Source organism: Plecotus auritus, assembly GCF_963455305.1.
Source record: "Plecotus auritus genome assembly, chromosome: 1".
In the NCBI taxonomy this organism is placed as follows: Eukaryota; Metazoa; Chordata; class Mammalia; order Chiroptera; family Vespertilionidae; genus Plecotus; species Plecotus auritus.
This window is the reverse complement of record NC_137770.1, coordinates 71,769,889-71,914,067: the sequence shown is the minus strand read 5'-3', so window position 1 is coordinate 71,914,067 and position 144,179 is coordinate 71,769,889. Positions and strand designations below refer to the sequence as shown.

Genomic DNA, 144,179 nt, shown 5'->3' with positions numbered 1-144,179 from the left:
TGATGAGAGAGAATCATTGTTTAGCTGCCTCCTGCATGCCCCCCCCCGCCCCCCCCCCCCATCACTGCAGCCTCGGGTGCTGTGCCCACAACCTGGTCATGTGCCCTGACCTGGAATTGAACCATGACCTCCTGGTTCATAGGTCAACACTCAATCACTGAGCCATGCCAGTCAGGCTGCAAATATTTTTTTGCTGACTGTTTTTTATGTGCCAATTACTGTTCAAAATGTTGAGAATACATAGGAGGCCTCTACTCTCGTGGAGTTTACATTCACTTGGATAGAGGCAGAAGGGAAACAATAAAACAAATAAGGTATTTTGAGATAGTGAGAAATGCTATAAAGAAAATAAAACAGCGTGGCCGGTGTGGCTCGGCGGTTGAGCGTCGACCAGAAACCAAGAGGTCACCAGTTCAATTCCTGGTCAGGGCACATGCCCAGGTTGGGGGCTTGATTCCCAACAGGGGCCATGCAGGAGGCATCTGATCGATGGTGTTCTTCTCTCATCAATGTTTCTATCTCTCTATTCCTCTCCCTTCCTCTCTCTCTAAAAATCAATAAAAACATAAAAAAAGAAAATAAAACAGGGTGATGATAAAATATAGATGATTGGTAGATGGAGGGAGTCTACTTTATATAGGGTAGTCAGCTAAGATCTTTTTCTTAGAAACTGATTTTAGAGTTGATGAGAATCCCTGAGAAGGATCCATCCCAGGCTGAGGGCACAATCAGTGTGAAGTCCATAAAGTGGGGATGAAAGTTGTGATCAAGGATACATAAACCACAAAAGGGCCAGATGAGTAGGGTTCACAGGCCAATGTAAAGAGTGTGGATTTTACCTTAAGTGTAGGAAACATTGGCCAGTTTCAAGCAGAGGAGTTGTAAGATCTCACTAATATTTTAAAAATATCACTTTGGCTGATCTGTGAAGAATGGATTACATAGTTGAGGGAGATGAAAAGCAAGGTTCCATTGAAAATTCTTTTTTCAGAATTCCAATGAGTGTTCTACGCCATCCTCAGGTAGTTGTCCCTTCATGCTGCTAGAGTCTCCTATGTTTCTAAATCTTTGTGACAGTAGCATTAAGGTCTTCCTTAATAGAATGGGTTTTGGTCACCTCTAGCAACTTCCTCCATTTCTGTATTATTCAGTGTGTGCTAGGTTATGTGTGATAATTAACCATAGCAATCTCAGTGTCTTTTATATATATATATATATATATATATATATATATATATATATATATATATTATTGATATTTTACAGAGAGGAAGGGAGAGGGATAGAGAGCTAGAAACATCAATGTGAGAGAAACATCGATCATCTGCCTCCTGCACACCTCCCACTGGGGATGCGCACGCAACCAAGGTACATGCCCTTGACCGGAATCGAACTCGGGACCCTTCAGTCCGCAGGCCGACGCTCTATCCACTGAGCCAAACCGGTTAGGGTGCAATCTCAGTGTCTTAAAACAACCTAAGTTGCCCTAGCGCCAGTGGTCGGCAAACTCATTAGTCAACAGAGCCAAATATCAACAGTACAACGATTGAAATTTCTTTTGAGAGCCAAATTTTTTAAACTTAAACTTCTTCTAACGCCACTTCTTCCAAATAGACTCGCCCAGGCCCCCATGTGGCTCGCGAGCCGTGGTTTGTCGACCACTGCTAGCCGATTTGGCTCAGTGAATAGAGCATCGGCCTGCAGACTGAAGGGTTCCAGGTTGGATTCTGACCAAGGGCACATGCCCAGGTTGCAGGCTCAATCCCCAGTAGGGGGCGTGCAGGAGGCAGCCAATCAATGATTCTCTCTCATCATTGATGTTTCTATCTCTCCCTCTTCCTTCCTCTCTAAAATCAATAAAAAATATATTTAAAAAACAAAAAAAACTCGCCAAAACCTGTTTGGCTCAGTGGATAGAGCGTCAGCCTGCAGACTGAAAGGTCCCAGGTTCAATTCCGGTCAAGGGCATGTAACTTGGTTGCGGGCACATCCCCAGTAGGAGGTGTGCAAGAGGCAACTGATCGATGTTTCTCTCTCATCGATGTTTCTGACTATCTACCCCTCTTCCTTCCTCTCTGTAAAAAATCAATAAAATATATTAAAAAAAACAACCCTAAGTTATTTCTTTTAAAAAATATATATTTTTATTGATTTCAGAGAGGACGGAAGAGGGAGAGAGAGATAGAAACATCAATTGATGAGAGAGAATCATTGATTGTTTGCCTCCTGCACGCCCCCCACTGGGGATTGAGCCTGCAACCCGGGCATGTGCCCTTGACTGGAATCGGACCTGGGACCCTTAAGTCCGCATGCTGACGCTCTATCCACCGAGCCAAACCAGCTAGGGCCCTAAGTTATTTCTTGCTTATGATATATATTCAGTGCTAGTTGGCTTAGATTGTCTGCTCCGTTTTACCTATATTATGGGACAAGGGCTGATGGAGTAACCACTGAGCCATTGCTTGTACCTGTGGTAGAAGGAAAGAGAAAATGGTTGAATTGTGCACTGGCATTAAAATTTCTTCCCAGAAGTGATACATGTCACTTTCAGTCACATTTCATTGCCAAAGCAAGTCATATGGGTCACTCCTAATTTCAAGGGAACAAGGGAGAACAATTATATCATGTTCCTGAAAATTGGGAGAACCAGCAATATTTGAGGATAGCATAAATGTCTATAACCACTTCCATGATCATTACGAATACTCTTTAGTATTCAGTAAAACATGCCCAAAACTCCTAGCCTTTATAACTTTCTATAACATATATTTAGATATATTTGCTTATGTTAAACGAATTATTTCACTTATCCTTACCAAGAACATTCACAGTGTAGGACATTACAAATCTTGTATAGTATATTGTAAAAACAGTATAGATGGCAAATTTTATATTCTGAAATCAACTTTAACATGCTATTGTCATTATAATGAAAAACATATTTGTAGGGCCTCATAGAGATAAAGGTTGACTAATGCAATGGTAGAAGAAATGGAAAGTAGGGGTTGGATTGAAAAGATATTTAGGTATTAGAAGCAACAGAACTTTGTAGCCAATTGAATGTGGAAAATAGATGAGAAGGAGCAATTAAGGATAATAGAGTTTCTTAGGCTGGAAAACTTATTGGAATGGTGGTGTCACTATTTAAGGGAATACAGTAGTAGCTGGTGTGGAGGTGAAGGAAGAGATAATTAATTTGACTTTGGAAATACTGAATTTCAGATGTGTATGGGAAACTCATTTAGCTAAACCTTCCCTTTGTTAGGAGTTAATGATGAAGCTAGGAGGAAAAGGAACCACTGGAAGGAGACTGAAAAAGGAGCATGTAAAACACTATGTTATTTAAGTGAAAGGAAGAGTGAGTTTTGAGGGTATCTTTATTCTGAAGCATATAGATATATACCATTTTAACCTCCCTGAAGTGCCCCCTTCACCCTCTAAGCATCTATGTATCATTGCTATTTTACTTCAATAATGTCTACAGTTCAGCATTTTAATGTTAACAGGAAAAAAAAACTTGAAATGAAGGCAGGAGATAATGTAACAATCTGTACCAACAGATTGGCAACAGTCACCAAGGAGTCTAAAAGAGATCTGCAGGCTAAGAATCTGTTAGTGTACCTCTAGCACTGTCTAGGGGAGAAAGAGAATAGCGGAGAAAAAAGGATTCAAGAATCTGCTATATTGGATAGAGAACAGGATGCTGGTTAGAATACAATCCTTGCCACTAAGAAGTATTCATATTTATAGAGTGCCTCCTATTTGCCAGGGACTGTTACAGGTATTCCAAATTTTTTTTTTACCTCAGAATCACCATGATAATCCAAAAACTAAGTATTATTGGCCCTAATTTATAGTTCAAAGAACTGAGCCTCAAAAAGGTCAAAACCCATTCAAAGTGAGAGAACTGCAAGTTCACCCAGATGGGTCTGACTTCAAGGCCTGGGCTCTTTCCACTGTAGTGAATAGACTCCCAAACCTAGCTGTGCATCAGTTGCCTGGAAAATATGTTAAAACGCATTTTCCAGCTTCCCATTCAAGATTGTCTCACAAGATGATAATATTAGTACAGTACTTTTCTCTCAGGGCTGTTGTTAGGATTAAAAAATTATACATATTTTTATTGAGAGGCAGTCAATCAGTGAGAGAATCATTGATCGGCTGCCTCCTACACGCCCCCTACTGGGGATGGAGCTCCTAACCCAGGCATGCGCCTTGAAGGAGAATTGATCTCTTGGTTCATAGGAGGATGCTCAACCACTGAGCCATGCCGGCCAGGCTGTTAGGATTTCAAACAATAAAGTATATTGAAGTGTTTCATAAATTTTAAGTTTAACATAGACATAGTTTTATTATGTGAGCATCTAATTCCCTTTCTTTTATTTTTGTATAATTTTTATTTATTTAATTATTATATGTTAATTGCGGTAACTGGTTAGTAACATTATAGAATTTTAAAGTGTACATAAAATTCAATATCTGTATAGCATGTATACATCTAAACTAGATTCCATTCGCTACCATACATTTGACCCCCTTTTATACACTTTGCCCAAGGTACACTCTCCTTTCCCCTCCTACTCTGGTAACTATCAATCTGTTGTCTGTATCTATGAGTTTTGTTTGTTCATTTGTTCCTTTTTTGTTTTATAGTCCACATATAAATGAAGTTATATGTTTTTTGTCTTTTTTTATCTGACTTATTCACTTAGCATAATACCCTCAAGGTCCATCCATGTTGTGGTAAATGGCAATATTTCATCTTTTTTTCTTAAATTTTTATTTGCTTATTTATTTATTTATTTTAAAATATATATTTTTTATTGATTTCAGAGAGGAAAGGAGAGGGAGAGATAGATGAAAACAATGATGAGAGAGAATCATTGATTGGCTGCCTCCTGCATACCCCCTACTGGGGATTGAGCCTGCAACCTGGGCATGTGCCCTCGACCGGAATCAGACCGGGGACCCTTCAGTCCCTTCAGTCTCCTGGAGATGTTCTAACCACTGGCCAGGACTACATATACATCTTCTTTATCCAGTCATCCCTTGATGGACACTTGGGTTTCTTCCATATCTGGGCTATTGTAAATATTGTTTCAATGAACATAGGGGTGCATATGTCTTTTCAAATTAGTGTTTTCATATTCTTTGGATAAAACCAGAAGCTTAATTCCCTTTGTTTTTATTTTCTAGTCAGTAATTTTCTGATAATTAGTCTTATCAAGTACCTGGAAACCAGAAAAGGGGGCTCAAAATCATGTTTCAGCTTGGTAACCATGTTATAAATTAATGTATTTAATTTTTTGTATATGAATCATTGCTCTTATGAGTCCCCAAGCTTGATCATCCCTTTATGAACTGAAAAAAACAAAGTTTTGAAATCAGCAAAGCTGAGGAATGAAGTTCAAAGCAGAAGAGGTATACATTGTTTTAATTGGGGCCTTCATGGGAGTAGCATATTAAGTTTTGACTGGAAGGTCGATTTGTGCATAGGTTACAAACTTAACTCATTTTGATGTAAGACCATCTTTTCTTAGTGATAGTAGATGGTGTTTATCTGGGTTCCAATATAGTATATTGAATATACCATAGCTAGTATTAGCTTGAGCCAGAAAATGTAATAGGGCTACATTTGTAGTCCTTTTAAAATGTCTCCTGCACCTCCCCATTTCCCCCCTCATTTCCCCCAACAAGAATAATAAGTTTTTTTGTTTGTTTTGTTTTAGAGAATTAGGAAGAGTATTTAAGCCAAAATGATGACAACTAGGAGGAACAAGATCGCAAATGTTTTTTCCAAGAAAGGTCTGGTCTGCCCCAATAGAAATTCTAGGTGTTATTTCCTCTCCCAAGTGGGGTTTGAAGTTGTATGTAAATTAGCATTGTTTTCCACTGACGGTAAAGGGCTGGTAGTTTACTTGTGGGCAAATACCCTTGCAGTTTTTTTTTTTTTTTTCTTTTTTAATCCTCACCCAGCCCTAGCCAGTTTGGCTCCCTGGACAGAGCGTCAGCCTGCGGACTGAAGGGTCCCAGGTTCGATTCTGGTTAAGGGCACATGCCGGGGTTGTGGGCTTGATACCCAGTGGGGGGCGTGCAGGAGGCAGCCGGTCAATGATTGTCTTTCATCATTGATGTTTCTATCTCTCTCTCCCTCTCTGAAATCAATAAAAAAATATTTAATCCTCACCCCAGGACACGTATTTATTGATTTGATAAAGAGAGAAAGGGAGAGGGGGAAACATCCGTAGCCTCCCCTATCGGGGTTCGAACCCGCAACCTTGGCATACGTCCCGGCTGGGAATCCAATCCGCAACCTTTCCGCGTAAGGAACGACGCTCCAAGTGAGCCACACCTGGCAGGACCCCTAGCTGTTTTTTTTGCTTTTGTTTTTGCAATAGTCACAAAGGCACTCAGCAGGCACTAACTAAATGCATGCTCCTTGAAGGAAGCCGTTAAGCGTTTCCCAAGACCACACAGATCAGACAAAGTGGGGGAAGGGGGATTGAAAGTGCCTATTATATCCAGTTACACTCCCACAACTGCTCAAACCGCCTTATTCCGAGCCCAAAGACCGGCTTTCAAGGGTACTTGAAAGGAATGCCCGAGAGGTGAGAGCCAGGAAATCGGGAGAGGTGCCTTTCCCGGCATGCTCTGCAGCACACCGAGGGGCGCCAGACGTATCCCGGCGTGCATCGGGGAGCGCCCAAGGGCGAAGGTTCTCAGCTCCTGGAGGGGCACGCGAAGTTAACCCGGTAGGTGTGAGCTTTCTTAGTTTTGAGACCCTGCTTCCTGGTTTTCACTTTATGAATACAACCCCGTAACGGCAGAAACGGAGGTCCTCTAACTAGCCTCCCTTTCCGCGTGCGAACGACTTTCGGCGCCTCTTCGAGCACCGTGCCAGGTGATTAGCGGTTAGGGGCTGGCCTGAGCTGAGCACGTGATCAAAGCTGGCAGCCAATGACTAGTCGGGGGGTCCAGCAGCGCGACGATTCCCGGACCCGTGAGCGGAGCGGCGCGTGGGCCCGCTGCGGTCGGCCCCGGCAGGTACGCGCAGGCGCCCTGGTTGCCACGCGCTCTGTCTTTCCCCACGCGCCCAATGGCGTGGACTTGGCGCGAGGTGTTAAGAATCTGTTCGGGTGTTTTTGTGGGTAAGGGTAAGGAGAGGGTTGGGGGGCCATGGCGTCACGTGGACGCGACAGCCAATCTCAGGCCGAGGCGCACCCACGGCTTTCCCCGGCGCCCCGGGGTGCGACGTGTTCAGTGAGGTTCGGCTCAGCCCTGACGGCTAGAGCTCTCTTTCGAAGCGCGTGTGCGGTTTCTAAAATCTGGCCGCTGGTTTTTGCGGCGGCCAACACCCCTGTGAGCACGGACGACAAGTTCTCGGCAAAATGGCTGCTGGAAAGAATCGCCGAGCAGGGGGAGCGCTGGGGCCGCGTGAAGGTCACATGACGAGGTTGGCAGCGCGTGCTGCTGGCGCGGGGAAGGGGGTGGTTGGGAGAGGGGAGAGGGGAGAGGGAAGAGGCGTAACCAGTCACGTGCCGTCGACTGCTGCGTCCTGTGGTTTTTCAGCGCCTTTGCTGCGGCGAGACTGTCTGCTTTTACTCCTCCCCCTCGAAGCGTGTCAAGCCTTGCGGAGAACCTGTATGGTGTGGTGGAATAAGCTGAGGTCTGGGAATTAGAGACCTGGAGTCTAAACCTTGGCTGCTTTGGTGATTAGCTAGTCATGTTGCCACTCTTGGTCTCCGTTTTCTCATTTATATTTTAGCTCTGCATAGATTATTTTTTTAAGGTCCTTCGTTTGGTATATGACCTCCGCCTAATTCCAGTGTCATGCAGATGACGAAGGAATTAACAGTGAGCAGATTATTCATAATTATGAGACAATTCCATCTCCCCACAAGAAACCCACAATAGTCCCCCTACCCCAACATTACAGTGTAGGAAACTTGGTGGAGGTAATTTGTTAGTATATTCTAGCATGTCTGACCATATTATCACTAACATTTATACTTTGTAACTGCCCACTTTCTTATTTGAAAACGGTTCTTTTACACATAGAGCTCCTGTGTGTTTCCTGGAAAGGAATTAAGATCAGTATTGTTAATAACTGTGGAGATGGGGAAACACAAGTACTTAGTAGAGACTTGCTAATGGCCCGTTCACTACTCCAGCTCCAGCTCTTCATTTTACCCAAGATCAAGGCCTTCAGTGAAACGAAGCAGGCATACATTATGCATTTTTCATATCACTCCTTAGGTTTTATGCTACCCTTTGATGTATCTTAAAGAGGTTTTTAATTTTTTGGGAGCACAAATCTAGAAAACATTTATTGAGTAATCATAATAATAGTTTTCACTTTTTAATTTTTATTTTCTTAGTTTTCACTTAAAAATATATTGATTGATTTCAGAGAGGAAGGGAGAAGGAGATGGAAACATCAATGATGAGAGAGAATCATTGATTGGCTGCCTCCTGTGCCCCCATGGGGAATTGAACTGTGACTTCCTGATTCATAGGTGGACACTCAACCACTGAGCCACGCTGGCCAGGCAATAGTTTTCTCTTTTGAGCAATTATAATAATAGTTAACATCTTTCCAGCATAGTACTTTATTTTGTTTTAAAAATATATTTTTATTTATTTCAGAGAGGAAGGGGGAGAGAGAGAGAAGCACCAGTGATGAGAGAGAATCATTGATTGGCTGCCTTTACTAGTACAGTCAAGATTGGAAAACAACCCATTCTTTAAAGTAGTAAATTTCTGACTTCACATTTTATATTTAAATATTAACTCACCTGGATTTTGTTTTATTTACATTTTAAGGTACAATCCATGTATTTTTTCAAATGGTTAGCTGATTGTTCTATAAAAACTAAAAATAAATGGAGTAAATGAAAAAGAAAGTGTTATATAATTTTGAAATTCTTTCTCAACTATTATGAAACACCACTTTTCTAGTACTAAATAGCCTTGTATAGCCCTGGCCCGTGTGGTTCAGTTGGTTGAGCTTCGTCTTGGATACTGGAGGGTCACTAGTTTGATTGGGTGCCTGAGGGAGGCAACCAATCATCCATGTTTCTCCCCCCACCCCGCCCGCCTTTCCTACCTCTCTCTTTAAAATCAATAAAAATATTTTTTAAATAAATAGCCTTATATATTTCTAAATTTATGATCTGTTCCACTGCTCTGTCTCCTCTAGAGTTACTACTTAATCACAGCTTTATTTGTATATTCACTAGTGTAACTCCCTCCCTCACTTCTCTTCCAAAAATTTTCCTACTTCACAGTTTTGTTCCTCCATATGAACTTTAGAATCATTTTGTCAAGTTTTCAAAAGGAATGCTGGTTAGAATTCTGTAAAATTATCAGCCATATGACCTTACGCAAATTACTTAATCTCTCTGTTGCTATTTCCCTCGTTGGTAAATAGAGATAATAGTACTTCATAAGTTTGGTATGAGAACTAAATGAATTAAGACATATTTAGGGGACTCTTTCCCCCTCCCCACCTGGGAGTCTGTGCTGTGAGATTCTTTCCCCTTCCCCAAGTGGGAATCTGTACTTGTTCTTCAATAAATTTCCACCTTTGCTTTAAAAAAAAAAAGAAAAAAAAAAGATATATATGTAAAGTACTGTGCTAGAGCCCTAGCCGGTTTGGCTCAGTGGATAAGCGTTGGCCTGCAGACTGAAGGGTCCTGGGTTCGATTCTGGTCAAGGGCACATGCTTGGGTTGTGAGTTCTATCCCCAGTAGGGACAGGCTGGATCCCTAGTAGAGGTGGGCTTGATCCCCTATATTAGTGGTCGGCAAACCGCGGCCCGCGAGCCACATGCGGCTCTTTGGCCCCTTGAGTGTGGCTCTTCCGCAAAATACCACGGCCTGGGCGAGTCTATTTTGAAGAAGTGGCGTTAGAAGAAGTTCAAGTTTAAAAAATTTGGCTCTCAAAAGAAATTTCAATCGTTGTACTGTTGATATTTGGCTCTGTTGACTAATGAGTTTGCTGACCACTGCCCTATATAAATAAGATAGATTAGGGGGTGTGCAGGAGGCAGCCGATTGATGGTATTTCTTTCTCATAAATGTTTCTCTATTCCCCTCCCTTCCTCTTTCCCTAAAAATCAATACAAACATATTAAAAAAAAGTAAACTAATAGTGAAGTCTAGAATGGTATACATCAAATGTGAACTACCAGTGATTTTTTTTGAGTGGTAGGATTTTTGGATGAATTAATTTTAATTTTTTGGATGAATTTAAATAAAGAAAATAAACTTTATTTTTTAGAACAGTTCAGATTTATAGAAAAATTGCAAAAATGTTAGTTCCCATATACCCAACACCCAGTTTTCCCTATTAATAATGTTATGTTAGCATGTATTTGTGTCAACTTTTAGTAATCCTGTCCCCTTGAGATCCTCTTAGCTATGATAGTTTCTTAGCTTTTCCTTGATTTTGATAGTTGTGAGGAATACTGGCCAGGTATTTTGTAGAGTGTCCCTCAGTTGGGATTTGATTTAAAAAAACTATATATATTTTCTTGATTTTTTACAGAGAGGAAGGGAGAGGGATAGAGAGTTAGAAACATCGATGAGAGAGAGACATCGATCAGCTGCCTCCTGCACACCCCCCACTGGGGATGTGCCCGCAACCAAGGTACATGCCCTTGACCGGAATCGAACCCGGGACCCTTCAGTCCGCAGGCTGATGCTCCATCCACTGAGCCAAACCGGTTAGGGCTGATGTTTTTTTTTTTATGATTAGACTGGGATTAGAGTACATACTATCAACATGTCTCTCTTGATTTTGACCTTGATCATTGCCTCTGAATTTGATTTTTAAATGTTTGCTCTATAGTTTCTAGTTTTTAATAATTGGTGTTAACTTATAATATAAAAAGTATTGTAATATTCTGGGTATGTCTGTCCATCCTTTATCAATAGCTTTTATAATAAGCAGTATATTGATAAGCCTGATAACACAGAGGATAATGGAAGTTATAGTCAAAGAAAAACAACTGACCAAATTGCTGGAAGGGCTAATTATAGAAAGGAATTAAAGGCATTAGTGCAGTATAGCTTGTTTTAATAGTCTTTTTAAAAAAGTATTTTTTTGCCCTAACCGGTTTGGCTCAGTGGATAGAGTGTCGGCCTGCAGACTCAAGGGTCCCGGGTTCGGTTCCAGTCAAGGGCATGTACCCTGGTTGCAGGCACATCCCCAATAGGGGGTATGCAGGAGGCAGCTGGTCAATGTTTCTCTCTCATCATTGTTTCTGGCTCTCTATCCCTCTCCCTTCCTCACTGTAAAAAATCAATAAAATATATGTATTTTAAAAAAGTATATTTTTATTGATGTCAGAGAGGAAGGTGGGGGGTGGGGAGAGAGAGGCAGAGAGAGAAAATCATTGATCGGCTGCCTCCTGCATGCCCCACACTGGGATCAAGCCAGCTACCCAGGCATGTGCCCTGACTGGGAATCAAACCGTGACTTCCTGGTTCCTAGGTCAGGTTCCTAGGTCTATGCTCAACCATTGAGCCACATTGGCTGGGCTGTTTTAATAGTCTTTGAAGTGTTTTAGAACTCTGTTCTAGGAAGAACAGCCTGGTAATCATGAATTAGATCTAAATTCAAAGGTGCGAAAGGAATTATTCAATTATGCATAACAGGATGAGAATATAAATAAGATAGATTAGACTTATTAGGTTAATTTGTTCACTCAAAATTCAGCCCTACTGTATGCCAGGTACTATACCAGATCTAGAGATTGAGCAGTGAATAAGACAGTCTTTACTCTCTTGGAATTTATATTCTTTTTTTTTTTTTTAAATATATTGATTTTTTATAGAGAGGAAGGAAGAGGGATAGATAGTCAGAAACATCGATCAGCTGCCTCCTGCACACCTCCTACTGGGGATGTGCCCGCAACCAAGTTACATGCCCTTGACCGGAATCGAACCTGGGACCTTTCAGTCCGCAGGCTGACGCTCTATCCACTGAGCCAAACCGGTTTTGGCAGGAATTTATATTCTAATGAATGGACAGTAAGCTAATAAATATGATTTCAGATATTGTCAAAGTGCTGTGAAGAAAATAGCACAAGAGAATAGAATGTGGTGGTGGTGGGTTTGGTGGTTCTTTTAGATAGGTTGTTAGGTAAGGCTTCTCAAAGGTAACATTTGAGCATAAAGAGACCCGAGTGGTAAGGAGGGAGCCACACTAATATGTGGACCACTTCAAGCAGTGGGAATTCTAATGCAAAGACTCAGGTGAAAATTAGTTTGGGATTTTCAAGGAAGTTCAAGAAGGCCAGTGTGCTAGAGTGTGGAAATTGTTGGGGTATTAATTGGTGTTGGTGGTGGGGACATGATATTGGAAAGTTGGTGGGTCTCAGATGGTATAGAGCAGTGGTCGGCAAACCGTGGCGCGAGCCACATGCGGCTCTTTGGCCCCTTGAGTGTGGCTCTTCCACAAAATACCACGGCCTGGACGAGTCTATTTTGAAGAAGTGGCATTAGAAGAAGTTCAAGTTTAAAAAATTTGGCTCTCAAAAGAAATTTCAATCGTTGTACTGTTGATATTTGGCTCTGTTGACTAATGAGTTTGCCGACCACTGGTACAGAGCCTTGCAGACCAGAAAGGCACTTATTTTAAGTGTGTTGGGATCCATTGGACAGTTTTATGAAGAAAAATGATAAAGCCCTAGCCAGTGTTTCTCAGTGGTTAGTGTTGCCCTTGCACCAAAGGGTCGCAGGTTCAATCCTAGCTCCTGTCTGGGCGAGTTTGGGAGGCAACCAATTGATGTGTTTCTCTCATATGGATGCTTCTCTCTCTTTCTCTCCTCCCCTCCCCTCCCCCTCCCCCTCTCCGATCCCTCCCCCTCCCCCCTCTCCGACTCCTCCCCCCTCTCCCTCCCCTCCCCTCCCTCCCCCTTTCCCCTCTCCCTCCCCCCTCTCTCCCTCCCCTTTCTCTCCCTCTCCCCCTTCTCCAGACTCCCTTCCTCCTCCCTTCCACTTTCTCTAACAATCAATGGGAAAAATATCCTCTAGTGAGGATTAACAAAAAACAAAAAAAGAAAAAAAAATGTTACAATCTAACTGATGTTTTAAAAGGTCATTAACTGCTTTATAAGGCCAGAGGGCAGCAGGAGATCATTTAGGAAGTTGTTGGAATGATATGAAATATGGGGGCTTAGATAGGGGAGCAAAGGTGGAGGGGGTCAGATTCAGAGTATATTTTGAAGGTAGAATGTGCAGATAGATTAGTTATGGGAAGGTAAGAGGAAGAGGAATCAAAGATGATTTTAACGTTTTTAACTAGGGCAACTGGTGCCATGTAAACAGAGATGGAAAACTGGAAGGAGCTAGTCTGGAGTTTAAAATGAAGAGTTTAGTCCCATATGTTGAGTTTGAGATGCTCACTAGATATTCAGGCATAGCCATTGTGTAGGGAGTTGACTGTTCAAGTCTGGAGCCCAGAGTCAAAGTCATGGCTGTGAATATACATTTGGGATGTCATCAGTACATAGATGGTGTTGAAATACATGAATCTGGTGAGATCAGCCAGGGAATAGTGAAGAGGGCCAATGACTGAGCCTTGAGATGCAGTTGAAAGCAAGGACAGAGGAATAGGTTACACTTAGATTTCTTTTGTGTCTGCATCAGCACAGTCAATATGGTGTAATATTAAATAATACCTTTGAGATGATTGTATGTAACCTAGGTTCTTCCTGTTATGTGAACTGATTCTTCAAGTTTTTGTCACTGTATTGCTTGAAGATTTCCACTTTGTCTCCATTACTTAGGGGCATAAACTACAAATTTCATAGCTTAGCATACCAGACCCATCAGGTTCTGACTCTACCCCACCTTTTTCCTTTTTTCCTCTCTTCTCTTTAACACTCCTGCCATGCCCAGTATGCTCTATCCAGTAGCCCTCTGTTTACCTATAATACTCTTTCCCCCCCCTTTTAAAAAAAAACTATTTTTATTTATTTCAGAGAGTAAGGGGAGAGATAGAAACATCAATGATGAGAGCAAATCATTGATTGGATGCTTCCTGCACACACCCCACTGAGGATCGAGCAGGCAACCTGGACATGTGCCCTGACTGGAATTGAACTGTGACCTCCTGGTTCACAGTTTGACGCTCAACCACTGAGCCACACCTGCTGGGTGTCTTTCTCCTCCTCTTTGCCTCAAACCCCTACTGAGTCTTCAATGTCCAGCTTAAATTTGCTATGTAATTTCCCTAGATTTTCACAGATAGAAGTTGGCGCCTCACTGCACAGTACTTCCTAAGCTCTATTGTTTTGTGCTTTATAGCAGTACAGAATCAGTTGATATTTTCACCTTTTTTTTTATTCATTTGTTTCTTCAGTATTTGGCATGTGGTAGATGCTCAATCATAATGCTTTGAAAAAGTTTAGAAGTTTTGTTTTGGTAAAAGAGAATCCTATCTAATAAAAGAGTAATATGCAAATTAACCATCACTCCGCCACACCCACAAGCCACGCCCACCAGACAATCAAGAGCGAGTATGCAAATAAACCCAACCAAGATGGCTAGGGCCACAGAGAGCAGGAGGGAGGCTTGGGTTTCCCCGGTGATGGAGGAAGCCAGGCTTCTGCAGCCCTGGCCGGCCCAGGCCTCCACTCAAGGCTACAAAGTTTCAATGATAGAAGATACATAAATTCCAACAGAAATGGCTGCCGCTTCAGCAGCAAGCAGAAGGCTTGGCTCCGCTCCAGGCTACAAAGTTTCAATTGTAGAAGATAAATAAACCCCAGATTCCAGGGCCTCCGCTTGGGTCGCCAGGGGGCATGGCCGGCCTGCAAACCACTACAGGCCCCTCGCCCAGGCCACCCCACGCCCCAAGGGAACCCCCACCCTGATCCAGGACACCCTTCAGGGCAAACCAGCTGGCCCCCACCCGTGCACCAGGCCTCTATCCTATCTAATAAAAGAGTAATATGCAGATTGACCATCACTCCAACACACAAGATGGCTGCCCCCATGTGGTCAAAGGTCCCACCCCCATGTGGACACAAGATGGCCACCACAAGATGGCCAGCAAGGGAGGGCAGTTGGGAGGGACCAAGCCTGCAAAGGAGGGCAGTTGTGGGTGATCAGGCCAGCAGGGGAGGGTAGTTGGGAGGGACCAGGCCTGAAAGGGAGGGCAGTTGGGGGCGATCAAGCCTGCAGGGGAGAGCAGTTAGGGGTGACCAAGCCGGCAGAGGAGGGAAGTTGGGGGCGACCAGGCCTGCAGGGAAAGGCAGTTGGGAGGGACCCAGGCCTGCAGGGGAGAGCAGTTAGGGGGGGGGGGGACCCAGGCCTGCAGGGAAGAGCAGTTGGGGTGAACCAGGCCTGCAGGGGAGGGCAGTTAGGGGTGACCAGGCCTGCAGGGGAGGGCAGTTAGGGGTGACCAGGCCTGCAGGGGAGGGCAGTTAGGGGCAAACAGGCTGGCAGGGGAGCAGTTAGGCATCAATCAGGCCGGCAGGGGAGTGGTTAGGGGGTGATCAGGCTGGCAGGCAGAAGCGGTTAGGGGCAATCAGGAAGGCAGGCAGGTGAGCAGTTGGGAGCCAGCAGTCCTGGATTGTGATAGGGATGTCCGACTGCCCGTTTAGGCCCGATCCCACCAGGATCAGGCTTAAACGGGCAGTCGGACATCCCTCGAGGGGTCACAGATTGGAGAGGGTGCAGGCTGGGCTGAGGGAACCCTTCTTCTCCCCCCCTCCGTGCACGAATTTCATGCACTGGGCCTTTAGTAAATAATTAAAAACAGATCTTAAAGTAAACAATCAATAGGGATCATTAGCTGAACTCTTTAAGATCTTTTTTTTATGGTGAGTTTTTGGTTTTAATGATATTCATTGTGATGAAATTTAGCCAGTACAAAGTTGTTTTTTTTAAATGTTTTTATTAATTTCAGAGAGGAAGGGAGAGAGAGAAACATCAATGATGAGAGAGAATCATTGATTGCTGCCTCCTGCATACCCCCTACTGGGGATTGAACCCTCAACCCAGGCATGTGCCCTGACTGGGAATTTAACCTGGGACCTTTCAGTCCGCAGCTGACCCTCTTATCCACTGAGCCAAACCGACCAGGGTGCCGGTAGAAAGTTTAATGAAGTGATATCAATTAGGAGTTTTAGTTCAGAGACATTTTAGGAATGTTTTAATCTTTAGGACTGAATAATGCTTATTCTTTGGAGGCAAGCTGTTATAATATACTTTCTTCACTTGCCCACTTTCCCGCCCACCTTCTCAGTAGTCAGGAATTCTATTTTAACATTATATGTGTACTTTGAGCTCTTTGCTGGAGAAGAAACCTAGTGTAATAAGTTTAGTGGAATCAGCAGTACTCTCCCCAGGAATGTCCATTAAACTGTTGCATAGAGGGAGGTTTAATTGTGTGAATTATAGGTGTGAGAGTTTCACTCTGTGAGCTCAAAGTAGGGTTAGTTATTTTGTCATTCAATCATAAACATGCATTGAGCACCTACCATATATGGGCATTGTATGAGATGCTGTGGGGGACATACAAAAGAAATAAAAGACATGGTTCCCTGCACATGTATTCCTGACAGTTTAGTTGAGGAACTGAAACATAACTTTAGCAAGGAATGTAATCTTAGCAAGCAAATGTATTAATAAGTGAAAAGTATTGTGGTATAAATTAAGGACTTTGCATTTCTTAAGCCCGTAATTATAGACTATTATATACCATCTTATCAATTTTCAACATTTTGACTTGACCTGCAAGTTCTGCAATTTCTCCTATCCTTTAACATATATAATTTCAATAAGATAGTGATTTGGCTTTTTGTTTGATGTGATGAAAGCCCTGCCAGTACATTGCATTCAGACATTTTATTCTTTCACATCAATAAAGCAAATACATAAGGTAGAATGTCACTTATCCCTTATAAGTGTGACAGAGACATACTTTCATAGTTTTTTTTATGTGTAGCTTTTCCTAGACATATTTTCTCCCACCAAAGGGTAGGGGGAGGAGATTATAGAACCTAGAGAACAAATGATGTGTGTGTGTGTATGAATATGAGTTTAAAAGTACAGTTGACTTTCTGTTTGTTGACTAGAGGCCCGATGCACGAAGATTCATGCAAGAATGGGCCTTCCTTCCCCTGGCTGCTGGCATCGCCTTTGCTCTGGCCGGAGCCGCCTTTCCACTTCGGAGCTGCCTTTCCTCCTTCCCATGCTGCCCAGAGGACCGGAGCGGCTGGAGTGGTGCGGAACGCCTGCGTCGTCGCCATGGTGACGATGCAAGCGTCCCGACCCGCACCCGGCCACTCGGCGCCTGTGTGTGCAAATTAACCCGTCATCTTTGTTGGGTTAATTTGCATACTCACTCCTGATTGGCTGTTGGGTGTTGCGAAGGTACGGTCAATCAGCATGTTACTCTTTTATTAGCTAGATTGATTTTAGAGAGAGAGAGGAAGGAAGAGAGGGGGGATTGTTGTTCTGCTTATTTGTGCATTCATTGGTTGATTTATTTTTTGTTTTTATTTTATTTAATTTTTTAAAAATAAATCTTTATTCAGATTATTACAATTGTTCCTCTTTTTTCCCCCCATAGCTCCCCTCCACCCGGTTCCAACCCCACCCTCTGCCCTTATGCCCCCCTCCCCCACTGTCCTCATCCATAGGTGTACGATTTTTGTCCAGTCTCTTCCCGCACCCCCCACACCCCTTTCCCCCTGAGAATTGTCAGTCCACTCCCTTTCTATGCCTCTGATTCTATTATATTCACCAGTTTATTCTGTTCATCAGATTTTTTATTCACTTGATTTGTAGATTCACTTGTTGATAGATATGTATTTGTTGTTCATAATTTTTATCTTTACCTTTTTCTTCTTCTTACTCTTCTTAAAGAATACCTTTCAGCATTTCGTATAATACTGGTTTGGTGTTGATGAACTCCTTTAGCTTTTTCTTATCTGTGAAGCTCTTTATCTGACCTTCAATTCTGAATGATAGTTTTGCTGGGTAGAGTAATCTTAGTATTCATTGGTTGATTCTTTTTATTTTTTTATATTTAAAATCTTTATGGTTGAGAGTATTACAGATGTCTCCCTTTTCCCACCTGCATTACCCCCGCCCCATCCCAGGCCTTCACTACCCTATTGTCTGTGTCCATAGGTAATGCATATCTATATATATAAAACCATAATATGCAAATAGACCGAACGGCAGAACAACCGAACAACCAAACGAACAATCGGTCGCCATGACGTGCGCTGACATCCAGGGGGTGCACGCGGAACATGGTGGGTGTTGGCAGCAGGCAGCGGAGCACGGAACATGGCGGGCATTGGCCACGGTGGGATGGTGGAGCAGGTGAGCGGGGGCGCCAGACCAAGGCAGGGCGCTGGTCACTGTCATCGGGGCGAGCCTCTGGTGGTTACTGAAGATTCTTTGCTCCTGCACGCCATGGTCACGCCGGGCGCTTGTACCTGCTGCCAAGTGCTGGCCCTGCTCGCATCTGCTGCTGGCACCAGAGCTGCCGCTTGCACCCACTGCTGGCTCAAGCCCGCTCACATATGTAGCTGGAGCCAGAGCCAGAGCCTATGCTCACACCTACTGCTGGCACCCAGTGCTGGTCCTGATTGCTCAGCGCCGTCAGTGGGTGCAAGTAGTGGCTGCTGGCCCTGATCTCCCTTGAGAGCTTCTCCACCTCCCCCTGCTCCTGAGGGGTGATTGGGGCAGCAACCACTGCTCACCCGCTGCTGGCGCTGGCCCCAATCATTCCACGCCATCAGCAGGTGCGAGTGGGGCCGGCGCCATCAGCGCGTGGGAGTGGTGGCGGCAGGAGCAGGGCTGCCGGCAGACGGGGCTGGGGGCTGTGGTGGGAGGAGCTGGGCAGGGCCCAGAGGATGGGCTGAGACCCGCCCCAGTGCCCACCATAGCCTCACAGCCCACAGTTCCATTCAAGGTGCAACTGGGCCCCTAGTATGCTTATAAGATCTTTGGTTAATCTCTTCCCCTGCACCTCCCTCCTCCCTTCTCTCTGAAATTCCTCAGTCTCTTCCATGTTTCTATGTCTCTGATTCTATTTTATTCATCAGTTTATTTTGTTCATTATATTCCTTGTTTGTTTTGATTTTTTAGATTCAATTGTTGATAGATATGTACTTATTGTCATTTTAATTGTTCATATTTTCTATCTCTCCCTTTCCCTCGCTTCCTTTTCTTCTTCTTCTTAAAGAATACCCTTCAACATTGCAGGTAATACAGGTTTGGTGGTGGTGAACTCCTTTAGTTTTTTCTTGTCTGTGAAGCTCTTTATCTGACCTTCAATTCTAAATGATAGCTTTGCTGGGTAGAGTAATCTTGGTTGTAGGTCCTTGCTTTTCATCACTTCGAATATTTCTTGCCACTCCCTTCTGACCTGCAAAGTTTCTGACCGGAATCGAACCTGGGACCCTTCAGTCCGCAGACTGATGCTCTATCCACTGAGGCAGAAATCAGTTGACAGTTGTATGGATGCTCCCTTGTAGGAGTGGGGAAGTAGGTACTCTCATACATTATGTGTAGAAAGATATATTGGCTTATTAGGTGTGCAGTTTGACAACATTTATCAAATTTTAAAAGCACATACATTCAACATAGCAATTTCACTTTTTGGTATCTATCATTTCTAGAAATGTTAACATTTACATAAGAAATATAAACAGTTCCTCCCCGTATGTCCCTAGGTTTCCCAAAGCTGCCCACTCCCCCATCCTCCACCCTGGAGCTCAGAGAAGCTGGACATGTTTATTCATGTGTGGGCCCTTTAAGATGAACACCTGGGACTCCAGGAGCCTCCAGCCACAATCCCTGCTAGTTTTTACAGCCTGAAGTTATGGGGTCTTCTCTTCCCAGTGTGGAACCTTGGGCTGGGGGTTTGGTGTGGGACTGGGAACCCTGCTTCTCACTGGAGGCCTTGGAGATACTACTCTGGATTAAAAACACGCCACACGTGGGTGTTGGACCAGCCTGTTCTATGCCTCTGCCCCTCGTACTAGTCTTGATGTGCTTTCTTCTTTACTTCGGTAGTTGTAGGATTTCCATTTAGCCAGATTCCAGTGCTTCTGAATGATGGTTGTTCTGTATTTTAGTTGTAATTTTGATGTGGTGTGGGAGATGGTGAATACAGGTGTTTACCTACGTTGCCATCTTGGTTCTCCCATTGGTTGATTCTTGTATATGCCCTTACCTGGGATGGAACAATCTTGGTGTATCGGGAGGATGCACTAACCAACTGAGCTACTCAGCCAGGGCAGTACAGTTGACTTTAAAAAAAAAAAAAAAAAAAAAAAAAAATATATATATATATATATATATATATATATATATATATATATATAATTTTTATTTTTATTCTTTTACAGAGAGGAAGGGAGAGGGATAGAGAGTTAGAAACATTGATGAGAGAGAAACATTGATCAGCTGCCTCCTGCACACCCCCTACTGGGGATGTGCCTGTAACCAAGGTACATGCTCTTGATTGGAATCGAACCTGGGACCCTTTAGTCCGCAGGCTGATGCTCTATCCACCGAGCCAAACCGGTTACGGTGGTACAGTTGACTCTTGAACTGTATGGTGAATAGGGGCACTGACACCACAGTAAAAAATCTACATATAATTTTTGACTCCTCCAAAATTTAACTAATAGCCTATTGTTGACTAGAAGACTTACCGATAACCTAAATAGTTGATTAACACATATTATGTGTATTTCTATGTATTGTATTTTTAAAAAATATATATATTTCTTTATTGATTTCAGAGAGGAAGGGAGAGGGAGAGAGAGATAGAAACATCAATGATAGGAGAGAATCATTGATCGGCTGCCTCCTGCACACCCCCCACTGGGGATCGAGCCCGCAACCCAGGCATGTGCCCTTGGTCGGGAATCAAACCTGGGACCCTTCAGTCTGCAGGCCGACGCTCTATCCACTGAGCCAAACCAGCTAGGACTATGTATTGTATTCTTAAGGTAGTTAGAGAAAAGAAAATATTATTAGGAAAATGAAAAAAAAAATAAAACCCTAATATGCAAATAGACCAAACGGTGGAACAACCGAACAACTGGTTGCTATGATGTGCGCTGACCACCAGGGGGTGCGCATGGAACATGGTGGGTGTCGGCTGAGGCAGGATGGTGGAGCAGGCACTTTTTTTTTATGTGTTTTTTTTTAAGTACTGTAAAAAATATATTTTTATTAATTTCAGAGAGATCCCTAGTGTGGATTGAGCCTGCAACCTGGGCATGTGTCCTGACCGGGAATCCAACCGTGACCTCCTGGTTCATAGGTCCATGCTCAACCACTGAGCCACGCCAGTAGGGCTATTCTGATTTCTTCCTTTATTTTGAAATTAAAAAAAATTTTTTTTATTGATTTCAGAGGAAAGGAGAGGGAGATAGAAGCATCAATGATGAGAGAGAATCATTGATTGTCTGCCTCCTGCACACCCACTACTGGGGATCAAGCCTGCAACCTGGCCATGTTACCTTGACTGGAATCGAACCTGGGACCCTTTAGTCTGCAGGCCAACGTTCTATCCACTGAGTCAAACCGGCTAGGGCAGTACAATCTTCCATATATATATAAAAGCCTAAGTGACTGGCCATCTGGCTGGTAGCTATGATGTGCACTGACCATCAGGGGGCAGATGCTCAGCGCAGGAGCGGAAACCATAGACATGGAAACATGGAACAGACTGATGAATCTCAGAGGGAAGCGGGGAGAGGGGAGGATGGGAAGAGATTAACCAAAGATCTTAAATGCATATTAGAGGCTTGGTGTGTGGATTTGTGCACCGTAGGGGTCCCTCGGCCTGGCCTGCACCCTCTCACAATGCGGGACCCTTTGGGGGATGTCGGAGAGTCAGTCTTGGACCAATCCCCACAGGCCAGAACTCTAGTCCTATATAATAAAAGAGTAATATGCAAATTGACCATACCTCTGCCACACCCACAAACCATGCCCACCAGCCAATCAGGAACGAGTATGCAAATTAACCAAGATGGCTGTGGCCATGGAGAGAGCAGGAGGCTTGAGTTGCCCCCGGCAATGAAGGAAGCCAAGTTTCCGCAGCCCTGACCTGCCTTGGCCTCTGCTTAAGGCTACAAAGTTTCAATTATAGAAGATAAATAAATTCCAGATACCAGGGCCTCTGCTTGGGTCGCCGGGGGTCATGGCCAGGCTGCAAACCACCACAGGCCCCTTGCCCAGGCCACCCCATGCCCAGAGGGAACCCCCACCCTGATCCGGGACACCCTTCAGGGCTAAACAGCTGGCCCCCACCTGTGCACCAGGCCTGTATCCTATCTAATCAAAGAATAATATGCAAATTGACCATCACTCCAACACACAAGATTGCTGCCCCCATGTGGACACAAGATGGCCAGCAGGAGAGAGCAGTTGGGAGGGCCCAGGTCTGCAAGGGAGGGCAGTTGTGGGTGATCAGGCCAGCAGGGTAGGGCAGTTGGGAGGGACCAGACCTGCAAGGGAGGGCAGTTGGGGGCGATCAAGCCTGCAGGGGAGGGCAGTTAGGGGTGACCAGGCCGGCAGAGGAGGGAAGTTGGGGATGACCGGGCCTGCAGGGAAGGGCAGTTGGGGGGGACTAGGCCTGCAGGGGAGAGCAGTTGTGGGGGGACCAGGCCTGCAGGGGAGGGCAGTTAGGGGTGACCAGGCCTGCAGGGGAGGGCAGTTAGGGGCAAACAGGCTGGCAGGGGAGCAGTTAGGCATCAATCAGGCTGGCACGGGAGTGGTTAGGGGGTGATCAGGCTGGCAGGCAGAAGCGGTTAGGGCAATCAGGAAGGCAGGCAGGCGAGCATTTGAGAGCCAGCAGTCCTGGATTGTGAGAGGGATGTCTGACTGCCCATTTAGGCCCGATCTTACCGTGCAGTCAGACATCCCTCGAGGGGTCCCAGATTGGAGAGGGTGCAGGCTGGGCTGAGGGACAGCTCCCCCCCCCCCCCCCGCCTGCCGTGCACGAATTTTGTGCACTGGGCCTCTAGTATTGATAATAACATCTATCTTAGGTTTCTTGTGAGGATTGATGAGATAAGAATGTAAAGTGCTAAAAACAATGCTTGGCACACAGTAAGCACTAGTTGTTGCTATTATTATCAATATCATCAGTTACAAACTGAAATGCCTTTTTCTGTGGTTTTCAGAGTCCATAACTACCTCTTGGAACTATGGAGTTCCTATTATGGTGTGGAGTTTTGGTTTTATAGACAAAATCTGGAATAGGTTGAAGTGATACTAGAGGGCTTTAGGGTTAAGGAGTGGGAATGAGATAATTCTGTAGTCCTAAGCTAATATAGAGGTTGGAGTCGCAAAAGAATTTTGTCCCACGTGGCATGCACTGAGTTTGGAAGGAAAGGTCAGAGTACATGTGTACCTTTCTCCACCCATGTGACTTCTTACTACTATTTTGCATGTTAGTGTCAATCACAGTGTTTTCCAAGCTGCTAACTGTATTTATGAACTAAAAGCTTTTCAGCACTGCAGGTTATTTTTAGTTTTTTTTTAAAGTGCTATAACTTCCTTTTTATTTTAAACTAGAGGCTCAGTGCATGAAATTTGTGCATGGGGGGGTCCCCTCTGCCCAGCCTGCACCCTCTCCAATCTGGGACCCTTTGGGGGATGTCCAACTGCCTCTTGCAATCCAGGACCGCTGGCTCCTAACTGCTTGCCTGCTTGCCTGCCTAATCGCTCCTAACTCTTCTGCCTGCCTGATTGGTTGCCCCTAACCACCTCTGCCTGCCTGCCTGATTGCTCCTAACTGCTCTCCTGCTGGCCTATTCACCCCTAACCGCCTTTGCCTCTCTCTGCACCCAGGACCCAGCATTCCCTCCTCCGGCCGGTTGCAGGCACCTGGGACCTGGGCTTCCCTCCCTCTGGCCAGCCGCAGGCACCCAGGACCCAGGCCAGCTTCACCCGGGCCGGCCACAGCTGCAGGGGACCATGGGCGGCCATCTTTGCCTGGGCCGCAGCCGCTAGCGCCCGGGACCGCAGGGCGTGTGGCTTGTCCTTCTCCCAGGCCACAGCCTGGCTGGTCCACATTCCTCTCTTGCAAGCTCATTTGTGCCTGACTGGTCCCCATTCCTATCTCGCGAGCTCATTTGTGCCTGGCTGGTCCCCATTCCTCTCTCCCCAGTGTTCAGTGTCTGAGCCGTTGCTTTACAATGTGACGGCGTGAGGGCATGACAACCATTTGCATGTTAGCTCTTTATTATCCTACTAGAGGCCCAGTGCACGAAATTCGTACACTGGGGGGGGAGGTCCATCAGCCCAGCCTGCCCCCTCTCACAGTCCGGGAGCCCTCAGGGGATGTCCTGACGGCTTAGGCCCGCTCCTCAGGGGGTGCGGGCCTAAGCCACAGTCTGGCCTCCCTCTGCGGGAGGCAGCTGGGCTGATCAGGGGAAGGTGCCACCCCCATCACCCTGCTGCTGCTGCCACTGCCAGCCACCACAGCTTCCAAGGTGTTTTCATCAACACAGACTCCAGTCCCTTCACCACAAAAAAATGACAACTTTCTTTAGGCATTTTCAAGATGTCTCTTTCATAGGATATGACATTTTTTTCTTTTTTTTTTTTATCCTCACCTGAGGATATTTTTCCATTGATTTTTAGAGATGTGGAAGAGAGAGGGAAAGACAGAGAGAAACATCAATGTGAGAGGTACACTTGCCTCCTGCATGAGCCCTGACCTGGGCCCCAGCCAGGGAGGAGGCTGCAACATAGGTACATACCCTTGATCAGAATTGAACCCGGACCCTGTGGTCCACAGGCCGAGGCTCTATCCACTGAGCCAAACTGGCTAGGGTTTGACATTTCTTAGCCCCTCTAGCAGCGGACCTTTGCTTTTTCCTTCAGGAGTAAGGTGGAAAAAACCTAGATAACCTTCTTGGATTCTTATTACCCAAATTACCAAGAGCACTGCGAGTGGCATACAGGGAGCTTAGCCAATGAGTGGTCAGAAAAGGTGTTTCCTCTGCAGCTCACGTGGAGAGGCAGGACTGCTGGCGCACCACGGTGTGTCCACTTCAGGCCTGCTCCAGCCGTGCCGCGGTGGCTGGGGTGGGTCCCTGTGTGTGTGTCTGCTCTGGGCCTGCGCCATCTGTGGCTTGCCTCACCGTGCACGCAGTCCCCTCCCGCCCATCTGCGCACTCAGCCTCCTCCAGAGCCGGTCATGACTGTTATGGCATCCCGGCTAATTTGCATATTACCTCTTTATATATTACCTCTTTATATATTACCTCTTTATATATATATAGGTATAATAAAAGGGTAATATACAAATAGACTGAATAGCAGAACAATTGAACAACCAATCAACGTGTAATATGCTAATGATATGCTAAGGCTGCTCAACCGCTCGCTATTACTTGCATTGGATACCAGGGGGCAGTCAACTGGTTAACCAGTCGCTATGACGTGCACTGATCACCAGGGGGCAGACAGTCGACCGGTTGACCAGTCACTATGACATGCACTGACCACCAGGGGCAGATGCTCCGACCAGTAGGTTAGCTTGCTGCTGGGGTCCGGCTGATTGGGACTGAGTGAGATGGGCCAGACACACCCTGGAGCCCTCCTGCGGTCCCTCCCTGGCTCAATTGTGCACTGGTGGGGTCCTTCAGCCTGGCCTGTGCCCTCTCGCAATCCAGGACCCCTTGGGGGATGACGGAGAGCTGGGTTCAGCCTGATCCTGTAGGCCACTCCCCTTGGGAGGACGCCAGATGCAGGGCTCATGGTTGGTGAGCGCTGCTGCTGTGGCAGCGCAAGCCTCTCCTGATGGGGACTAATTGGGTGTGAGCCTGCAGCAGGCACAGTGGGGCTGGGATGAACAGGAGTGACAGGTAGGAGCTTCCGGCGGTATTGGACTGTGGGTTTTGGCCCGATCCCTGCAGGCCACCCAGAGGGACCCCACCCGTGCACAAATTCATGCACCGGGCCTCTAGTATAGCATAATAATAGTTTTTGTACTCAGCATTTTATATTGTCACTAAGAATATAAGATAATTAGATCAATAGAGGTAACCAATATTGGTGCCATTTGAAATAGTAGATTTGAAAAGAGCCAGTTTTCTCCAGATTGAAATATTTTCATGCATACTTTATTTTCTGAAAAAAATTTTTTTAAAAAAATACATTTTATTGATTTTTTACAGAGGAAGGGAGAGGGATAGAGAGTTAGAAACATCTATCAGCTGCCTCTTGCACACTCCCTACTGGGTATGTGCCCGCAACCAAGGTACATGCCCTTGACCAGAATCGAACCTGGGACCCTTGAGTCCGCAGGCTGACACTCTATCCACTGAGCCAAACCGGTTAGGGCTCAAAAAATTTTTTTTGTTGTTAATCCTCACCTGAGATATTTTCTATTGATTTTTTTTTTTTTTTTTTTTACAGAGAGAGTGGAGGGGAGGTGGAAAGAACGAGAGAAACATTGATGTGAGAGAAACACATCAATTGGTTGCGTCCCACATCAATTGGTTGCGCCCCAACCGGGGCCAGGTATTGAGCCTGCAACTGAGGTATATGCCCTTGACCAGAATTGAACTCTGGACCCTTCAGTTTGAGGGCTGATGCTCTAGCCACTGAGCAAAACTGACTAGAGTTTTATTTTCTCAAAATTCTCTTAAACAATTTTCTTCCTTTTTTTTTTTTTTAAGAATACTGCCTTCTGAGTGGCATGCTAGGAAAGACATGGATAAGAACAGACCTGCATTGTCTTTATGGGAAACAGGGAATCATTAAAAGTCATCAATTTTTTATTTAAATGTTATTTTTGCTAAGCCTAAGATTATATGACGTACACTTGCCTTGCCTCAAAGCTTCAGTTGGTTATTATTTTGTTTTTTACATTTAAAAAATAAATTATTGTTGAAAGTATTACATATGTTCCCCTTCCCCCCTATTGACCCCCTCCAGCCTTCCCCAGCCCCCTGTCCAAAACCCTCACCACCTCACTGTCTGTGGCCATGGGCCATGCTTATATTCATACAAGGTTCTTAGTTGATTACTTCCCACCCATCCACCCTTTCTCTGATGATCAGTGACTTTGAGCATTTTTTCATATGTCTCTTGGCCATCTGTATGTCCACTTTGGAGAAGTGTCTACTTAGGTCCTTTGCCCATTTTTTAATTCAATTGTTTGTCTGCCTTTTAAGTTGTATGAGTTCCTTATATATTTTGTATATTAACCCTTTATCAGATGTATCATTGCCAAATATGTTCTCCCATACAGTGGGCTCACTTTTCGTTTTGTTAATGGTTTCTTTTGCTGTGCAGAAACTTTTTATTTTGATGTAGTCTCACTTGTTTATTTTCTCCTTAGTTTCTTTTGCCCTAGGAGATATATTTGTAAACATATTGCTATGAAGGTTGTCTGAGATACTGCTGCCTGTGGTTTCTTCTAGGATTTTTAAGGTTTTATGAATTACATTTAAGTCTTTTATACATTTTGAGTTTATTTGTATGTATGGCATAAGTTGGTGGTCTAGTTTCAAAATTTTTTGCATGTATCTGTCCAATTTTCTCAACATTCATTGAAGAGACTGTCTTGACTCCATTATATGCTCTTGCCTTCTTTGCTAAATATTAATTGAGCATATTGGCTTGGGTCAATTTTTGGGTCTCTATTCTGTTCCACTGATCTATATGCTTGTTTTTGTGCCAGTACCAGGCTGTTTTGATGACAGTGGCTGTGTAGTATAACTTGAAATCTGGTATTGTGATTCCTCAAACTTTTTTTTTCTTTCTCAAGATTGCTGTAGCTATTTGAGGTCTTTTATGATTCCATATAAATTTTTAGAGTATTTGTTCTAGATCTGTGAAATATGCCATTGGTATTTTAATGGGGATTGCATTGAATCTGTAGATTGCCTTGGGTAGTAGGGACATTTTAATGATGTTGATTCTACCAATCAATACACCCGGTATATTCTTCCACTTGTTTATACCTTCTATCTTTTTTTTCAATGTCCTGTAGTTTTCCAAGTACAGGTCTTTTGCCTCATTGGTTAAGTTTATTCCTAAGTATCTTAGTTTTTGTTGTTGTTGTAATGGTAAATGGGATTATCTGTTAATTTCTACTTCTGAGGATATATCATTGGTGTATAAAAAACCCATCAATTTTTGGGTGTTGATTTGTATCCTGCTACATTGCCAAATTCATTTATTAAATCTAGTAGTTTTTTGGTGGAGTCTTTAGGGTTTTTTATGTACAGTATATCATTTGCGAATAATGAGAGTTTTACTTCCTGCTTTTTAATTTGAATGCCATTTTTTAAAATAAATTTTTATTGGCTTCAGAGAGGAAGGGAGAGGGAAAGAGAGTTAGAAACATCAATGATGAGAGACAATCATTGATTGGCTGCCTCCTGCATGCCCCCAACCAGGGAATGAGTCTGCAACCCAGGCATGTGCCCTGACCTAGAATTGAACTGTGACCTCTTGGTTTATAGCAGTGGTCGGCAAACTGTGGTTTGCGAGCCACATGCGGCTCTTTGGCCCCTTGAGTGTGGCTCTTCCACAAAATAACACAGCCTGGGCGAGTCTATTTTGAAGAAGTGGCATTAGAAGAAGTTTAAGTTTAAAAAATTTGGCTCTCAAAAGAAATTTCAATCGTTGTACTATTGATATTTGGCTCTGTTGACTAATGAGTTTGCCGACCACTGGTTTATAGGTTGATGCTCAACCACTGAGCCATGTTGGCTGGGCTGGATTACTTTTATTTCTTCTTGTCTGATTGCTGTGGCTAGGACTTCCAGTACTATCTATACTAATAATAGAGGAATATGCAAATTGCCTGGGAAGCCATCACATAACAACCAATCAGGACAGGGGCGGGGCCATGGGGGAGAGCTCTCAGCATGCCTGTGCTGGGAGTCTGAAGGGCGCAGAGAGGAAGGGTGAGCAGATAGGCGGTTAGGGGGATCAGGCCAGGAGGAGAGAGCAGTTAGGGTCATCAGGCTGGCAGGGGAGCAATAAGGGGCATCAGGCAGGCAGGCAGGTGAGCGGTTAGGAGCCAGTGGTTCTGGATTGAGAGAGGGATCCTGTATTGGAGAGGGTGCAGGCTGGGCTGAGGGACCACCCGCCTCGTGCACCAGGCCTCTAGTTGTATATTATAAAAGCCTAATATGCTAAGTGTCCATTCGACCGGTCAGCCATTCAAGCAATCAAAGCATAATATGCTAATGATATGCTAAGGCTGCTCAACCGCTCTCTATGACGTGCACCGACCACCAGGGGGGCAGTTGCTCCAACTGTAGGTTAGCTTTCTGCTGGGGTCTGGCTGATTGGGACTGAGTGAGACAGACCAGACATGCCCTGGAGCCCTCCTGCGTTCCCTCCCCGGCTGGCCAACCTCCTGCGTCCCTCTCTGCCCTGATAATGCACCGGTGAGGTCCCTCAGCCTGGCCTGTGCCCTCTTGCAATCTGGGACCCCTTGGGAGATGTCGGAGAGCCGGTTTTAGCCCAATCCTGCAGGCCAGGCCAAGGGACCACTCTGGTGCACAAATTCGTGTGCTGGGCCTCTAGTGTTGAATAAGAGTGGTGAAAGGAGACATTCCTGTCTTGTGCCTGTTCTTAGGGGAGAAGGGAATCCTAGTACATTGTTAGTGGGAATGTAAACTGGTGCAGCCATTATGGAAAACAGTATGGAGTTTCCTCAAAAAATTAAATATGGAACTGCCATTTGACCCAGTGAACCCACTTCTAGGAATATATCCTAAGAAACCCGAAACACCAGTCAGAAAGAATGTATGCACCCCTATGTTCACAGCAGCACAATTTACAATAGCTAAGATATGGACAGCCCAAATGCCCATCAGTAGATGAATGGGTAAAAAAGCTGTGGTACATTTATACTATGGACTACTATGCAGCAGTAAAAAAAAGAAGAATCTCTTATCCTTTGAGACAGCATGGAGGGATCTGGAGAGTATCATGCTAAGTGAAATAAGTCAGTCAGAGATATACAAGTATCACATGATCTCACTCCATGCTGATCTCACTCCATGCTGATCATATGTGGGGTCTAAGTAACAAAATAAACTGGTGAATGGAGTGGATCCAGACACATGAAAGCATGGAACAGAGTACAGAATCATTTCTGATTTTATTTATTTGGGTCCTTCTCTTTGTTTCTTTTTTTTTTTTTTTAATATATTTTTATTGATTTTTTACAGAGAGGGGATAAGGGGAAAGGGATAGAGAGTTAGAAACATCGATGAGAGAGAAACATAAATTAGCTGCCTCCTGCAAACCCCCCACTGGGGATGTGCCCGCAACCAAGGTACATGCCCTTGACCAGAATCGAACCTGGGACCCCTCAGTCCGCAGGCCAACGCTCTATCCACTGAGCCAAACCGGTTAGGGCTTCTCTTTGTTTCTTGCTGAGTCTGGCTAACGGGTCATCAATTTTGTTTATCTTTTCAAAGAACCAGCTCTTGGCTTCATTGATTTTTGTATTTTTTTTTTTAGTGTCTAGGTTAATTATTTCTGCTCTAATCTTTATTATTTTCTTTCTTATACTTATTCTGGGCTTTTCTTGCTAGTCTCTTTCTAGATCTTTAAGTTGTAGAGTTAAATAGTTTATTGTTGATTTTTCTTACCTTTAGAGGTATGCCTGTAGTGCCATGAACTTCCCTCTCAGGACTGCTTTTGCTGTGCCCCAGAGATTTTGGGTTGTTGTGTGTTCATTTTCATTTGTTTGTAGTTCTTTAAGTTGTAGGGTTAAATAGTTTATTGTTAATTTTTCTTTTCTTTTGAGGTTGGCCTGTAGTGCTATGAAATTATGAAATTTCTTCTCAGGACTGCTTTTGCTCTGTCCCAGAGATTTTGGGTTGTTGTGTGTTCATTTTCATTTGTTTGTAGTTCTTTAAGTTGTAGGGTTAAATAGTTTATTGTTAATTTTTCTTTTCTTTTGAAGTTGGCCTGTAGTGCTATGAAATTACGAAATTTCTTCTCAGGACTGCTTTTGCTTTGTCCCAGAGATTTTGGGTTGTTGAGTGTTCATTTTCATTTGTTTCCTTGAAGTTTTTTATTTCTTTCTTGATCTTGTTGGTAACCCATTCATCTATAATAATAAAAGCATAATATGCTAATTAGATTGGACAGCCAAACAACCTTCTGGACGTCTTTCCAGACGACCTCCTGGATGAAGCCGGGGCTGCGAGGGCCGAGGCAGTGGCTGAGACAAGCCATGGTGGCTGTAAGGGCCGAGCCCCTTGCATGAATTTTGTGCATCAGGCCTCTAGTTGTTTAATAACATGCTATTTAGCCTCCATGTATTTGAATGTTTTTGGGTTTTTTTACTGTAGTTGATTTGTAATTTCATTACATTGTGATCTGAGAATATGCTTGATATGATTTCAATCTTCTTGAACTTGTAGAAACTTGTTTTGTGTCCTAACATGTGGTCTATCTTTCTGAATGATCCATGTGCACTTGAGACGATTGTATATTCTGCTGCTTTGTGGTTAAATGTTCTATAAATGCCAATTAAATCCATCCGATCCAGTATGTCCTTTAGAGTCACTGTTTCTTGTTAAGGATTTGTCTGGAAGATCTATGCAGTGAAGTGAGCAGGGTGTTAAAGGTCCCCTCCTATGACTGTATTGTTGTCAAACTCTCCCATAAAGTACTCTTGTGTAGGTGTTTCTCTCTTTTCCACATCCAGCGCAGAAAGAGAGCGGGTCCAGTTCCTGAGTAGAGGAGCTGGGGATTGAGAAATAAAAGAAAGAGACCAGACACGAAGATAGAAGGAAAAAGCTGGGAGCTGGGTGGAACCGCTGCCACCTCTGATGGAGAGGCAGGGACCCAGAGCCCACGCAGCAAGTTTATTTTATACCCCCAAATACCAGGGGGTTTCACTAGAACTTAGGATCAAAGGAGCTTATTTGCATTCTTGAGTAGGCCCGAGCATTCCTGGTGCTTGACTGGATTTACATATCAAAGCCCGCTCCCCTGCACCTGGACAAAGGTAAGAAGTCAGTACTGATAACACCTCCTCCTTTTTGGGGAAGCATGTTCCCAGGGTGTGGCTCTGCCTGTCGCCCTGAGTTCAGCTGACAATAATTAAATAAATGCCCATGTACCTTCCCAGGGGGCCTTCTACACTCTAGTAGTATTTTTAATATACAGTAGGTCCTCAGGTTACGTCAGAGATCTGTTCCTCAGGCACGACGTGATGCAATTTTCGCCGTAAGTCGGAATCCACCTACATAAGCACCTATGTCACTCACATAGAGCACATACACAGCAGTAATGAAGTGAAACAGTAAAAAAAATTTAAGAGAAAGATAACAATTCCTGACCTTTACTTGTGGTAAATAAATAATAAAAAACATAAAGCATATGTACATGTGTCAAAATGATGAAACTTATAAATAAATGGGAGATGGCGACGTAACCACAAAATGACATATGTCAAGTCCGACGTAACCCAAGGACTGCCTGTATATATTTTTATTGATTTCGGAGAGAAAGGGAGAGGGAGAGAGATAGAAACATCAATGATGAAAGAGAATCATTGATTAGCTGCCTCCTGCATGCCCCACACTAGAGATTGAGTCCACAACCCGGGTATGTGCCCTGAGCAGGAATTGAACCATGACCTCTTGGTTCATAGGTCAATGTTCAACCACTGAGCCAGGCCAAAAGTGGTTTAAAGTCCCAGATAGTGGAGACCGAACCAAGATCACAGCATAGGTGAACACCTAAACTGCTGCCTCGCACAACAATTTCAAAACTACAACTAAAAGACAAAACGTCTATCACTCAGAACCACGGGAAAGCTGGCTGAGTGGAAGTTCTACAACTAGAAGGAAAGAGAAAAGAGCATTGAGACGTGCGCTGAAAAGCTGAGGTACAGAGGCGCGCGAATTGGGCTGGCGGCAGGTGTCTCGGTGCGCTGCTTCTTTCAACCCGAAGGGAGACAAGCTCCCGATTACTCTGAACTCCAGTTTCTGGGGAGACGCGGGGGACCCAAACTCCTACGGGGAGAAGCTGGGCTGTCTGCCATTGGGTCGGAAAGTGAGGGTGGCTTTCTTGCAGAGGTGCGTGCAGCAATCATTGTTTACTGCGCTGGGGCGCAGGACGCGGGGACTTGGAAACGCGGACTTGGAAACGCGGAGATGTAGGGACTCTGACTGGCAGCCATCGCTGTTTGCCATGCCCTAGCCTAGTGAATCCCTGAGACCCGGCCCCACACAATCTACAAACCCACCTAAGCTCCACGCAGTGGCTTTTGCATATAAATGGCCTGCCCTATCGCAGCTTAACCTAACAAACTGCAGCTCTGGTCAGACAGCTCCAAAACCTCCAAACTCCAAGCAAAGAAGAGAAAACTGTAGTTCTCTCTGTAGCTCCTGCTGGGTGGCCTCAGACAGTAGCTGACCTGCACCCCATTGGAGATCCAGAAGCTAGTGTATCTAGTGGTCAGTGTGAGATGACACCAGATTTCAACTACTCACATCCATAAGTGACACATTCAAGAGGCAGACTCAGTGAGCACCAAATCCCCACTGAAGCAAGTCCTGCCCCATAAGCATGTCTCCAGCACAGCAGTTCTTCCATTATAGACACAGCAGGTCCTCATAGCCAATTGGCCTGGAGGTCAATTCCTCCCAGTGTACCAACAGCAATCAAGGCTTAACTACACCAAGACTTTGCACTCAGCCCACAAAGGGGTGCACCAAGAGTGTCCACCTCAGGTGATAGGCTGAACCACTGGTCACCTACCACAGAAAACCACTCCATCAACACAGGGAAGCTGCAAAATGCAGAGACAAATATGTCACGAATGAAAGAAAGGGAGGAAAGCAAACTACTGGACATAGAGTTCAAAACCATATTTATAAGGTTACTCAAGAATCTTCTAAAAACCGCTAAAAAACTTGATGAGACCTCCGAGGAGCTTAGTGAGACCTTCAAGGACCTTAATGAGAATGCCAAAAAAATGGAAAAGCACCAGTCAGAAATTAAGCATACACTGTCTGAAATAAAGAATATATAGAAATTCAACTGTAGATCAAAGGACCCCAAGAATCAAACCAAAGATCTGAAACATGAGGAAACAAAAAACACCCAACCAGAAAAACAAAAAGAAAAAAGAATCCAAAAATATGAAGATAGTGTAAGGAGCCTCTGGGACAACTTTAAGCGTACCAACATCCAAATTATTGGGGTGCCAGAAGAAGAGAGAGAGCAAAATATTGAAAACCTATTAGAAGAAATAATGACAGAAAACTTTCCCTACCTGGTGAAAGAAATAGACTTACAAGTCCAGGAAGCACACAGAACCCCAAACAAAAGGAATCCAAAGAGGACCACACCAAGACACATCATAATTAAAATCCCAAGGGCAAAAGACAAAGAGAGAAACTTGAAAGCAGCAAGAGAAAAACAGTTAGTTACCTACAAGGGAGCACCCATATGAATGTCAGCTGATTTCTCAACAGAAACTATGCAGGCCAGATGGGAGTGGCAAGAAATATTCAAAGTGATGAACAGCAAGAACCTACAACCAAGATTACTCTACCCAGCAAAGCTATCATTCAGAATTGAAGGTCAGATAAAGAGCTTCACAGACAAGAAAAAGCTAAAGGAGTTCATCACCACCAAACCAGGATTACATGAAATGCTGAAGGGTATTCTTTAAGAAGAGGAAGAAGAAGAAAAAGGTAAAGATAAAAATTATGAACAATTAAATGACAACAAATACATACCTACCAACAAGTGAATCTAAAAATCAAGTGAATAAAAAATCTGATGAACAGAATGGACTGATGAATATAAATAGAATCAGGGACATAGAAAGGGAGTGGATTGACAATTCTCAGGGGAAAGGGGGTGTGAGGGGTGCGGGAAGAGATTGGACAAAAATCTTACACCTATGGATGAAGACAGCTGTGGGGGGTAAGGGCATGGGGTGGGGTGGGGAATCAGGTGGAGGGGAGCTATGGGGGAAAAAAAGAAACACCTGTAATAATCTGAACAATAAAGATTTATTAAAAAAAACAATGGGAAAAATATCTTCAGGTGAGGATTAACACAAAATAAAACAAACAAATAAAATCTGGCCAAAAATAAAATAAAATAAAATGAAAGTCCCAGATAGTATGTGACTTGATCTCATAGAGGTGGTAAAGGCTTTTTATAAAGTTAAAGGCCATATTCTGGGTGAGAGATTGATGTCCTCCACAGAGTTGAAGTTCCTTGTTGGGTGAATGCTCCCAGGAAGAATGTGGTCAAGGGCTGGTTGTGTCTAATGACTCTCCTTATGCTTGTAGAAGGACTATAAACCTACTAGAGGCCCAGTGCACGACATTTGTGCACTTGGGGGTGGGGGGTCAGTCAGCCTGGCCTGTGCCCCCTCGCAGTCCAGGATCCCTTGGGGGATATCTGCCTGCTCAGCTTCTGGCTGAGCAGCACTCCCCCTGTGGGAGTGTACTGACCACCAGGGACAGCTCCTGCATTGAGCGTCTGCCCCCTGGTGGTCAGTGTGCATCATACCGACCGGTTGTTCTGCCATTTTTTTGATTTGCATATTAGGGTTTTATTATATAGGATATGATGTTGCAGGGATATGGTGACAAGGATCATTTTAGAATAGAGTGGTTATCAGCTTAATACTGAATGGCTTATGTGTATAAATAAGCAAACAGAAATAACTTTAGTTAGGATGCTGGGATATTGGTTAATTTTATATTTGAAAACTAGGGGCCCAGTGTATGAATTTGTGAACCTTGAAAGGAACTGTGGGCCGCTAGGCTGAGGTGGACACAGGAGCGGGTCTCAGCCTATCCTCTGCGCCCCTGCTTGGGGCCGGCGCCAGCAGCAGGTATGAGCGGGGCTGAAGCCCTCAGGGGCGACTGGGGCTGGCAGCGTCCACTTGCACCCGTTGATGGTGCTGAGTGATCAGGACTGGTACTGGGTATCGGCAGTGGGTGTGAGCGGTGGCTCCGGTGCTGGCTGTGGGTGCGAGTTGGGCTGTCACCGGCAGCAGGTGTGAGTGGCGGCTGCTGGCCCCGATTGCCCCTCAGGAGCAGGGGGAGGTGGAGAAGCCTTGAGAGGCAATTGGGGCCGATAGCCACCGCTTGCATGTGCTGATTGCACTGAATGATCTTGGTGCGAGCGCTGGGTGGGACTGCGGCGTGAGGGAGTAAAGAATTTGCAGTAACCACCAGACGCTCGCCCTGATGATGGCGTCTGGCGCCCTGCCTTGGTCTGGCACCCCTGCTCACCTGCTCCACCATCCCTGCATGGCCGACGCCCACCATGTTCCACATTCTGCTGCCTGCTGCCCACACCCACCATGTTCTGCGCGCGTCCTGTGGTGGTCAGCGCATGTCATAGCAACCAGTTGTTTGGTTGTTCCGCTGTTTGGTCTATTTGCATATTAGCTTTTTATTATATAGGATATGGATTTTTGGAGAGTTTCTGTATGAATTAATAGTCTAGGTTGCAAGTGACAGAAAACCCAACCCGAACTGGCTTAGGGAAAGAATATATTTTTAAAAAAATATATTTTATTGATTTTTTACAGAGAGGAAAGGAGAGGTATAGAGAGTTAGAAACATCGATGAGAGAGAAACATTGATTCAGCTGCCTCCTGCACACTCCCTATTGGGGATGTGCCCACAACCGAGGTACATGCCCTTGACCGGAATCGAACCTGGGACCTATCAGTCCGCAGGCTGACGCTCTATCCACTGAGCCAAACCGGTTTTGGCACCTTTGCTTTTTTTAGTCCTATAGTTATGCTCCTCTATAGGTCATGGACATTTTTAAGTGTAGCCATATTATAGTATTTGTGCTCTCTGTATGTGTTCCCTCTTTTGTTCCTGTCTTCACACAGGCCGCTTTATGTCTGAAATGCTTTTCTTTTGCACCCTCCCTATTCCTGTTCTTTCATGCTGTGCTAATTTCAACTCATTCTTCATTTTCTCTGATAATTATTCTCTGACCTCCTCAATCTGATTTAGGTGCATTTTGCTTATGCTTCCATTGCATCCTGGACAGTCGTGTGTCTTTGCACAAGCTGTTCTCTGTGCTTAGAGTGCTGTTCCCTCCTTTGCTTTATCAACTTCTAGACCAGCCGTGGGCAAACTACGGCCGCGGGCCGGATTCGGCCCATTCGGCTGTTCTATCCGGCCTGCGGAGCCGGAAGAGCGGAGGGTTCTCTTGCTCTCCCCTCTGCTCCTTCACCAGCAGCAGTGTTAACATGGCAACGTGGGGAAACACGGCCGCAGCTCCTTCTTCTGAGTGGGCGGATTTATATCCGCCCATTCAGTAGAAGGAACAACCTCTCAATCTTCCAGAGGCTCCTTGTAATGCCCATGGAAGCGTCCCCAGACATCACCCTGGGAATGCGTAGACATGTTATCGTGGTGATGTAGGGAGACACGCCCCTGGAGAGCACAGTATCAGAGCATTAGCTAAAAAGGAGACCAACAACACTGTTCCCACTGAAGTTGATGTTTTAAAGACCAAAAACCTTTCAACCCAGTCTACATTGCCATCTACATCTACGTCCCGGGCATAATTTGGAAGTTGCACTAAAGAAAATGTTTAATTTACTGTTCACACATTTTGTTCTTTTCTATTTGTTTTAGTTTTAAATTATTTTATTATATTTAAGTTTAATTTGAAAGGCTTTTGTACCTTTCCTTTGTTAGGCAATTTTATTTTGCCTTTTAGTTTTTTCTTTACTAACTATATTACTGCTACTTGCAATGTCTTCCTTTTCTCATTAATTTTATTTCTTTTTCAAGACCAGACCCAGCTCAAAAGCCCTCTTCTTTGTAACCTTTCTAGATTCCTTAGGCTGTGTGCATTCCTACATTGTTTTTAGAATGTTTTGTCCAAACTGTCAACAATAGTTTTGCAATGTGATTATCCTGTCTCTTCATCTAGAACTTGAGCTTTATGAGGGAACTTATTTTATTCATTTCTTTATCGCTGGTTCAGTGCCTAGCACATAGTTGGTACTTAAATATTTGACTGATTATATTCTTATTTATTCTGATTATATTCACCCAGAATATGTTGGGTGGAATTAATTCTGGGATAAAAAATATCAACCCTGTTTTATAATCTCTACAATTTATAATCTATATGTAGATAATTTGGATAAGGCACTGCATTCAAGTTGCTTGAATAATCTTTACATTCTCTATTTCAATATAGCTTTTCCTCATCCTTTAACAAGTGCTCCCTGCCCTCCAGTGGTTAGATCACAGCTAACTTTTAGTAAAGGTTATAAAATCCTTTTACTGTGTTTATTTTTCAGACATATTTAAAATCCTTACCTGAGGATATGTTTTTCCCCCATTGCTTTTCAGAGAGAGCAGAAGGAAGGGAGAGAGGGAGGGAGGGAGAGAAAGAAACATCAATGTGAGAGAGACATATTGACTGGTTGTCTTCCACATGTGCCCTCACTAGGGGGCGGGGAGCTAACTGCAACCTAGGTACATGCTCTTGACTGGGAACCTGTGACCCTTTGGTGTTGTGGCCAACACCCTAACCATTGAGCACACTGGCCAGGGCATGATCCCTCTTTTATGCTCCCTGACTAGCACACAAGTTTTTATGGCCAGTGAAGGACTTTGTGTAAAAATCCCAAGTCTTTTTTGTAGCCCAGTCTATATGTAGCTCTTATCTTAGGAGTGATCTTATTATATTGAATTAAGATATTGTAAACAGGACCATAACCCAGGGCTTTTTAGATGTGGCAATGGTCTCATTTGAAGAGTGAGGTCATGTCTTTTCTAGTTATTTGAGAGAGGTATGTTTCAGTAGAAATCTGAACTGAGAAGGTGGGATCTGAATAGATTGGGTAAGGAATATAGTTTGTCTTGTTGGTGGATTTTGTTAAGTTTGGGCTCTAATATAGACATCTGAATAGTGCATGAGGTGCCAGTCTTTCCTCTATCCTCAGCATATACAAGGCACTCAAATATTTGTTGAATAGGAAAAATGTGCATGTGAATGGGGGCCTATGTACTTATAGAGCAATCTTGGATCAAAATTGTATACTTTCTAAGCCAGATTGTTTATATTCCAGGCATTCTCTGTCTTCAACCCCTCCCTCCCCCCAATATGTAGTTAAATCTCTTTGGAAGTTCAACCAGGAAAACCAAGGGAAGGATTTTTGGGTTAGGCTGGAGGAACAAGGTAAGCTATGATAACTTGAGAGATTCTAACAGCAAGGTAAAATTCAGGAGCATCAATTCTAGCAGTTAGTTAGCTTGGCATTTTTAAAACTTGGGTTATATAATGACTAGAGGCCTGATGCATGAAGATTTGTGCAAGAATGGGCCTTCCTTCTCATGGCTGCCGGCAGCGCCTTTCTTCTCTGGCTCAGAGCTGCCTTTCTGCCTTTCCACGCTGCCCAGAGGTCTGGAGTGGCTGGGGTGGTGTGGGTCGCCCCAAGCCACTGGGCACCTGTGTATGCAAATTAACCCGCCATCTTTAAAGGGAGAAGTTATTACAGAACCAAAAAAAATAAAAATAAAATACAACCAAGGACCCCAGTTTGAGAAACACTGCATTAAAAGTTAAATGTAACTGTTTGCCTTAGCCCAGTGGTCGACAAACTCATTAGTCGACAGAGCCAAATATCAACAGTACAATGATTGAAATTTCTTTTGAGAGCCAAATTTTTTAAACTTAAGCTTCTTCTAACGCCACTTCTTCAAAATAGACTTGCCCAGGCCATGGTATTTTGTGGAAGAGCCACACTCAAGGGGCCAAAGAGCCGCATGTGGCTCGCGAGCCGCGATTTGCCGACCACTGCCCTAGCCGCTTTTGCTTGAGCAGTGGATAGAGCGTCAGCCTGTGGACTGAAGGGTCTTCGATTCTGGTCAAGGGCACTACCTTGGTTGCAGGCTCCTCCCCACTGGGGCCCTGGTCAGGGCTCCTGCAGGAGGTAACCAATCGATGTGCTTCTCTCACATCTATGTTTCTCTCTGTCTTTCTCTCTCTCTTCCACTCTCCCTAAAAATCAATGGAAAAATATTCTCGGGTGAGGATTAAAAAAAAAAAAAAGTTAAATGTAACTGTTTAAGAGGTTACTTGAAAAAGCAAACAAAAGAGAAGTGGTTACTTGGTACTAGATTGATGTTAAACCAAAACTGGGCCACTGAAATGATGTTGCGGTATTATTTTTAGATTATCTATATAAAAAGTTAGTAGGCTGTCAGATTATTTTCTTTTTAATTCTCACTCAAGGATATGTGCTTATTTTTATTTATTTTTTTTAGAGCGAAAGGAACAGTGTGTGTTTGGGGGGCCGGGGGGAGACAGGGAATATAGTTTGTCTTGTTGGTGGGAACATCAATGTGAGAGAGAAACACTGATTAGTTGCAAACCGTATGTGCCTGACTGGGATGGAACCCACAACCCTTTTTGGTGTACAGGTCGACACTCCAACCGAGTCACCCAGCCAGAGTTCTCAGATTCTTGATAATACATCTCTAGACCTTTATAGGTTAGGCAGGCCCTACTTTGACACAAAGTTTACCTCTCCTGCCAGGAGATCCAGTGGTGAATCTTGAAAAATTGGTTTTTTTTTTTTTTTTTTTTTTAAATATCTGGTATTTCATTCTGTTTCCCTGGTATAGGGAAAGAGTAGCAAAAGAAAATCTCCACTCTCCCTCCCCACTAAGGTGTCCTCCCAGATTTCCCAATTAGAGATACTATTTATGTTAATTTGTTTTTGGGATCCAACTACCACTAGGCAGTGGTTGTTAAGCAGTTATCAGTCATTTACACCTTATGATCAGATGCTTTAATGCTGTCAACACAAATTTTATTTCTGCCTCAGGAAATGGAAATTTTGTATGAGGAAACCTTAGACACTTGAAGTAAGGCATTCTTGGATGAGCTGAGGTGGAAATTCTGACAAGGCAGCTTACAGGAAAGGGATTTTTGGGGTCAGGGAAGAGAAGGGTGTCAAAAAACCCAGTTTTGCCTAAGATTTTGGGCGTTAATCATTTGTTTTACTTGCAGTGCTCTTGACAGTGCCTGAATGGGGCTTTTCAAGGCAATTTCAGAAGTCTGTAAACTTTAGCTTATACATTTTCTAGTATACGAATTCCATCACAATTTCTTCCCATGGCATATCCTCTGAAGAGAGAAGAACGAAGAAAAAGAAGACCCTTACTAATATGCCTGGAGTCTAGCTCAGATCAGTCTTGTTGGATAAGCCTCCTCCTCTTGGCTCCTTTCTTTCAACCTCCTCATTCTCCTTCTTCATAGAACTTTGTATTTAGTCATCTAGCATGTAGGTTCTCAGTACTTGCTAATTCATCTAAGAGTAAAAGAAAAGTTTGGAAACATGGACCACAATATCTGCTCTCCTACTATTTTGCCTCTTTTCTCTCTCCTTTTTTACTGTAGTGTTAGTAGCACAGAAGAAAGAGCAGCTGGTTAGGAATAGGGAAGATAAAGATAATTTTTGGGAGAAGTACTGTCCATTAACTTAGATCAGCAACTTCCTGACACAGATACTCTGTAATTTTTTCTTTGCACTTCATGGCTTAAATAGCTTGAACAAACTAGAATTGAAAACACAGGATCAAGGCATTAAAGTTCAGATAATACTCTATCGTGTAAAATTCTCGTTTCCAAGTTTTACTGTTTTAACAGGTGAGGAGCTACTTTAACCAGGCAAGTTAGTGGCCACTCTTCTTTCCTTCCCATTCGGCATTGAGGTTTTCGTTCTCCTCCCTACTTTCCTAGTGTTCTTCCGTCGTTGATGTTGCAAACTCGACCACTCGTTTCTCAGGGTCTTTTCTTCAAGGTTTCCCCAAGTTTTGGCGCCATCCAAGCCCACAGAACATTGGGGAGGAAGATCTCCGACTCATTTGACGGGCTCACGAAGCTCTGGGGACTCTGGATACCCATGTGGGTGGAGCTGGGCGCGGTAGGGGCGGAGCCGGCGAGGAGCCCTAGGGAACCGGTAGAAGGCACAATTTGAGAAAACCCGCAAGCAAAGTTTTCACGGTTTTCACGAAGGCTTCGTGTGCGAGGCTGAGGGAATTGGGGTGCTTCTCTCCTGCCTCGCCTTTCTTGATTCTGGAAGCTTCAGTAGGCTTATCTCAGTTGCTGGAACCCGGAAAGGCAGCGGCTTCAGCTCCAGGGGCGGGTCCCAAGGGTCTTGTCGCTGCTACGGGGCCATTTGGCCTCCTGGTGTTGGGGGAGGGGCGAGGGAGGTACTGCTTGCGCCTCCTTTTGCGCTTGCGCGGCGGTCTCCAAGCGGGTAGGAGCGCCTGCGCGGTGACGTGGACGTCTCGTGCGCGCGCAGGCTCTTCAGCTGGAGCGGACACACGGTGTGCGAACGGAACAAAATAACCCGCCCCCAGCGGGATGTGAAGGACTCCGGGTGAGGCCCGCCCCGCCCCGCACGGTAACTCTCGGGCCTGGGCAGGGTGGGTGTCGCTGTAGTACTGGCCCGATTGGAGTTTTTTGAGAGTTTGAAGCTCTTGTATATTTGAGCGGCGTGAGAGACCTTCCGCTGAGCGATCTTCGCACGCCGGGGCCGGGCCCGGCCTTGCGCTGGGCCGTCTTTGGCGCGCGCCTTTGGTCCCCCCCCCCCCCCATGCCCCCAGCGAGGCTGCGCATGTCACCTCGCGCGCGCCCCCGGCCTTACTTCCGCGTCGCGCAGCAAACTGACTAGGAGCATCGACGCCAAAGAGAGCGGCCACGAGGCGGGCGGGGTGAGAAGCGCCCTTGGCGCGGTCCTGCGCTCGCGTGCGTGGGGTGTCGCACCGCATGGTACGATCCGCGTGACGACTTCCATTCGGGCGCCTGGCTTTAAGTCCAGAGCCCTGCTTATGCGCTTTGCAATTTAGAGTCCAGGTCTCAGGGTTCTAAAACTCCGAGGTAAACGGTGCTGACGTCGCTTTTCTTAAGGAGCTGTGTGCGGCATTTTGACACCCGTACAAATCTCTCTTCTACTATGTAATTTTCGAGTAAATTGTTTGAGGCAGGATCGCGAGTTTAATAAAAAAGGAGGGCGAGGAAGTGAGCTGTATAGGAGTGGGAACTTGGTAAACAAAGGACCGGTGGTTCGAAAGTGCAGAAATGAGGGCGGGGGAAACAGGTGGGAAGAGCAGGTGTTTATTTTCTTTTTCTCTCTGTGGAGCAGCCTTGGCTAGTTCTGTCTTTATGAGGCTTCCCGCTTCTGTTAAATTGTCAAATAGGTATCTGCTCCTAGCGGTAGGTGGGTCTGGGACATAAACCCCTCTGAAGCACCAGTGACCAAAGTTGAGGAATCTGTGTGCGAAGATTATGATGTTAGGGATCTTTCAAATCGGGTTGAGAGTAGAAAGTGGTAGTGTCTTGCTGTGAAGATTTTTGCTTTGCCTTTGGAACCCCGGGGTTGCCTCCTCCTGGCAAAGGTGGAAGCAGGGAACGCTGAAAGAGGTCCAAAAGGAGGGATTACTGATGGCAGAACACTGAGTAACCCAAGTAACCTCGTTCTAGGGGAAAACCACTCCCCCAGGGTTCACGTCGCTGGAGCAGACACGAGGATCAAGACAATCTGCGCACCGCCGGTGCGTGTTGTAAAGCTCTACTACAGGCTTCTGCGGCGGGGTTCCTAGCAAACGTTTCCTGCTCTGCCTTCACATTTTGGGCACGAAGTTGTGGCTAGATTGCAGGGAAAGTGCCTGGAGGCTACGTGACGGCTGCTGGGAAGGGGCCTGGCTTGGAGAGACGGGTACTGGGTTCAGGGTTACAGAATGTGACTGGGTCCCCCGGAGCGATCGTGGTTCCGGCACGTGATCTGTCGGGACTGCTCTTCCCCGGAAGAGCTTTCCTTGCAGCATATTTTCACGCTGTTCTTGGCTCAGTGGATAGGGCCTCTGCAGTTGAAAAGCGGTGATTGTGGGCAATTAATAGTCGTGGGCGACTGCACCTCCTCGGGACTGGCCTGAGGCCTTTCTGTTCCCAAGGGTATGGGATCAGCGTTAGTGTTTCTTGCCTCAGAAGTGTTGTTTTCATATCCTACGATTGAGTGTGTTGGGTTCATTTAACAGAAAACACATGCTTAGGAATTGAGGAAATTCAGTGCCCTAGGTACCTTGCCATACTACTATAAGGAAGGGTGGCTTTTTGGATACTGTCCATTTCTGCCATAAAAGTTATTCAAATTCTTAATGCAATTGTTAGGAACCTGAGAACTTGCTAACCCCAAGTTGTAGTTAAGGGACCATTCCTAGGAGTAATATTTCTGAAGTCAGCATTAACGAATGGTATCTGGGGAGAGAAGATAGAGCGTACTATTTTAGGCAGAAGTGATTCTGTGCCTTGAAACCTAAAGCACTAGGTTTACATTATTAGGATGAAATTTACATTATTAGGATGGTGGTGATGATAAAATAAAATGCCCAGGATATTGACTGGTTGGGAGTAAGTGCTTACTAATAGACAAGTACCATTTATTTAATTTTAAAAATTAATCTAATGACAATTAAGAACTGGTAGTTGAATATTTTACTGTCTTTGCTATATTTTCTGATTATTTTTATACTTAAAATATTTTTTTAAGATTTTTCAAATTTCTGGGCCTATGGTATATTGGTAAATACTGAAATTTGTGTCAACCTATTCTCTTAAAACTTGAGTTCCAGAAATGTAATTTACCTTAACCATACAGTTGTGAAAGATCATATTAAGGAACCAACTAACATCTTGGTGCCTACAGTACAGTAATGCATTTGTTGTATGAAAGGTTATGGTTATTTTTTAGCAACTTTGGAAACATTCAAATAAGTATTTGAATATTTTTTGTTTTAAAAGTAATGGTATTGGTTTGGAATTTTGATTTTTTTGTGTGTTCAGTACATGAATTATTAAGTTAGGTAACTACCTAGTAAACTAGGTAGTGTGTTTTGTAAGTTGTATGAGGGTCACCACTTTAGTAGTTAAAACACCTACCAAAGGGGTCATTGGTGAAAAGACATTTAGAATAGGGACTCTGAAATTTTAAGTTTATTTATGGAACTTGCCACATTACTTATCTCAAAACATTCTTTGTGAAAGCTACTGTTTGTCTCTCCTATGACATTTTTAGTGTTACTTACATATTTCTCATCTACAGTTAAACATTCCTCAGATAATTACTTTATGCAGATAAAAGTTTGCTTTTGAAAAGCTGAACCGAGATTATTATTATTTTTAAAAAATATATTTTTACTGATTTCAGAGAGGGGAGAGGGAGTGAGAGATAGAAACATAAATGATGAGAGAGAATCATTGACCAGCTGCCTCCTGCTCACCCCCTGCTCGGGATTGAGTCAAACCCGGGCATGTGCCCTTCAGTCCGGGACCTTTCAGCCTACAGGCTGGCGCTCTGTCCACTGAGCCAAACCAGCTAGGGCCCGAGATTACTTTTGAGTGTTAAGTTATATATATATGTACCGAAACAGTGGTCTTCCTTAAAAGCTTCCAGAGAGCCAGATATGAGAGTACTAGTGGCCCAGTGCACGAAATTCGTGCACATTAAAAGGGGATTAATTAGAGGAAATAATTTAATATTGCTATTTGCCCTTTCTCTATAATAGAAGTGTTAGAGATGAAAGAAAATTAGTAAAATGTATATGAAAACCTTCCTCCTGTCAGAGTCTGGGGCGCACCAAGGGACCCAGAGTCAAGTCCCCGCCCACCCACATGCGCCTCAAAATCGCATGAGACCCAGACCCGGCTGGCCCCCGCCCCCATTGGGCTAGATCCAGACCCGGCCAGTCCCACCCTTGTCAAGCCCCGCCAGGCAGGGGATGTAGCCTCAGGATGGGGGCGTGGCCTGAGGTCCCCTGTCAAGCCCCGCCAGGTGGGGGGGGCGCAGCCTCAAGTCCCCCAGCCTGGCACCAGGAGGGGGGCACAGCCTCAGGTCCTCCGTCAAGCTCCACCGGCAGGGTGGTGCAACCTCAGGTCCTCTGTCAAGCCCCGCTGGGCGGGGGGGGGCGTGGCCTGAGTTCCCCCAACCCAGCACTGGGGGTTCACCTTGAGGTCCCCTGTCAAGCCCCGCTGGGTGGGGAGTATGGCCTGAGGTCCCCTGTCAAGCCCCACCAGGCAGGGGGGCGCAGCCTCAGGTGCCCTGGCCCGGTGCTGGGGCGGGGGGAGCAGCCTGAGGTCCCCTAGCCCAGTACTAAGATGGGAAGCGCACCTTGATGCCCCCCATCAAGCCCTGATGGGTGGGGGTTGTGGCCTGAGGTCCCTGTCAAGCCTCGCTGGATGTGGGGTGCAGTTTGAGGCCCCCTGTCAAGCCCAGCCAGGCAGGGGGGCACAGCTCAGGTCCCCTGCCCGGTGCTGAGGCAGGGGCATGGTCTGAGGTCCCCCAACCCAGCACTGGGGGTGCACCTTGAGGTCCCCTGTCAAGCCCTGCTGGGTGGGGGGCACGGCCTGAAGTCCCCCGTCAAGCCCAGCCAGACAGGGGGGTGCAGCCTCAGGTCCCCTGGCCCGGTGCTGGGGCAGGGGGTGCGGTCTGAGGTCCCCTGGCCTGGTGCTGGGGTGGGGGGTGCGGCCTGAAGTCCCCTGTCAAGCTCCACCTGGTGGGGGGCGCGGCTGGAGGTCCCCTAGCCCAGCACCAGGATGGGAAGAGCACCTTGAGGTCTCCCGTCAAGCCCCACTGGGCGGGGGGCATGGCCTCAGGTCCCCTGGTCTGGCGCCTGGGCGGGGGGCATGGCTTGAGGTCGTCCCCCCCCTCCCCCCCCCCGCCTGATGCCAGGTGGGGGGTGTGGCCTAAGGTCCCCTGTCAAGCCCCACAGGGGCTGGGGGAGAGCATAGCCTCAAGTCCCTGCTGATTGCTCATTAAGGCTCCTTATGGGAACTTGGCTTCAGCCATCTTTGTGACGGAGTGATGGTCAATTAGCATATTTCTTCTTTATTAGATAGGATTTTAGAATCTTGCTGGAAGGAGTATTCATGAGTGGCCTAGCTTTCCCTAAAGTACAATTGGTTTTTGCAATTAGTTAAAGTTGTCTTAGCCTGCCCTAGCTGGTTTGGCTCAGTGGCTAGAGCGTCGGCCTGTGGACTGAAGGGTCCCAGGTTCGATTCTGGTCAAGGGCACATGCCTGGTTACTGGCTGGGTTCCCAGTAGGGGGCGTGCAGGAGGCAGCCAATCAATTATTCCCTCTCATCATTGATGTTTCTATCTCTCCCTATCTGAAATTAAATATTTTTTAAAAAGTTGTCTTAGTCTTTAGAGTGGTATTGTGTGTCTGAAACAGCTGAATATGACCAATTGATAATCCTTTCATTGGAAAATCCAGTGTAGTATCCCAAAAGAATAGCCATATTCTTATAGTGAAGTGGAATCTGCTTAAAGATTGATTGAAATAAGAATTTGATTCTTTGTTCCTAAACCAGTAGGGAGGTAAATCTCAAGATAGAGTTTGTTTTAGTCATAAAGTAGGTCTTTGGTTTTATGTATTTTGATAAACTCATGGAATAACTTTACTAGAGGATTCTTTTAAAATAACCTATATACATCATAAGTCTGAAAATTCTAATTTTTTTGTCTTTTGTATACTTTTTCACATTTTTAAATTAGATTCTTGTGTACAGAGTTCAAGTAGGACAGGTTGACATTTTTACACTTAAATTTTTAAAAAATTTTTTTTTGCTTAGGCCAGTGGTTGGCAAACTGCGGCTCGTGAGCCACATGTGGCTCTTTGGCCCCTTGAGTGTGGCTCTTCCACAAAATACCATGGCCTGGGCGAGTCTATTTTGAAGAAGTGGCGTTAGAAGAAGTTTAAGTTTAAAAAATTTGGCTCTCAAATTTCAATCGTTGTACTGTTGATATTTGGCTCTGTTGACTAACGAGTTTGCCAACCACTGGCTTAGGCAAAAGGAGAATTTTGAAATGTGTATATATAAAAGCATAAAATTCAGTGCACTAAATCTAGTAATGCTAAACTGGGTTTCTGTCAGTTGAATTTTTGACATTTAATAGTGATTTTTAAAGCCTTGTTTAAAATTTCTTTGTCCTTGTTTTACCTGGAATGGTCTGAATACTAAGCTTTTATATTATAGAAGATAATTTTTAAGACATTCATAGCAGCACAATTTACAATAGCTAAGATTTGGAAACAGCCTAAATGCCCATCAGCAGATGAGTGGATTAGAAAATATGGTACATCTACACAATGGAATACTATGCTGCTATAAAAAAGAAGGAATTCTTACCATTTGCAGCAGCATGGATGGAACTGGAGAGCATTATGCTAAGTGAAATAAGCCAGGCAATGAAAGAAAAATACCACATGATCTCACTCATTTATGGAAAATAAAGAACATTATAACCTGATGAATAAAAAGATAGGTACAGAGGCAGTGAAGCATCGAACAGAATGTCAAATTACAGCGGGAAGGCTCGGGAGTGGGGGAAAGAGAGAAAGCGAAGGACGTGTATGCATGCATATAAGCACAACTATTGGAAACAAGACACTGGGGGTGTGGAATGAGGGCATGTGCCAGGGGGTAGGGAAGGCTGGGAAAAGGTCATTGGGGGAAAAAAAGGAGATATATGTACTAATATTTGTAATACTTTAAACAATAAAATAAAATAAAGACATTTTGAATCCTTTTAGGTACTCATAGGTTTGGGATAGCTAAAACATATTTTCAGATAGTTCTTTGTCAATAGTCATATTTAAGTGCATTTAAGAATATTTTGCATAACTGCTCACAAAACTTTGAAATATATGGAATAAATACAGCATTAGGATTTTGCATTATTTGAGTTAATATACTATTGTAGAGGTATTAGTTTTTGTGAGTTCTCTCAGCTTTACTCTTTTTACAGTCAACCTTATTTGTCTGTTTAAATTTTGTCTTATGAATATCTGATAGGTGTTACCTAAACATGTTAGTTTTAGTAAACCAGTGAACTTACTTGTTTTAAGCCTGAGGGAGCTTTTGAAAAGAGTCATCCTAAATTTTATCTCTTAAAAATAAACTTCAAATCAGAGGAATGATTCTTTTTTCACCTTTCCTGGCTTTAGTGTTAGGAAGTGGGTTTCTACTTCTATATTTAGCCATAATAGGAAACAATAGTTAACCTTTCTGAATTCATATATATATATATATATATATATATATATACACACATATATATACACATACATATTATATATATATTATATATATGTATAATATATACTTGATTTTTTGCAGAGGGGAAGGGAGAGGAATAGAGAGTCAGAAACATCGATGAGAGAGAAACATTGATCAACTGCCTCCTGCACACCCCCCACTGGGGATGTGCCGCAACCAAGGTACATGCCCTTGACCGGAATTGAACCTGGGACCCCTCAGTCCGCAGGTTGATGCTCTATCCCCTGAGCCAAACTGGTTAGGGCAGCCTTTCTGAAGTCTTGATTTTTAAAATACTTGTATCTATTATCCTCAGGCTAGAGAATATTTTAAGTTTTGGAGGGTTTTTTTGGGGAGTGATGTGGCCAATCCTGTAAGAAGAGAGAAAAATCAGATGCTTTTATTGCTTCTCAGGTCTGATGAAAAGTAAAATTAGACTTTTTATTTTTTATTTTTTTTCCATTTTTTAATAAATCTTTATTGTTCAGATTATTACGATTGTTCCTCTTTTTTCCTCCCATAGCTCCCCTCCACCTGGTTCCCACCCCACCCTCTGCCCTTACCCCCCCCCCCCACACTGTACTCATCCATAGGTGTATGATTTTTGTCCAGTCTCTTCCCGCACCCCCCATAACCCTTTCCCCCTGAGAATTGTCAGTCCACTCCCTTTCTATGCCCCTGATTCTATTATATTCACCAGTTTATTCTGTTCATCAGATTTTTTATTCACTTGATTTTTAGATTCACTTGTTGATAGATATGTATTTGTTGTTCATAATTTTTATCTTTTCCTTTTTCTTCTTCTTCCTCTTCTTAAAGAGTACCTTTCGGCATTTCTTATAATACTGGTTTTGTGTTGATGAACTCCTTTAGCTTTTTCTTATCTGTGAAGCTCTTTATCTGCCCTTGCATTCTGAATGATAACTTTGCTGGGTAGAATAATCTTGGTTGTAGGTTCTTACTATTCATCACTTTGAATATTTCTTGCCCACTCCCTTCTGGCCTGCATAGTTTCTGTTGATAAATCAGCTGACAATAGTATGGGTGCTCCCTTGTAGCTAATTAACTGTTATCCTCTTGCTGCTTTTAATATTCTCTCTTTGTCTTTTGCTCTTGGCATTTTAATTATGATGTGTCTTGGTGTGGTCCTCTTTGGATTCCTTTTGTTTGGGGTTCTGTGTGCTTCCTGGACTTGTAAGTCTATTTCTTTCACCAGGTGGGGGAAGTTTTCAGTCATTATTTCTTCAAATAGGTTTTAAATATCTTGCTCTCTCTCTTGTTCTGGCACCCCCATAATTCTGATATTGGTACGCTTGAAGTTGTCCCAGAGGCTCCTTAAACTATCTTCAACTTTTGGGATTCTTTTTTCTTTTCACTTTTCCCGTTGAGTGTTTTTTGCTTCTTTGTATTTCAAATCTTTGACTTGATTCTTGTGTTCCTCTAGTCTGCTGTTAGGCCTCTGTATAATATTTTTTATTTCAGTCAGTGTATGTTTAATTTCTAGTTGGTCCTTTCTCATATCCTCGAGGGTCTCGCTAAATTTATTGGCCTTTTCTAGGAAATTCTTGTTAAACTTTATAATGGTGGTTTTGAACTCTATATCCAGTCGTTTGCTTTCCTCCATTTCTTTCGTTTGTGATGTTTCTTTGTCTCTGCATTTTCGTTGCTTCCCTGAGTTGGTAGAGTAGCTTTGTGTGCTAGGTGTCCTCTAGGCCACAGTGGCTCAGCCTCCCCAGTTACCTGAGGTGGACACTCTTGGTGCACCCCTTTGTGGACTGTGTGCTCAGCCTTGTTGCAGTTAAGTCTTGATTGTTGTTGGTATCACTGGGAGGAATTGACCTCCAGGCCAGTTGGCTGTGAGGATCAGCTGTGTCTATGCCGGGAGAACTTCTTTGCTGGAGACAGCCTTATGAGACAAGATTTGCAAAATTGCTAAAGCCTCTGTGCTCAGCTTGGATGGGGTAGAGTCTCAGGGCTGAGCAGACAGCCTTGGCTTCCCGTCAGCCCTGCCCTATGAGCCCCCTGGGTCTCAGTGTCCCTCAGTAATCACTGCAAGCACCTCTGAGAGAAAGCCGCCCTCGAGTTTCACCCGCTGCCAGACAGTCCAGTTTCTCCCCCAATGAATCTGGATTCCCAGATTCTCGCCCGGAACTGGAGTTCAGCGTAGTCGGGAGTTTCCGTCTTCCTCCCGCTAGAGAAAGCCAGCGGCACACTCAGCATTCAGTCCTCTCTGGGAGCACTCGCGTGCCTGCCTCCAGACCTCTGCCTTTCGTGGCTCCCCTGAGTTTCTGTGAACTCCTCTCTTTTCCCAACAGTCCAGATCCCCCCTGTATGAGTCTGGGTCCCCAGGGTCTTGCCCGAAACGGGGGTTTAGTGCAGTCGGAACTGGAGTTCAGCACAGTCGGGAGCTTCCGCCTTCCTCCCGCTAGAGAAAGCCAGTGGTACACTCAGCAGTCAGTCCTCTCTACTCGCACTCGTGTGCACGCCTCCAGACCTCTGCCTTTCGCAGCTCCCCTGAGTTTCCGTGCCCTCCTCTCTTTTCCCGACAGTTCAGACTCCCCCCGTATGAGTCTGGGACCTCAGGGTCTTGCCCAGAACTGGGGTTCAGTGCAGTCAGAAACTGGAATTCAGCGTAGTCGGGATCTTCCGTCTCCCTCCCGCTTTAGAAAGCCCGCCGCGCACTCAGCCGCCCGTGCACTCAGCAGTCAGTCCTTTCTGCGTGCGCGCCTCTGGACTTCTGCCTTCCGCAGCTCCCCTGAGTCTCAGTGTGCTTTCTCTTTTCCTGACAGTCCAGATTCCCCCCGAATGAGTCTGGTTTCCCAGCGTCTCGCCTGGGACTGGAGTTCAGTGCAGTCAGGAGCTTCCTTCTCCCTCCTGCTTTAGAAAGCCAGCCGCACACTCAGCCGCCCGTGCGCTCAGCCGCCCGTTCTCTCCACGCGCGCATCTCTGTACCTCATCCTTTTGCAGCTCCTCTGAGTCTCAATGTGCTTTCCTCTTTCCGTCTAGTTGTAGAATTTCCACTCAGCCAACTTTCCTGTGGTTCTGGATGGTGTCCGTTTTGTCTTTTAGTTGTAGTTTTGATATTGTTGTGCGAGGCAGCAGTTTAGGTGTTTACCTATGCTGCCATCTTGGTTTCTCCACATTTTGGCATTTTAACAGATACACTTAAGTGGTTTCTAGTTCCTGAATGTTTTCATTCCCCACCCCAAAGATATGTTATACCCATTAGCAATTGTCTGAATTATCCCTCTCTGTGTTTCCTGGCAACCACAAATTTACTTTCTATCTCTAGATTTGCCTATTCTGGACATTTTGTATGAATGGAAACATACAATAATGTGTTTTTTGTTACAACTTTAAAGAATTAACTAATTTGCTTTTTAAGTCTTTTTTTGAATGGGTTGTGTGTTCAAAGGATATAACATTTAGAACATGTCAGTATGTGTTTTCCCAGCCACTCAGTTTTCCCTGGATATAGCCAATACTACCAGTTCCTTTTCTGTCTTTACAGTCTATATCAAGCAAATACATACATATTCTATGTGTTTTTTAAAAAAATATATATTTTTATTGATTTCAGAGAGGAAGGAGAGGGAGAGAGAGATAGAAACATCAATGATGAGAGAGAATAATTGATTGGCTTCCTCCTGCATGCCCCCTACTGGGGATCAAGCCTGCAACCTGGGCGCTTGCCCTTGACCAGAATGGAACCCGGGACCGTTCAGTCTTACACTCTTATCCACTGAGCCAAACTGGCTAGGGTTATGTGTTTTTGTTTAAATCCTCACCCAATGAATGTTGTTGTTTTGTTTTAAAATTGATTTTAGAGAGGAAGGGAGAGAGAGAAACATTGATGTGAGAGAAACATTGATTGGTTGCCTCCCTTACATGCTCAACCCGGGGATTGAACCTGCAACCTTGGTATATGCTATGACCAGAAATTGAACACACAAACTTTTGCTGTATGGGGAAGATGCTTTAAGCAGCTAAGCCACCAGGCCAGGGCTTTTTTTTTGTTTACTTTATGAAGGAGAGTTACATAATCTATAACAACTCTTTTGGACCTTTTGCCCTTAATATAACTTGTAGGTAATTTTGTATCAGTTCATGAAGTTTATATAGTTTCCTTTGTAGCTGCAGAATATTTCACTCTGGATATACCACCGTTTATTTAACTGGTCTCCATTGATAGACTTTTTCTCCAGTTTTTTGCTGTTAAAAGTAGAAATGCAGGGAATAATCTATACATTTTTATTACAGGCGTGTGTGTGTATGAGTGTATATTTAAGATAAAGTCCTCGAACTGTTGTTCCATGGGATGTATGCATTTGTACTTTCGATATTTTTATGTTGCCTTTTCTGACACCCTTTCCAATACCTCTACCAAACTTTGATTTTTGCCAGTTTAATAAAGGTCAAAAACAGTATCTCCATATAATTTCCATTACCATTTCTTCTATGCTGAGACTATGTACATTTTTATAGCCATTGGCTTTTTCTCTCCGTTGCTCATTTTTCTCTTAGATTTTTGTTCTTGTAGGAACCCTTTTTATATTAAGTAAATTGAGTTATTAGGATATAATTTGCAAACACCCTTTCCCAGTTAGTCATTTGTTTTTTCAATTTTACTTGCATGATACTTGCCAGATATTAAACATGTATATGATGTTGAATTTATCAGAGATTTTGTGTCTTACTTATTATCAAGCTTTTCTGAGGATTTAGGGATTTAAAAAAATTATGCTTAGGAATGGGTGGTTATTTAAATGTTTGATCCTTCTGGAATTTGTGGTTTCTTTCTTCGCTGTTTTAAAAAAAGTGTTTTTGTTGATTTTAGAAAAAGAGGAAGGGAGACAGGGAGAGAGACACATCGATGTGAGAGAGAAACATCGATCAGTTGTCTCCACTTGCACCTGGAGTGGGACCCTGCGATCCAGGGACCAAACATGAAACCTGGGTGGGACGACACTCAAACCAGCTGAGCCACACTGGCTAAGGAGGGCTGCCAGGGCTGTCATGGTTTCTTTAAATGTGTGTATCAAGTTAAGGTAGCATTTTACTTACTATTTAAAAAAAATGTTTTTATTATTTTTTTTAGAGATAGAGGGAAGGGGGAGGGATAGAGAGATAGAAGCAACATTTTAGTAGGATTTAGGAATATCTTTCGGGGATAATTATTCTTGTACTTTATGTTAACAAAATATTCACTTAATTAAAGGTTTTTTGTTTTTCTGCTTATGTTTTAGGCTGAGAAGGCCATGGTGACTATGTGGTGACTACAGTTATCTTATACGAGTTTCCCACTGGAATCATGGAGGAGAAACAGCAGATTATATTGGCTAGTCAAGATGGTGGGACAATGGCAGGAGCAGCACCTACCTTCTTTGTCATCCTAAAACAGGCAGGAAATGGCAAAACTGATCAAGGAATTTTGGTTACTAATAGGGATGCTTGTGCTTTGGCTACCAGTGTGTCATCCCCAGGAAAATCTACAGGGAAGATTTGCCTGCCAGCTGATTGTACTGTGGGAGGAATCACTGTCACCTTGGATAACAATAGTATGTGGAATGAATTCTATCATCGAAGCACAGAGATGATTCTGACCAAGCAGGGAAGACGCATGTTTCCTTACTGTCGTTATTGGATAACAGGTTTAGACTCAAATAAGAAGTATATCCTTGTCATGGATATATCTCCTGTGGATAATCATCGTTATAAGTGGAATGGTCGCTGGTGGGAACCCAGTGGGAAGGCAGAGCCCCATGTTTTGGGGAGGGTTTTTATTCATCCAGAATCTCCTTCCACAGGTCATTATTGGATGCACCAACCAGTATCTTTCTATAAACTGAAACTTACCAACAATACACTGGACCAAGAAGGGCATATTATCTTGCACTCTATGCATCGATACCTGCCAAGGCTTCATTTGGTACCTGCAGAAAAGGCTACTGAAGTGATACAGTTAAATGGCCCTGGTGTCCACACATTTACCTTCCCACAGACTGAATTCTTTGCAGTAACAGCTTATCAGAACATACAGATTACTCAGCTGAAAATAGATTACAATCCATTTGCTAAAGGCTTCCGGGATGATGGGCTGAATAGTAAGCCCCTGAGAGATGGAAAGCAAAAAAACAGCTCTGACCAAGAAGGTAATAGTGTTCCCAGTTCTCCTGGTCAACGGGCCCGTCTCACAGAAGGTGAAGGGTCAGAGATACAGCTTACTGATTCAGATCCTTTATCTAGGGGAAAAGAGACATCAGGCAAGGGTTTGGAGAAGCCTTTCCTTAATATAAATCAAGACTTTCTTGGTTTCATGGATATTGATTCATCACTTGGTGAAGTTACTCAGTTTAAACAAGAGGTTTCTGAAAGGTAGGTAACAGTTTTTCTGTTTCTAGCAATAAAAGATTTTGAATTGAACATACTGTTTGTGTGGACTGCTGATTTTCGTAGACATTGATAAATGTAAGCTACTAAAAACATCACAACTGCTTTTGCATTCTGTAATGTGATGGTTCATTTCGCTGTAATAATGTCAGTTGTGTTGATTCAGAATTGTAGGCACATTAGATGATTTATCAGAATGGGCATCTTTCATTCATTTAGATTTAAAATTTTGTTAATCATGCATAGGACTGTTCCTTGGTTTTATGTAGACACACTATTAATTGAGGAAGGGAAAAGAAATGACCCCTAAGAAATGTCATAACTGACAGAAAACTTACCCAGACGAGTTACAGAAGGGATTCAAAATACACTTAATACTTAAGAATTCACTGTCTATGGATATCCTAACCCAGTGGTCGGCAAAACGCGGCTCGCGAGCCACATGCGGGTCTTTGGCCCCTTGAATGTGGCTCTTCCACAAAATACCATGGCCTGGGCGAGTCTATTTTGATAAAGTGGCCTTAGAAGAAGTTTAAAAAATTTGGCTCTCAAAAGAAATTTTAATCGTTGTACTGTTGGTATTTGGCTCTGTTGACTAATGAGTTTGCTGACCACTGTCCTAACCCATAAATTGCCTGATTGAAAAACAAGCTGAAGGTTATTATTACACCCTTAGGTTAAAATAGCATTGAACTTGCATTTATGATTTTTAATGAAAGTGTTTTTTTTAATTGATTTGAGGGGAAGGGAAAGCGATGGAGAGAGAGACATCAATGTGAGAGAGAAAAATGGATAGGTTGCCTCTGGTAGGGGATTGAACCCGAAACCGGAGTGTGTGCCCGGACTAGGAATTGAACCGGCTACCTTTTGGTGTACAGGTGAGCCAACGAAGTGAGCCACACCAGCCAGGGCTATTTATTATTTTTTTTTCAATCAAGGGCTATTTTTTTTAGAGCAGTTTTAGGTTCACAACAAAATCTGCAAAATTGAGAGGAAGGTATAGAGTTTTTCTATAGACCATATGCCCCAACACATGCATAGCCTCCTCCATTATCAAGATCCCCCATCAGAGTGGTACATTTGTTACAATTGATGAACCTGCATTTACACATCATAATCACCCAAAGTCCATAGATTACCATTAGGGTTTACTCTTTGTGTTGTATAGTCTATGAGTTCTGACAAATGTATATAATGACATATATCCACCTTACATACATAGAGTATTTACATTGCACTAAAAATTCTCCGTGCTCTGCCTGTTAATTCTTTTCTTTCCCTTGAACCTCTGACAATCTCTGATCTTTTTTTTTTTTTATCCTCACCTGAGGGTATATATATAATTTTTATTATTTTTAATATGTATTTTTATTGATTTCAGATAGGAAGGGAGAGGGAGAGATAGAAACATGAATGATTAGAGAGAATCACTGATCGGCCGCCTCCTGCACACCCCCTACTGGGGATAGAGCCCACAACCGGGCATGTGCCCTTGACCAGAATCGAATCTGGGACCCTTTGGTCTGTAGGTCGACGCTCTATCCACTGAGCAAAACCGGCTAGGGCTGTCTCCTTTTTTTTTTTTTTAAAAAGCTTTTATTGATTTTAGAGAGGAAGGGAGGAGGGTAGAGAGAGAAACATCGACGGGCTGCCTCCTGCACACCCCCTACCTGGGATTGAGCCTACAAGTTGGGCATGTGCCCTGACGGGGAATTGAACCAGCGACTTCTTGGTTCATGGGGCTGCACTCCATCACTGAGCCACACCAGCTGGGCTGTCTGTGTCTCTTTTTGATCAAGTACATCTTTCAGTAAAATTAACAGAAAGGATATATGGGACATAGAATTTTAGCATGTTTAAGTAAAGGAAGTTCTGATGAAAATGATAGTCCCTTGCTTCTCCCCTCTGAACCCCTAATTTTTTTCTTACATGTTGAAAAATAGCTTTATTTTGCCTTTGTACTTTATAAATTGTTAGGTTAGTTCTGTGCTGAAAATGCATTGCAAGTTCCAGTTTTCTTTTTTTAATTTAATAAATCTTTATTGTTCAGATTATTACAATTGTTTCTCCTTCTTCCCCCCATAGCTCCCCTCAACCCGGTTCCCACCCCACCCCTCTGCCCTTACCTCCCTCCCACTGTCCTCATCTATAGGTGTACGATTTTTGTCCAGTCTCTTCTGTACCCCCCACACTCCTTTCCCCCTGAGAATTATCAGTCCACTCCCATTCTATGCCCCTAATTCTATTATATTCACCAGTTTATTCTGTTCATCAGATTTTTAATTCACTTGATTTTTAGATTCACTTGTTGATAGACATGTATTTGTTGTTCATAATTTTTATCTTTACCTTTTTCTTCTTCTTCCTCTTCTTAAAGAATACCTTTCAGCATTTCATATAATACTGGTTTGGTGGTGATGAACTCCTTTAGCTTTTTCTTGTCTGTGAAGCTCTTTATCTGCCCTTGCATTCTGAATGATAACTTTGCTGGGTAGAATAATCTTGGTTGTAGGTTCTTACTATTCATCACTTTGAATATTTCTTGCCCACTCCCTCCTGGCCTGCATAGTTTCTGTTGAGAAATCAGCTGACAATAGTATGGGTGCTCCCTTGTAGCTAATTAACTGTTTTTCTCTTGCTGCTTTTAATATTCTCTCTTTGTCTTTTGTTCTTGGCATTTTAATTATGATGTGTCTTGGTGTGGTCCTCTTTGGATTCCTTTTGTTTGGGGTTCTGTGTGCTTCCTGGACTTGTAAGTCTATTTCTTTCACCAGGTGGGGGAAGTTTTCAGTCATTATTTCTTCAAATAGGTTTTCAGTATCTTGCTCTCTCTCTACTTATGGCACCCCCATAATTCTGATATTGGTACGCTTGAAGTTGTCCCAGAGGCTTCTTACACTATCTTCAACTTTTTGGATTTTTTTTTCTTTTTGCTTTTTCGGTTGGGTGTTTTTTGCTTTTTTGTATTTCAATTCTTTGACTTGATTCTTGTGTTCCTCTAGTCTGTTGTTGGGTCTCTGTATAATATTTTTTATTTCAGTCAGTGTATGTTTAATTTCTAGTTGGTTCGTTCTCATATCTACGAGGGTCTCGTTATATTTATTGGTCTTTTCTAGGATATTCTTGAAAAGCCTTATAACCGTGTTTTTTTTGTTTTGTTTTGTTTTTAATATATTTTATTGATTGTTTACAGAGAGGAAGGGAGAGGGATAGAGAGTTAGAAACATCGATGAGAGAGAAACATCGATCAGCCGCCTCCTGCACACCCCCCACCAGGGATGTGCCCGCAACCAAGGTACATGCCCTTGACCGGAATCGAACCTGGGAACCTTCAGTCCGCAGGCCGAAGCTCTATCCACTGAGCCAAACCAGTCAGGGCATAACCGTGGTTTTGAATTCTATATCCAGTCATTTGTTTTCCTCCATTTTTTTCGTTTGTGATCTGTTTCTTTGTCGCCGCATTTTCGCTGCTTCCCTGAGTTGGTAGGGTAGGTTTGTGTGCTAGGTGTCCTATATGGGTCAGTGGGTCGGCCTCCCAGTTAACCTGAGGTGGACACTCTTGGTGCACCCCTTTGTGGACTGTGTGTACAGCCTTGTTGTAGTTAAGTCTTGATTGTTGTTGGTATCACTGGGAGGAATTGACCTCCAGGCCAGCTGGTTGTGAGGATCAGCTATGTCTAAGCTGGGAGAAGTTCGGTGCTGGAGACAGCCTTATAGGATTAGACTTGCCAAATTGCAAAAGCCTCTGTGCTCAGCTTGGATGGGATGGAGTCTCAGGGTGGAGCAGACAGTCTTGGCTTCCTGTCAGCCTTGCCCTTGCGTGCGCGTGGCTCCAGACCTCTGCCTTCCCCAGGTCCCCAGGGGCTCGCCTGCAACTGGGGTTCAGTGCAGTCAGAACTGGGGTTCAGTGCAGTCGGGAGCTTCTGACTCCCTTCTGCTACGTAAAGACTGTGGCACCCTCCGCAGTCTTTGTGCACACTGGCGCGCGCGCCTCCAGACCTCTGCCTGCCAGGGTTCCCCTGGGTCTCCCCTAGGTCTCCCGAGTCTCCAGGTGCCTTTCTCTCTACCTGACAGTCCAGACTCCCCCTGTATGAGCCTGGGTCCACGGGGTTTCGCCTGGAATTGGGGTTCAATGCAGTCGGGGGCTTCCTTCCCCCTCCCGCCAGAGAAAGTCAGCCAGGCTCTCAGCCGCCCTTCCTCTCTGCACGCACAAAGACCCTTTGCCATACCTCCAATTCTCTGTGAGCTTTTCTCTTTCCTTCTAGTGGTAGAATTTCCACTCAGCCAGCTTTCCTGTGGTTCTGGATGGTATCCGTTCTGTCTTTTAGTTGTAGTTTTGAAATTGTTGTGCGAGGCAGCAGTTTAGGTGCTTACCTATGCCGCCATCTTGGTTTTCTCCTATTTTTTAAATTCTTTATTGTTTAAAGTATTACATTAGTTTTCTTTTTCCCCCATTGACCTCTCCCCAGCCACCCCACCCCCCAGCACATGCCCTCACCCCCCTACTGTCTGTGGACATTGGTTATGCTCAGATGCCTGCATACAAGTCCTTTAGTTGATCTTTTATGCTCTCATCCACCCCCCTCCATCCTCCTGCCCTGCTGCCTTCCCTGATAGATTGGATAGTCCGTTTGATGCTTCTATGACTCTGGTTCTATTTTTGTTCATCATTTTATGTTCATCATATTCCACAAATGAGTGAGATCATGTGATATTTATCTTTCTCCGACTGGCTTATTTTGTATCATAGTTTTTTAATTCACTCATCTTCGGATGGGCACTTGGACTGTTTCCAAATCTTAGCTATTACAAATTGTGCTGCTATGAACATAGCGTATATACATCCTTTCTGATTGGTGTTTCTGATTTCTTGGGATATATTCCTAGAAGTGGATTATTGGGTCAAATGGGAGTTCCATTTTTAATTTTTTGAGGAAACGCCACACTGTTTTCCATAGAGGCTGCACCAGTCTGCATTCCCACCAGCAGTGCATGAGGGTTCCTTTTTCTCCACATCCTTGCCAGCACTTGTTGTTTGTTGATTTGTTGATGGTAGCCATTCTGATAGGTGTGAGATGGTACCTCATTGTCATTTTGATTTGCATCTCTCGGATGATTAGTGACTTTGAGTATGTTTTCATATGTCTCTTGGCCTTCTGTATGTCCTCTTTCAAAAAGTGTCTATTTAGGTCGTTTGCCCATTTTTTGATTGGATTGTTTATCTTCCTTTTGTCAAGATGTATGAGTTCCTATAGAGTAAACCCTTATCGGATATAACATTGGCAAATACGTTCTCCCATGCAGTGGGCTCTCTTGTTTTGTTGATGGTTTCTTTTGCTGTGCAGAAGTTTTTCTCTTTTTTTTCTTTTTAAAATTTATTGATTGATTTTGAGGGAGAGAGAGAGAGGGGGCGAGAGAGAGAGACATTGATTTGTTGTTCCACTTATTTATGCATTCATTGGTTAATTCTTCTATGTGTCCTGACCAGGGTTTGAACCCACAACCTTGGTGTATCAGGATGGTGTTCTAACCAACTGAGCTACTGGCTAGGGCCTTCAGAAGCTTATCATTTTGATGTAGTCTCATTTGTTTATTTTTCCTTAGTTTTCATTGTCCTAGGAGCTATATCAGTAAAGATATTGCTACAACATATGTCGGATATTTTGCTGCCTATGGATTCTTCTAAGATATTTATGGTTTTCCATCTTATGTTTAAATCCTTTATCCATTTTGAGTTGATTTTTGTGTATGGTGTAAGTTGGTGGTCTAGTTTCATTTTTTTGCATGTATCTGTCCAATTTTCCCAACACCATTATTGAAGAGACTGTCTTGACTCCAGTGTATGTTGCCTTCTTTGTCAAATATTAATTGAGCACAATGGCTTGGGTCGATTTGTGGGTTCTCTGTTCTGTTCCATTGGTCTATATCAGTGGTCAGCAAACCGCGGCTCATGAGCCACATGCGGCTCTTTGGACCCTTGAGTATGGCTGTTCCACAAAATACCAGGGCCTGGGCGAGTCTATTTTGAAGAAGTGGCCTTAGAAGAAGTTTAAGTTTAAAAAATTTGGCTCTCAAAATAAATTTCAGTCGTTGTACTGTTAATATTTGGCTCTGTTGACTAACGAGTTTGCCGACAACTAGTCTATATGTCTGTTCTTGTGCTAGTACCAGGCAATTTTGAGAATAGTGGCTTTGTAATATAGCTTGATATCTGGTATTGTGATCCCTCCAACTTTGTTCTTCTTTCTCAGGATTGCTCTGGATATTCGGGGTCTTTTTTGGTTCCATATGAATTTTTGGAGAGTTTGTTCTAGGTCTGTGAAATATGCCGTTGGTATTTTAATGGGTATTGCATTAAATCTATAGATTGCTTTGGGTAGTATGGACATTTTAATGATGTTGATTCTACCAGTCTATGAACATGGTATAGTCTTCCATTTGTTTATGTCTTCTTCTATCTCTTTTTTCAACATCCTGTAGTTTTCCGGGTATCAGCACTTTAAGCTTTTAAATTGTGTTTCAGAGTGGCCGGTATATGTCATATTTGTTAGTTGCATTGGTTACGTACAGCCAACAAAAGAGCAATACTATGCTCTAAATTAATTGATGTGTACAACTTACTGGTTTTGCCCATATTCTTGCTTGGATAATTTTTCATCTAGTTCAGTGGTCGGCAAACCGCGGCTCGCGAGCCACATGCGGCTCTTTGGCCCCTTGAGTGTGGCTCTTCCACAAAATACCATGGCCTGGGTGAGTCTATTTTGAAGAAGTGGCGTTAGAAGAAGTTTAAGTTTAAAAAATTTGGCTCTCAAAAGAAATTTCAATCGTTGTACTGTTGATATTTGGCTCTGTTGACTAATGAGTTTGCCGACCACTGATGTAGTCTCTATTTGGATAGAGGCTGCTTAGAAGTATAAAACTTTAGGATTATTTGTAAAATCCTCCTGCCAAGACAGAATTTAATGCATTATTCATGAAGTTTTCATTGAAAGATAAGGAGAGATCCTTTCTGAGAATGTTTCTAGTCAGTTTAATTCCTCAGGAAGATGTGAAAGTAGTTATTGCAGTAGCGGCCAAGATGTAGCTTCATGAGGTTCTCAGTTACTACAAACAAAATGCAGGTCATGTGGCTAAATGAAAAGAAGATACAGCTTTTCCCCTACATTTTGGAAGTGAACATATTGAAATGTGAAGATAATGAGAAGTATCATTACATGTGAATTCTAAATTAATTGATGTAGAATGGCATTTATGTATGAATAAACATAAAAACAGATAACAGGGAAAGGGGAAAAAAGGGCTTGTTTTGCTTAACCATTTACTAGTAAAACAGAAAGGAAAAGTGGATCATATTATAATAAAACCATAATTTTATTAAAAACTAGAGGCCCGGTGCACAAAATTCGTGCACGGGGGCGGGGGGGGGGGTGTCCCGCAGCCCAGCCTCCACCCTCTCCAATCTGGGACCCCTCTAGGGATGTCCGACTGCCCATTTAGGCCCGATCCCACTGGACATCCCTCTCACAATCCAGGACTGCTGGCTCCCACCTGCTCGCCTGCCTGCCTTCCTGATTGCCCCTAACCGCTTCTGCCTGCCAGCCTGATCACGCCCTAACCACTCCCCTGCCAGCCTGATTGATGCCTAACTGCTCCCCTGCCAGCCTGTTTTCTCCTAACTGCCCTCCCCTGCAGGCCTGGTCACCCCTAACTGCCCTCCCCTGCAGGCCTGGTCCCCCCCATCTGCTCTCCCCTGCAGGCCTGGGTCCCTCCCAACTGCCTTTCCCTGCAGGCCTGGTCGCCCCTAACTTCCCTCCTCTGCCGGCTTGGTCACCCCTAACTCCCTCCCCTGCAGGCTTGATCGCCCCCAACTGCCCTCCCTTTCAGGCCTGGTCCCTCCCAACTGCCCTCCCCTGCTGGCCTGATTGCCCCCAACTGCTCTCCCTTGTAGGCCTGGTCCCTTGCAACTGCTCTCCCTTGCTGGCCATCTTGTGGTGGCCATCTTGTCTCCACATGGGGGCAGCCATGTTGTGTGTTTGAGTGATGGTCAATCTGCATATTACTCTCTTATTAGATAGGATAGAGGCCTGGTGCATGGGTGGGGGCCAGCTGGTTTGCCCTGAAGGGTGTCCCGGATCAGGGTGGGGGTTCCCTTGGGGCCTGAGGTGGCCTGGGTGTGAGGGGCCTGTGGTGGTTTGCAGGCCGGCCATGCCCCCTGGCGACCCAAGTGGAGGCCCTGGGATCTGGGGTTTATTTATCTTCTACAATTGAAACTTTGTAGCCTGGAGCAGAGCCAGACCTTCTGCTTGCTCCGTGGCGGAAGCCATTTTTTTTGGATTTATGTATCTTCTATAATTGAAACTTTGTAGCCTTAAGCGGAGGCCTGGGCCGGCCAGGGTGTGCGGAAAGCTTGCCTTTCTCCATCACCGGGGGCAACCCTAGCCTCCTGCTCTTTCCAGCTCCATGGCTGCCGACATTTCTCTTTGGATTTATGTACCTTCTATCTTTGAAACTTTGTAGCCTTGAGTGGAGGCCTAGGCCCGCAAGGATGTGGGGAAAGCTTGGCTTCCTCCATTGCTGGGGAACCCAAGCCTCCCTCCTGCTCTCTGTTACCGTAGCCATCTTGGTTGGGTTTATTTGCATATTTCTCCTGATTGGCTGGTGGGCATGGCTTGTGGGTGTAGTGGAGTGATGGTTAATTTGCATATCACTCTTTTATTATATAGGATCCTTGAATTGCTACTTAAAATGGGTGGTTTTATGTTATGTAACTTATACTATGAGGCTATGGACAAAAAACAGATAGCAATTTGCACAAATTAAATGTTTTTTTAAAACCTTTATTGTTAGAGTATTACAGATGTCCCTTCTCATTACCCCCTCCACCTGGTTCCTTACCCGCCCGAGGCCTTCACCACCCTATTGTCTGTGTCCATAGGTAATACATATATGCATGTAAGTTTTTTGATTAATCTCTTTTCAGCCCCTCTCCCCCCCCGTTCCCTCTGAGATTCCTCAGTCTCTTACACGTTTCCATGCCCCTGGTTCTATTTTATTCATCATTTTCTTTTATTCATTAGATTCCTTCCTCAGTTATTTTGATTTTTAGATTCAATTGTTGATAGATATGCATTTATTGCCATTTTATTGGTCATTTATACATTTTTAAATATATTTTTATTGATATCAAAGAGGAAGAAAGAGGGAGATAGAAACATCAATGATGAGAGGAAATCATTGATTGGCTGCCTCCTGCAAGCCCCCTACTGGGGATCAAGTGTTCAACCCTGCATATGCCCTTGATTGGAATTGAATCTGGAACCCTTCAGTCTGCAGGCTGATGCTCTATCCATTCAGCAAAACCGGCTAGGTTGCTCTCTTTGTTTTTAACCTTTGGCATTTTAATTATGCTTTGTCTTGGTGTGGGCCTCTTTGGGTTCCTTTTGTTTGGCATTCTGTGCTTCTTGGATTTGTATGTCTTTCTTTCACCAGGTAAGGGAAGTTTACTGTCAATTTTTTTCACATAGGTTTTCAATTTCTTGCTCCCTCTCTTCTCCTTCTAACATTGCCTTGATGCGAATGTTGGCACACTTGAAGTTGTCCCAGGGGCTCCTTACAGTATCTTCATATTTTTGTATTCTTTTTTCTCTTCTGATTGGGTGGTGTTGTGTTTTTTTTTGTTGTTGTTTGTTTTTTGCTTCCTTATATTCCAAATGCTTTAAAAAAATTACCTTTATTCTTGAAAGTATTACAAAAGTTCCCCTTTTTTCCCCTTTTGTGACCCTCCACCCCATACCTATCTCCTCACCCCCAGGCATATTCCAAAATATTGATTTGATTCTTGGTATCCTCTAATGTATTGATCCTCTGTAAAGTATTCTTTATTTCAATTAGTGTATGCTTCATCCTGACTGGTCCTTTTTTATGTTGTTGATTTTCTCACTGTGTTCCTTGACATTTTTCCTAAGTTCCTTGAGCATCCTTATAACCTTTATTTTGAACTCTGTATCTGGTAATTTTCTTGGTTCCATTTCCTTTGTTTCTGGAGATTTTTCCTGTTCTTTCATTTGTGACATGTTTCTGTCTTCTAATTTTGGCTGCTTCCCTGTGTTTGTTTCTATGTATTAGATAAATCTGCTATGTCCCCTGGACTTGGTAGAGTGGCCTTGTGTAGTAGGTGTCCTGTAGGGCCCAGTGGCTCAGCCTCCCCAGTCACCTGAGCGCGGCACTCCTGGTGCCACCCCTGTGTGAGCTGTGTGCACAGTCAGTGGTTTATGTTGAGCATCACTGGGAGGAATTGACCCCAAGGCCAAACGGTTGTGAGGATTGGCTGTGAGTACAACTAAAGAAAGCTGTACAGAAGCTGACCCTATGGAATAGGACTTGCTTCAGTGGGGCTTTGCTGCTCATTGAGTCTGCCCTTTGAGTGTGTCACTTGTGGAGATGGTGGGGTTGTAATCCCACAAGGTCAAAGTTGAACAGTGGTGCACTGGCTCTGTGGCCTCCTGGGAGGTGCAAAGTGAGCTTCTACTTGTGTCCTACCTGAGGCCACCCAGCATGAACTGCTAAGAAATTTGCAGATGGCTACTATTTGTGTTGATCTTGGAGTGGCCCAGGAGAGGCCAAGCTGTGAACCAGTGTAGGTTGCTGCTAGTGCCAGGCCTGGGGCCACTCATTATAGGTATGGGGCACACTAATGCCAACTGCTGCTTGTTTGAAGATTTTAGGAAAATACAAAGCATGAGGCAAGAGAAGCCAGTTGTTTGAAAAAACCACTGGAAATGGCTTGGATGAGCCAGTCTGGATGGGCTTCTTTAATTCCCTAGTTGTAGGACTTCTGTTCAGCTAGATTTCAGGTGGTTCTGAATGATGGTGGTTCGGTATTTTGGTTGTAAATTTTGATGTGGTTGTGGGAGGTAGTGAGTACTGCCATCTTGACTGGAAACTCTTAAATGAGATTTTTGAAACTAGGAAGTTGTTTTAGCTTTCACATTTAGGCCTGTAATCCATCTTGGCTTAGTTTTTTTTGTATGGTGTGAGGGGAGGAGGTAAAGGCTCCCATTTTTCCATGCAGATGTCTGTGCATTCTAGCATCATTTTTTTTTTAATTGATATTTTACAGAGAGGAAGGGAGAGGGATAGAGAGCTAGAAACATCGATGAGAGAGAAACATCGATCAGCTGCCTCCTGCACACCTCCCACTGGGGATGTGCTCGCAACCAAGGTACATGCCCTTGTCCGGAATCGAACCCGGGACCCTTCAGTCTGCAGGACGATGCTCTATCCACTGAGCCAAACCGGTTTCAGCTCTAGCATCATTTATAGAAAATATTTTACTTTTCCTGTTAATGCCCTGGTGACTTGAAAAATCAGGTGACTATCTATACTAATAAAAGCGTAATATGCATGAGGGACAACCAAACGACTGACCAGCAGGCTGTGTGGGGCAACCAGGCTGGCAGGGAGGTTAGAGAGGGATGACCAAATGACTGACCAGGCTGCCTGGGCTGACCAGGCCGGTAGGGGGCTTAGTGAGGGATTACCAGGCCGGCGGGGGGGAGGGGTTGTTGGGGACGACCAGGCCAGCAGAGGGGGGCAGTTGGGGGCAACCAGGCCGGCAGCGGCGGCACCAAAGGGTGACCAGTCCCGCGGGCGTGTCGGGGGGCAGTTAGGGGTGATCAGGCTGGCAGGCAGAGGCGGTTCGGGGTTATCATGCTGGCGGGGGGGGGGGTGGTTTAGGGGCAATCAGGCAGGCAGGCAGGTGAGCAGTTAGGAGCCAGCGCCCCAGATTGTGAGAGGGATGTCTGACTGCCAGTTTCGACCTGATCCCTGGCAGGCAGAGGCGGTTAGGGGCGATCAGGCTGGCAGGCAGAGGCGCTTAGGGGTGATCAGGCTGGCAGGGGGGGCAGTTAGGGGCGATGAGGCAGGCAGGCTGGTGGGCAGTTAGGAGCCAGCGGTCCCGGATTGTGAGAGGGTTGTCCGACTGCCGGTTTAGACCTGATCCCTGGGATTGGGCTGAAACCAGCAGTCGGACATCCCCCAAGGGGTCCCGGATTGGAGAGGGTGCAGGCTTGGCTGAGGGGTCGCCCTGCCCCCCCCCTCCATGCATGAATTTCATGCACCGGGCCTCTAGTATATATAAGTGGGTTTATTTTTTGATTAAATTTTGTCCCATTTGTGTATTCTTTTGCCAATACCACATGGTGTTGATGACAGTAGGTATAAATTTTGCAATCTGGTAGTGTAAGCCTCTGACTTCTGATAGTATATAGAAATACAATTGATTTTTGTATATTTATCTTTTACTTTGGTTAATCCTCACCTGAGGATATTTTTCCATTGATTTGTAGAAAGAGTGGAAGGGGAGAGACAGAGAAACATCGGTGTGAAAGACACACAGTTGGTTGGGGCTGGGGACTGAGCCTACAATCGAGGTATGTGCCCTTGACTGGAATAAAACCTGGGACCCTTCAGTCCTCTGGCCGATGCTGTATCACTGAGCCAAACTGGCTAGGGCTATATATTGATCTTGTATCTGTTGATCTTGCTTAAATTCACTCATTAGTTTTAATTCCTTTGGATTTTCTACATATACAATTATATTGTATGTGAACAAAAGTTAGTTTTCTTCTTTTCCAATCTTTATGCCTATTCTTTATCTCTCTTGCTTTATTGCACTGGTTAGACTTCAACGAATAAGTTAAAACTAAAAGTTGAGACTGGTTATTCATGTCTGCTGATCTTTACAGAAAATCGTTTAATATTTTTAGTTGTATATTGTGATGTTGGATGTATAGGTTTTGTAATTCCTTCTATCACTTGAGAAACTTTCCTTCTTGTTCTAATTTCCAGAGTGTTAAGAATGAGTGTTGAACCTGGCCAGCATGGCTCAATGGTTGAGCGTCACCTATGAATCAGGAGGTCAAGGTTCGATTCCTGGTCAGGGCATGGGGGGCATGCAGGAGGCAGTGATCCATGATTCTCTCTCATCATTGATGTTTCTATCTCTTATCTCCCTCTTCCTTCCTTTCTGAAATCAATAAAAATATATTTAAAAAATAAAAAAGAATGAGTGTTGAATTTTATCATTGTTTTCCTATATAAATTGAGGTGTCATATGCTTTACTTCCTTTATTTTATTTATTAACTTAAAATATTTTTATTGATTTCAGAGAGTAAGCAGAGGGAGAGAGATAGGAACATTCTATATAATAAAAGCATAGTATGCAAATTGTCTCCTCAACCGGGAGTTTGTCCGGGAGTTCAACCAGGGGGTGGCCCTGGCCAGCAGCCGGCAGGCGCTAGAGACCCTACCAATGCATGAATTTCGTGCACTGGGCCTCTAGTCAATGAAAAGAGAGAATCATTTATCGGCTGCCTCCTGCATGCCCCCTACTGGGGATCAAGCCTGCAACCCAGGCATGTGCCCTTGACTGGAATTGAACCTGGGACCCTTCAGTCCGCAGGCCGAAGCTCTATCCACTGAGCCAAACCAGCTAGGACTCCTTTATTTTTTTTTTAATATGGCTACATTGATATTTTTTTGGGTATAGGGATGAAGGCTATATGAGCCTTGCATTCCTGAGATAAGCGCAACCTGGTCATGATAACATACTTTTTAATAGCCAGGTTCAATTTGCTAATATTTTATTGAGGGTTTTGCATCTATGTTTTTGAAGGATATTGTTGTTGGTATTTTTATTTCTGATACATTGGTTTCAGGATTATGCTTTCTTCATAAAACAAGTTGTAAAGTGTTACCTTCTCATGTATTTTCTGAGTTTGTGCAAGATTGGTATTTTTTCATTATGTGTTTTTTTTTAATATGTATTTTATTGTTGATAGTATTACATATATCTCCAATTTTCCCTCCTCCCTCCCTCCCCCCGAGGTCTTCACTACCCTATTGCCTGTGTCCATGGGCTATGCATATATTTTTGTAAATTCTTTGGTTTATCTTTTGTCCCCTCATTTCCACATTGGGGTATGTTGATTTGTTCCATGCCTCCATGCTTTGGGTCTTATTTTGTTGGTCAATTCATTTTGTTTATTAGATTACAAAAATAAGTGAGATCATTTAATATTTATCTTTCTCAGATTGGCTTATTTCACTTAGCATAGTACCTTCCAGGTTCATCCATGCTGTCCCAAAAGGGTAAGCGATCCCTCTTTTTTTTTTTTTATAGCTGCATAGTATTCAATTGTTACTAGTAAATGTCCCATAGATTTTTTAATCCATTCATCTACTGATGGGCACTTGAGCTATTTCCAAATCTTAGCTATTGTAAATAATGCTGCTATGAACATAGGGGTGCACATATTCTTTCTGATTGGTGTTTTTAGGTTTTTAGGATATATTCCCAGAAGTGGGATTGGAGGGTCAAATGGAAATTCCATTTATAATTTTTTGAGGAAACTCTGTACTGTTTTCCATAGTGGCTGCACCAATCTGCATTCCCACCAGCAGTGAACTAGTGTTCCCTTTTCTCCACATCCTCGCCAGCACTTGTTTGTTGATTTATTGAGGATAGCCATTCTGACAGGTGTGAGGTGATACCTCATTGTGGTTTTAATTTTCATTTCTCTGATAATTAGTGACTTGGAACATTTTTTCATATGTCTCTTGGCCATTTGTATGTCCTCTTTGGAGAAATGTCTATTCAGGTCTTCTGCCTGTTTTTAAATTGGATTGTTTGTCTTTTGTTGAGTTGTATGAGTATTCATATATTTTGGATATTAATACAATGGATTCCCTTTTCATTTTGATGGTGGTTTCTTTTGTTGCAGAAGCTTTTTATTTTGATGTAGTCTCATTTGTTTATTTTTCCCTTAGTTTTCTTTGCTCTAGGAGATGTATCTGCAAAAATTCTGCTACATGAGTTGTCTGAAATTTTACTACCTATATTTTCTTCTAAGATTTTTATGGTTTCATGCCTTATTCAAGTCTTTTATCCATTTTGAGTTTATTATGTATAGTGTACATTGGTGGTCTGGTTTCATCTTTTTGCATATGTGTCCAGTTTTCCCAGCACCATTTGTTGAAGAGATGGTCTTTAGTCCATTGTATGTTCTTGCATCCTTTGTCAAATACTAATTGACTGTAATAGTGTGGATCAATTCATTGAAACCGTGGAGTTTCTTTATTGGCAGGTTTCAAATCACAAATTTAATTTCTCTGTTGTTTTCTGTTTTATTGATTTCCCCTCCCCCATCTGTATTTCTATTTGCTTTTGCTTTAATTTGCCTATTTTAGATCAGGGGTTGGTTGACTAAGGCCTGTGGATCATAACTGTCTCACTGTTTTTGTATGGCCTGCACACTAAGAATGATTTTTATATTTTCAAATAGTTGGGAAAAGCAAAAGAAGAAAAATACTTTGTTATGTGTGAAAATTATTTAATCATTTGTACGCCATAAGCATCTATAGACACAAGCTGTGGACCTTTTTAAATTAAATTCAAAATATCGTGGCAGTTAACTGGTTAAAATTTAAATTTCAGTGTTCATTTGTTGGAACACTACTCACTTTTTGTGTGTGTGTGTGTCTCAGTGGCTGAGTTGAGTAGTTGTAATAGAGACTATGGATTTCAAAGCCTAAAAATTTTACTTTCTAGCTATTTACAAAAAATTTTTCAACTCCTAAGTTATTGATTTTCGATTTGTATTTAAAAAGCTATAGGATTCTCTCTCAACACTGCTTTAGGTGCAATCTATAAATTTTAATGTGTTATTTGTCATTGATTCATAGTTTGATTCTATTTTTTTTAAAAAATATATTTTATTGATTTTTTACAGAGAGGAAGGGAGAGGGAGAGAGAGTTAGAAACATCGATGAGAGAGAAACATCGATCAGCTGCCTCCTGCACACCTCCCACTGGAGATGGGCCCGCAACCAAGGTACATGCCCTTGACCGGAATCGAACCCGGGACCCTTCAGTCCGCAGGCCGACGCTCTATCCACTGAGCCAAACCGGTTTTGGCAGTTTGATTCTATTTTTGTCAAAGAACATGTGACTTAAAAACCTTGGAAGTAAAAATTTATTACGATTTTATTGCCTAGCATATGATCTGCTTTGATGAATACTTCATACACACTTATAAGTGATGTATATATTACACAGTTGGATGTAGTGTTTAGTGTTCTATAATGCCCTTCTTTATCTCTAATGGTATTCTTATTTTAATGTCTACTTTGTCTCATATTATTAAGCCACATTAACTTTCTTCTGATTTTCTCTTTACGTGATTTTATCTTTTCCTTTTACTTTCAATCTATTAAATTGTGTTTTTCTTAAATACCTTATAGTCAGGAATTTTTTTAGTCCACTGTTCAAATCTCTTGACTTCTAATTGGACTGTTTTGTTCATTTAATATTATTACTTATATGGCTGTATTTTAAGCATTTTGTCTTGATATTTTCTGTTTCTCTCATCTGTCTTTTGATTATTCTTCTGTTTTCGTTTGAATTGAATTTTTAAAATTTTGTTTTCATTGCGTAGTGACTTTTAAGCTCTACCTCTATTTTTTTTTATTTTGTGGTTTTAGTATTAGTTTGCTTAGGTTGACAGTACAAAATACTCTAGGCTAAGTCGTTTAAACAATGAAAATACTGTTTTCTCACAGTTCTGGAGGCTGAAAAGTCCAAGATAATGGTTTTGGCAGTGTTTTCTGTTAAGAGCTATCATCCTGGCTTACAGACCGTTACCACATAGAGGGGGAGAGATTTTCCCAACTTTATGACCTCATTTAACCTTCATTACCACTTCAAGACCCTGTCTTCATATATATTGATAGGTAGTGTTTCAGTATATAATTTGGGAGGGACACAGTTTAATCCATAGCAGTAGTTATAGAGGTTATAATATGCGTCCTTAATTTCTCAAGTAGAATTGAATGAATATATAACAGCTCATGAACAGCTAATGTCCTTATAGTTCATGTCCTTATATATGTTGCTAGAGGCCCGGTGCACGAAATTTGTGCATGGGGGGTGTGTCCCTCAGCCCAGCCTGTACCCTCTCCAATCTGGGACCCCTTGAGGGATGTCCAACTTCCCGTTTAGGTCCGATCCCAATCCAGGACTGCTGGCTCCCAACTGCTCTGCTCGCCTGCCTGCCTTCCTGATTGCCCCTAACTGCCCTCCCCTGCAGGCCTGGTCACCCCTAACTGCCCTCTCCTGCAGGCCTGGTCCCTCATAACTGCTCTCCCCTACAGGCCTGGGTCTCCCCCAACTGCCCTTCTCTGCAGGCCCAGTTGCCCCCAATTTCCCTCCTCTGCTGGCCTGGTCACCCCTAACTGCTCTCCCCTGCAGGCTTGATCACCCCCAACTGCCCTCCCTTGCAGGCCTGGTCCCTCCCAACTGCCCTCCCCTGCTGGCCTGATCTCCCACAACTGCCCTCCCTTGCAGGCCTGGTTCTTCCCAACTGCTCTCCCCTGCTGGCCATCTTGTGGTGGCCATCTTGTGTCCACATGGGGGCAGCCATCTTTGACCACATGGGGGCAGCCATCTTGTGTGTTGGAGTGATGGTCAATTTGCATATTACTCTTTTATTAGATAGGATAAACCCCCAAAACATTATTTTGCTTTTAAGAGTCAGTAGTCATTTAAAGAAGTATAAGAAAAAGTCTTTTATATTTACTCGTGTGTTTATTTTTCCCGGGTCTTTTCATTTGTTCTTGGATATTGGTTCATTTCCTATCAGTCTGAAAAACTTCCTTTAGTATTTTTTTAACTTTTAAAAAATTGAGATGTAATTCACTGTAATAAGTTCATCCTTTAAAGCAGGGGTGGGAACCTTTTTTCTGCCAAGGGCCATTTGGATATTTATATAACACTAAAGGCCTGGTGCACGAAATCGTGCATGGGTGGGGTCCAGCTGGCCTGTCCCAATTGGGACCCATCAGCCCGGGCAGGCCAGGGGGAGGGGCCATGGGCAGGTGGCCCACCAGTCCAGCCCCGCCCCCTGGTCCAACTCCCAGTCGAACTCCTGGTCAAGGGTACAATTTGCATATTAGCCTTTTATTATATAGGATTATTCTCGGGCCATACAAACTTATCTATTTAAAAATTAGCCTGCTATACTTGGTCAAATATTTAATTAACTCACTTCTAGTGCCTTGGCAGGGCCAGACCAACTGATTTTGCAGGCCTCATATGCCCCGCCGGATGTTCCCTACCCCTGCTTTAAAGTGTATATTTCAGTGGTTTTTAGTATATTTACGGAATTGTGTAGCTATGAACACAGTCATTTTCATCCCCCCCAAAACAAACAAACAAACAAACAAACAAACAAACAAACACCCCTGTGCTCTCTAGTCCCGATTTTTTTCTCAGCCATTCATCAACCCCATCTCAATCATCTGTAACCATTAGTCTCCTTTTTGTTTCTTTAGATTTGCCTATTCTGGACATTTTGTATAATGGAATTACATGTAGTTTTTTGCGCTTAGTTTCTTTTACTTAGTGTAATGTTTTCAAAGTTCATCCATGTTGTAGCATGTATCCATATCTCATTCCTTTTATTGCTGAACAATATTGTGTAGATAACACATTTTATTTATCCATTCATCAGTTGATAGACATCAAAGTTTCCACTACTTGGCTATTAAGAATAATGTTGCCATGAACATTTCTGTCAAGTTTTCATGTGGAAACAGTTTTGGATGGCGATAAGCCCATTCTTACCCCTGTTGAATTGTCTTGGCGCTTTTGGCAATTGAAAAATCAATTTATATAAATGTGTGTACTTATTATTAGACTCTGAATTCTGTTCAGTTGATCTGGATATTTAGCCTTAAGCCCATATAACACTGTTTTGATTACTGTAGCTTTGTAGTAAGTTTTGAAATTGGGAACTATGGGTCCTCAGAGAACTGTATATTTTTCAAGATTTTGGGGGCTCTTTTGGGGTCTCTTTCATTTTCTTATTAATTGTAGGGTCAATTTGTCATTTTCCAAAAAAATCCCAGGTGGATCTTGACGTGGGAGATTGTGTTAAAACTGCAGATCATTAAAAAACAAACAAAAAACACTGCAGGTCATTTTCAGGGAATATTGCTGTCTTACCAATATTAAGTCTCCCAGTATATAAACATGGGATATTTGTCCTTTTTTAAAGTCATCTTTAATATCTTCCAGCAATGTTTTGTAGTTTTTTTAGAAAATATTTTTTATTTCAGAGAAGAAGAGAGAGGGAGAGAAAGATAGAAATATCAATGATGAGAGAGAATCATTGATCGGCTGCCTCCTGCAGGCCCCTTACTGGGGATCGAGCCTACAACTCGGGCATGTGCCCTGACTGGGAATCGAACTTGTGACCTCTTGGTTCTCGGTAGTTTTTTTTTTGTGTACCAGTCTTATACTTCTTTGGTTCAGCTTATTCCTAAGTATTTTATTCTTGTTGATTACATACTGCAAATGTAATTGTTTTCTTGATTACATATTGCATATTGCAAATGTAATTGTTTTCTTGATTTTACTTTTGACATTTATTCCTAGTGTGTAGAAATACAATTTGTGTGTGTGTGAATTGATCTTGGATTCTTCAATCTTGCCCAACTAATTTATACCAATAGTTTTTTAGTGGATTTTTAAGAATTGTCTACATAAAAGTTCACATGGTGCTGCGAATGCAGAATTTTACTTCCTTTTTAATCTGGCGGTCTTTTATTTATTTTTCTTGCCTGATTACCTTTGTAGAACCTCTTGTACAATTGAGTGGAAGTGGTGAGAGCTAACATCCTTGTCTTGTTTCTGATCTTAGGCGATAGTATTTCTTGTACAGTCTGAGTTCTCTCAGTTGTCTAAAAATGTCTTCAGGTGTAAAGGCTTCTTTTGCTAGATCCAGAACATTAAGTTGACCCTTTCAATACTTTATGATGGGTGTCATTCTAATGTCTTCTGGCTTCATTATTTCCAATGAATAGTCAGTCTGTTGTTTTCATTGTTGATCCTCCAGTGTAATGTCATTTTTTCCTCCGCTGCTTATAAGGTTTTTCTCTTGGTCTTTAATTTTCAGTGGCCTTACCTTTATGTGCCTACATATGGCTTTCTTTGTATTTGTTCCCCTTGGTGTTTGCTAAACTTCTTGAATATGTGGATTAATGTCTTTAACTTTTGGAATATGTTGATTCATTTTCTTTTCAAATGGTCCTCCTTTTTTCTTCCTTCCATTTTATTCCTTATTTGTCAGATAATTTGTTGTTGTCCCACAGGTCTCTGACACACTTTCTCCCCCCCACCCCCTATTTTTCTGTTTAGGTGATTCACTTTATTAAATTTTAGCTCACCTCACATTTGAGATGTTTAGGATGGGATTGGGCTTGGGATCTAAGCACTAAGAGACTACAAATTCTCTGTTTTCAGGCCAACCTTGCTGCATCACTTCTGCTTATTTTTCAGAAGTCCCCTGGAGGATAATGGGTGGGAATAAGGACTAGTATTCTTTTTGAGGGTCCTCCAGATTCTAGTGTGCTCCTCCTCAGGCATGAAAATAGACTGGGTTCTCTGTGTCCCAACAAAGATCCTTTGCCTATAGTTGCCTTTTTCTCTTTTCACCTGTGCGTCAAGCAGTGTAAATGCTACTCAGTGTTGAAAGCATTAGCAGTCTGTCACCTAGAGAAGGCTGGTTCCTCTCTGAAATTCAGTTCATTTAGACTTGTGTCCAGAGGTCTTCAATGGCTTTAAAAGAAAATTGGATTTTTAATTTATGTAGTGTTTTCTCATTGTTATGGCAGAAGTGATGATCTTTGTGATCGTAAACATTTTAATTTGAAGTGAAAGTCTTCTATTGAAGGATTGTCAAGTAAGGTCAAGATCTTAAGTTGTACAAGGAACAAGTAACTACACAGTAATGTAAATGATTGCTTGTGCATATTTGAGATAAATGAAAGTTTTACAAAGACAGTGACTTTAATTGAGTTAGTGAATAGTTCGAACACATCCTTAAGATACATTGGTACAGTTTATATGCTTTTAATGGTTAATTGGGAGGAAGGGGAAACTAAAAAAACATTTGTGTTTTTTGAAGACTTGTATAAACTCAATCAGCATGGGTCATATGTACTTGCCTTCAACTACCTTTTTATTTTGGAAGAATTCATGTTAGACTTTTTATATTGAAAATAACTTTTCAACTTTAAAACCACTTAGCAATAATGTTGTGAGTATAATAAAAAGACTGCTGGAATGTACATTTTTAAATGGTGAGAGTGTTGTATTTTATGTTACGAATTTTGTCTTAATTTTTAAAAAGGAAAAATCAAGCAGGCAGTTTGTAAAGCTCTTCCTGATATTTAGCGCAATTCTTAATTGCAGTTGACATTTGTTTCCCTTTGTTGGCAACTAGTGGCCGGTGCACGAAATTCTTGCACATTAAAAGGGGATTAATTAGTGGAAATAATTTAATATTGCTGTTTGCCCTTTCTCTATAATGGAAGTGTCAGAGATGAAAGAAAATTAATAAAATGTATATGAAAATCTTCCTCCTGTCAGAGTCTGGGTGCACCACGGGACCCAGAGTCAAGTCCCTGCTCACCCACGTGTGCCTCAAAATCGCGCAAGACCCAGACCTGGCAGGCTCCCTTCTCCCACCCCCCCATTTGGGCTAGATCCAGACCCGGCCGGTCCCACCCTTGTCAAGCCCCGCCAGGCAGGGGGCATGGCCTCAAGTCCCCTGCCCTGGTGCCGGGGCAGGGTGTGTGGCCTGAGGTCCCTCGTCAAGCCCTGCCGGGTGGGAGGCATGGCCTCAGGTCCCCCGGCCTGGGGCAAGGAGAGCAGGCTGAGGTCCCCCGGCCCAGTACTGGGGTGGGAGAGGCACACCTTGAGGTCCCCCGTCAAGCCCCGCTGGGGCGGAGGGCGTGGCCTGAGGTCCCCCGTCAAGCCCTGCTGGGCGGGGGTGTGGCCTAAGTTCCCGTCAGGTCCTGCTAGGTGGGGGGCGTGGCCTGAGGTCCCCCGGCCCGGGTCCAGGGCTGGGGGCATGGCCTGAGGTCCCCAGCCTGGGGCCAGGGTGGGGGGCGCAGTCTGAGGTCCCCTGTCAGGCCCCATAGGGGCCGGGAGGCGGGGCGCAGCCTCAGGTCCTTGCTGATTGCTTGTTAAGTCTTGTTACGGGAACTCGGCCTCCACTGTGGGTGCAGCCAGCTTGTGTTACAGAAACACTGCCCCCCCCCCTGCTGTGGGCGCTGCCAGATTTGTGGCGGAGTGACGGTCAATTTGCATATCCCTTCTTTATTATATAGGAATAGAGGCCTGGTGCACGAAATTCGTGCATGGGGGTCCCTCAGCCCAACCAGCACCCTCTACAATCCAGGAGCTCTCAGGGGATGTCCTACTGATGGTTTAGGCCCACTCCCGTGGTTCTCTGCTCTCTGTGGGGCCTGAGGGTTTCGCTGCAGCCATGGAGATGAAGCCCCCATGCCCTGCTGTCTGTTCTCTACCTGCCGCCGCCATGTGCCATGCGAAGGAAGTCCCAATGTCCTGCAGTGTGCTCTGTCTGCCAGGCCTGGGGGCTTCGCCAACACAGACACACTAAGGAAGCCCCCATGCCCTATTGTTCGGGCTCTGTCTGCGGGGCCTGGGGGTGTTCCCGCCGCCACCTTGCTAAGGAAGCCCCCAAGCCCTGCTGTCTGGGCTCTGTCTGCCATGTCTGGGACTTCCCCACCACTGCCGTGCTAAGGAAGCCCCCAAGCCCTGCTGTCTGGGCTCTGTCTGCTGGTCCTGGAGCTTCCCCGCTGCTGCCGCACTAAGGAAGCCCCCAAGCCCTGCTGTCTGGGCTCTGTCTGCCTTGTCTGGGGGCGGATCCAGCCTCGCCGCTTGGTCCCTGCGAACCCCCACGGGGCTGACAGGCCCAGACGCTGCAACAGTGGTGGAGCGGGGAGGCTGGGTCCGCCCCCTCTGGTGGCGGGTCCAGCCTCGCTGCTCCGGCAGACAGGCCCGGACACTCCAGCAGCGGGGCTGAGGGGACTGGGCGCCGCCATCTTGTGGCTATGGCAGCCACGATTTTTGTTGTGGAGTGACAGTTAATTTGCATATTACTCTTTTATTAGATAGGATTGTTAATCACTGAAGCTCTCTTGAGTTTGATTTTGGTTCAGTGCCAGTTGACTTTCAAAATTGAGTGTATCTGAAAAATACTATCCTATGTAATAAAAGGGTAATATGGAAATTGACTGACCGGCGGAATGACTGGTTGGTATGACGCGCACTGACTACCAGGGAGCAAACGCTCAACGCAGGAGCTGCCCCCTGATGATCAGTGCATTCCCACAGGGGGAGCGCTGTTCAGTGACAACCCCGTTTGATGGCTGGTGAGCTCAGCGGCGGTGGCCGCTCCTGCCTCCGTGGCAACACTACAGTGTCCGACTCATGGCTTAGCCATCAGTTGGACATCCCCAGAGGGCTCCCGGACTGGTAAAGGGCGCAGGCCAGGCTGAGGGGGACAAATGTTGTGCACTGGGCCTCTAGTTGGGAAAATAAGTGTTATAACATTTTGATTTAGTGGTAAGATGGTTGTTTGTTAAAACTTTGCTCTTTATGCCCGGCTAATATGACTCGAGCATCTACCCATGAACCATGAGGTCATGGTTTGATTCTTGGTTGGGGCATGTGCCCAGGTTTTATGCCCGGTTTTCGGGGCTTGATTCTCAGTGGGGGCTTTGCAGGCGGAAGCCAATTGATTTTCTTTCATCATTGATGTTTCTGTCTCTCTTCCTCTCTTTGGAACCAATAAAAAAAAATATATAAAACAAAACAAACAAAAACTTTACTCGTTATTATATATACTAGAGGCCCAGTGCACAAAATTCATGCACTGGGGCGGGGGGGTCCCTCAGCCCGGCCTGCACCCTCTCGCAGTTTGGGAGCCCTCGGCGGACATCCCTCTCATAGTCCAGGATCCCTTGCTCTTCACTGCCTGCCTGCTTGCTGCTGCTTACTGCTTGGCTTGCTGCTCCTTAGCGCTGCCGTGGAGGTGGGAGAGGCTCCCGCCACCTCTGCTGCACTTGCCAGCCTCCAGCCCGGCTTGTGGCTGAGCAGCGCTCCCCCTGTGGGAGCGCACTGACCACCAGGGGGCAGGTCCTGCATTGAGCATCTGCCCCCTGGTGGTCAGTGCACGTCATAGTGACTGGTTGTTCCACTGTTCAGTCAATTTGCATATTACCCTTTTATTATATAGGACTAGAGGCCCAATGCACGAAGATTCGTGCAAGAATGGGTCTTCCTTCCCCTGGCTGCCGGCACCGCCGTAGCTCTGGCCCGGAACTGTCTTTCCACCTTCCCATGCTGCCCAGAGGCCCAGAGTGGCTGGGGCAGTCCAGAATGCCTGCGTCGTTGCCATGGCGACGAATTGAAGTGTCCCACCCCCGGCTGCTCAGCGCCTGTGTATGCAAATTAACCCGCCATCTTTGTTGGGTTAATTTGCATACTCACTCCTGATTGGCTGGTGGATGTTGCGAAGGTATGGCCAATTTGCATCTTTCTCTTCTATTAGTGTAGATACTTTTGTGAGAAATTGACAGAGAATATAAAAGTGTGGTGTTGATAAAGTGCTTTTGAGATCCTTATGTTCTACAAAGTGTTTCTCTTACAAAATCTGTTACTTGGTTTTCAAAAACCTTTTGTTTTTCTCTCATTTATGGAGGTCTTATTTATGTCCTTTTTAACCCTCCCTTCCCTGTCTCTCCAGACATGTTGCCAACAATTTTGAAGACAGTACCCATGTAGCATCACCAGTAGACCCAAATGGAAACTTCAATGTTGTCATTAAAGAGGAACCTCTAGATGATTACGACTATGACCTTGGTGAGTTTCCAGAAGGGGTCACTGTGAAACAAGAAGAGACGGATGAGGAAACAGATGTATACTCAAACAGTGATGATGATCCTATACTAGAGAAACAGCTGAAGAGGCACAATAAAGTTGATAACCTAGAAGCTGACCATCCGTCTTCTAAATGGCTACCAGATAGCCCATCAGGTGTTGCTAAAGCTAAAATGTTCAAATTAGACGCTGTAAAGATGCCAGTAGTTTGTCTGGAGCCCTGTGCTGTCACCAAAAGCACAGTGAAGATTTCTGAACTCCCTGATAACATGCTTTCTACATCTCGGAAGGATAAATCTGTGTTGACAGAATTAGACTATTTGCCTACGTACATTGAAAATTCCAATGAGGCTGGCTTATGCTTAGGCAAGGAATCAGAAAATGGTCTTAGAAAATATTCACCAGATCTCAGAGTGGTACAAAAATATCCTTTACTTAAAGAGCCTCAATGGAAATATCCTGATATTTCTGACTGCATGAATACAGAAAGAATACTTGACAGTTCGAAGAGTCCAGCTGGGGACTCATTTTTAGCAAAAGAGGACTTGGGCAGAAAGAAAACAACTGTGCTTAAGATTTCCGCAGCTTCCAAGACTGTAAATACTAATCAGAATGCCCCTACAAATGTCAGTGGAAAAAGAGGAAGGCCACGAAAATTGAAACTCTCTAAGGCAGGGCGACCACCTAAAAACACGGGAAAATCTTTAACTTCTACAAAGAGCATTCCTATGGGCCCTGGGAGTACCTTTCCAGATGTGAAGCCTGATCTGGAAGACGTGGATGGTGTTCTCTTTGTTTCCTTTGAATCGAAGGTAAGATTGTTATTTCAGCATTCTTTTTAAGGCCAAATAATTATTATTGAATTGTATACCTGGCTGATAACCAATTTACAGTCTAGTTTTTTTGAATGCATCCATTATGTGAGGAGGGTGTGTGCATGGGGAACTGAGTGTCTCCAAAATGTTTAGTTTAGTTAATAGGTATCACAATATTTTGTGTGAGTGAACATAACAATTTATGTCTGCTTTTTGAATGTTAGAGGGAAGGCACATGTTGTATGTGGGTGGGTGGGAAGAGATTAGCCAAATAATTTATATGCTTACTAGAGGCCCAGTGCACAAAATTCGTGCGGGGGCGGGGTGCCCTCAGCATAGCCTGCACACTCTCCAATTCGGGACCATCCCTCTCACAATCCGGGACCACTGGCTCCTAACTGCTCACCTGCCTGCCTCCCTGATCACCCCTAACTGTCCCCCCTGATGGCCTGGTCACCCCCAACTGCCGGCCTGGTCGCCCCCAACTGCCTCCCCCGCCCCACCAGCCTGGTCGCCCCTCACTGCCCCCCTCTGTCGGCCTGGTCACCTCTAACTGCCCCCCCCCACTCCCAACGGCCTGGTCACCCCACGTAGCCTGCTGCTCAGTCGTTTCGTCAGTCCTTACTAACCCCCCTGCCGGCCTGGTCACCCCACGCAGCCCGCTGCTCAGTCATTTGGTGACCCCTCACTAACCCTCCTGCTGGCCTGGTTGCCCCACGCAGCCTGTTCAGTTGTTTGTTCGGTTGTTTAGGTTGCGATGGTTGCTTAGGCTTTTATATATTATATAGAGATATGCATAACCCATGGACACAGATAATAGTGTGGTGAAGGCCTGGGGGCAGGAGGCTGGTGCGGGCTAGAAGAGGTCATTGGGGGGAAAATGGGACATTTGTAATGCTTTCAACAGTAAAGATTAAAAAAAATTTTGTCTGCTTTGATATGAATTTATGATTTTTGTGCAGTGTAGCTGGAATTTAAAAAATATTCAGATCTTAACTGGAATTTTCATTATTATGGACTTTAAAAAGGCATAAGTACATGAAAAGTTTACTAACTTTTTTGGGACACCTTATCCCCTGATTTTTTTTTTAATTATATTTTTTTACTGATTTCAGAGGAAGGGAGACAGAGATAGAAATATCAGTGATTAGAGAGAATCATTGATCGGCTGCCTCCTCATGCCCTTCTCTGGGGATCAAGCCGCAACCCAGGCATATGCCCTGATCTCCTGGTCCACAGGTCAAAGTTCAACCACTGAGCCAAGCTGGCTGGGCTCCCCAGATTGTTTTTTGCGTTTGTTTTTTTTTTTGTTGTTAGTCCTCACCTGAGGATATTTTTTCCATTTATTTCTTTTTAAGAGAGAGAGAGAGAGAGAGAGAGAGAGAGAGAGAGAGAGAGAGAGAGAGAGAAATATCAATGTGAGAAAGACACATCCATTGTTGCCTCCCACATGGGCTTCGACCAGGACGGGGATCAAATCTGGAACCCAAGTATGTGCCCTTGACCTGAAATCGAACCGGAGATCCTTCGGTGTCTGGGCCCACGCTCTAACAACTGACCTATACTGTCCAGTACCATCCCCTGATTTTTATCAGGAACAGCAGAGTGCCATTGGAGAAACAAATATTAATGGTCTTATTAATTATGCTGTTTTACACATCAATGGTTTTTTTATTTTATTCCTACTTTTTAACTAGGTTATTTTTTGTTTAGATTTTTATAGAAGCCAAATCTATAGTTCTAAATTGGCTACACAGAGGTTGAATTCTTTCTACTGGGCCTTAAGCTATCTTTATGTAGTCTATCTTTATGTAAACTTTAAGAAATCTTTATGCAAATTGGTATAATATAGTTTAGATCAGTTAGTTGAATATATTCAGATAATTTGCTTTCTTTTTTGTTCTTCTGATTATTAAAGTGATATAATGTAGAACATTTAGGAAATATCAAAATGTATCAAAACGAAAAATGTTTCTGGTTTACTTTTAAACTTTTAGAAGTGATTTGAGCTACATTTTTGTTTTATATATAGGAAGCTCTAGACATTCATGCAGTTGATGGGACAACAGAAGAGCCCTGTAGTCTTCAGGCATCAACCACAAATGACCCAGGTATTATATAATGACATAAAAAGAGAGACATATTTGGGGTTTGGCTCTCGAAATGAAAGATGCAATGTTCATTTTTCTGTAGTACATACTATTCTACTTCATCATTATTTGTTTTCTGAATAGGTTGCAGAGCAAGAATTTCCCAGTTGGAAAAAGAATTGGTAGAAGATTTGAAAGCCTTGAGGCATAAGCAAGTGATACATCCTGGTCTTCAAGAAGGTAATCCTCCTATATAATAAAAGGCTAATATGCAAATTGTCCCCTTGGGAGTTTGACTGACTGGGAGTTCAGCCGCTTGCTGTGATATGTGCTTATCACCAGGGGGTGGCGCGGAAGGGAGGAAGGCCCCGGCCAGCAGCCGGTAGCCAGGGGAAGGAAGGCCCTGATCGGCCCTGATCACCGGCCAGGCCTAGGGACTCAACCTGTGCACGAATTTTGTGCACCGGGCGTTTAGTATTTTCTAAAAAAAAAAAAAAAATGTGTTCGCTTTCTCCTTTCTTTCCACTTGCTTTCCCCTCTTATGCCCTTTCTGTTTCTCCTTCCTCCCTTTTCTGTTTTACCTCCTTTCCCCGCATCCTTGATTTCATTTATTTTCAGTGCCTCTCTTACCTTGCATTTTTCTCTTTTCTCCCTCCATGATTTCCCCACTTAACTTAAAAACATTTCTAGGCCTTTTATATCCTAAGAGAAACCCTATTCTGTAGACACTGTCTCATCTTTGTGAAACATATCTTATGCATTAAAAAATGTATCAAAGAAAGTGGTGTTTTCTCTTGGCTTTCTTATAATACAGTGTTTTCCTTCCTATGTCTCATCTTTTAAATTTTGACTGCTTTTGTTCTTGTGAGTTTTTTTGGGTGGGGAGGTATCTCTGTTTTGTTGTAATGGAGTATCTTGGCCTTGATTATGTTGCTAAATCCTTTTTCTAAAATAGTGAAATCTATTACACTTATTGCTGTTGTAGTAACTACTGATTTTTCCATTTGTAATGTAAATAAAAGATTGTAAGCCATGTCCCAATTTTTAGTTTCTTATATCTTTAATTTAAGGTATGCTTCTTGGAGTAGTTTATTGAGTTTTTGATTGTTAGTCCATTTTCTTTTCAAAGCACTGTCTGGCTGATTTATATTATATGGTAGATCATTTATTTGAGAGTGTAAGCATTACCTGCAGACAAACAGAAGGTTGATATATAAAATGATCATTTTATTTCTAAATCAAATGGTAATATTTGAAGAACTTCTGCTTCACTTGTTTTGACAGTGTGATATTAAAATGTGCAAATCTCAATGCAAGTGGACTGGGTACTATGGATTTTAATGGACAGTCACAGTCATATCATGTTAGGCTTGACTGATAATAACATTTGCTATTGTTGTTTTTTTTTATTATTTATTTTTATTTTTTACAGAGAGGAAGGGAGAGGGATAGAGAGTTAGAAACATCGATGAGAGAGAGACATAGATCAGCTGCCTCCTGCACACCCCCTACTGGGGATGTGCCCGCAACCAAGGTACATGCCCTTGACCGGAATCGAACTCGGGACCCCCCAGTCCGCAGGCCGACGCTCTATCCACTGAGCCAAACCAGTTAGGGCAACATTTGCTATTGTTTATTGTCAGCTTTCACTTCTGCTATTTTCTCTAAATAATATTCTCTTTCTCCTATCAGTTAACTTACCCTTTAAGTTTATTTCCCATCCCACTTACACTTTTTGTTAGTTAGGTAGTCTGATAATGTATAAATATTAAACATTTATATTGTGTTTTTTAACCTAATTTCAACATAAGATTTTGTCTTAGCTCTATAGTTGAATATATCAGTGATCCCTGCCAGTGTTTTGCTCTGGTTTGTTTGCCTATTATTTCCTTGTTGGCTAATATTTGAGTTTTTTCCTTTCCTTATAGACGTTTGAGTCAAATCTGTAATTTTTTCCTTTATGTAAAGGAGCTTCAAAGTCAAATGCTTATGGAAACTAAGCAGGAAACATAAATAAAGTGAAATTAGCCCAGGTCCTGGGTGCCTGAGGGAAGCCGGTACTGGCAGCCAGGGGAAGGAAGGCCTACTCTTGTACAAATTTCGTGCACTTTGCTTTTCTACTAGCTGAAAAGTTTTATTTAGAAAATGAACACTTAAAAATATTTTTGAGCTAGAAAAAGCTTGAAAACCTTGCAAAGCTTTTGGAGCTTGCTTTGAAATTGTGGAGGAAATGTAAATTAAGCCAGAGGAAATGTTTTTATTGTAGTTGCTAAAATAAAGTTTATTTTAATTTTTAAAAAATTTATCTTTATTATTGTAAGTATTACAGATGTCCGCTTTGTTTTTTGTTGTTGTTTTCCCCATTGACCCCCATCCTCCCTGCACCTGCCCCTCCCAAGCCTTTGCCACACTATTGTCTGTGACCGTGGGCTATGCATATCTATATATATAAAAGCCTAAGCAACTATTAGGAACTGATGACCGGCCATTAGCTATTATGCATACTGACCACTAGGGGGCAGATGTTCAACACAGGAGCTGCTGCATGGTGGTCAGTGCATTCCCACAGCCAACCTCCTGCGGCCAGCCAACCTCCTGCAGTCCCTCCCCCTGCCGGCTCCAATCGGAACTGGGCAAGACACCCTTGATCATCCCTGATCGCCGGCCGGGCCGAGGGACCCCATCCGTGCATGAATTCATGTAGCGGGCCTCTAGTATGCATATAAGTTCCCTGGTAAATCCCCCCCTCCACACACATACCCATCCCCTACCTTCCCTCTGAAATTCATCAGTCTGTTCATGGTTCTAGGTCTCTGGATCTATTTTGTTCATCAGTTTATAAAATAAGTCTCTTAATGTTGTTTTTCACAGTACTATATTTTTCTGTTTCTTAAATTTTTTTACTACATACAAATTGAGATTTATTTTTTAGTCTATCAACCTGTAATTACGGTGTTTTTAAACTTTAAAAGTATTTTTTGTTAAAGCATTTCTATTTCATTGCTACTAAGTCAATTCTATGTCAATTTGTAAATCTTTTATTTTAGGTAAGTTTTAGATTTGCAGAAAAATGGGGAACATAGTACAGGGAGTTTCCTTGTACTCTACAGTTTCCTCTATTAACATCTAACATTAGTGTAGTAGTACATTTGTTAGAATTAGTGATCCACTATTGATATTATTATTAAACTAAAGTTCATACTTTATTCACATTTCCTTAGTTACCTTTTTCTGTTCCATAATCCCATGTAGGAAATCACATTACATTTAGTAGTCATGTCTCCTTAGGATACTCTTGGCTGAAATGGTTTCTCAGACTTCCTTTGTTTGTAATGACCTTGACAATTTTGAGGTCAAGTATGGGTCAAGTATTTTGTAGAATGTTCTTCAGTTGGGATCTGTCTGATATTTCATGGTTAAACTGGGTTATATGTTTGCGGGAGGAGGACCACAGAAGATAAAGTGACATTCTCATCTCGTTATATGAAGGTTACATATTATCAACATGATTTTTGTCACTGATCTTTTCCATGCTGTACTCTTTGGAAGGAAGTCACTGAGTAGGAAATTTGCTTCACTTTCTTAAGGGTGAAGTATCTGCATAAATTATTTGGAATTCTTCTGTACCAGAGATTTGTCTTTTCACCTCCATTTTTTTATTCATGCACTTATTTATATCAATACTAGAGGCCCAGTGCAGGAAATACATGCAAGTGGCTCGGCCCTCGCAGCCCCATGTAGCCCCTTGCAGCCTCGGCCGGCCCTTGCAGCCCCGGCTTCATCCAGAAGGTTGTCCGGACGGTGGTTCTGCTATTCATATTAGTATATTAGCTCTTTATCATATAGGATAGACTCATCAATCTTAATGTTAAATTTCTTTATGACAGTCTTTTCAGAGCTCTCTGCCTCTTTTTAGTTATTAAAAAATATTCTGGCCTGGCCAGTGTGGGTCAGTGGTTGAGCATTGACCTATGAACCAGGAGATCATGGTTCAATTCCGTCAGGACACATGCCCAGGTTGCGGGCTCGATCCCCAGTAGGGGGGTGCATACAGGACGCATCTGTGATGTTTGTATCTCTCCCTCTCCCTTTCTCTCTCTGAAATCAGTTTAAAAAACATAAAAATATATTCTGAATATAGTGTTAAATGGATAGCTAGATTTTTTTATGTATGTATCTGCTTTTCTGTTCTTTGTTGGCTATTTACATAGATGTTTTCCCCTTCAGTGTGTTTTTTGTGGATGCTTTATATTTTCAGTAGATTTAGCTAGAGGCAGGCTTTTTTGCTACAGTTTATTCTTACCTGACTTTGAATCTAAAGATATTTTTCTCACTTCTATCTGTATGGTTTGTTTTTTTTTTTGCAATGATGTGATAATATATCTTTATGAAGTGTCTCCTAAAATGCCAAAAAGTCAAAACCATTTAGGAGTATAATTTTGTTTAAACTGTTATATGTGGAAAGGATTTTATTGGGGGGATAATGCTTTCTATGAATTAACTATCTTTTTTTTTTTTAACTTATTTTCTGTAAGCTAAAGTTATTCATATGAAACCAACTAAGTTTAGGTCTCTCGTATATGTTACTTGGGGAAGGAATTTTTTGCAGGACAAACATTTCAGGATAGCCTCAATAAGCTAAATTGAGAATTACTTTGAAGAGTGTTTTTGTGTCATTGATCTCTACTTTTAGGGCTTTAAAAAAATTAATGTGTATATTTAAAATAAATTAGGTTTTTTTGTTTTTAGGAGTTGGTATCACTTTTGGGAGAAGGTAGCAGTTCCAAATACAAGTTAATGCAGAAAAGAAAATATGTAGGAAAAACAGTTTCTAAATATATTGTAAGGGTCTAGATTTTGCCTGCCTATCAACTTGGTTGTGTGGGTACATTTTAACAACTTAATTCTTTTTTTCCTACCATCAATGTAGTCAGCTGGTAGTTTTTATTAATAATAATAATAGAGTATTTTTTTTTTTTTTCTTCTGAAAGCACTATAGCATTTCATTTTATTCTTTGTTTAGGATTCAGTTCTCAACTTGAATTTCTGCAGTATCTTGCTTTCTGGTTCCACTCTGCTCTCTCTTCCTACCTTTCCTAGTTAATTCCTATTCATTCTAATTTAAGAATTACACCCTCTGAAAACGTTTACCGGATTACCAATTCCCTTGGGCTTTTCAATTGTCATTGCTTTTTGTTTACATCTCATAGAACTTATTTACCCTATTATAACTACTAATGAGTCCACTGGAAAAATCACAAAAAGGCCCCTTGTAGGTCTGGGAAATGTCTTTTATCTTTATCACCATCTGTATGATAGAGTATTTCACAAAGAAGGTTTAGTAAAATTCTTAAAACATAAAACCCAGTGTGGTGGGTTGATATTTATTTTACTGATGAGTAAGCTAAAGCTAACAGAAGTTTAGACTAAGATAAGATTAGAAACTAGTTGTTTTGATTCATAATCTTATTTTCTCCCCAGTTGATATAGAAACATGAAGAAAGAATGTTTTATTTTATTGATGTTAGTTTTACTCACATGGTGTGATTAAATAAAATAAAATTTATTTTAAAGAACTAAAATTGCAAACTAAAACACAATAGCCGTCTTTTGTTCAGGTAAGTTATATTTGGAGGATACATACTAGTAAATAAGCCATAATAATTTGTAATTTACCTAATGTCTTTACCTTTTAGGCAACTAGCACAATGTAAGCTTTTTATTGGAAACCTTTTTATGACTTTTAATGGTTATTACTATGACACTTAATACTTTGAATTCCTTTTAGCTTCAATTAGTTAAAATTTTAAGTTAAATACTTTCCCACTTAATAATATGAAGCTAGTAATTCACAAATGAGTAAATCCAAATTAGAAGATTGTCACTAGTAATAGAAAAATGCAAATTTAAGAAAATAGGATATAATTTTATACCAGTAAGATTGGAACAATTTAAAAAAAAAATTTTTTTTTTAATATATTTTATTGATATTTTACAGAGAGGAAGGGAGAGGGATAGAGAGCTAGAAACATCGATGAGAGAGAAACATCGATCAGCTGCCTCCTGCACACCTCCTACTGGAGATGTGCCCGCAACCAAGGTACATGCCCCTGACCGGAATCGAACCTGGGACCCCTCAGTCCGCAGGCCGACGCTCTATCCACTGAGCCAAACCGGTTTTGGCTGGAACAATTTTTAAAGTTCAGTGATATCATGCACTACTGGAGTGATTATAAATTGAGAGTAATTTGGCACTATCTAGAGCACAGATTCCCAGCTATTGTATTTTTGCACATGTTGTTCCATAATTATGTGACAGGTATGCTCTTTTTTTAATGTTTTTATTGATTTTATCTTTTTTAAAGTATATTTTTATTGATTTCAGAGAGGAAGGGAGAGGGAGAGAGATAAAACATCAATGATGAGAGAATCATTGATCGGCTGCCTCCTGCACACCTCCCACTAGGGATCGAGCCCACAACCCAGGCATGTACCCTTGACCGGAATCGAACCCAGGACCCTTCAGTCCACAGGCTGATGCTCTATCCACTGAGTCAAACCGGGTAGGGCAGGTATGCTCTTAATATACTTATCTTAGAGTGGCCAGGCAAGACCAAGGGAAATTATTAGCTATAGAGCTGGTTGCCTCCAGCCACTGGTTGCCTTGTTTATTTCAGTTTGTTATATAATTATCATTTTCTTATATGCCCTTTAGTAACTTTAAGTTAGAATTCTTAGTTGCAAACATCAGAATCTACTCTACAAATGAAATAGAATATGAATTTATTTTATTATTATTTTTTAAAATCTTTATTGTTTAAAGTATTACAAATGTCTCCTTTTCCCCCCATTGACCTTTTCCTGGACCCTCCCACCCTCCCAGCACATGCCCTCATCCTCCTAGTGCAGGGGTGGGCAAACTTGTTGACTCGAGGACCACAATGGGTTCTTAAACTGGACCGGAGTGCCGGAACAAAAGCATGGATGGAGTGTTTGTGTGAACTAATATAAATTCAAAGTAAAGGAGCCGAGGGGAGAGCAAGAGAACCCTCCGCTCTTTTGGTTCTGCGGGCCGGATAGAACAGCCGAATGGGCCGGATCTGGCCCGCGGGCCGTAGTTTGCCCACGGCTGCCCTAGTGTCTGTGTCCATTGGTTATGCTTATATGCATGCATACAAGTTCTTTGGTTGATATCTTACCCACCCACTCCTCCCCCCCCTTCCTCTCAACTGTCTTCCCTCTGAGGTTTGACAGTCTGTTTGATGCCTCTCTGTCTTCTGGATCTATTTTTGTTCATCAGTTTATGTTGTTCATTATATTACACAACTGAGTGAGATCATGTGGTATTTATCTTTCTCTGACTGACTTAGCTTAGCATAATGCTCTTCATGTCCATCCATGCTGTTGCAAATGGTAAGAGGTCTTTCATTTTTACAGCAGTGCATATTCCATTGTGTAGACGTACCACAGTTTTTTAATCCAGTCATCTCTGCTGATGGGCACTTAGGCTGTTTTCAAATCTTAGCTATTGTAAATTGTGCTGCTATGAACATAGGGGTGCATATATCCTTTCTGATTGGTGTTTCTGATTTCTTGGGATATATTCCTCGAAGTGGGGTTACTGGTTAGTTTTTTGAGGAAACTCCATACTCTTCTCCACAGTGGCTGCACCAGTCTGCATTCCCACCGGCAGTGCACGAGGGTTCCTTTTTCTCCACATTCTTGCTAGCACTTGTCATTTGTTGATTTGTTAATGATAGCCATTCTGACAGGTGTGAGATGGTACCTCATTGTGTTTTGATTTGCATCTCTCGGATGATTAGTGACTTTGAATATGTTTTCATATGTCTCTTGGCCTTCTGTATGTCCTCTTTCAAAAAGTGTCTATTTAGGTCGTTTGCCCATTTTTTGAATGGATTGTTTATCTTCCTTTTGTTAAGTTGTATGAGTTCCTATAGATTAAACCCTTATCTGATATGACATTGGCAAATATGTTCTCCCATGCAGTGGGCTCTCTTGTTGTTTTGTTGTTGGTTTCTTTTGCTGTGCAGAAGCTTTTCATTTTGATGTAGTCCCATTTGTTTATCTTTCTTTAGTTTTCATGTCCTAGGAGCTGTATCGGTAAAGATATTGCTACAACATGTGTCTGATATTTTGCTGCCTGTGGATTCTTCTAAGATTTTTAAGGTTTCCCATCTTACGTTTAAGTCCTTTATCCATTTTGAGTTGATTTTTGTGTATGGTGTAAGTTGGTTGTCTAGTTTCATTTTTTTGCATGTATCTGTCCAATTTTCCCAACACCATTTATTGAAGAGACTGTCTTGACTCCAGTGTATGTTGCCTTCTTTGTCAAATATTAATTGAGCACAATGGCTTGGGTTGATTTGTGGGTTCTCTGTTCTGTTCCGTTGGTCTGTATGTGTGTTCTTGTGCAAGTACTAGGCAGTTTGGAGAATAGTGGCTTTCTAATATTGCCAGGGGTCTTGTTCCGGCATTAAGAAGGGTTCAGCAATCTGGAGAAAGGCTGTGTGAACTGAAGTAAGAGTCCAGAGATGAAAGATAATTTTGAAAGGCATTGGGGTGGGGGTCAGAGGAGCCTAGCTAAAGAAACCAAGTTCTTGTCTCAGGATCCCTTGCTTTTTATTAACACAATTTGTCCCAAGGCAAGGTGGAGATAGACACTTCAAATAGGGTTTCGTCTACAGCATCCATTGTCAGATTGGGGAATAGCCTATAGCTGTTCAGGTGTTTGGCCAGTAGGAGGCAATAACATGTAGATTAAGATGCCCTAAGCTGTCTGGCAGCAAACAATCAATTTAATTCATCCTTTTCAGGTTTGGGGAAATGCCTTTGCCATTTCCAACAGGCAGTAACATATGTGACTTGGCCCTTGTTGAGTCCCCAAGTTCCATCAACCTTTTGATGAAACTATTGCAATTATGACATGCTGGAATTGGCTTTCGGCATAATATAGCTTGATATCTGGTGTTGTGATCCTTCCAACTTCGTTCTTTCTCAGGATTGCTGCGGCTATTCGGGGTCTTTTTTTACTCCATATGAATTTTTGGAGAGTTGTTCTAGGTCTGTGAAATATGCCGTTGTATTTTAATGGTGATTGCATTGAAGTTATAGATTGCTTTGGGTAGTATGGACATTATAATGATGTTGATTCTACCAATCCATGAACACGGTATAGAATATGAATTTATTAAAGAATATCAGATGACTTACAGAATCTCCTGAGAGGCCAGAGAAACAGATTGTACGAATATGTAGTTGAGAAAAATACTCAAATTACATTCCCAGTCTGCTCATACAAGCAGTCTCACAACATTGGACAGTCACCACCATTGTCAATGTGGACACTGAACACAGAATACTACAGCTAGGATCTTGGTTACTTTTATCTCTAAAAGTTCTTTCTTTGACCAAAAACTGTCACTCTCATTTACGTAATTATACACAGTATTTCTTTCCTTGTGGTCCTCTCTTCTAAATTGAAGTCTTTTATGGATGCATCTGATTAGCAAAACCCATGTCTCATGTCTGCACATAAATTGCAAGAGAAGTTGGAAAGGCGCAGCTGGCATGGCTGAGTGGTTGAGTGTCGACCTATGAACCAGGAGGTCACTGTTTCGATTCCCAGTCAGGGCACATGCCTGGGTTGCATGCTTATCTCCAATAGGGGGTGTGCAGGAGGCTCTCATCATTGATGTTTCTGTTTCTCTCTTTCTCCCTTTCTCTCTCTGAAATCAATAAAAATATATTTTTTAAAGAGAGAGAAGTTGGAAAGTAGTTTTTCTAATACCTGCCTTAAAGAGGTAGGATTTATAGTGGGGAAAAGGAGCAGCTGTATAGGAAGGGTGTTAAAAATATATTGGGCAGCCACAAATATGCCAAACATTTAATACAATTGAAAGACCAACTTATGCTATTATATAGCATCTCTTCTTCTGGTGAAATGGCATAAGGAAAAGCTAAAAACATTAGAGAAAAGCTTTTATACATGGTCACATGTGTGATGTACATCCTTGTAGAAGATATACAATTATACTGTAGCATTGTTTATAATAATTAAAAATAGGAAACAACTATCTCATTGACAGAAGAATGGTGAATAAATTGGAGTATATTTTATAATCTGGAGTAGTGTATAACTGAAAATAAATGATTGAGAGATAAATCTGTCAACATGGACAAATCTTAGATGTAAATTGTTAAGCAAAAAAAGGTAAAAGTATATGTAAAATAACTACTTTCCCAAAAGATTGCCTCTTAACCTACAAATAAGTCGTAATATTTATAGGCTCAATTAACCATAAATATAATTAATAATAACTAGAGAATTAGTAGCCATAAACAGGGAGTAAGCTCAGTCTATGGGAAGTTTGTATTAGAGGTCCTAGAAAGTCTCTGGAACACAAAAGGTTAAAAGCACAAAAGATCTGAATTCTGCTCTATTTGTGTATTATCTGTTGTTGCTTAGCAGATTACCACAAACTTAGCACCTTAACACATGTTTATTATCTCGTGGTTTCAGTAGGTCAGAATCTGGCATGGCTTAACAGGGTCCTCTGCTTAGGGTCTCACAAGATTATAATCAAAAGTTAGGCCTGGTTTCTCATTAGAGGCTTGAGTGGGGAGGGATTTTTTCAGTTTTTCTGAGGTTGTTGGCAGAATTTATATCCTTGCAGTTCTAGCAAAATGGGTGATACATTTATTCTTACATTATTACATATATATAATCATGTATATCCCATCCCTTTGGCACATTCCATTGCTTGGAAACAAATCAGAGGCTCTGCCTATACTCAAGGAGGGAGGAGGATTATACAAATACATAATACCAGGAGGTGAGGATCATGGGGTCACCTTAAAGTCTCTTTGCCATTTAAAATTTTTATTTTATCATTTTACTCTGCACTATCTTCTTTATCTTTGTTATTTCTCCCCCCGCGCCCCCCCCCCCCCCACCCAAAGGTTAAAAACCCCCAATATGATTTGTGGTCCTTTTTTTCTTATAGTGGGCTTAAAATTGAATTCAGTGGATCCTACAATGAGTATTGATCTTAAATACTTGGGAGTACAGCTACCTTTGGCTCCAGCTGCTAGCTTTCCTTTCTGGAACCTTACAGGAACCAACCCTGCTTCTCCTGGTGAGTGCATCGCATTTATGAAGTCAAACAAATTTGTGAATATAAATGAAAAGCTACCTTTGTTAGAGACAAAGTATGTTTTGGATAGTTTAGGGTAGATCTTTTATCTAGTGGCATAGTCTTAATGATTTATACATTTCATATAAAGTCTTAATAATTAATTAGATATTAAATATTGACTTACTAGGATTTTTCATCTCTTTTACTTTTTCTTTTATAGATGCTGGATTTCCCTTTGTATCTAGAACAGGAAAGACCAATGACTTCACCAAGATAAAGGGATGGAGGGGAAAGTTTCATGGAGCTTCTGCATCTAGGAATGAAGGTAATCAGCTTTTTAAAAAATTACAAATATGTTCTGAAACATGCAACCACAGCCTTTGTTAAAAGTAAGCCTTGGTTATTTTTCTTCATCTCTTTTCATGCTTTAAAATAAACTGAAAATAATTGTCTTGCTGATATTTGTTTATTCTCCTTGTTCCCATGACTCTGATCCTGGGGATCAGTCCTTAACCACGTCAGGCTTAAATAATTCTTGCAGCCTTTTTAAACTGCACTTCCTTCCTCCCTCCCTCCCTCCCTCCCTCCCTCCCTCTCTCTCTCTCTCTCTCTCTCTCTCTCTCTCTCTCTCTTTCTTTCTTTCTTTTAAATATATTTTATTGATTTTTTTACAGAGAGGAAGGGAGAGGGATAGAGAGCTAGAAACATCAATGAGAGAGAAACATCGATCAGCTGCCTCTTGCACACCTCCTACTGGGGATGTGCCTGCAACCAAGGTACATGCCCTTGACTGGAATCGAACCTGGGACCCTTCAGTCCACAGGCCGACGCTCTATCCACTGAGCCAAACCAGTTAGGGCTTAAACTGCTCTTTCTTTCTGTTATTCCCACAGTTACAAAAAGCATCATTCTCAGGCATTATTTCAGAACTATATACTTCAGAGTGTATAGTGATTCCTAATAGCATTATACTTCAAAGTAAACTTCTAATCCAAGCATATTTACTGTATCCCTATTGATTTCCTTTTCCCAATTCACTGGTTGGCAGTTTACACTCTAACCAGATAAATTTATTTGTTCAAAATAGTTTTTCTCATCTTTGAATCTTTTTATAGTGCTATAATAGTGCTCTCTACTAAATTTGCTTTTTCATTCTTTAAAAACTAAATTTTTGGGGGGGGGCGGTTTCATCCTCACCCAAGGCTATTTTTTCCATTGATGTTTTAGAGAGAATAGAAGGGAGGTAAGAAAGGGGAGGAGAGAGATAGAGAGAGAGAGAAATAGGGAGAGAAACATCCATGTGAGAGAGATATATTGATTAGTTGCTTCCTGCATGCAGCCGGACTGGGGTTGGGGATCAAACCTGCAACACAGGTACGAGCCCTTGATCAGGAATCAAACCAGCTACTGCTCCTCTTCAGTACTCGGGCTGATGCTGTAACCTTTTTTTTTTTTTTTTTAAATCTTTATTGTTCAGATTATTACAGTTGTTCCTCGTTTTTCCCCCCAAAGCTCCCCTCCACCCAGTTCCCACCCCACCCTCTGCCCTTACCTTCCCTCACTGTCCTCATCCATAGGTGTATGATTTTTGTCCAGTCTTTTCCCACACCCCCACACCCCTTTCCCCCCGAGAATTGTCAGTCCACTCCCTTTCTATGCCCCTGATTCTATTATATTCACCAGTTTATTCTGTTCATCAGGTTTTTTATTCACTTGATTTGTAGATTCACTTGTTGATAGATATGTATTTGTTGTTCATAATTTTTATCTTTACCTTTTTCTTCTTCTTCTTAAAGAATACCTTTCAGCATTTCATATAATACTGGTTTGGTGGTGATGAACTTCTTTAGCTTTTTCTTATCTGTGAAGCTCTTTATTTGCCCTTCAATTTTGAATGATAGCTTTGCTGGGTAGAGTAATCTTGGTTGTAGGTTCTTGCTATTTATCACTTTGAATATTTCTTGCCACTCCCTTCTGGCCTGCATAGTTTCTGTTGAGAAATCAGCTGACAATTGTATGGGTACTCCCTTGTAGGTAACTAACTGTTTTTCTCTTGCTGCTTTTAATATTCTCTCTTTGTCTTTTGCTCTTGGCATTTTAATTATGATGTGTCTTGGTGTGGTCCTCTTTGGATTCCTTTTGTTTGGGGTTCTGTGTGCTTCCTGGACTTGTAAGTCTATTTCTTTCACCAGGTGGGCAAAGTTTTTGGTCATTATTTCTTCAAATAGGTTTTAAATATCTTGTTCTCTCTCTTCTTCTGGCACCCCAATAGTTTGGATGTTGGTACACTTCAAGTTGTCCCAGAGGCTCCTTGCACTATCTTCATATTTTTGGATTATTTTTTCTTTTTGCTTTTCCAGTTGGGTGTTTTTTGCGTCTTTGTATTTCAATTCTTTGACTTGATTCTTGCGATCCTCTAGTCCCGTGGTCGGCAAACTGCGGCTCACGAGCCACATGCAGCTCTTTGGCCCCTTGAGTGTGGTTCTTGCACAAAATACCATGGCCTGGGTGAGTCTATTTTGAAGAAGTGGCATTAGCAGAAGTTTAAGTTTAAAAAATTTGGCTCTCAAAAGAAATTTCAATCGTTGTACTGTTGATATTTGGCTCTGTTGACTAATAAGTTTGCCGACCACGGCTGTAGTCTGCTATTGGATCTCTGTATATTATTCTTTATTTCAGTCAGTGTATGCTTAATTTCTACTTGGTCCTTTTTCATATCCTTGAGTGTCTCACTAAATTTATCGTCCTTTTCTAGAAAATTCTTGAAAAACCTTATAACCGTGGTTTTGAACTCTATATCCAGTCGTTTGCTTTCCTCCATTTCTGTCATTTGTGACCTGTTTCTTTGTTTCCGCATTTTGGCTGCTTCCCTGTGTTGATAGAGTGGCTTTGTGTGCTAGGTGTCCTATAGGGTCCAGTGGCTCAGCTTCCCCAGTTACCTGAGGTGGACACTCTTGGTGCACCCTTTTGTGGGCTGTGTGCACAGTCTTGTTGTAGTTAAGCCTTGATTGTTGTTGGTATCACTGGGAGGAATTGGCCTCCAGGCCAGTTGGCTGTGAGCATCAGCTGTGTCTACACTGGGAGAACTTCTGTGCTGGAGACACCCTTATGGGGCAAGACTTGCTTCAGTGGGGCTTTGGTGCTCACTGAGTTTGCCCGCTGAGTGTGTCCCTTATGGATCTGAGGAGTTGTAATCTGGGTAGTCCCACTCTGACCACTGGGTACACTGGCTCTTGGATCTCCAAGGAGGTGCTAATTTAGCCTCTGCCTGAGGCCACCCAGCAGGAGCTACGGAGAGAACTGTAGCTTCCTCTTCTTTGTTTGGGGTTTGGAGGTTCCCAGATGAGGCCCAGCTGTGAAGCAGTGCAAGCTTTTGTGGGGCCTTGGCCCTTCTTTTGGATGTTCGGGGTCTCTCTGACCCAGCTGCAGTTTGTTAGGTAATTTTAGATTGCAAAGGGCCAGGCTATTCATATGCAAAAGCCTCTGCTCATAGCTTGGGTGGGGCAGGGTCTCTGGGCATTAACAGGGTGGAGCAAACAGCCATGGCTGATCCTCAGCTCTGCCCTAAGAGGCCCTCAGGTCTCAGTGTCCCTTGGTAATCTCTGCAAGCATCTCTGAGAGAAAGCCATCCCTGAGTTCCACCCTATGCCAGATAGTCCAGTTTCTCCCCGTATGAGTCTGGATCCCCAGAGTCTCGCCTGGAACTGGAGTTCAGAGCAGTAGGGAGCTTGTGTCTCCCTCCCGACTGAAAAAGACAACCACATTCTCAGTTGCCAGCCCTTTGCGCACGTGCGCCTCCGTACCTCTGCACTTTACTTCCCGTACCTCCTCTTGAGTCTCAATGTGCTTTTCTCTTTCCTTCTAGTTGTAGAATTTCCACTCAGCCAGACTTTCTGTGGTTCTGGATGATGTCCGTTTTGTCTTTTAGTTGTAGTTTTGAAGTGGTTGTGCGAGGCAGCAATTTCAGGTGTTTACCTATGCCGCCATCTTGGTTTCTCCTCTGATGCTATAACCTTTAAGCCACACCATCTAGGGCTATTACTTCTTCCTTTGTATTTTATTTTTTATAAGGAAAGATTCTATTTTTTTAAAATACATTTTTATTGCTTTCAGAGAGGAAGGGAGAGGGAGATAAAAGAGATAGAAACATCAATGATGAGATAGAATCATTGATCGATTGCCTCTTGCACGCTCCGCACTGGGGATTGAGCCTGCAACATGGGCATGTGCCCTGACCCGGAATTGAACTGTGACCTCCTGATTCGTAGGTTGTATTTTCTTTTTTTAATCCTTACTTGAGGATATTTTTTCCATTGATTTTTAGAGAGGAGGTGAGGGTGGAGAGAAACATCGATGTGAGAGAGACACATCGATTGGTTGCCTCCTGCACACACCCCAACCAGGCCCCGGGGATCAAACCTGAAACCCAGGTACATGCTCTTGACTGGAATCGAACTGGTGACCTTTCAGTGCTCAGTCTGATATTCTAACCAGTGAGCCACGCTGGCCAGGGCTTCCCTTGCAATTTATATCGTAGTCCAGGTACTGCAATCTCTTTAATAATCTCTTGGCATTCTGTTGAGGTATGATTTAAGTATATATTTTTTTGCCCTTAAGTTTTTACTTAAGTATGGTTTCTATACTAAGGTTATAAATTATCAAAATTTGTAAACTCTTAGTGCTAATTATTACTATTGTTAGCACTTCTCAAAAATGCTAAATGGTGCTCGCTTCCATTTGGTGACAGCACATATACTAAAATTGGAACGATACAGAGAAGATTAGCATGGTCCCTGTGTAAAGTATGACACACAGATTTGTGAAGTGTTCCATATTTTTCAAAAATTAATGCTAAATATATGAATTGAAATAATTTTAGAGATTGGATTTTAATATAATTGGTGTGTGACATTTAATCTCTTTACTTGGTTTTATATTATATCTTTTTCTTCTGAGGAGGGACTCCTGGCCTTTCTTTTTAGAGATCTGAAGACCTGTTCTAGATTTCTTCAAGTCTCTCTGTCTTCTTATTTCTAGGTGGAAATTCAGAAGGTCCACTGAAAAACCGTTCTGCTTTCTGCAGTGATAAGCTGGATGAATACTTGGAAAACGAAGGCAAGCTGATGGAAACAAGCATGGGTTTTTCTTCTAATGCTCCCACATCTCCTGTTGTATACCAGCTTCCCACTAAGAGTACAAGCTATGTACGAACACTTGATAGTGTACTAAAGAAGCAATCAACCATTTCCCCTTCTACCTCTTATTCTGTAAAGCCTCATTCTGTACCCCCTGCATCTCGAAAGGCAAAGTCTCAAAACAAACAGGCAACTTGCAGTGGCCGAAGTAAATCATCTTATAAATCCATTTTGCCATACCCTGTTTCACTAAAGCAGAAGCACACTCATACTGTTCCAGGAGATAAGGTTAACAAGAATTCTTCAGGCACCATCTCAGAAAATCAGGTGAATAACTTTGTTGTGCCAACTTTAGATGAAAATACATTCCCAAAGCAAATTAATTTGCGGCAGGCACACCACCAGCAGCAGCAGCAACAGGGAACTCGCCCCCCAGGCTTGTCTAAATCTCAAGTGAAGCTAATGGACCTGGAAGACTGTGCACTTTGGGAAGGAAAACCAAGGACCTATATCACTGAAGAGCGAGCAGATGTATCTTTAACAACTCTGCTTACGGCTCAAGTAAGTTATCTGTTCTCCAGAAGCATATTTTTGGCTATAAAAAATGACGTTAATAAGAGGAATGGGGTTTTTTAGCAGGAGAATTGGGTACTTAGTTAGTTTAGTGACAATTAAGGAGGCGTCTTCCACTTTTCTTCTTTATCAACTAGATACCTATGTGTAGATCCCTGTTGTTGCAGAGGGAAACAGTGCATTTGTGTTTTTGGATAATATTCCTTTTCTGTATAAAGGCAACTGGCCATTCTGAAAGTCTCTAATTTTATTCTCTAGTATGTGGGCAAGTATATTGGCTGATCTTTTTAAAATAGCTTTGAAAATTCTGCTTAAAAGGTATTAAATCCCCCCAAATCCAAAAAAAATTATAAACCTATGCAGAAAAAGCTTTTGTCTCAAAAAACATATTTTTTATTCCTCACCTGAGGATATGTTTTTTATTGATTTTAGAAATAGAGGAAGGGAGAGAGAGAGAGAGAAACATTGATTGGTTACCTCCTGTAGGTGCGCCAACTGGGGATCAAACTTGAAGCCTGGGTATGTGCTCTGATCGGGAATCGAAACCATACCCTTTGGTGCAGGGGAGAACGCTCCAACCAACTGAACCGCACCAGCCCAGGCTAAAGTTTTATATTAAGAATTGTCATTTGTTATTGCTTCACCTATCTTAGCTTCTATTAATGTAAAATGACCCAACAAAATGAAGATAATTTTCTTGTCATGAAATTTCTGTATCTTCCCTTTTTAAATTCTGTGACTATTCTAGAGTTGTTGGGACTAAACAGAGAAAGTGTCCTTTATTATTAATCATTTCTAAAGACTTTTATGCATGTATGTTGTTATTCCTTTTTTATGTATTACTATAGATTAGGGGTTAAAAAGACAGTAAATATTTTAGGTTTTGTGGGCCATGCACTTGCTTGCAGTTTCTCAACCCTGCTGTTGTAATGCCATGGACATTATTTAAATGAATAAGTCTGGTTGTGTTCTAATGAAATTTTATTTATGAAACAAGCTGGATTTGGTCCTTGCGCCTTAAGTTGTCAACCTCTGACCTAGAACTTATGTGTAATGTCTGTTGAGGATAAATTCATCTTTGTTGCTATTTTTGCTCATAATTAAAGTATTCTCTTGCTTGCCTGTGCTATGCATTGGAATGAAAGATTGCTCTGAGTTGTGTTAAATTCATGTTCTGTCATTTGAATCGGCTCTAATCTTGTACTTGAAGTACTGAGTGCTCAGACACAGAAGAAGGCAGACCAACATATGACTGTAGGTTGTTGGTGATCTTGGGGGATGATTTAGTAGATTTACAATTTTCTGCTTTCACTTTAGGCATCTCTCAAAACTAAACCCATCCACACAATCATAAGGAAGCGGGCACCTCCATGCAACAATGATTTCTGTCGATTGGGTTGCATATGTTCCAGTCTAGCTTTGGAGAAGCGCCAGCCTGCTCACTGCCGCCGACCAGACTGCATGTTTGGCTGCACTTGTTTGAAAAGAAAAGTTGTACTTGTGAAAGGGGGATCCAAGACTAAGCATTTCCAGAGGAAGACTGCTCATCATCGTGATGCAGTATGTTATGATACTTTGGGAGATGAGCAAAGGGAAGAAGTGGAGGGAGTCAAGGAGGAGGAAGAACAATTGAAAGAGAAGAAGAAGAGAAAGAAGCTGGAATACAGTGAGTAGTAAGACTTAAAACAGGATAGTTTAATTTTTTAGAAAAGTATGGTTATTTGAAAACCTATTTCAAGTAGTAGTAGTATTTCTTTAATACCGATCTATGATCTAATAAGAATTTTGAGAAATTCTTACCATCCTTAAATGCTCTTTCTGTATGGCATGTGCACTACACACACGCCTTTTTTCAATGATAATTTTCTTTTGAAGATGGCTTTTTTGTGTGCTAAATTTGAAATTTGAATCATTCTTTTATGTGGACTTCCAGAATGCCTTTGACACTTTATTTATTTTTCTGTGTCTTTCTCTGAGAACCCCAACCTCAGTGTTCTTTTAATATACAGATGATCAGTAAAATTCATTATATTCTCTCCCTCAGCTTTATTTAGGTTTAATTATACTAATAAAAGGGTAATATGCTAACTAGAGTGGACATCTTCTGGACGTCCTTCTGGACAAAGCCGCAGTGGCTGTGAGGGCCGAAGGCAGGCAGCCTTGGGCCCCGGTGGCTGCGAGGCCTGGGGCTCAGAGCAGCGGGGTGATAGGGGCGGCGCCTTCCCCTGATCGTCCTGGTTGCCTCCCGCAGAGGGAGGCTAGATGGGGAGCAGGCCTAAGCCGTCAGTAGGACTGGTGGTCAGTGCACGTTTTAATGAGATTGAACTCCCTCTGCGAGAGGCGTCCTGTAGGCCGATTGGGCAGATTGGGGGATGGCGCCATGTTGCCACTGCCCCCTGATCACCGTCTCCTCCCTCTGCCCACTGGCACTCGTGGGGAGCGGACCTAAGCCGTCAGTAGGACTGGTGGTCAGTGCACGTTATAGCGAGAGATCGAACTCCCTCTGTAGGAGGTGACCTGTGGGCCGATTGGGCAGATTGGGGGATGGCGCCTGGTCGCCGCTGCCCCCTGATCACCACCCCCTCCTGCTGCCTGCTGGCACTCGCTTTGGCTGGCCTGGTGCCACCTGCTCGCTGGCCCTGCCCTCTGCCGACTGGTAGTTCTGCCGTTCGGTCGATTTGCATATTAGGCTTTTATTATACAGGATTATTTGAAGTAACTGGGAATGCTGGTCATTCACATATTATATAACTTTAGGCAAAGATTTTGGATCTTTGGCTTAGAACCAGCTACATTCTCTCTGAGGATTGACTATTAAAATGCAAAATACAATGTTTGCTCCTCTGTAGTTGTCTTCTTTCTGGGATGGTTAGTTTGCTTAAATAATAAAGCCTCTTAACCTAGATCCTCATTTTGTTTTCCTTTGTGTAGAACTTCTTGATAGTATGATTTTATCTCTATTGGGTTTCATTGCTTTTTTATTGATATTTTTTTGCTCCTGTGCCGAGTTCAGGCTGTCTTTTTGTTAATTCTCACCTGAGAATATATATTTTTTAAAATATATTTTTATTGATTTCAGAGAGGAAGGAAGAGGGATAGAGAGAAACATCAATGATGAGAGAGAATCATGGATCAGCTGCCTTCTGCAAGTCCCCCACTGGGGATCAAGCTCACAACCCAGGCATGTGCCCTTGACTGGAATCGAACCTGGGACCTTTCAGTTCGCAGGCCGATGCTCTATCCACTGAGCAAAACCGGCTTGGGCCTGAGAATATTTTTTCCATTTATTTTTAGAGAGAGTGGAAGGAAGAGGGAGAGACAGAGAGAGTGAAACATCCATGTGAGAGAGACACATCGATTGGTTTGCCTCCTGCACATGCCCTGACTGGACTGGGGATCGAACCTGCAACCCAGGTACGTGCCCTTGATTGGAATTGAACCTGCGACCTTCAGTTCATGGAGGCCCACACTCTAAACACTGAGCAAACTGGCTAAGGCCAGGCTATCTTTTGAATACAGTTTATCATTGAAGGCAATAGAAACAGCTCAGTTTCTGGAACCAGATTGACTGGGTTTGATCCTTGATCTGTCTCTTCCTGTAGTGAATCTCAGCTTTTGCAAAATGGGAATAATAATATCTCAAGGACTGCTGTGACAGTTCAATGAGTTAAAACATAATTAAATGCTTAGAGTATGAACATAGTAAGATCAATAAATACTTGTTGTAAGATTTTAAAAAAGTGTGGTATGTAATGGTATCTTTCTTGGATTATAAAGAAGGCCTTTTCTGACTCTGCTAAATATAATAGCATCTCCTGTTAACTCCTCATTCCTTATCCTGCTACATTTTTCTACATGGCACTTATTTGATATTATATGTTTATTAGTTCGTTTTTCCCTACTGAATTATAACTGTGAGGGCAAGTACTTTGTTTTATTCAAAGCTGTATTCATTTGGTTCATAAAACAGTATCTGATTTATAATATTCAACAAATATTTGGTTAAATGACTAGATTAAGGTGCATGAGGGCAAATAAAGGTTTTTTAGGTGGTATCTGTTTGATTTTTAAAAAAAAGTATATTCTTGATTTCAGAGAGGAAGGGAGAGAGAGAGATAGAAACATGATAGATGAGAGAATCATTGATCAGCTGCCTCCTGCACACCCCCTACTGGGGATTGAACCTGCAACCTGGGCATGTGTCCTTGACCGGAATCGAGCCTGGGACCCTTCAGTCTACAGGCTGATGCTCTATCCATTGAGCCAAACTGGCTAGGGCTGTTTGATTGTTTTAATGAGTTAACTGCTTTTTATGAGGGGGAGCATATTTTACATTGGCAATGCCTCATTGAACTTTTGTTGCCAAAGGCATCTAAAATCTTAGGCTTCCTGCCCTAGTCAGTTTGGCTCAGTGGATAGAGCATTGGCCTGCAGACTGAAAGGTCCCGGGTTCGATTCCGGTCAAGGGCACATGTCCGGGTTGTGGGCTCGATCCCCAGTAGGAGGGTGTGCAGGAGGCAGCCTATCAATGATTCTCTCTCATCATTGATGTTTCTCTCTCTCCCTCTCCATTCCTCTCTGAAATAAATAAAAATATATTTAAAAAAAAATAAAATCTTATGCTTCCTTTTGTTAAGCTATATGTGAAACAGAGCCTGAACAGCCTGTTCGTCATTATCCATTATGGGTGAAGGTAGAAGGTGAAGTAGATCCAGAGCCAGTTTATATCCCGACGCCTTCTGTCATTGAGCCTACGAAACCATTGTTGTTGCCTCAGCCAGAAGTTTCATCTACTACTGTGAAGGGCAAACTGCTCACTGGAATTAAACCTGCACGGACATATACTCCCAAACCTAATCCTGTGGTAAGTCTGGAGTTTCATCTTTTATTGCAGGTTGCAAAAATCATTTGTAAAGATGATGGGTTTCAACCAATTTTTAAAAATGCTTTTTCTTTTTATTTTAATTTACCCCCATTTCCATTTATCCCTCCCTATACCTTCCTCGACTTCCCCCCACACTCTCCACAATCACTATACTGTTGTCTGTATCTATGAGTTCTTTCTCTCTTTTCTTTTTTGCTCAATCCCGAAACCAAATTTTTGGTTTATATTCTATGAATCATTTTACTTTCAGGTAATTTGCCTGTAAGCCATCTCCTTTCTGATTTAATTGGTTTAGTTGCTGGCTCTTAAAAAATGTCATAAAAGAGGTTACTAGTAGTAATTCTTAAACTTAGCCAAATCTTTTCTTTAGGAAGATTGTATAAAGATGGACTTTTGAAAAACTGACTTGCAAAAGTCTGTTTAACATATCTTATTCCTGTAATGTAGTATATTGAGTAATTGAGATGTAGTACATGTTATTGCTAGAAAACCATTAAGAAAAAACTTTAAAAAGTAAAATTTTCTTAAAGCAAATTTCTTTATATATAGTAATAACAGTAAAGTTCAAGATTTCAAATAACAGTGGTTGTAATATGACTATGTGAAGACGGACGGTAGAAGAGCTGATAAGCATTTTCGTTTACTAAATCCATTTCACTCTCCCCAGTCCATTAAATTGAAGAAAGATCTTTTAGTGCAGTGCCCTTCAGTGGGTCTCTGTACCAGTGCTGATCAAAAACTATTACCAGTCTGTGATAAAATAAGTACATATAGAAAATAAGAGCAAATATTTAGAAACTTTTATAGCAAGTGGATAGACATTTTATATCTATTAAATCTAATACTGCAAAACTTGTGCTTATATTTTGGCCTTTGTTTTTCTAGTAATCCATTTTGTATTTTTCTAGTAATTTTGTATTTTACAAAAGTATTCATCTATGTTAGTCTATTAATTAAGAAATGTACTTAACCACAGATCATTTGAGAAACACTGATATGATCTGAAGGAGAGGGAGAAAGAGATAGAAACATCACTGATGAGAGAGAATAACTGATTGGCTGCCTCTTGCACTACCCCCACTGGAGATCGAGTCTGCAAACCGGGCATGTGCCCTGACCAGGAATTGCGCTGTGACCTCCTGGTTCATAAGTTGACACTCAACCACTGAGCCACTCCAGCCAAGCTGATCTGAAATTTCTTGATAGAGAATTCCTTCCTTTCTGATTGCCCTACGATTCGGCACATATGAACTATATTTATACTATTTAACTTTAAAATGTGCATTTAAAAATTTCAAGTTTTGTAATAAGAAAAATTAAACATTCTTTGCCTTTTGAAGTATAGGAGGCTCTCCACCCCCCCCCCCCCCCCCAATATTTGGGATATTTTATTGTATGAAACTTACAGATTCGGGAAGAGGACAAGGATCCAGTCTACTTGTACTTTGAAAGTATGATGACTTGTGCCCGAGTTCGAGTATATGAACGAAAAAAAGAGGAACAGAGACAGCCGTCACCATCCCCATCCCCATCGTTTCTGCAGCTCAGCTCATGTCATTCTAGTCCTGAGAACTGTAGTGCAAAGGTGAGTTACTTATTGCATACTTTCTCTCTTAACTTTCAATTTCCTGTTGCTGGTATTAGAATTTATATTACCACCAGAATAATTTGGAGTAATTCTTGTGAGGCAGAGAAGGCTTACTTGATGTGTATATCAATATATCTGTTTCTCTGCAAACCTATTTTAGAGAACAGTGTCTTAGGGTTATTAAAAATACTACTCTTTTTAATGCTAAAGAAATTTTTAAAAGTTTAAACATTTCTAGTTTAAATTAAATTATCTGTAATTATCAGAATTTGTGTCTTGCCACATTGGTGAAATTTCTAAATAACTGAAACTTGGCCCATTAAACAGCAAATATTTTTCCTTCTTTAGTAGAATACAATATAAAATAGTATGTAAATTCTCTTCTTGGTGACTCAGTCATTATCAGGGATATTACAGAGCAAGTCTATGTGTTTTTGCCAAGGGCTACATAATATGATAGTAATGCAGCTGTGTATATAGATATGAAGCTGTTGTCATTTTAATCTTTCTACTGTTTCAGGGCTTCTTTTGGAAGATTTAATGCTTATATCTTAGTCTGTATTGATACTAAATATCAATATAAGTTTTTAAGTATTTTTGTGTTATTTCTTCTTCAGGAGCCAGATGCTGAACAGCAGCCCTCGAAACCAATTACCTGTGACCTTGAGGATGATTCTGATAAATCACAAGGTCAGCATGAAAACTAGATCTTAATTATTTGATAGTAATTATATAGGTGTGGATTATAATAAAAATGAGAGGAAACTAAAATTACCAATCCAGAATATGTTGACCTACTCTGTTTTTAGCTTCTGCTAAAAATAGAGATGATATATAAGTTTTTTCCTGTTATTTGGTCTCTTTATCACTCCTGTCCTAAGAAATAAAATTCAATCATTGCTGTGGCATGTTGTTGCAAGAGACATTTAGGATTGAAGTCTGATTTTCTTTTTAATTTAATTTTCAATTACAGTTTACATTTAATATTTTAATATTATTTTGTATGTTTTAGGTGTACAGCATAGTGGTTAGATGATCATAAACTTTACAAAGTGTTTCCCTTGATATTTCTAGTACCTACCTGGCACCATACATAGTTATTACAATATTGTTGACTGTATTTCTTATGCTGTACTTTACATCCCTGTGACTGTTTTGTGACTACCAATTCGTATTTCTTAATAATCCCTTCACCATTTTCAGCCAATTCCCCAAGCTCCTTCTCCCCCTCTTCTCTGCCATCAGTCTGTTCTCTGTATCTATGAGTCCGTTGCAATTTTGTTTGTTCTTTCATTTTGTTCTTTAGATTCCACATATAAGTGAAATCATATGGTGTTTATCTTTCTCTGACTGACTTATTTCACTTAGCATAATACCTTCTAGGTCCATCCATGCCGTTGCAAATGGTAAGATTTCATTCTTTTTAAAGGCTGAGTAATATTCTATTGTAGATATGTGTGTACCATAGCTTTTTTTAAAATTTATTTTTGTTAATCCTCACCCAAAGATATTTTCCCATTAAATTTTAGGGAGAGTGGATGACAGAGGGAAAGACAGAGTGGAACTTCGATGTGAAAGAAACACATCGATTGGTTGCCTCCTACATGAGCCCTGACCAGGGTCTGGGCTGGGGAGGAGCCTGCAACCAAGGTACATGCCCTTGACTGGAATTAAACATGGGACCCTTTGGTTCCCAGGCTGACACTCTAGCCCAGCCGTGGGCAAACTACGGCCCGCGGGCCGGATTCGGCCCGTTCAGCTGTTCTATACGGCCCGCGGAGCTGAAAGAGCGGAGGGTTCTCTTGCTCTCCCCTCCGTTCCTTTACTTTGAATTTATATTAGTTCACACAAACACTCCATCCATGCTTTTGTTCCGGCCCTCCGGTCCAGTTTAAGAACCCATTGTGGTCCTCGAGTCAAAAAGTTTGCCCACCCCTGCTCTAGCCACTAAGCCAAACCGGCTAGGGCTACCATACTTTTTTATCCGCTCATCTACTGATAGACACTTGGGCTGATTTCAAATCTTGGCTAATGTAAATAACACTGCAATGAACATAGTGGTGCACATTTCCTTTCTAATTAGTGTTTTGGGTTTCTTTGAATATGTGCCCAAAAGTAGAATTGCTGGTCATAAGGTAGTTCCATTTTTAATTTTTTTGAGGAACCTCCATCCTGTTTTCCACAGTAGCTGCACCAATTTGTATTCCCAACAACAGTGCACATGAGTACCCTTTTCTCAACATCCTCGGCAACACTTGTTTGTCGATTTATTGATAATGAACATTCTGACAGATGTGAGGTGATATATCATTTTGTTTTTACTTTGCATTTCTATGACAATTAGGGACATTGAGCATCTTTTCATATGTCTATTGGCCATCTGTATGTCCTCTGGAGAAATGTCTATTTAGGTCCTCTGCGTGTATTTTAATTGGATTCTTTTGTTTTTCTTTTGGTGTTGACTTGTATGTTCCTTGTGTGAAGGTTGGGGCAAAAGTAGGTTTACAGTTGTGTGTGAAACAGTTTATTCTTGTATTATTATTTATTAGTTATTAAATCATTTTTTTCTATCCATGAGCATAGTGTATGCTTCCATTTATTAGTATCTTCAATTTATTTTTTCATTGTCTTATAATTTTCTGGATACAGGTCTTTTACTTCCTTGGTTAAATTTATTGCTAGGCATGTTTTTCTTTTTTGAAGGTAGTTGTATATAGGATTGTTTTCTTAGTTTCCCTTTCTGATAGTTTATTAATGGTGTATAAAAATATATCTGATTTCTGAGTATTTTTTGTTGTATCCTGCTACTTTACTGAATTTATCAGTTCTAGTAGTTTTTTTGGTGGAATCTTTAGGGCTCTTCATATGCAGTATCATGTCATCTGCACATCAGGACAGTTTTACTTCTTTCCAATTTGGATGCCTTTTATTTTTTGTGTAATTGCTGTGGCTAGGACTTCCAGTACCATGTTGAATAAAAGTGGTGAAAGTGGACATCCCTGTCTTATTAGTAATTAAAAAATATGTGTGTGTGTGTGTGTGTGTGTGTGTGTGTGTGTGTGTGTGTATAGATTGATTGATTTCAGAGAGGAAGGGAGAGAGAGAGAGAGAGAGAGATAGAAATATCAATGATGAGAGATAATCATTGATCGGCTGCCTCCTGCATGCCCCATTCCCCACACTGGGGATCGAGCCTGCAACCTAGGCATATGCCCTGACTGGATTGAACTGTGGCCTCCTGGTTTATAGATCAATGCTCAACCACTGAGCCATGCTGGCTAGGCTGTGATTTTCTTTTTTAAACTTTTTGTTAAACCTCAGTCCCATTTGTTTGTTTAGCTATTGAAATTTTTACTCAGGTTCTCAGTAGCTGTTGCTGTTGGAGAAATGGCAGAGGGAGAAAGGAAGGATTTACCTAGCAGAGGCTACTGCCAAATTTGGTGAGAGATAATGTTTAGGGAGTTAACTATTTGTTTTTGGTTTTGCTTCCTGAGACTTCAGACACGAAAGCAGCAGTGGTTTCCAACTTCTTCTTTTTTTTTTTTTTTAGAAAGCATAATATACACAAAAAGTGAAAATGTTTTTTAGTACACTAAGGTAAGTAGAGGAGCCTGCTAAGGTGGAGAGATCCTGCCTGAGAGCACTACTCCTCTGAAGGCTGATGGAATCTTATATTCTGACATACCTGTAACTGTAGAACTTTGTTGAGAGGCTCAGCTATAGAAATCTTGGTGTCTAGTTAAGTAGACATCTAGTTAACATGTAAAACATGGTGAATTGAGTGATCTGCACACAATGTAGAAGTGGAGCAATCATATCTAGATGTACAAATGTATTTCAGAAGTAAAAAACAAAAAGTGATTCAGAAGTATTTGCAGTAGAAACTAGAGGTAGAGCGCACTTTATGTGTGTGTGTGTGTGTTTAAACCAGATCACTATCTGTTTTTCTGTTTTTTGGTATTGATTGCCTATCACATGTTACAAAGCATCTGGCAAGTATCTTTGCTTTGCCTATATGGATAGCAGAACATTAAACTATCTATCTATATAAAAGCCAAGCGACTGGAACGACCAGTTGCTATGATGCGCACTGGGGCGGCCAACCGGCCCTGATCACACCCTCTAACCTCCCGAGACTCCTCCCCTCAGCCGGCCCAGCCCCTGATCCCCTCCCCATTGGGGGTGGGGCCTGCCAGCCAACCTTTCACGTCCCCTCCCCCGCACCGGCCCTGCCCAATCAGCCTCCATTGGGGCAGGGTAGCTGGACCCCACTTGTGCACAAATTCATGCACCAGGCCTCTAATACCAAATAAGCTTTAACCTTGCTTATAGGTCTTTTGTTAGCAAGATAATGTCTTTTCATGAAATAGTTATGGGTTTTTAGAACAGTCTTAAGTGGGACTACTTCCTTTTTATTAGAAAGCCTAGTTAGCAGGAGAGTGAGGACTATTATAATCTGATTCTCTGGCATCTTTTTCCTGGAAAATTCCCCAAGTTGTGAGTGTTAAATTACCACTGAAAATACATGGGAATGGGACATTGGGCAACTATTGAATTTCTATACTCCTGGTACTTTTCTGAGAACTTAGGGAAAGTAAAAATCTTTCAAAGTTGAGTGTAAATTGCTTTGATGCAGAAATATCTTTCAATTTCTTATCAGAAAAGAGCTGGAAGTCTTCCTGCAATGAAGGGGAATCCTCTTCTACCTCCTATGTGCATCAGAGGTCACCTGGTGGTCCCACCAAACTGATAGAAATCATCTCAGACTGCAACTGGGAGGAGGATCGGAACAAGATATTGAGCATCTTATCCCAGCACATCAATAGCAACATGCCACAATCACTTAAGGTGGGCAGCTTCATCATTGAGTTGGCTTCTCAGCGAAAGAGCCGGGGTGAGAAGAGCCCCCCTGTTTATTCTTCTCGTGTGAAAATCTCTATGCCATCATGTCAAGACCAAGATGATATGGCTGAGAAATCTGGATCAGAGACTCCTGATGGTCCATTATCCCCTGGGAAAATGGATGATATCTCTCCTGTGCAGACAGATGCCCTGGATTCAGTGAGGGAGAGATTACATGGAGGCAAAGGTCTGCCCTTTTATGCAGGGCTTTCTCCTGCAGGGAAACTTGTGGCCTATAAACGTAAACCCAGTTCAAGCACATCTGGGCTTATCCAGGTGAGAATTACCTTTAATCTGGGTGTAGCACTTTTTTGTATTTAGGTAACATCTTTATTTTTCAGAGCCCTCTGTGGGCCTTATATAACTTGTTTTCACATTGCCTGGGAACTGAGTGACAAAATCATTATCTCTTTTTGTAATAGGTCTAGGTTAGAAGCATACCTAGAGTGAATTTTTGTCATACTTATAAACAAATGTAGACCCTAGTCTCCTCAGAAAGTTGCTCCTCTTAAACTTCATTGTCTGGTTCTAGTGATACTTTGGCAACCAAGCAAGGATAGTAAGGGATTCAGTTTAGTTCTTGAGATTATTATTAGAAGAAAGCTTTCAAAATAAAATGAGATCAAATTGATTTTAAAATAGGCAGTATGTGTTTGGAAACTTGGAGAAAAATTAAGTAAGGTGTTATTCAAATCATAAAAGTTTTTTTTAAATGAGCCACAATTTGCTTGCTTAAGTACTTTTTTCTTTGTATGGTTCATAGGGATTTTGTCAGTATAATCATTGTTGCAGGACAAATATCTCTATCCTTACTGTTCAGTAATTCAGGCAGGTTATATTAGTAAAATTACCCTGGCATGTAGAAAAGCCTTTGGAAAGAGAAGTTCTGAATTAAAATTTAGTCATAGTCAAAAAGGTTTCCCCCCCTTCTCAGAGACATTAATTGCACTTTTATATCATCATAGCAAATGTGTGGAAGTGTCTGACATTATTGCTAAGGTTACTTGACTGTATTAGCTTGACTGCTTCTCTGCGCTAAGGACTATTCCAGTAACAATATGGATGATCTACTTCGTTAAAAACTTTTTATTGCAGTTTATTCTTAGTGATCCTATATAACTGCTTCTGTTGGTATTTCTTAATTCTTTAATGATGAGGAGAACAGGGTTTTTTCTTTTTCTTTTCTTTTTTTTTTTAAATATATTTTTTTGATTTTTTTACAGAGAGGAAAGGAGAGGGATAGAAAGTTAGAAACATCGATGAGAGAGAAACATCGATCAGCTGCCTCCTGCACACACCCTACTGGGGATGTGCCCACAACCAAGGTACATGCCCTTGACTGGAATCAAACCTGGGACCCTTCAGTCCACAGGCCGATGCTCTATCCACTGAGCCAAACCGGTCAGGGCAGGGCTTTTTCTTTATTGCATTTATTGATTAATACTTTGAGAGCCCAGACTTATCTGAGATCATTTCTAGAGAGACTAGACTCCCTGAAATACAGGCATGGAAATTTTGTGTTCTCTTCTTCTGTCTAGGACTCAGAAAACCATCATCAAATGTGAATTTGCATAAGCAGTTAGGCCACTGTAGGTTTTTGGGGAAGCTGCTGAGTAGTTTTAGGAGCAAGTCTCTCAAAGGAGCAGATTAGGGATATCTGATCTGGACTCCGTAGAGCCTGAAGAACACAGTAAAGTTTACTTTAGGATAGAAAGATCACATTTTTTTGTATCAACATAGGCAAAGATATTTCTGATTGTCTAGGAATAATCACAATTTTACTTAAGTAGCAAAGAGTAATTACGTTTTGTGTCCTTGAAGAGAGAGTGGCTTGCTGTAGTGATTCTCCTCACCAATTCCCTATTAATTTGGAGAGTTTGAATTTCTCCAACTCCCTCTACCCCCTCCTCCTCTTAAATGGTGTAAAGGAGGGACAAAAAAGGATATCTTCTTCAGTAACCCAGCAATATGACTTAGAGAACATGGGTAAGAAACTTGGGAGGTTTTTGTTTTTCTTTCTTTTAAGCAAAACTTCCCTGCTGCCCAAAATAGGCAGTCTATCAATTTAGGTAGTAGAAAAAAATCTTTACTTCGTTCATTGATTTACTTTCTTCTGACTATTTAGTGACTCTTTCAAAAATTACAATGAGTTTCTACTAGCATTTATTTTGAGCCAGCCCAAGTTTTATCCAAGAGATGAAGACAATATCTTCAAAGTTGAGTTTTTAGAAAAATAAGGTTACTTTGTGACTTAGGTTAAAGTAGACTCACTGTGTATTTTCCCAAATGTGAAGGGTAGCTTGAAAGGACCCTTGTAAGAGGGCTTCATTATGCCTTTCTAGTCTTGTCAGAAAATCTGGAGAATACAGTTAGTCATTTTTGCTGATGATTGGTAATAACTTAACCAGAATTGCTTATTGACAAGTAAAATAATTGGATGATTGTTTAGATTTGACGTATCTTTCCCATTTCTGCGATGCAGATATAATGACTTAATAAGATTCTGTTTCCAAATTACCAAAATGAAGGATGAGGTTAGTTCAGAATATCAGATAATAGTATTTTTTTTTTCACCTCCTGATTACTCCGATTATACCAAGTGGGAAAAGCCCATTTCTTTTTCCCTTTAAATCTGAAAAATAGACTTTTAAAACCTTGTAAAAATGAAACCCCTGTCAAGGGAGATGAGTTAGCGAGAGAATTTTATCTTTACAGAATTTCTCTTTGCCACTTGTTTCAGGTTAATGGTAAGAGTTACCCGCAGGCTAAGTTGCTATTGGGACAGATGGGGGCATTGCATCCAGCCAATAGGCTAGCTGCTTATATCACAGGCAGGTTGCGACCCTCAGTCCTGGACCTCTCAACCCTCAGTACTGTCATCTCCAAGGTAGCATCCAATGCCAAGGTGGCTGCATCCAGGAAACCACGTACCCTGTTGCCTTCAACATCCAATTCCAAAATGGCATCCTCCTCCGGCACTGCAACAAATCACCCTGGGAAGAATCTGAAGGCATTTGTCCCGGCAAAAAGACCAATTGGTAAGTTGTACTGTATATATGTTTTGGAAAGATTTGTGACTTGCTTCTTGGCCTGTGGATATAGTATGGAGGTTGTAAAAATTAGAGGAATAAAAAATTTGGCATTATTCTCAATGTCTGTCTTGCTCATATATTTTGGGAACGCTTCTGATGACCTATAGTACTAGATGGATTGAACTTTAGTTTTACAGTTATTGCCCAGACTTTTAGACTTTTATTAATGCAGAAAAAAACGTAGTTTTTAAATTTTGTTTTTAATTTTATATTTAAAAGGACAACACATAGTCTTAAATACTTTTCCCTAATTTAATATTTCTTCTATGAGGACTGGTGTTACTGGTACCAATCATATGTATGTTCCTTGAACTTGTTAAACAATAGAGCTAGCAAAATCAAAGTGGGTTGAGTTAGTATAGGCTTAAAGTATAGAAGGCTGTTGGAAAACATAATTTTGGGAAGATTATTCATCCCTGTTCTCTGAATGAAAACCTTTTGCTTAACTTTAGTGCTGGAGTCTGTAATAAATTACTTTCTTGAAAGCCTTTGTGTTTTAGCATTGAGAGTATATACAGTTGGTTTATTGAATTTCTTTTTGTTGTTTCAAATCTTTTTAGGAATGTTAAGTAAAATTGTCTATTACTATATTTTTTTCTCTAATAGGAAATTGAAGTCTCTGGCTGAATGCTGGAGTTGTGGGAAGATAGAGGGATAGGCATTGTATGCCTTAAAAGAAACCCATTTTATCTCTTTTTTTATAAAGTAGTGGTGATTTAAAAAATAAACAGTCCTATTCTGCCCTCTCATGAAAAATGTTTTCGTACAGTTTAAAAATAAGATAGTAAATCTAAACCGTCTTATAAGAGGACTGCAATAAAGAGTTGGAGGGGCTGGGATAGGAAGAAGTGGTGGAAAAAATTTTTTAAGTTAGAGTTAAAGGCGGGGGAGAACCTTCTTTTCTTCTTTATCTGTTTGAAGTTGTGTGCTGCTGTATTACCTTTTAATTTTAAAATTTATTTTCAATCCTCACCTGAGGATGGAAATGTTTTCACTGGTTTTTAGAGAGTGAGCGAGAGAGGCATTGATGTGAGAAACATTTATTGGTTGCCTGTCATACACACCCCAACTGGGGATTGAACTCCCATCCTAGGCATGTGCCCTGACAAGGAATCAGACCCACAGCCTTTTGGTGCACAGGACAATGCTCCAACTAACTGAGCCACATGGCCAGGGCAGCTACATTGTCTTTTTAGTGTCCTGGCAATATGGCTATATTGTGCAGACAAAAGATTTTTAGTAGGAACACCCAATTTTAATTCCTTTCTTGTTAGATTATAAAGGTTGGGTATGGGCTGAGGGAAGTGTTTTGATTTCTGTGTATGGAAATTGACATGTATATTGCAGGTAGGTAGTACCCGTAAGAAGTGGACCCAGTGGTGCACACAATAAATGGTTGATAAACTCAATCACTAAGAGGATAAGATATGAGAACTGAAGATTTTTGACCTGCAAATTTTTATTTGCAGCGGCACGACCCTCTCCTGGTGGTGTGTTCACACAGTTTGTGATGAGTAAAGTTGGAGCCCTGCAGCAGAAGATACCTGGAGTTAGCACACCCCAACCCCTAACAGGGCCACAGAAGTTCAGTATCAGACCTTCTCCAGTAATGGTCGTCACACCTGTGGTTTCTTCTGAGGCAGTTCAGGTGTGCAGCCCTGTGACTGCTGCTGTCACTACTACCACCCCTCAAGTGTTTTTAGAGAATGTTACTGCTGTGACACCTAAGACTGCTATGTCTGACGTGGGAACTAAAGAAACTACTTATCCTTCTGGTGCCACCACTGCGGGTGTTGTTGAGGTCTCTGAAACTAATACCAGCACCCCTGTAACATCTACCCAATCTACAGGCACTGTGAACCTTATCAAAACAACTGGGATAACTACCCCTGTGGCTTCAGTTGCTTTTCCTAAGTCTTTGGTGGCATCTCCTCCAACCATAACTCTTCCTGTTGCTTCCACTGCTTCCACCTCCATAGTCGTGGTGACCACAGCTACATCTTCCTCCATGGTGACCACACCAACTTCATCTCTTGGCTCTGTTCCCATTATACTCTCAGGAATTGATGGGAGTCCACCAGTGAGCCAGAGACCAGGTAAGGCCTAGATGTTAACTAGCTGGTTTACTATACAGCTGTTCATATAACTTTGTGGTTTGTGATAGGATTATAGATATATCAGGGTAACAGTGTAGGTGTTTCTGCTGTAACATGATACATGTATTCCTGAAAACCTTTACATTCTGCAAAACTGAACACTAAAAATAAGAGAGCTAGCTCATGGTTAATACAGGGCTAGGACAAATCACTGAAAATCTATGCAACCTGTTATAGAGCACTAATAAAAACCATAAATGGTACCTTAGTGATAATAGAACAGTTTTGACAGATAACTTGGTGCTGGAGATTTCCTCAGGATATTAAAAACACTCAAACATTAGAATGGAAATGGTGGATGAAGGATACTAAAAAAATACATATGGGAGTGGAGCTCTGAGCCAGTAGTAGAGCAGCCATTAAGGTAGACACTGGGAAAAGGGCAATCTTTTGTGTACTGAGAGCTAGGGATACACATCTCTGAGGAGAGCACACAAGGAGAGCCTTGGCTGTGCTCCCCTTTTTAGGGGTGGGGTAGTATATCTTTTTAATTGGAAAAAAAAAAAAAAAAGAAAAGATTATAGGCTTCTGCCTATGCTGCAACCAAGCTGAGGGCTTTTTCTTTGTCCTTGCTGAAGGTTAAAATTCTGGGTCCCTTGCCTAGTAAAAATCATTTGTGAGTCAGTCCAACTCCCATATATTACTGACATTATTCTCCTACTTAATTATTATACATGAACTGATTGAAATAGAAATAAGGAGGCATATTTCTTTGCTTAGGACTCTAATACTTTATATGCTTATCAACTTTTTAGTCAAAATTAAAATTTTTCTCATTGACTTAGGTTAAGTGAATTTGAAATAGGAATATCTCACACTTTGTGGTAATTTTTCTATCCTAATTCAACCAACTAAAGTAAGTAATTTTCTTAGTGTACTCGGAGAGGATTTTCTGTGGAAAAGAGTGAGAGACTTTGCAGGCTTTAAGGGGAAATAAATAGCCAACAGCAATTCTCTCTTGGTTAGTGATACTTTTACTACTAAATATTTTTGCCTTTAGTGACATGGTCCAAATCCCTGCTGGTATTTTAGGAAAGAAGTGACTTGGATTTTGTTTATAAGTTGAAGTTCTATTGAAAGGGCAAGTGAATCACGATATTAAATGTGTTTGTCTTCTGCTTCTCCTAATAAGCATATAAAATTGGTTAGTTTAATATTCATTTTTGGAAGTGAGATCATTGTTGATGAAGCTGCTTTGATTTCCTATGGAATCTCAAGGTTTATATCTTGTCACGTTTTAACTAATCATGTTTTCTAATCCATATGGATTCCAACCTTTCTTTATATTTTTAATTCTGTCATGAAACTATAAAGTCATTTAGCTTTTTGTAGTTCATTGTTTCTTGGATTTTAGTCACTCAGATTATACATTCATGTATCTTGCTCTTATTCCCATTTGTACTGCATTGACTTAATATTTTTATTTAAATCAACTCATTTGTTATTTAAATTTGCTTGTTTGTTTATTTTTGCTACTTTTCATCCAAGGATATTTCTTCCACTGATTTTTAGAGAGGGAGGAGTGGGGGAGAGAGAAACATCAATGTGAGAGAGACACATTGATGGTTGCCTCCCACATGCAGGTGCCCTGACTGGGGCCAGGCATCAAACCTAAAACCTAGGTATATGCCCTTGACTGGGAATTGAACCCATGACCCTTTAGTGCACAGGCTGACACTCGAACCACTGAGCAATACCAGCCAGGCCTTAAGTTTGTTTATTTATATCATTTTAAATCCTCACCCGAGGAGTGAGGGTATTTTTTTTTAGAAACAGTGGAAGGGAGGGGAGAGGAAAGGAGAGAGAGAGAAAGAGAAAGAGAGAAACAGTGATGTGAAAGAGACCCAATTGGTAGCCTCCCTATATACGCACCTGGACTGAGGGCAGGAATCGAACCTGTGACCCTCTGGTGTGCAGGCCAGGGCTTAAGTTTATTTGTAAAAGGAGCAATCTTACCATAATTGGAAACCAACATTACTTGCAAAAATAGAGGTTAATCCCGTAAGTAAATGCACTGGAAACAATAATAAAAAATAGTAAGTTTTATCTACCTGCCATAATGTTTTTAGCATGTGGCTTGCTCTCTCTCTGTTAATGAAGAAAGCTAGAAAATACTGGCATAATATTAAAGACAACATCAAAACTGGGACATTCTTCTGTATAAAATCAAAAGATTAAAATTGAAAAAGGAATTACTTTCTGACAATGTAATATGGGATTATTCTATATTCATATACCACTTAAAACCTATTCTAATACCATTTGAGGAAATATGTTAACAGATTTTCTTGTCTGCTCTTTTACAAATGTAGCTGACTCAGATAACTGCTATGGCTAAGGAAGAATGCAATTTGTTCTAGGTTCATTAGAGGCTCCCAACTCAGGCACTTAGATATCTGTGTTTTTTCGCCCTAGCCGGTTTGGCTCAGTGGCTAGAGCATTGGCCTGTGGACCAAAGGGTTCCTGGTTCAATTTTGGTCAAGGGCACGTAACTTGGTTGCAGGCTCCTCCCCAGCCCTGGCCTGGTAAGGGTGCGTGCAAGAGGCAACCAGTCAATGTGTTTCTCTCACATCGATGTTTCTCTCCCTGTCTTCTCCTCTCTCTTCCACTCTGACTAGAAATTAATGGAAAAATAACCTTGGGTGAGGATTAATCCACCCCCCCCCCAAAAAAAAAAGATATCTGTGCTTTTTCATTTGACTTCCCTTCTTTTTCTCTTGCCCCTCCCACATTTCAAGAAACAATGCCATATTTAGCATGTGTATTAAAGGCTGTTTTCATTCTCTGAACTGGAGTAATTTAATTTTGAATCATTCTGTAAATCTTAATTTAAATAGAAATGTTCAGGAAATTAATGCTTTAATATGTTTCTTAATTCACATACTATACATGAATGTTTTTTAAATTGCACACAATTTTCTTTTTAAGAAATAGTTTGTTCTCTTTGTTTTATTTTGTTTTCAAGAGAAGTCCTGAATCTTCTATATGTAATTTGTCATGTAAATGTTAGAAATATGACTTTTCTTTTAGAAATTTGATGTTTCATGGGCAGAATGCCTATCTGATGGGATATTATATGTTAAATTAAATCTGTATTTTGTTGGTTTGTTGATTTTTCTATTTAGTGACAAAGCAATGAAAAGATTTATTAATAACTAGAGGCCCGGTGCACGAAATTCGTGCACGGGGTGGGGGGTGTTTCCCTCAGCCCAGCCTGCACCTTCTCCAATCTGGGACATCCCTCTCACAATCCAGGACTGCTGGCTCCCAACTGCTTGCCTGCCTGCCTGCCTGATTGCCCCTAACTGCTTCTGCCTGCCAGCCTGATCACCCCCTAACCACTCCACTGCCAGCCTGATCGACGCCTAACTGCTCCCCTGCCGGCCCAGTTGCCCCTTACTGCTCTCCCCTGCTGGCCTGGTTGCCCCAACTACTCTCCCCTGCAGGCCTGGTCCCTCCCACCTGCCCTCCCTTTCAGACCTGGTCCCTCTAAACTGCCTTCCTCTGCTGGCCTGATCACCCACAACTGCCCTCCCCTGCTGGCCATCTTTGTGGCGGCCATCTTGTCCACCTGGGGATGGCCATCTTTGACCACAGGGGGCGGCCATCTTTTATGTTGGAGTGACAATCGATTTGCATATCACCTCTTTACTATATAGGATGTTAGGTAATTTCCCTATTTTGAATGGTAATATTAGACCAGTTTCATTTATGCTTACTATTATTATTATTCCTACCTCTTTATCCCCTTAACCAGAAATCTATCTGTAGATTACTCATATTATTTTTCCTATGTCTTTAGTATTACTAAATATCTCTTCCAAACATTAAAGTGCATCTTTAGGTACTATTAATGATCTTAATTCTCTTAATTCACATCTTCTGCATTACATTTTTGCTTTTCTGTTTGCTTTAAAACTAACTTTTGCCTCTTCCTAACCAGGCTTTATTTCCCTGCTTCTTCGATGTCTTACTTTCATTCCATTTGGGGGGGCGGAATACATTTTTATCTTTGTGAAAAACAATTTCCACAAATCTTTACACAGCTGATTTGTCAGTGAGTTTTAAAAGCCAAGAAGTTTGAAGTTTTTTTTAGTTCTTGACTTTATCTTATTTGACCATGACCTGTGAAACTAAGTCATAAGACTAGTAAGTGTTAACAGCCTGAATTTTAAAGTTGAAGAAGAGAATTTATCAAGAATGATCTCTTTAGCTTTTGTTTTGTTTTTGCAAAGGTGGAAATTTATTGAAGAACAAGTACAGACTCCCACATGGAGCGGGGGAAAGAATCTCACAGCACAGACTCTCACGTGGGGAGGGTCCCCCTCTTTAGCTTTAATGACAATCCATATTTAGAGGGCAGCCCATGTTTTTTCATTAGGCAGTATTGTCTTTTTAAGGGAACCTCTTGACAATTGATGCCTTCTTTTTTTTTTTTTTTTTTTTTTTTTTTTTAAACCAGTCTAAATGTAAGGCTCTGCAGTGTCTGGTTAATACTTTTAAGATAAATTGTTCTCAGCCATACGACTACTAAATACTACTAAATAGTGTATCATAGAGGTACAGGATTTCAACAACTTTATAATTCAAATTAGAAGTTATTTGTAGCATGGTCAGATCTTATAATTTTTTTCCTACATGTGTTAAAGGGAAATTCTGATACTATGTTTCTATTTTCTGTTTTTCAGAAAATGCCCCTCAAATTTCAGTGGCTACTCCACAGGTTTCTCCTAACCCAGTGAAACGTGCTGGACCTCGATTGTTGTTGATTCCAGTGCAGCAGGGTTCTCCTAATCTTAGACCTGTCTCAAACACACAACTTCCAGGACACCGGATGGTCTTGCAGCCTATTAGGAGCCCAAGTGGAATGAACCTATTCAGGCACCCTAATGGGCAGATTGTTCAGCTCCTCCCTTTGCATCAGCTTCGAAGCTCTAATACCCAGCCCAACTTACAGCCTGTCATGTTTCGTAACCCAGGTATAAAACTGGAGATCTTTTGATGAGTTTCTCTTTTTGTTGAAATATTTGGCCATATGGGATGTTAATACACCAGGATTGGTCTTCTTAGTCTCTCAGAATCATCTGTTCAAAAAGAAAAGTATACTTTGGAAGTCTTGATATGGTCAGTGGTGATTTAATGTTTTCTTTTTCTTACCAGGGTCTGTGGTGGGAATCCGGTTACCCACTCCTTCTAAGCCTTCAGAGACTCCACCAACTACTGCTTCATCCTCTACTTTTTCTGTTATGAGTCCTGTAATCCAAGCTATTGGGTCTTCTCCAGCAGTGAATGTCATCACTCAGGCACCATCATTGCTTTCTTCTGGACCTAGTTTTGTGTCTCAGTCTGGTACATTGACCCTGAGGATTTCCCCTCCTGAGCCACAAAGCTTTGCAAATAAGACAGGCTCTGAAACCAAAATAACCTATAGCTCAGGAGGACAGCCTGTTGGTACAGCCAGCCTCGTTCCTCTCCAGTCTGGTAGTTTTGCCTTGTTGCAGCTCCCAGGACAAAAGCCTGTTCCCAGCTCCATTCTTCAACATGTTGCTTCTCTTCAGATGAAGAAAGAATCCCAGAATGCAGACCAGAAAGATGGAACATGCGTTTTAAAAAGAGAGCAGGAAACTAAGAAGACGAAGGCCCTACAGTCGGACGGAGAAGCTGTAGACTCTGAGGCTAATGCTGTAAAGCAAAATTCAGGAGCTACTGCCTCAGAAGAAACTCTGAATGATTCCTTGGAAGATGGGGGTGATCATTTAGATGAAGAATCCCTTATAGAAGAAGGTCCTGCAACTGATAAACCTTCTGGGCACTCCTATAACACTGTGTCACTCACAAGTGAAGACTATAAAGATGCTGATGAAGGTGGGATTAGGAATCATAATAGTTCTAAAGAAAAACTGACTCTTCTAGAAGTTAAGACCATTTCTGAAAGAGCCAGTAATATGACAGTCCACGGTATAAGTAATGTGCAGCTTAAAAAACTGGGTAATGTGAAAGTGGAACAGCAGAAAGGATTAGACAGTTCAGAGGAGAAATCAAATAAATTTCCACTTATCTCTAAGGAAGACTGTAAACTTGAATTATCAGGGAGCATAGTTGTGGAGGAGCATCAATCTAATCCCCAGTCAGAGGCCAAGGAGAAGGGAAGTGGAGACTTTCTAATGGACAGTCTTAGGGAGAGATGGAGAAAACACCTGAAGGGCCCATTGACCCAGAAATGTATTGGAACTTCACAAGAATGCAAGAAAGAGGCAGATGACCAGTTAATTAAAGAAATAAAGACTTGTCCGGAAAATTTAGATGTGTTTCAACAAGAACAGTGTGTCTCTGGTTTACTTGGAAAAAGTGGAACTACTGAGAATACCAGAGTTTTAAAAACTGAATGTGATTCTTGGAGTAGGATTTCTAGTCCTGCAACCTTTGCTATTGTTCCTAGAAGAGCTACAAAAGGGAGCCGAGGGGAAGGACATTTTCAAGATCATGTACTGCTATCAAGAGAACAGATACAACCAAAGCAAGAGAAGAAGGGTGGGAGAAGCAGCGCTGACTTCAGTGTTTGGGATTTGGAAGAAGACGACGAGGAAGATGAGAATGAGAAAACCGATGATTCTATTGATGAGATTGTGGATGTTGTTTCTGACTACCAGAGTGAGGAGGTTGATGATGTAGAAAAGGTGGTGAGCCCATTTTTGTTGTGACTGAAACCTCAAGGATTTAAATGATTTATTAGAGACAGTAGCTTTTCAGAAGATCACTAAGACCTTGATACATGCAATTGGATGCCTAGATTTAGATCATGATTAAATGACTTTGTAGTTTTAGGCTGTGTCAGTCAGGTAACATTTATTGAGCTTATATTGTTCTTTGAGATTTGTCTGATATTATGGAAAGGCTGGCTTAAGCCTTTGGGAGATAGATGCTTGCGATGCTCTGTCAAGTTAGGTTTAAAAAAGGAAATCCTGAAACCACTACTCCCATTTGATCCCAGTTAGTTTTTTTGACATTTTCTATATAAAGTGATTGTAGCTTATCTGGTAGATACATAAGAAACAGGGTAATGGGTGACCTTAGAACTGGGGGAGAACTTATCTTCCTGTACTTAAGAGAGATGTTCTTTTTGGAGAACAATGGAAAATACCAATTAATATTTTAATATGATTGTGCCTTAAGTTTTTCTTTACCTCCTAAAATTAAATAGTTTTTAGAATTTATATTTTGAACTTTGGTGGTCTTCCTTTGTAATATGACCTTTATAATTTATTCTTCTGAAGCCATTTTTGTAGGCTTCCTATTTAGGGTTGTATTTACTGAACTAAGTAACTGAGTCAGGTGTGATACAGGGCAGGAGTTGGGCAAACTTTTTCTGTAAAGGGCCAAATTATAGGCTAGACGGCTTGTTGCAACTACTCAATTGCTGTTGTAGCATAAAAGCAGCCACAAACAGTAGTAAGTGTAGTAGCCGTGTTCCAGTAAACCTCTACTTACCGAAACAGGTGGTGGGGCTGTGGTTTGCTGACCCTTGACATGGGGTCTGTTGTAAATCATAAGGAGGTTATACCTAGATGCCTGTGGGGTGTCCTGAAATCTAAAAGGAATGAGTCCCTCTTCAGGAGAAGATAATATGGGCCTCTGCACTGATTGCAATGCAGTGGGTTATTTTAGAATTTCACTTCCTTGTTGTTCACTCAGCCTTTGTTACCTAGTCCCTCTATGTTAATAGCTAACCACCTTATGCAGATAAAACATAAAAATAGTATTTTAAGACTCTAAAATGTTCAAATGTTTTGTGTTGGTTATTTCTGCAACCTCAGTTGTCTCATTTATAAAACGAGGATCTAACTCTACAATTGAATGATTCTATAGCATGTGCCTTATATTCTTCCTCTAGTCCTTTTTGAGAATAGACATCTGTCGGTAGCTAAAGAATCTGAATTCACGGAGTTTGGGAGTTAGATTGTGTAGATAGTCTTGCACTGTTTGCAGAGTCTCCCATTGTAAGTCAGCCTGGGTAAGCATCAGACCAAAAACAGTCCAACTTTAAAACCAGTGAAAACTATTGCTATCATAAAATTGACTTAATAGAACCTTTAGAGTGTCTTTTAATAGGGTGGCATTGCTTGAATCTCCTAATAGGGAATCTGACATACAAGGTACACTGACCTTTTTAAAATGAAGAACATTATATTAAAAAATCTCTAAAATCTAAATCCTACATTGTATTTATGTACATGTATACAATTATGATACCTTTATGTTTGTGATTAACATTATATTGAAATAGTGTAAGGGAAGTTGTGAGTAGCTTCCTTAATTTAAAACTTCCATTGTGAAGTTTATTGGACATTATTTACAAAGTCTGAAGTTTAAGCCATGCAGCTGAGAGACATTCTTCAGTTTAAATATTATAAAGCATCTATCTACATATTATCCAGACTCTTTAGATTCTTTTGGGACTCTGATGATTTAGCTTCTTAAATTTTTTGCAGTCAATTTTAATACATGTTGTTTACATTGTTTAAATTTAAGATACATTGTTTAAATTGTGCTTAAATTGGAGGACATAAATGATGGCTTGCATTTAGTGTTTTTTATCAGCCTTATGAAGCCTATAATTTGGGGGTAAGTAATTTTTACAACAAGCTTAAATATAGGACTATTAAGGTGATTGGGATGCTTTATTTTTGAGTTGTGCCTTTTTGGAACAGTGTGATTATAGATAACATTTTCCCTCTTTAGTTTCTGGCATAGTAAACACTACTTTTAAAGGTGGACTTAAAGATATCTGCATATCTCATAATCTGTATATTCTGTTATATAAAATGCACAGTGAGTTTCCGTGACAGGTGCTCAATAAATGCTTACTGATTGGCTCATTTTTTAGAATAATTAGCAAGTAGAGCAAGCCTGAGCTGCTTTTGATATCTGAAATTCTTCAGAAGCTCTCCTTCTGTGGGGTTGAGAGATTTAAAAGACTGGGCTATATTTTTTTTTTCCATACCTGCCTTGAGTATGTTTTTGTGGGTGTCGGTGTGTGATTAGCTATGACTCACTCTTTAAACATTTTTTTTTCAATTACAGTTTACCTTCAGTATTATTTTGTATTAGTTTTACGTGTATAGCATAGAGGTTAGACAATTATATACTTTACAAAGTGTTCCTCCAATATTTCCAGTACCCACCTGGCACCATACATAGTCACTAGAATATTATTGACTATATTCTCTATACTGTACTTTATATCCCTGTGACTATTTTGTAGCTATCAATTTGTACTTCTTAATTCCTTCAGCTTTTCCACCCAGTCTCACCTTCCCCCACTTTTGGCAACCGTTAGTCTGTATTCATGAGTCTATGATGAAGCACCCTTAAAATAGAACCTGAATTTTTCTTTTTTCTACTTTTCCCTTTGCCAAATTTTATTTTACTGCTATATAATCTTAAGGTTTATGCAGTTTTAATATATTTATCACTGAATTTTATCCATTAGAAATAACACTGGCATCAATACAGACTTTTGGGCTATATTTTTATTTCCATACCTGCCTTGAGTATGTTTTTGGGAGTGTCTGATGATGTCTAATGATGTCTTTTTAATAATACCTGTGATTTTTTATTATGTAATTTTTAGTTTTTAGCTTCATCCATATTTTTATGAGTTAATTCTCTCTTATGATTAACAAATTTAGGATTATCAGTATTCCTGGTATAAGATCAGTGCTTGGCACTAGTTGGTTTTTACAAGGGGAGCATTCAATTTAATAGTTTAGGTGTGCTAGCTTCCCAGTACTTTATTTACTGTTGGAATGTTGTGTTTCAGGATAACTGTGTAGAATTCATTGAGGATGAGGAGGAACAGGTGGACATTGAGACTGTGGAAGAGTTCTCTGAGGAAATTAATGTTGACCACATGAAGACTACAGCTGCCCACACACAGACTTTTAAACAGACGTAAGTTTTACTTCTTTTTGGGTTATTGTTTTTTTGACCATAAACAAAACTGTTCTGTTCAGGAGCTCTGGAATAAGTAACTTGTTTTTTTATTGCTCTAGCTTTTTTTCTGATTAAATGAGAGAGGAGCTGGAATTCAGAGGTAATTAACTTGCCTTGGTTATTGCTAGGAGACAGTGTAAATGTGAATAACATGCTTTTGGAACCTACACACACGTATTCATATACTAGTTTTGCTAGTTTGCAGATACTTAAGCTTGGACAAAGTCTTTTTTTAATATATTTTTTTATTTTAGAGAGGGGAAGGGAGAGGGATAGAGATAGAAAAACTGGTGAGAGAGAAGTATCGATTAGCTGCCTCCTTGCACACCTCTCCACTGGAGATCGAGCCGGCAACCCGGACATGTGTCCTGACCAGGAATCGAACCATGACCTCATGGTTCATAGATTGATGCTCATCCACTGAGCCACGCCGGCCAGGCAGTTCCATTATCTTTAAAAGATTAAGACATGAACCACCATGTAAAGTAGTAATGAAAGTAATTTTTAAAAAATTTATTGGGGTGACACTGGATAACAAAATTATACAGGTTTCAGGTGCACAGTTCCACAACACATCGTCTGTACACTGTATTGTACACTACCCCCAAGTCAAGTCTCCTTCCATCACCATTTATTCCCCCTATACCCTCCTTCATTGCCCTCTACCCTCTTCCCCTGGCAGTCACCACACTGTTGTACGTGCTCAAGAGTTTTTTTTCTCTTTTTTTCTCCTTTATTGCTTAATCCCTCCGTACCGCCCAGTCTCCCTCCCCCACCCCTTCCCCCAACAGCTGCCAGCTTGCTCTCTCTGTGTCTGTCTATATTTTGCTTGTTAGTTCATTTTGTTCACTAGGTTTCACATATGAGTGAAATCATACGGTGCTTGTCTTTCTCTGGTTTATTTTACTTAGCATAATGATCTCCAGGTCCATCCATGCTGTCACAAAGATAAAGTAATGTTGAGAAAGTCTAAGGGAGGGGAAGGTAGTCCTAGTAGTTTTCTTTACTCCAGAGCTATTTGGAGGCTACTTCAGTTGCCTACTGGTTAAGCTTGAAAGAGTTTAAATCTCTTAAAAACTTAATTAGACTTAATTAAGTTCAGCAGTATTGGCTGGATATTTAAGTTCAGCATAGTAAAAATTAAGTTCCTAAATAATAGCAACAAATAAAAAATGTTTTCTAAAAGCTACCAATAGTAACAAAAATAAACCTGGGACTATTAACAAAAGTTTTATAAGATGTTATTGAAAGACATTGAAGAAGAATTCACTAAATGGAGGTATACCATGTTAATGAACTGAAATAAAGGGCCAAGACCTGTCAGGGCACACACAGGAATCAACTAATGAGTACATAAATAAGTGGAACAACAAATCTTTCTCTCTCTCAATTAATAAATAAAGGACCAAGAATAACCAATACACACAGAGCACAAACTGTTGTAAAACAGCAGATTATTAAGAATTTAAAATATTTTGTCCATTAGAACACCATGAAAACAGTGTGAAGGCAAACTTAGACTGTAAAAGAAATATTTACAATAGTGTTTGACAAAGAATTACTATCAAGGATATAAACTGCTACAAGTCAGTAAGAAAAAAATAATTCGGTTAGAAAAGGAAGTAATGGTTATCTCACGGAATTCACATGAGGAAACCTGGATAGCCAGTAAACAATGAAAATTTGTAATTAGGGAAATGCAAATTAAACCATGATGACTTTATCAGTTCACACCCATAAGACTGGCAAAATTGAAATTTCTGATAGTACTGTTGCCTAATTGTGGGAGCAATGGAACATACTACAGGTGGGGAGTGTAAATTGTTAAAACCATTTGGCGAGAAGTGTGACATTACTAAAGTTGAAGATGTGCGCGCCTTCTATTCATCTATTCCACTCCTAGATATATGCCCTAAAAAAGCATGTACAAGGGGTCATGTATGGGACTATCCACTGCAGCATTGTGAAAATTTGTAAACAACCTAAACGACGACTAACATTCTGAAAAAATCAATTTTGGAAAATTCACTCTTAAAATGATTGAACTAGAACTACTGTATATGTATCAACATGTCTCAGATATAAGGTTAGTGGAACAGATCAGTTTAAGAAAGATACCCTGTACTTACTATATATGTTTAAAGTGCTATGTAATATTTTCTATTTAGGGATATATCTCACATACCCAGTAAAACTGCAAATATGTGCATGGTAAACTCAGTTTGGGAGTGTTTACCTATGAAAAGGAACAAGGAAATGGGATTGAGTAGGCTGCACAAAAGATCTCTTAGTTTTTGGAGGTTTTATTTCTCAAGCTGGGTGGTAGATACTTGGATTTTCATTATATGTTTGTTTATACTGGTTTGTATGTTTGAAATATGTCGTGATTGAAAAAAGTAGTTAGTTTTAGGGACTATTTGGACACCGTTTATTAAGAGAAAGAAATAAGTTATATTGCCACATATCAGACCTTGGAGGAAAGAAGCTGGTTACAATTTAGACAATTTGAGATGGTTTGGTTTAATATAGCTGTGAAAATAGGTTTTAGATTACTGAATTTTAGTAAGACATTGAAAAATACTATCTTTATCTAGGTGCCGTACCCATATGTCTGCAGACGAAAAAACTGCTGAAAGAAGTCGAAAGGTATTTATAATATATTTAACGATAATTACTTATTTAATAAAATGATGCCATTTGTCCTTAGGGTTAAGACAACATTAGCTCTATTAGATATATTCAGGGTTAGTCTTACTAGTGAGTTAATATAATAAGCTTTTTTTTTTTTTAACCCTTAATGAAATTACATTTTTAATGCTATTTTTCCTCTTAATCCTCTCTTCTACCCAGATGGTAGAATAATTTAGAAGCATTAAAATGGGTATGCATTTTATGAAAATTGATGTGTGTATCAGGTTTCATAAATTTCTTGTCCATTTTAATCCTGTAAAATAATGATATGCCATAAAACAAGCTGGCATTCTTCAGTGATTTTTCAGTGACCTAAAAACTAGTTCTTCTCTATAATGATGGCTAGCAATTTAAGGTGCCATGAAATTAAAATGTTCTTTGATTTTTATGAATATATTTACTGTATATTATGGTATAATTAAGCAAGGTTTTCTCTATCCTTATTGACATTAAGAATGCAAGCGAGTTTGGTTGTTTAAATCATTTTCCACTTGCTATTCTGTCTTCTTAAGAGATAAAGACAGTGATGGAGCTTGGGTTGAGTTGAAGGGGTGGTATTCAGATCCTTTCTTAAAAACCACTTGGTATGGTTAGTTTGAGTTTGATCTGGTTTTGGGATCACATGATACATATTTACATGCTTGTAATCATTTTTGTACATATTACTATATTTTTTCATTCATATTAAAACATTTTTCAGATACAATAATTTTCATAACTTATTTATACAATCCATTGTTTTTGCTCCCTAATTATTACATGCAAATTATTTATAACATTTTGCTATATTTAAACTTGGTATTAGTTTTTATTCTATCTTGTTGTGTCTTTTATACTAATGCTCAACAAGTTTAACTTTAGAAAGTCAGTGATTTTAGTTCTGATAAAAAAGAAGACAACTAGACACATCAGAGAGGGGAAAACAAAATCAAGAAACTGTAGAAGACCGGAAATGTATTTATTACTTTGTATGAATAGTATTCACATTGTCATAAGAGGGTAGCCACTGTTAGTGATTTTTTTAAAACCTATATAATCACGAATAAACTATGGAAGACTTAATTTTAGTGTTGAAAAATATTTAAGTACAAATGACAAATTGGGAGATGGAAGAGGAAAGAAGAAATAAGGGGAAGGATAACAAGTGCTGATAATCTCATTTTACAGAGATATTGTCTATTGTTGATGAAGTAAGAGATTGAGATTAGTATTATATTCAAGTTGCAAAAGGATCAATAGAAGAACTAAAATTAATGATATGTTTGTATTAGGAAGATGGGATGATGAAATGAAGTAAGAGACTGGTGTGGGCTAAATTCTCTTTTACATAAAAGGAAGTGGATAGATAGTATTGAAAATTAACAAGCATATGCTTATATTACTATTTGTTATTTAGGTATAGATTTAAGAGCCAGAAAAAGCATCTGTAAGCATCAAGTAGCCTGGCTGGCATGGCTCAGTGGTTGAGTGTTGACCTATGAAACAGGTCATGGTTCGATACCTGGTAAGGGCACATGCCCAAGTTGTGGGCTCGATCCCAGTGTGGGGCTTGCAGGAGGCAGCCAATCAATGATTCTTTCTCATCATTGATGTTTCTATCTATCTCTACCTTTCCCTTTCTCTCTGAAATCAATTAAAATAAAATAAAAAAAAAGGATCAAGTGGTTTTTTCTGTGGGTTCATGTACAGGTGTAGGGCACAGTTGATTTTTATTATAAACCTTTTAAATATATTTAAAACCCTATGTGCATCTATTACTTCTTGCATCTATAATACATAATTTAAAAATTTTTAAAGTATATTTTTATTGATTTCAGAGAGGAAGAGAGAGAGATAGAAACATTAATGATGAGAATCATTGATCGGCTGTCTCCTGCATGCCCCCTACTGGGGACTGAGTCTGCAACCAGAGCATGTGCCCTGATGGGGATTGGAACTGTGACCTCCTAGTTCATAGGTCGATGCTCAGCCACTGAGTCACACTGCCTGGGCTATAGTACATAATTTTTAAAAAACTGAAATGAAACAAATAAGAGAGAAAGCAAGCCTAAGGCATCCTGAGGGTCAAGAAAAAATTTTCTGAAAACATACAAAGTTTGAATTTTAAATATTAGATTAAGAATTTGCACTGTTGATGGAGAACCAAGATGGTGGCATGGGTAAACACCTATACTTGCTGCCTCTCACAACCACATCAAAATTACAACTAAAAGGCAGAACAACTACCACCCAGAACTGCGGGAAAGCTGGCTGAGTGGAAGTTCCACAACTAGAGAGGTGAAGAAAGCCCATTGAGACTGGTAAGAGGAGCAAAGGCACGGAAAGTGCTGGCACCTGGATGTGCTGCTCTTTTAAATGGGAGGGAGATACAAGCTCCCTCTTGCTCTGAACTCCAGTTCCGAGTGAGACTCTGGGGACCCAGACACATACAGGGAGAAACTGGACTGTCTGGCATCGGGACAGGAACGCGAGGGCGGCTTTCTCTCAGAGGTGCTCGCAGTGATCGTTGTTCCTGCACAGGGGCGCGGGATGCGGAGACCCGGGGACCTCTCCGGTGCAGGGGTGACTGGCAGCCATTGCTGTTTGCTCCGCCCTGGTGATTCTCAGAGACCCCGCCCCACCCAATTTACAACCCCACCCAAGCTGTGCGCATCGGCTTTTGTATATGAATGGCCTGTCCTATCTCCGCCTAAAACCTGTCAAACTGCAGCTGGGTCAGAGAGCCCCAGAGCTTCCAAAAAAAGGCCCAAGGCCAGGCAGCAGCAGCCTGCCTTGCTTCACAGCTGGGCCTCACCTGGGCACTTCCAAACTCCATACAAAGAGGAGGAATCTGCAGATGTCTCTGTAGCTCCTGCTGGGTGGCCCCAGACAGTGGCTGACCTTGCACCTCCTTGGAGATCCAAGAGCCAGTTTACCCAGTGGTCAGAGTGAGACCATACCAGATTACAACTCTTCACATCCATAAGAGACACACTCGGGGCAGTTTCAGTGAGCACCAAAGCCCCACTGAAGCAAGTCCTGCCCCATAAGGGTGTCTCCTGCACAACAGATCTTCCAGTGTAGACACAGCAGGTCCTCATAGCCAATTGGCTTGGAGGTCAATTCCTCCCAGTGATACCAACAGCAATCAAGGGTTAACTACAACAAGACTGTGCAAACAGCCCACAAAGGGGTTCACCAAGAGTGTCCACCTCAGGTGACTGGGGAGGCTGAGTCACTGGGCCCTATAGGACACCTAACACACAAGGCCACTCTTATCAACTCAAGGAGACATAGCAGCTACCCACCCAGTACATAGAAACAAATACCGGGAAGCAGCCAAAATGCGGAGACAAACAAGTCACAAATGAAAGAAATGGATGAAAGCAAAATACTGGATATAGAGTTCAAAACCACGGTTATAAGTTTACTCAAGAATCTTCTAGAAACCTCCAAGAAATTTAGTGAGACCCTCAAGGATACGAAAAAGGACCAAACAGAAATCAAGCATACACTGACTGAAATAAAGAATAATATAAAGAGATTCAACAGCAGACTAGAGCAGTGGTCGGCAAACCGTGGCTCATGAGCCACATGCGGCTCTTTGGCTCCTTGAGTGTGGCTCTTCCACAAAATACCACGGCCTGGGCGAGTCTATTTTGAAGAAGTGGCATTGGAAGAAGTTGAAGTTTAAGTTTAAAAAATTTGGCTCTCAAAAGAAATTTCAATCGTCGTACTGTTGATATTTGGCTCTGTTGACTAATGAGTCTGCCGCCCACTGGACTAGAGGATCTCACGGATCAAGTCAAAGATTTGAAATACGAAGAAGCAAAATACACCCAACCGGAAAAGCAAAAAGAAAAAAGAATCCAAAAATATGAAGATAGTGTAAGGAGCCTCTGGGACAACTTAAAGGATATCAACATCTGAATTATGGGGGTGCCAGAAGAAGAGAGAGAACAAGATATTGAAAACCTATTTGAAGAAATAATGACAGAAAACTTTCCCTACCTGATGAAAGAAATAGACTTACAAGTCCAGGAAGTGCAGAGAACCCCAAACAAGAGGAATCTAAAGAGGACCACACCAAGACACATCATAATTAAAATGCCAAGGGCAAAAGACAAAGAGAGAATCTTGAAAGCAGCAAGAGAAAAACAGTTAGTTACCTACAAGGGAGTACCCATACGACTGTCAGCTGATTTCTCAACAGAAACTGTGCAGGCCAGAAGGGAGTGGCAAGAAATATACAAAGTGCCCTAACCGGTTTGGCTCAGTGGATAGAGCGTCGGCCTGTGGACTCAAGGGTCCCAGGTTCGATTCCGGTCAAGGGCATGTACCTTGGTTGTGGGCACATACCCGGTGGGGAGTGTGCAGGAGGCAGCTCATTGATGTTTCTCTCTCATTGATGTTTCTAACTCTCCATCTCCCTTCCTCTCTGTAAAAAATCAATAAAATATATTTAAAAAAAATTTTTTTAAAAAGAAATATACAAAGTGATGAATAGCAAGAACCTACAACCAAGATTACTCTACCCAGCAAAGCTATCATTTAGAATTGACGGTCAGATAAAGAGTTTCACAGACAAGAAAAAGCTAAAGAAGTTCATCACCACCAAACCAGTATTATATGAAATGCTGAAGGGTATTCTCTAAGAGGAGGAAGAAGAAGAAAAAGGTAAAGGTAAAAAATTATGAACAACAAAGTGACAACAAATACATATCTATCAACAAGTGAAACTAAAAATCAAATGAATAAAAAACCTGATGAACAGAACAGATTGGTGAATGTAATAGAATCAGCTATTGGAAATCAGGGGCATGGAAAGGGAGCAGACTGACATTTCTTGGGGGGAAGAGGTTGTGGGGGTGCAGAAAGAGATTGGACAAGAGCTTACACTAATGGATGAGGTCAGTGGAGGGGGTGGGGAAAGGCCTGGAGTTGGGTGGGAACCGGGTAGAGGGCAGCTATTGGGGGAAAAAAGAGGGACATCTGTAATAATCTGAACAATAAAGATTAAAAAAAAAAGAATTTGCACTGTTAAATAAAATTTAAAAAAAGGAATTTACACTGTTAGATTTTGAGGAAGGATAGACTAGTAGTACGTTGAGAGGCTATGATAGTCCAGGCAGAAGATGGTGGGTGTCTGATACAGAGCAACGCCATTTGGGATGGAAGAAGCGGGAAGGTACATGTGAAAGATATTTAGGTGGTCATTTTTTGTTTGTACAGGCTTCACAATTTACTGTAAAACTGAAGCCTGAATACTGGAGTGAAAAATTACAGAAAGAAGCAGAAGCTTTTGCTTATTATCGCCGGACACACACTGCCAATGAGCGGCGCCGGCGTGGTGAAATGAGGGATCTCTTTGAGAAATTGAAGATCACATTGGGATTACTTCACTCTTCCAAGGTTTCCAAAAGTCTCATTCTTACTAGGGTAAGTGTTCTGTATAGACAATTAAGAGCTTGACTAAGAATCTTCTAAACATAAAAGAGAAAATATTACCACACAAGGGAGATTGAAATAGAGTTGTATTTATCATTTGAATATGGACTAGTGAAGGCCCAATACATCCTTTAGGGGGAGAAGTTTTTTTGTTGTGTCAGAGTAGCTTTTCATTAAAAGCCAGATTCTTAATCAACAGAGCCATCCTTCCTTCAAATAAAGCAAAAAACCCTGATAAGCTCTGTTTAGCACAGTCTCTTTACATTGGTGTTCTCCATAGCACTTAGAACAGTTTATCACAGTGAAAAGCACAACATAAGTGATATTTTAACATACTTCTTAACAATTGACAGTCCTTTAAAAGAAAATCTGAAATATTCAAGCTAGTAGAAGTTTTAAGTTTGCATGTAGACTGTCTAAGGCAAATTTCATTTAAGTTGCTTTTAAAGTAGAAGTTGGAGAGGAGTACAAGGCAAGCATTCATAGTACTCTAAACAAAGTTATTTCAATCAGATTTTACTTTGACTGGGAAATGACTTTAAAGTTGATTATTAAAATCTAAACAGAGTAGTAAAATGTTTTGTATCGCCTTGTAGTTGTGGAAACACCTGTTACCCACTCAGTGATGCTTTTTGGAAATAATCATGTTCCCTAGAATTACAAGCCAGAAAGCCTGCAGTTTAACAAAAAATAATGTATGGATTATTTTAAATGGCATTATAAAATTCTCTAAAAGATTAGATTAAATTATTTTTATTAAAGAAGTTGTGTAGGAAGAGCAAATTGATTGACACATTATTATTTCTAATTTTAGGCATTCAGCGAAATTCAAGGACTAACAGATCAAGCTGACAAGTTGATAGGACAGAAAAATCTCCTGACTCGAAAACGAAATATTTTGATACGGAAAGTATCATCTCTTTCAGGTGAGATATGTAAATGATCTTTGGTAAAGAGAATGATAACAATTTTAGTAAAGAGAACTTCTCAATAGATCTTTCAGATAGTCTAGTTTAAGGCTTGGTTCCCATAGTTAATGGCAGAGTTATCTTTTGACTAAATCTTTCTCTTGGTTTATAATCACTCTTGCCTTCCATAGTTTTGGGGAATATAGTTAAATCAACTGGATTTCAGTTGATTTTATTTCTCATTATTATGTGGGGTCATATAGAGAGTGACAATTTATTCCTTGTCAACCTATAGGTAAGACAGAAGAAGTGGTCCTGAAGAAGCTAGAGTATATTTATGCAAAACAGCAAGCACTAGAGGCACAAAAAAGAAAAAAGAAGATGGGATCAGATGAGTTTGATGTGTCTCCCAGAACTAGCAAACAGCAGGAAGGATCTTCTGCATCATCTGTAGATCTTGGACAGATGTTTATAAATAACAGGAAGGGGAAACCTTTGATTCTTTCCAGAAAAAGAGACCAGGCCACAGGTAGGAGGGCCATTCTTTGCTTTTCTTAATGAACATCAGTTTAGTTTAGTTTAGTTTAGTGGACTGAATATCTTGTGGCCATAATTTAGTTGTAAATGAATGAATTAAATATTCTATATAATAAAAGGCTAATATGCAAATTTTCTTTACCAGAAGTTCGACCAGGGGGTGGGGCCGGCCGGCCAACCGCCTGCAGCCCCTCCCTCTGGCTGACCAACCACCCCTGATCAGCTGATCGGGGCAGGCCAGCCAGACCCCACCCATGCACAAATTCGTGCACTGGGCCTCTAGTGGTTATATAAAAAGTAGAACATTAACTACATTAAATTTCAGTTTCTAGCTTTCACATTCAACCAAATCCTAAGAAGTTACAGTCATGGTAACATTTAAGACCTACTTCTGATACAGTGTACAGTCATATATTTTCCCTCTAGTGTTTCAGTGAGTATTTCATAGGCTGCCATCTTTTCAGTCTTTATACATGAACTCTTTCCTTGCAGTTCTGCTTATCAGTCATGAGGAAGTTTGGGCCTAGCTGAGACAAATATATTGGAAGATTTTTAAAATTTAATTTTGTTGAATCAGATTGCCTATCAATGACTTGCTTTAAGGAACAAAGTAAATTGTTTGTTTTTTTTAATCTTTATTGTTGAAAGTATTACACATATCCCCTGTTTTCTCCCATTGACCCCCTCTAGCCCACCCCTGCCCCAGGCCCTCTCCACCCCACTGTCTGTCACCATGGGTTATGCATATATGCATATAAAGTCTTTGGTTGATTACCTTCCACCCACCCTGCCCTGCCTTCTCTCCGAGATTCCACACTATGTTCCATGCTTCCATGTCTCTGGATCCACTCTGTTCACCAGTTTATTTTGTTAATTAGATTCCATATATGAGTGAGATCATGTGATTCTTGTCTTTCTCTGACTGACTTATTTCACTTAGCATGATACTCTCCAGGTCATAAATTGGTTCTAACTTATTGCTCTCTCCTATCTTGATTTTTAGAAGTGAGACAATATTAGTTTCACATTATTTTTGTATATCCTTAGAGAATGGTATATCATTTTTTACTCTTTGAGTGGCCTAGTGTATGAACTAGGAAATTTTTTTTTTGTTTTTAAATATATTTTTATTGATTTCAGAGCAGAAGAGAGAGATAGAAACATCAGTGATGAGAGAGAATCATCGATTGGCTGCCTCCTGCAAGCCCCCTACTGGGGATCGAGCCTGCAACCCCGGCATGTGCCCTTGACTGGAATCTTCAGACCACAGGCCGACGCTCTATCCACTGAGCCAAACCGGCTAGGGCCAGGAAATTTGGTTTTTAAAATCAGCTAAGATAGTAATGATAAATACTGAAGTATAAGTTAGTTTTAACATTGCAGAATCAAATTATGTTACTGCTAAGAAAGGATTTTAATGATCATTTAGTCCAGTCTACTCATTTCACAGATAGAAAAACTGAGGTCTAGAAATTTGAAATAATGCAGGGGTCCTCAAACTTTTTAAACAGGGGGTCAGTTCACTGTCCCTCAGACCATTGGAGGGCTGGACTATAGTTTAAAAAAAAAAAACTATGAACAAATTCCTATGTGCACTGCGGGCCTGGGACGAGTCGGCTGCTAAGCAGGACAGGCAGCAGCACCCGGCGGGCCGGATAAATGTCCTTGGCGGGCCGCATGTGGCCCACGGGTCGTAGTTTGAGGATGCCTGGTTAGAGGTATATAGGGAAGCAAGCAAGCCTAGGAGTAGAATTGTGTATGTCTTCATCCAGATTCACCATCAAGATTATCAGAAGCTTTCCATCAAAAAAGTGGTTCCATAACTCTATTCCTCAATAATAAATTCTGAGCATTAGAAGAACTAGTGGCCCTGGCCATTGTGCTCAGTGGTTAGTGTTGGCCCGTGCACAGAAGGGTTGCAGATTCTATTCCCAGTCCTGGGCATGTACCTGGATTGTAGGTTCAATCCCCAGCCCTGTTTGGGGCACATGCAGGAGGCAAATCAATCAATACGTCTCTCTCACGTCAGTGTTTCTATCTCCCCCCACCTTACTCTCCTTCCCTCCCTTCTACTCTTTCTAAAACTTAATGAAAAAAATATCCTTGGGTGAGGATTAACAACAAAAACAAAACAGGAGAACCAGTGGATAGGTAACCATTATCCAATGAAAAGTGGTTCAGAAAGTAAATTCCAAGTTGAGGTTCCCTAACTAAATTTGAAATTTACTTCATGCCTTTTAAGTCAATGTGTGGTTTTAGGGATAGCTCCTAGACTCATAGGCTATACTTGCATTAGTTGAAGATTTTTAATCCTTAACTAATCTCTGATCTTCTTTACAGAAAATACCTCACCCTCTAACACTCCACACACCTCTGCCAACATCGTGATGACTCCGCAAGGGCAATTGCTCACCTTAAAAGGTCCCCTGTTTTCAGGACCAGTGGTAACTGTTTCTCCTGCTCTATTAGAAGCAGACCTGAAGACTCAACTTGCCAGAAGTGCTGTGGCTCAATCAGGTATGTCATAGGTGTTGTTCTTTATGGATAGTGAAAAAGAGTTATTCCTGATATCCCACTGTGATAAAGAAAGCCTTTGAATGTGTTCTGTAATCATGAAGAACTATTTTACTCAAATGTGCCTTGGTAAGAAATGACCCTCTTCTTGGAACACATTTGGCTCCATCTGTGGTATTGATTGGTCTTCTTTACCTGGGATTGGGAATTATTTTGTGATCTCTAGTCATTTCTAACTAGGAAAAGAATTGAAAAGATGTGAGAGTAGGAGGAAAATGAAGAGGCATTGTTTTAGTTTTGGGTACTGAGAAGTATTTGTTAATTTTCTATAATAGTCAGAGAGGGTGTACTCCTACACTACCAGACTGATACAGTTTGAACACCACTTGTTTTTAGGGATAAGAAGTAGAGTTGAAAAGGAAGTCCCATTTTGATGATTTAGGTTTTAGGCACCTAAATTTCTATTAGGGAATAAGGATATCCTTACTACTAAAAATATTGCTAAACCCAGCCTGGAGGTGTCATTCAGTTCTGCCTATAGGGCTTCATTTTTCCCTCAGAATAGTTAATTGGGTGAACAGAATGAAGATGCATGTCTGCGGCAAGATAAAGAATTAACTTGGGGAGCATTTCTATAAAATAATTAAATGGAACTTTTATTAAGGATGGAATATCAAATACCAGTGTTTTTTTTTGTGTGTGTGTGTGTGTTTTTAAGGTTAGGGTTTAAATTAGGGTGTTAGGGCTAGTGCTAAGGTTAGGGTTATAGTTAGGTTTTAGGATATCAAATACCAGTTGTTTTTATTGGATTTTACATATTGTTAGGCTAGGTCTATAATTTGAAGGACTGGTTTTTCTTTTTAGCTTTTTGATAAAAATAGACTGGAATTTTAACTACAATTCCCCAAATGGTCATTGGGTATGAATGAGAGAGATGCTTACTACTATAAATCTAAATTAATTTTTTTTTTTCTCCTAGAAAATGATGACTTATTTATGATGCCAAGAATTGTTAATGTGACATCACTGGCCACAGAGGGAGGTTTGGTAGATACGAGTGGCAGCAAATATTCTCATGAAGTTCCTGATGGCAAGTCACCTGACCACCTGAAAAAGACTGTCAGGAATGAAGATAACTCCTTTGAAGATTCAGGTAGAATCTCTTCCAGAGGCAATCATAGAGGTGGCAGAATGGCACTGGGTCCAACACAGGGTTTTCTAGCAAATAAAGATTCTGGTTTTCCACAAATGGTTGATGTTTCCAGTGTGCAAGAAGCACAAGATTTCTTACCCAAAAGGATTTCTGGTAATACGAGAGGGATTCAGTATAAATGGAAAGAGAGTGGATCAAGACGGGAGAGACTGAAGCCAAAGGAGTCTTCATTTCATAAGTTAAAAATGAAAGATCTGAAAGACTCAAGCATAGAGATGGAACTAAGAAAGGCAGCATCAGCTATAGAGGAAGCAGCACTGGATCCCAGCGAACTGCTAACTAACATGGAAGATGAGGATGATACTGATGAAACACTGACTTCTCTGCTCAATGAGATTGCCTTTCTTAATCAGCAACTAAATGATGACTCTGTTAGCCTGGCGGAACTGCCCAGCTCTATGGATACAGAATTCCCAGGGGATGCTCGACAGGCTTTTATCAGTAAGCATCCTCCTGGGAACAGAGCAAGTTTCCAGATTGGCCACTTGGGAACTGGTGTGAAAGAGCTGCCTGATGTACAAGGAGAGAGTGACTCTGCCAGTCCCCTTCTCTTGCACTTGGAAGATGATGACTTTTCTGAGAATGAAAAACAAATTGTAGAACCCGCCTCTGAGCCAGATGTCCTTAAGATTGTTATTGACTCTGAGATAAAGGATTCCCCTCTTTCCCACAGGAAAGTCAGTGATGGAGGGAAGGGTACTTCTGGTATCCCTGCAGAGTCTGAAAATATTTCCTCACCCCCCATTCTACATATGAAAGCTGGCCTAGAGAACAACATTACAGACACTTTGTGGAGGCCTATGCCAAAGTTGGCACCTCTGGGGTTAAAAGTAGCTAATCCTTCCAGTGATACAGATTGTCAGAGTCTCAAGGTGATGCCTTGTTTGGCACCTGTAGCTGCCAAAGTTGGGTCAGTTGGACACAAAATAAACTTAATAGGGAATGACCAGGAAAGCCGCGAGAGCAAGGTCATGCCTACATTGGCACCTGTTGCGGTCAAATTGGGCAACTCGGGGGCCTCACCAAGTTCTGCAGGGAAATGAACTTATTTGTCCTTAGGCAGAAGCCAGGCTGTGAGGGGGAACCTCCTTTCTCTGTTGGCATCTGTTTATTTGTGTCATGGAACTGTGATCCTTGACTTCGATGCAGTGGATAATGGTGGAGAAAGGGATAGGTGGCTGACCTTGGTGTAAGAAATTACTATTATGAAATTCTAATCATGTTAAAATGTGTTACCTCATTTGTGGTGCTGGGTCTCCTCATCCTCTCTAAGATGTGATTGATCCATTACTGAACATGAGGTGTTCCTCTCACCTAAGGAATTCATAAGATTCTAGATCCATAGTGGTTTTCTAGTTCCCTATAATATAAAAAGCTGCTTGAGACTTCAGACCTGCTATGGACTGAACTGTAGTTTGATAGTATGGTTTAGGTGTGAAATCCAAGGGAGGTGATGCACTTGTGCAGAAGGATCCAGAAAAGAGAGTTTTCAGTTGGTGTTTTAAAAGTAGGTGGAGAGAAATGGGATAACATGGAATACCAAAGTGAAGTACTTTGTGTCATTCAGCAAAATACTCTCTTTCATATCCCAAGTAACTTCCATTCCCTCACATTTTCAGTAAGAATTCAAGTCTTTTGGCAAATTAGGAATGCTTTTAACTTTTATTACTAAGATAATTATTCTGAGATGTTATAAAAAAAACACCTAGTTCTCCCTTATTGTCTTTGGGCACTGAAAAGACCATTTCATAGGACCAGGGATTTTCACCTGGAATATATATTTTGGAGGTGGGCATAGAGGGAGCCCTCCCCATTTCATAAATCATGTCACTCAGGAGACAACTAAAATGAAAAGCATTCCCTCCCGAGACCAGAGACAGTGGCCAAAATAAAAAGTTGCGGGGCTGGTTATTTTCCAAAGCAAACCAGCCTCCTGGTGCTTGAAGGTTTCATTCATTACCTGCACAGGATGTTAAGTAAAGAAAAGTCACAGAAGGCACTCTACCAGGGAAATAAGGCAGTATTTGAATCACAAGATATATTTTTTATTATCTGCTACCATGGATTCAACGATCTGTAGAGCTTTTTCACGCATTAGCTGTCAGGGTATGAAGGACTGACAGCCTGTAAAGATGAAGATATTTATATTTTTGTATAGTTGTTTTGATAGATTTCTCAAAGGCTGAAGTTTTCAACCTAGAAGATGAGATTTGTATTGAGTATAGAAATGATGTTTCCTATCTAGTTTGTAAATAATCATGGTGCACTTGAGGGGTCTCTTGGGAACTCCCGGGGGCAAGAATCACTATTCTGAAAATGTATAGACTGGGATTTAGCTGCTACATTTTGCCTTTCTTAAATAATTATATTTTGGAATGTAACCCATGTTCTGTCTTCATTGACAGGATTTGCTTGTGTTGTTAAACACTAACACAAGAGCTTCCAGTGCCTGGGCTGTGCCTAGGTGATGCTATTTCTTCTACATCCCCTGCCTTCTTTATCCCAAATCCCACTCAGTGTATCTTTAGACCTAGGTTGTGAGACCAACTTTGGAATGGTTCTAGCCAGTAAATTACTACTTTCATGGTTGGTTCCCTTTCTAGTAACTCTGGTAATCAACAGATGAAAAAGGGTGGAAAATTTTCCTCTGCAAATTGCAGTGGGAGCAAATTCTTTGTTTTGTGCTACTTGCCTTTCTACACCTTGCTCATCCAGCATTCAACTTTCCCTCCTCTAAGGTTACTGAAGAAGCTTGAAGTAGGTAATGAGTGCTTCTCATTATCCTTCCCACTCCCCTCTACCCAGCAGATTTCATTCATGCCTTAGCCAAGGAGTCCAGCACCTGTCTTCCCTGCTAATAATTGTCCTTGGAGATGCTAGTACTTTAATCTAGGTATAGCAGTTTCCCATTATTTCCTTGCTCATCTTGTCCTCACATTTCCTCCTGACTTCCCAAAGCTCTTGTTATGCCTTTTGAGAGTCAGCCAAGGAACAGGCAAGTGAGTAAAGAATCCTCAGGAAAAGAAGGACCATTCTGCTTCTGAACACTGTTCCCTTTTTTATAGACAAACAGGTAGTAGTCAGTTCTTGATGGAAATATATTTGACTATTTATGAGAGTTGTAATAAGATGGAAATAAGAGGTAATTCCCAGTGTTCAAGGAAGGCTGCAGATGTCATTACAAACCCCCAAGATCATGGTGTTTTCCAAGACCTCTTAGAATTAAGAAGATATCAGGGCTATTTTGAGGAGGGCTCAGTCTTCAGAACAATCCTGAAGTTTGACAGAAACTTAAAAAAATCCAAAAATTTTACCCCTTAACCTTACCCCAGGAGAAACTGATCTATGAAAATTACATGTGTGATTATGAAAGATGTAGTTGAACAAGAGAAGTTGAGGAATCTGGAGAATAGTGAGCTCTCACCCTAATTCTATAAGAAGCATGATCTCAGTAGCCCAATAATTCGCCTTTTTATACATCTGTAAATAAATGGAATGTTTTTAAGAATATAATTATGTCAGATTTAGCCTTTTCTTTTATATATTAAATATATATCTTTCCTTTTCTGCTTTTGAAAAATGACTATTTTTTTAGAAACCCAAGAACAGAAGAAGTTTGGCGAGTGGAAGGCAGAATGTGTGAACTTGAAAGAAATAAATCGGTTATAATAATTAAAGCAGGACTTGGTGTTGGAAAGTTTGTGCTGAGTTGGAGTAGAGAATCCTAATGCCCCGAGTCATATTTGAGAGAGGTGCCACTGAAGTAGGTTTATCATAAGGAATTCCTTACTGTTTTCAAAATTTTTGACATGCCATTTTGGGGAATTTTTGGCATTCTAATTCTTGAAGCATGTTTTTACATGGAGACTTCAAAATTTTGTACAACTTGATGGCAAGTATATATATCAAGAAATCGTTCTACAATGAAGAAAGACTAGCCTCATAATACCAATGTGTGCGAGGGTAATATGCCTGTTACCCTTGGGAATAACAGAACATAAACTCAGTCTTAGCAGTTAAGGACTATAAGTGATGTTTAAAAAAAATTTTTTTTTTATTGATTTTAGAGAATGGAAGGGAGGAAAAGAGAGAACCCACAGCCTTTTGGTATATGGTAGGATGACATACTAACCAGCTGTGCCACATTGGCTAGGGCACAGTAGATGATCTTA

At 41.7% G+C, this 144,179-nt stretch overlaps 1 protein-coding gene across 7 annotated transcripts; it reads left to right on the top strand.

Annotated features, from left to right (window-relative positions):
* Nucleotides 1–42,412: 42,412 nt before the first annotated feature.
* On the top strand, nucleotides 42,413–142,388 carry MGA (MAX dimerization protein MGA). Of its 7 annotated transcripts, none has more exons than XM_080665071.1 (24): nucleotides 42,413–42,438; nucleotides 54,377–55,505; nucleotides 80,199–81,144; nucleotides 83,180–83,258; nucleotides 83,382–83,477; nucleotides 94,262–94,393; nucleotides 94,614–94,718; nucleotides 99,431–100,089; nucleotides 101,419–101,767; nucleotides 104,739–104,965; nucleotides 106,395–106,571; nucleotides 107,192–107,264; nucleotides 111,235–111,752; nucleotides 114,364–114,514; nucleotides 116,038–116,664; nucleotides 121,413–121,703; nucleotides 121,885–123,401; nucleotides 126,545–126,675; nucleotides 129,312–129,363; nucleotides 134,620–134,826; nucleotides 135,650–135,761; nucleotides 136,039–136,272; nucleotides 138,621–138,797; nucleotides 139,774–142,388. In XM_080665071.1, exons 2-24 carry the CDS (start codon nucleotides 54,442–54,444, stop codon nucleotides 141,048–141,050), a joined length of 9,201 nt encoding a protein of 3,066 aa, XP_080521197.1. In that variant the 5' UTR covers nucleotides 42,413–42,438; nucleotides 54,377–54,441; the 3' UTR covers nucleotides 141,051–142,388. The 7 variants fall into 7 exon arrangements, with proteins under 7 accessions (XP_080521197.1, XP_080521199.1, XP_080521196.1 ...); XM_080665073.1 differs by having other exon boundaries at nucleotides 114,217–114,514; nucleotides 116,419–116,664; XM_080665070.1 differs by having other exon boundaries at nucleotides 114,217–114,514.
* The last annotated feature ends 1,791 nt before the right edge of the window (nucleotides 142,389–144,179 follow it).

Coding starts and splice junctions, on each gene's coding strand:
- MGA (XM_080665070.1), top strand. CDS start 54,442: ATGGAGGAGAAACAGCAGATTATATTGGCTAGTCAAGATGGTGGGACA. Junction 83,478..94,261: donor ACATCCTGGTCTTCAAGAAG/GTAATCCTCCTA, acceptor TTTTTCTTATAG/TGGGCTTAAAATTGAATTCA. Junction 94,719..99,430: donor TTCTGCATCTAGGAATGAAG/GTAATCAGCTTT, acceptor TCTTATTTCTAG/GTGGAAATTCAGAAGGTCCA.